General features: G+C 56.4%; 1 protein-coding gene across 1 annotated transcript; it reads right to left on the bottom strand.

Annotated features, from left to right (window-relative positions):
* Window positions 1-3,073: 3,073 nt before the first annotated feature.
* Galnt2 (polypeptide N-acetylgalactosaminyltransferase 2) lies at window positions 3,074-90,202 on the bottom strand. The gene is made up of 16 exons (XM_027947963.2): window positions 90,013-90,202; window positions 49,523-49,616; window positions 35,860-36,013; window positions 27,567-27,665; window positions 27,312-27,379; window positions 27,108-27,173; window positions 22,931-23,052; window positions 20,857-20,944; window positions 18,999-19,086; window positions 18,442-18,545; window positions 15,054-15,180; window positions 13,365-13,457; window positions 13,077-13,160; window positions 11,304-11,430; window positions 7,456-7,575; window positions 3,074-5,401 (listed from the first exon to the last, which is right to left on the bottom strand). The coding sequence occupies exons 1-16, from the start codon at window positions 90,127-90,129 to the stop codon at window positions 5,246-5,248; spliced, it is 1,707 nt and encodes a 568-aa protein (XP_027803764.1). The 5' UTR covers window positions 90,130-90,202; the 3' UTR covers window positions 3,074-5,245.
* Between the last annotated feature and the right edge of the window lie 20,598 nt (window positions 90,203-110,800).

Genomic DNA, 110,800 nt, shown 5'->3' with positions numbered 1-110,800 from the left:
GTAGGAGCCTCCCAGAAGCCCCCTCGGCTTGGCCTCCACCTGCCCAGGCCTCCGCTAGCTGCTCTTCCCAGTGATGTTCATCAAGTGCCTGCTTGAGCCTCAAGGGTGATCTATTCTTCCTCAGAGTCAGGGTCAGAGCTCAGAAGCAGTGTCATAGCAGCTGGATCCTGGACAGTCTCCTGGCCGTGCCCCAAGGACACCTGTCTCTGGCACTGTTTTGGCCCTTTCACTTGACATCGCAGCAGGGGGAAAACAAAACCACTCGTGTTAGTCAGGATTCAGCAGAGATTGACCCACAGATAAACAGTGGGGACAGGGGAACTGGCTCACCTGACTTTGGAAGCCCAGTCTGCAAGCCAGAGACCCCGGGATGCTGGCTGTGGCTCTAAGTCCAAAGGCCTGGGAACTGGGCTGCTGGTAAATCCTAGTATCCAAAGGCCAGAGGCCCAGAGTTCTGATGTTCAGGGGCAGGAGAGTGAGTGGCTCTCAGCTCCAGGAGAGGAAATAGTCTTTTGTCCTCCCAGGGGTCCTGGTACACTGGATGGTGCTGCCCACACTGAGGGCCATCCATCCCCTTCACCATGCCACCCAATAGACCAGCCTCCTTGGGACACAGCTCAGACACTGTTCTAGGCAACTTGGGCCCCCCAGTGACATCCACAACTAACCAGCATTTCACTGAAGCTCCAAGAAGCCACACTCATCCATGGTGAGGGCAAATTCAGGTCCAGATGCTTCCGGGGCAATGGTGACCTTATACCATGGCTCTCTAATGCCTGGCATCCCTGCTACTATGAACGTGGCCAACACACTGGGAACTGTCTTTGATGAGACCCTCCTGGGCATTTTTTAAAAAGTATTTTTAGTTGTAGAAGGGCACCATATCTTTAACTTTTCATGTGGTGCTGGGGAGGGAGCCCAGTGCCTCTCACAAGCTAGGCACGTGCTCTGCTACTGAGCCCAGCCCAGCCCTGTCATGGCATCCTTATCACATTAATTACTCTGCACGTGTTTCAAAGTGTCACGTAAGCACATAGCTCTTGCAGCTGAGGTGGCAGCCTGGGCATTCATGGCAAAGGAGACGATGGTGTCTTGGCGTGACTGGTGGTCTTCGTAAACTCAGGCAATGTCTTATTCACTTGCAGCCTCCTTGAGGACAGGCTGGAGCCACCAGCAGACCCCAGAGAATTCCCTGAACAGGGCAAGGGCCCCATGGCCCTGGCACTGTGGAGAGCACACTGCCAGCTGCTCATCAGTGCTGCCGGAGTCCTCCCAGTGATGGCAAGTGGGGTAGGCCCATGTGGTGGTGAGCAGCCACCCCTCCCCTGTCCTCCTGGCCAAAAGAACCCAGTCCCTGGAAGGGACCACATGGAGGTTGTGGCTTCTCAGCTTCCCAAGCAGCTGAGCCCCAGGACCTGGGAAGCCTCAGGTGTGATCGTCAGCACTGGGAAAGTGCAGGAGGTGGCCTGCTTTCAGGAGTGCCCCTGCTCCTGCACCATGGTGGGAGGGATCCACAGGGCCAGGCAGGAAACACACTTCAGGTGTCTCACCCCTGGAATCCTGTTGTCTTCAGATCTTGTCATCCGAGAGAATGGATGTCTCTCACTTGAGCAACGGCTGGGGGCTTTCTTGACAAGCAGAACTGAAGGCTCAGACAGGTGCCCCAGCGCTGAGGGTCAGCGCCTGGGAATTACCACCTCAGCCACTGTTGGCTTGTGCATCGTGCTGCCAACGGAGACGCCCAGGATCTTGACGTGACCTTCTGTAAGCCAGTGCCTTTCTGAAACTCAGTCTTCACTCTGAGTGGGACTCGCCCCGTGGGGACGCTACACAGAGCTGCCAGAACTGCAGTCAAAGGCTCACATCCAACTCCGCTTCAGGGCCTTCTAGGGCAGGTGAGGACCAGGGGTGCTTTGCCGCAGCCCCCAACTCTAGCACCCTTGCCTGGATGCTCAAGTGGCAGATTCCTCTTTCCTTCTGGACCTGAGGGACGCAAGGTCTTTAGAATCATGACACTTACAATACAGTTGAAAATACATACATGGAGTGAGTAGTTGACTCCGTCACTGTGACAAGTACCCGGAGACCCCACCAACTCCCAGCAGGGCCACCTGCTGGGGAGCAAGCTGGGACAGACACACTGATCAGGAAGAACTGTCTTTTTAAGGTACATACATAGACAGGAAATGGAGATTTTATTTTTCTGGTTCATTATTTTCTGAAATGTGGTCAACATCAAATAGCTGAGTTTGGCTAGAAGTAGATCTGGCCCCTGGTCCAGGCACCAGCTCCCACTGCCCCCCGCCCACAGACCCAGAACCCACTGTTCCTGGGCTCCCCAGTGCCTCCCCTGACCCCCTTCTGCCCTGCCTCACCTGTCCCATCAGGTGGCTTTCTCTGTGTCCCAAGGGTGTGCCCCCCGCTGGAATGCTCTGCCCACATGTCTAGCAGGCTGGCCCTGGGCGGGTGCCCATGTGCACAACACCATCACCTGTCCACGCAGCAGGCTGCTGAGTGGCTCTGGGCCCACGGCCTCCTAGTCCCATGCAGAGTGCACAGCCTCTTGCGCTGCCAGAGCAGGACATGCACACATAGTCATGGAGGGCCTAGAGCACACCCCAGACACAGCGAGGGCTTCTGTCCCTCGGGTGGGAGCAGGCCGACGTCTGGTCTCCACAGTGGGAAGGAAGACACATCGTGTGCGTGCCCAGCATCCCTCCAGGGTCCCCCACACCCTCAACCCAGCTGCTAAACAAGTGGCCAGCCTCGGGTGGCCCTGATGAGCCTGTGGGGCGCACTCAGCACAGGCAGCTTGAAGACACCCAGGGAATCTTGGTGGGGCCCCAGCTGGCTGCCACCCTGTGGGCACTCAGCACCAGGCCTGAGCACACCAGGCCCTAGGTGCACCCCACAGGGGCCTGAGCAGCTGGGTCCCAGGAGCAGGTGGCCCAATAGCAGAAGGGCACGGCAGCCAATGCTGGGTGTGCGACTATGACAGCAACGGCCACATCACCACCCTCACACCACACACGTGCCCTGGCAAGGCCAGAGATGGCGACGCCACAGACAGCGGTATCTATAAAGTATCTTCTCTTTATTTAAGTTAAACAATCTCAAGGATGGTTTCCATCTATAAAATGGACAAAGTACAAGCTCTGTACAGCAGTTCTTTTTAAAAATCAACTGGAAAAAAATTACCAAACTATATTCTGAATTTGCAAAACAGACTCACAGACACCATCGCTTCAGCATGGCACAAGGACCACCGCAGCAGAGACGCTGCCTCGCGCTTCCCAAGGGCGGAGGGGGGATGGTGGGGTGGGTAAAGAGGAGTGGGAGGAGGGCACACCCAGGAAGTCACTTTGGCACACTGCGTCATGTAAACACAGCTCCTCTGGAGAGCCGGCTCAGCCACCTCTGCTCCCGGCGGCCCGGGGCACAGGGCTGGCACCCTGGGTGGCCAGGCAGCATGGTGCACAGGTGATCAGGATGGCATGGGTGCAGGCATCCCTGGCAAGCCCAATCTATCCCACATCTATGGCCTGCCCTTCTGACCAAAGGGGCTGCGGCAACAGGGTGAGAGCAGAACCTGGTGGGGAAGGCGGTGCCGGACAGGCGGGGTCCCGGACTGTGCTGTGGTTCTGCTCAGTAGCCTCACACCTGCGCCTAGGAGCGGCTCCCCTCAGTCCTACACCGAAGCTTGGAGAGGTGCAGAGTCACCTGTCACACAGACACCGTCTACCTGGAGGGAAGGAGATGCAGCAGCCACCTGGCCCGGCCCTCGTGCATGAGACCTGGGACCGTGCACACCCGCAGGCTCCTGAGGCAGAGCCCAGCAGGGCTCCCTCTTCTACAGCTCGGGTGTGCACTGGCAGCCTTCAGCACCTCAGCTCCCGGCCTCCACAGGCCCCAGAGGGGCCTGATGTGCGCACATGAGGCACCAGGAGCCAAGGTGCCCTTGTGGGAGGGCAGGGGAGATAGGCAGTGGCCATACCCACAGGGGATGGGCTGTCAAGACTGGGGCACAGGAGGCAGCGGGTTCTAGGCAGTGTTTCCAAGCGAGAGGCAGAGGCCTGGTGTTCTCCCCTCCCCACTGACACCAGCCTTGGAGACTACACGGGACACAGGCCCCTGCCACTCACCCAAGCCTCCCAAGTGTGCGGTGTGGCTTGGTTTTGAATCCACCCAGCCCCACCCAAAGGCCCGAGGCAGCCATGCTGCGGGAAACATGGGGTACACTGGGTGCAGCAGGCACACCAGGGCTCCAGGTTCACCTGCAGGCTGAGTGTGCAGCTCAGGGAGCCCCGAGGGCCTGGCATACAGGCCTCGAGTCAGCAGGAGCCCAGAGCTGGTGCACAATGCTGTCCAGCGTCTCTGACCTGCCTGCCATGTGGAGGGGGTACTGCTGGCTCACACTGGGAGACACAGAATTGGGCTGTTTTTCCCCTTAACAAAAAAAAAAATTTAATTAAAAAAACCCAAAGCATTCTTGCCAAAATAAGTAACCTGTCCAGGTTCACAGACACTGACAGATGAAAAGCAGGTTCCCAACACGCTGAGTCCCCAACTGGAGGCCACCCGAGGGGCCCTGGGATAGGGACTGGGGGCCCCATGGGCCACCAGAGCACCTATGGGCTGATGAAGTTCCAGGGGACAAAGGCAGCCACCTGCTCCTTCCAGGAGCATCGGCCCTCCTGCGGGTGACCAGATGACGACCCAGGGAGACCACAGGGAGCCGGCTGCACGCTCTTTCTCATGTATGTTATATTTAGTGTCCCACCACGGAAAGTTCATGTTCAGATACAGCAAGCACGTCAGTGAAGAGGGGAGGCAGGGCGGGCACGGCCACAAAGCCTGCCACTGGAGTCAGCTCTGCGGACACCACGTGGCCGGTGGGACAGGTGCAGGCGCAGAGTCCTCCCCGCGCACTGCGCCCTCCCCTTCTGTCCTTGGCGTGCACGCCACTCAGCTGCTCCTCCTGGCCTCGGCCTCAACTGTTCCTCAGCTGCCCAGCAAGTGGGGAGCACAGTGGGCGGGAGCGGGTGGCTGGCCCAGGGGGGGTGGGGCACAGCTCTCCTTTCCTGCTGCCACATGGGCACAGCCCACGCCTTGCTGGGTTCTCCAACTTTCAGACCATGATGGAATACTGAGGTATATAGTTTCGTGGAAAGTTTAAGAAACATAATCAATAATGTGATCACCAAACTTGGCCGGTGGCGCAGGAGGCAGGACGGCAGCGCTGGCCCTACGGCTGCAGGTTGAGCGAGAACTTCCACTGCTGCGAGAGGGCAGGGCCGCATACCTCCACGCTCAGGCCCCCGCTCTTGGCTGTGCGGCTGTCCAGGCACAGGTTGCTGCCCACGTGCCGCAGCTTGGAATTGCCCTCGATCTGCTCCCACTTCTGCAAGAGAAGAGCACAAGGAGGCATGAGCATAGCAGCCTAGAGGTCTTCCAGCGGCAACCCCTGTGGGTAACCCCCATGGGCAAACGGGCTCCCACCCTGGCCTCAAGGACCGGAGGTGCCTGTGCTGGTGAGGGTCGTAGGCAACACACCTCCGCCCTGCTGGAACCCACAGCCTGACCAGTGGCCCGTTCTCCCCTTGCCTGCCTGAGGCCCCGGAATCAACACAGCACTGAACACAGGGATTGGCCATTGTTCAGTGAGGCCACAGGCACCTAGCTGTGGTGCCCCTGCTTAAGACCTAGTCAAGCCGACCGGCAGGCAGGACACCTGGTGAGGAAGAACACGGGTGCAGGTAGCTATTCCTACTATGTGCTTTCTTGCCCTCTGTGGAGCTCCGGGCATGCCACCAGGGTGCTCAGGTGGGGCAACAAGCCCCACCACTACGGCCAGGTGGCCCGCAACCCACAGCAGAAGGCAGGGTCCACGAGAGTCTGCAGGGCATCTGAGGATCAGCCTGGTCCACTGCTGAGCCAGCTCCAGAAACAGTCCCATTTAAAAACCTCTGCGGTTCCGACTCCACTCCCAGCACTCCTCCCTGTCAGCAGAGGCTGAGCCCTGATGCCCCCCATGCAGTGCACCAGGGACCCCTGGGGGCACCTCTGCCCCTCACATGGTGCACCAGGGACCTCCTGGAGGTGCTTCTGTGGTCCCCTGGAATTGGGTGTTCCGATTTCCCTGGTGCCGCCTCCCTTTGGCCTGACTTCAAGGCTCACAAAACAGGAATGTGGGAGGTGCCTGGTCACCCAGTACTGGCTGCAGCAGGACAGCTGTTCCTCAAGCAAGGGACAGACAACAATCTTGCCCTGGGAGGGGTGCTGGTCGGCCAATGGTCTTCGCCCTTCTGATGGCCACGGTGGTGTGGGTACCCTCTCCCAAATCTGGGTTCAGCTACAACCTTGTAGATTCCATTCACAAAGTGACCTCTGGAGACCACAGGGCCTTTGAGGGCATCAGTTACGGCCTGAGAACAGGACTGGAGAGAACAACTAGCAACTTCAAAGCGAGGGATTATAGTAGCCCTTTGTTTTAAAAAAGCTTTGGGGACTAGCCAAGGACATGCTTTACCACAGCTTTATATAAAAAACACTCTGCCTACCAATTCCTAAGGGAAATGCCACTTTGGCCTGATCAGAGACCGTCCCCTCTGGCAGCCTGGCTGAATTTTGTGGCTGGGTCGTGCTGGTGGCCCCTTCCCCAGTTTGACAGCCACTTTCTTACTGGAGGTCCACATAGATCCTGAAACTGCACCAACAGGCAAACCAGGCAGCAAGCAGAGCCCCAGAGAGGGACCCACTGCCGAGATGGGCAGGGTTTGAAAGAGGACAGGAGGGTGGAGCACCCAGACTGGGTCAAGGAGCAGAGAGAGGCCTTTGCCAGTACTTGCCAACCCCAGGAATCCAGCTGGGACCTGTCTGGGCCCCAGTCCTCCCAGGTGATGCTGGGAGGGGCGCCAGCCCTGGCCTTGGCCACACTAGGTTCTGTGCCTCACTCTACACCTCACCTACACCTATAGGAGGGCAGGCGGCATTCTACACGCAGCACCCTGGGAGGTGCCCTGTGCCACGTTCCTGTTTGTCCCCGAGCTGTACCCCAGGCCTTCTAAGCTTCCACTAGGGAACACATCAGACAAGCCCAGCTCCCAAAGAGCGCAGCATGCAGTGACCTGGTGGCCACATCTCAAGGAGCCCTGCTAGCCAATCCAGGGAACGATCCAGTCACACTGGAGTATGGTTTTGGCATGGCTGTCTTGTCCCCAGCTCAGCATGGGCCATGCATCCAGTCCCCGCTGTGTGAATGCGAGCCATCCAGAATGGGTGCAAATTTCAACAGGAAAAAATAACGAATAAACCAAAGTAGTCTCTCTGCAAAATGCTCTGTGCCATGTCACTGCTCTGCTGAGCTCCGGCAGGCGGCCAATGTCACCAGTGTGGTGCAGTCACCTGCAAGCAAATGCTGCTACCTGCATGGCACCATGGTGCCCAAGGGCCTACCTGTCTGCTGTCGTTCTCCCGGCAGCCCTGCAGCTTGATGAGCGAGCCGGGTGCCCGGTCCACCACGGTGAGGCAGAGGTCCATGTGCTTCACCGACTTCTCCTTCGTCAAGGCCCATTCCTGGAACATAAGGCCCAGTCAGAGGCAGGAGTCCAGGTGAGACCAGGAGGGGCCAGCGCCAGCTGGGGACCCGCTCAAGACCAACCCGCGGCTGGGTGGTGCTGTGCTGGCCTGACTCATCCTGCTGCTGGGCAGAAACTGCTCTGTGCAGCCTGGTTGCCAAGGCTGACGGCATTAGCCAGGCACCTGTCACTGCTGCTGCAGGTACCATGAGCTGCAAAGCCTGTGGCCTTGGCCTGGGCCCACGGCAGGTGCTCGCCAACGGTCCTGCCCACACAGGGTTGGTCTGAAGACAGGCTGGGGTATGGACTGAACACCGGAAAAGCATGTGCGAGATCCTGCAGATTTAGGCAGGAACGAGTGTCCTCACGATAGAGGCCGCCTGATCCACCCAAGCTTCCAGAGTCCCTGGACACCAAAGGACAGTCCATGTACTGCACTTATGCATGGCCGATCTGCCACTAGTGCCCAGCGCTGTGGTGTGTCCTCTGTGCCAAAGTCCCTGGGGGCTGCTATTCTTCTCACAGACAAGAAAACTGAGCCTGAGATGTTTAAATATCCTGCCTGGGCTTCAGAACACTGCCACGCAAGTCAGGGCTAAGATGGCCAGGCAAGCCACTACTAGGAGCAGTGACATGCCACCCTGGGTAGGGCCACGCTGGGCGGGAAGGTGGGCCTCCCGAGTCTCTGGGGGTAGGGAATCCTGGCAAGGGGATCCTTCTGGACTGAGTGGTGAGGCTCCTGGCAGAGTGTGCAGGGACAGCCTCGCTGCCCTGGCCCCTTCTCCCCTGAGCCCAGCAGGCTCCTGTGACAAGTTCCTCCCCCGCGGTCCCCCACTCCCATGTGACAGTGCCACATCCCTTGCACCTGCCTGACTCAGAGCTCTGTCAGCACCAGGACGGCCTCCTTGTGGGAAGGGGGATGAGGCACAGGCATGCTGTCAGGAGGGCCAAGGGCTGTGGCATGGCTTATCCTTCTTCGGTCCTTGGGCACGGCCAGGACTGCTGGAGCCTCATGCCTGCTGCCCAACCACCACGTGGGAGTATGCCCCTCTCCTCTCCCTTGGCTCTTGGGGAGGGTGTGCGGGGGCAGCCAGGGACACTGGACACCTGGGCCTCTGCATGGTGAGATGGGGCATGTGTCCTGCACGCTGGGCCTCAATCCTGTCTGCTTTTGATTGGTGTTTCTTCAACCTTACTGTCAGGAATTTTATGAAAAACCAGATCGAGGTTGAACAGATTTGGAAAGGTATCCCTGCCACGTTGTCCTGCAGAAAATTCCCACAAGGTCTCATGGCTCTGAGAAGTCCTCCTGTCTGCACAGACATTTCCGGGAGGCCTCCAACCTTTGGGAATGACTAGGTCTTGTTGGGGTTCAGACGGTCCTGCCGGCAGGCATCTGGAGGCCTTGGGCTTGCAGTCGGCCAGTGAAAAAAACTTGCATCCTCCCCGATGTTACAATGGTTCCAGCAAAACCAACCTGGTGCGAGCAGTGTGGGCAGCTCTGCCCTGCCCTTCAGTGGCCTGGGTGTGTAGGCCATGCTCCCTGCGCTGCCACTAAGGAGTACACCACGAGGTCCTCAGCTCCCATGTGCCCCTCCTCTCTTGTGTGGCACTCTACCATCAGTTCAGAGGACTCATGGTGGTGGGTCTACAAGGGGGCAGCTAGACAGACTTCCAGCCTTCTCCAGAGCCTCGCTCTGGATTTCAGTTCAGTAAGGCCACACAAACTTCATCCGCACGAGCTGCATCCATGTGTGGCGGCCGTGGTGCCAGGGCAGACCTGACCCCTGAGGCAGCGCTGACAGACAGGTGGCCTGTGCAGCAGACAGCCCCAGGGTGGGGTCGACTGTGCTGTGTCCTGGCGCTAAACCCTGCACGTCCACAGCAGGTCCTTTTGTGCCGCCCCGCCTGTGTCCGTGGCAGGCCTTCCTACCTTGCCACCTGTTTACTTCCAACCAGGAGCCTCAGACTCCAGGTGCTCTGACCATGGACAGGCGCCACCAAGCCTGTTAGCAGAGGGCTCCATGCCTGGCCACAGTGACTGCAGTGTACTGCTCAAGCCAGCGCCTTTGAGACTAAGGAGGAACAGTTATAATGAAATCTGGTGATGGCCTTGCGTTGTGAGGGCCTGGGAGGAGGGGATGCTGCTGCCCAGAGAGCCACGCTGTGCAGGCCTGGGAGCCTGGGACTGGACCCAGAGCACACGAGGGTGGTGACGGTCAACACAGGGCCAGGAAGGCCTCCACGCCTGCTGCCTGGAGAGACGCTGACTGGAAAGCCCGGTCAGGAAGCACCTCCCAGAGGACCTCTGGAATGCAAGGGCAGACCTGACCCCCGCGGCAGGTCTGACCCCCTGACCTCAGCTCGTCAGCTGAGGGCAACTCAGCCTCAGACACAGCCACGTAGGCCACAGGCCACAGGGGAGCCTCAGCAGCCCCAAGCCAGGCTGGCGAGGTCTGAGGAACTGCTGTGCCACCAGACCTGGAAGCCAGGCCTCTCTGCCTTGGACCGCCCTGGCTCCCAGCATGGCCATGCGGGCCTCCCCAGGGCCCTAATGCGCACATGGAAACACGAGCACCTGTGCTGCTGCCATCCCCCGTCAACACAGGGGCCACGGTGGGGGACAGGGCCACCAGGCTTGGACCAGAAGGACAGCGGCAAACCCATGCTGGGGCCCAGCTTCGCCACTCACAGCAGATTCCGCAGGTGGCCCCAGCCTGGAGGCTGCAGCAAGAGCCAACCTACATCAGCACCAGGGCTGCAGAACCGCCAGGACACGGCCCATGGTGAGCACGGCCCCTTCCTCCACCCTGCCCACGGAGAGCACAGCTGCTCTTCTCCTCCACCTCTACCCCTCTCCCCTCTCCCTCTAGGGCCTCCTTCCAGGAATCCCAATACTAAAGGAACCCGAGACAAGAGTATAAATGGGACCCACCTGCCACAGGGACAGACACCTGAAACTGACAGATGCAGCCACGCCCAAAGCCTGGAGCGGGGGGGCCTGGCCCTGGGGAGCATCCTCAGGGCCCAGAGGCCTGGGAATGGCCTGAGTGTGCCAGGAAGAGGCTGGGCCGGCTCCAATGCCTGCCCTAGTTGATGGGGACTTCAATGGCCAGGAGAGATCCTGTGCCACGCCCATCTTATTCAGGATGTCCAGGCCATGCCAAGCAGCCTCGGAGACTGCATCCCAAGTGGGACATATGAAACCCCACCCATCCTCAGAGTGTTTCATCTCACAAGGGCCTGAGATTGACATGTCCATGACGTGTGAAATGAACTAACTGCCCTCCTTAGCACTTGGGCCCACAGAGTCAGGCAGCCATTTGAGGAGGTAAGGGTGCATGGCACTGCTCCAACTGCACACGTCCTAGACCCAGCAGCCTTCACACGTTTCTCTCCTGGTGGAGGGAGAAGGTGGTGGGTGTTATGTTGCTAGGGGAAAGGCATGTAGGCTCACACCAAAGCAGCGATGGTTTGTGTTTTGCATCTTACACTACAACTACCTAACGGCTGGCAGCAGGAGCAGCAGTGGCCGCACACCAGATAGGCACCTGGAGGTCTACCAAGGCCTGCGGCAGCCACCTGACCCTGATCTGGCTGCCACAGAGGCTGTGCCCTGTAGGAACAGGTGCATCCACATAGGGAAGTTGGCAGCCAGGTCTGCTAACCCAGAACCCCAGCCCGTTCCCTCCAGGCTGGCAGCGTCCAGCTCACCCACACACCTACCTGGTTTCCCCCAGCATTGTGACACTCATAAATTCCAACGACGCCATCAGCAAAATGTCCCAAAGTGTCAAGGCAGTTGGTTCCCTGCTGCAAGGCCCCAAAAGCTATGTCCTGGTGATCTGGGACCCTGAAATGCAACAGGAGAAGCTGCTCAGTCCTGCAGGACCACCAGTGACCTCAGCACAGCAGCAGGTACAAGAGGGAGGCCACTGGCCTGGTCTACATTCCCACGGCCAGTCTCTGCTCTGGGCTCCAGCGCCATCAGGTGGTGAGTGGGAGCAATAACCCCTTTTCCTCTGTACTGAGAAGTCCTTCTGGGAAGGAAACGTCCCCATACTCAAGTTGGCCTGTGGATGCCACATAGACAACAAGTTGGTTGCTTAGACCTTCCAGAGGCTGGGACCTGAGCCTAGCAGGGGACCTGGGATCTGCCAATGGTTAACCCCCACAGTGTGGTAGGGCTCTGCAGGCAAGGGCCACCAGCTCTGGAATGAGATTGGATGTCAGCCCCACTGCATGGCTGTGCTGGCCGCGAGGCTGTCAGTGAAGACCACGCTCTCCAAACCTCAGCTCACGCCCCATCCAGAACCGACTAGATGGGTCTCCACTGCAATGTGATGGAGATCTGCCACGGGAAGCAGGACATGGCGGCAACATCACAGACAGGTCACAACAGGTAGCTGGAGCCTCCCTGGCCTGCAGCTCGGAAGCAGGCCCACCAGCTGGTAAGGCACCCAGCATCTGAGCCGGGGTCTGCAGGGCACACAGGGCCCATGTCCCCCAGCCACAGGTGCCCCTAGCAATAAATAGCATCTCTTGCGTCACCCCATGGCATCATCACCAATATGTCACAGGCCACCAGGACAAGGGCAGCACGTGCCACTTAGGCAAAGTCCCTGCTGTGAAACCCTGTGGTGGTGATAGATAAGGACTGGGGCCCTGCTGGCATGCCTGTAAGCAGCCAGGTGGTCCTTGGCAGTGGCATCGATGGGTGACACTGGGTCCTCTCCCCTCCTCCACCTGCCAATTCCAGTGTCACCTAAATGCAGAGCAAAAGCTCCCGAGAGCCACCTGTAGCAGGAAACTCTGGAGAAGCCTTCCCAGCCACAAAGGGTGGAGCTAGTGCTCCTCGTCCCTGTGCAGGGGTCTGTGAGCTGCTGTTTGGGGACAGGGAAGATAGGAAGGTCCACGCTGCCGCGGCCTGACACACCCTTGCAGCTCAAGTGCAGTGGCTCCCGGAACCTAAGAGTTTCTGGAGCTCAGCACAGACAGAGGCCAGAGGTGAAAATGAAGCGCAGAAGAGTACTCTGCTGTCAATGGCCACCCGACAGGACGCAGGGCCAGGACTGCTGTTCCCAGGAGTGAGGCAGGCCCTTGTCTGAGTCACCATGGGGCCGTCCCTTGCTGGCTGGCTTCACCTCCCCTCTCCAGCCAGCAGGGCTGAGGGCAGGGGAAGCTACGAGGGGAAGAGAGCAGCAGGCCTGTGTGCAGCCCCAGCTGCTGCTCTGGAGAGACAGGTCCCTCTCACCACTGACCTGTCTGCTGCCCACAGGCCACATGCCAGAATGAGGTGACACCTTGGGACTGCTCCAGGTCTACGCAGAGTGGGGACAACTCCGCAGGAGACACGAGGCTGCAGCAGGCAGCTCAAGCGTAGAGGGCGTCCCTGCCCCTGGTCTCTTGCCCGCAGTGTGACCATCACCTCCTACAGCCTCCCTGACTATCTTTGCTCCTGAGACCTCACAGAGAGAAACACAGGCCCTGGGTACTCACCTCAGCTCTGGGTAGACATTCTCAAGGTACCACTTGAAGGGTCTGCAGTTCAGTTTGTTCCTGAGCTCCAGTCTGCTCTGGATACTGGAGGAAAAAGAAACAGACCCCTTCACACGCTGCAGGAGGACAGCTGTCTGCACAGAACAGACACCTGCTGGCAAGCCGGGCTGTCCAGGCTCTGGGTGCAGCCCCACCTGCCTCCACCAGGCCTGTAAGCCTGAGCAGAGGCTCCAGTTTACAGGTGTCCCCTAGGACCCCCAGGCGCACAAGGAGGTGAGGGACACTCACTTGCCATAGGGGACGTTCCTGGCAGAAGGCACTGCTGCATAGTAGAAGTTCTTGTACTCATCCATCCAGACCTCAGCCGCCCGGCGGGTGTTGCTAGAAACAAAACCGACCTTCCTGAGGGTGCTTCTACTGGCACCACAGTGCTGTGCCCCTCCACCAGGCACGTGACTGGGTGAGCTCCCTGGGTGTGGGGCAGCTCTGGCGAGCAGGCCCATGGAGCTGCCCCTGGTCTTACAGAGGGCACGGATCTTCCAGAGCTGGGGCCACTGCCGGAGCACAGGAGGCATCTATTTTAAAGAAGGGCCTGTGATGTACCAAGGACAGACCAGCGTGACCCTCATGTACCCCACGTGTCCTACAAAGAGGGCAGGGCCAGGGACCAGGAGGGACTCCCGCCTCCACAGCTCTGGGGAAAGCAAAGGTGGGCAGGAGCGGCTGTCAGTGTCACCTCCTCCATAGACCCGACAGAGGGACTGTCACGTGGAAGTGCAGTGTGGGCCATGTTGGGGTCCCTGCTGGCCCCTGCTTGGGCTCACAGGTTCTCAAGAAGGGGAAGCTGCAGGCAGGACCCCACCATGGAGCGAGCCATGCTTCGTGGCAGAGAAGGTCCCGGGACCAGCTGCTCTTGGCTGTTGATATACAAAGGCCACTTGAGTGCAGCCTGGCAGCATGTCCACTACCGGGGGTGGCACGGCACCCTCTCAGCCCCCACATCTTGGACTCTTCCTCGAACTCCAGCTACAGTGACAGCTAACCCTCACTAGGTACCTTGGACAGCGTCCTGCTCAGCAGGGAGGCAACAGTTGCTACTTAAGGTACCTGTGTCTGTCTTCCCTGAGTGCAGGGAGAATAGGCCACCGACAGGAGCCAGCGATACCACTGAGGGACACAGGATGAGAAGGCACCCACCTGACCTGCTCCACCCCAGGAGATCATCAGGACTGAGAACGCAGGGAGGGCAGAGCATGGGAGACGCCAGGAGGCTCTGGGGGCACCTCACCTGCGGGCAGGAGCTGGAGGGGTCACAAGGTGCGTGGGGAGGGAGAAGGGGCATGGCAGAGGGGAGACGGCTGAGGCCCACACAGCAGGTGTGAGTGCGGCAGGGCTTGTGGGTGAGGAGACGGTGCTGCCCACCTCCCCTCTGCACGGGCACCTGCAATGCAGTGCGCACCCCCAGTGCTGGGGCCACTTGGCACATGCCAGTGGCCCTCCTCACGGGACTGGCCTTGCTACGTGACCTTGCCCAGTGGGCCTGAGCTTCCAGTCAGGATGAGACGGGATCAGATTCACGATGCCCTGACCCTTTCTGCCCTAGTGGCTCCACAGGGTGCTCATCTGGGGAGCCCACGGGATGAGCCTCACAGCGACTGCACCAGTTTTGTCCATTCAGCCAGCTGCTCAGACATTTATCTAGAACCTACCATACCCCAGTCTTCCAGGCATCAGGTCCAGGGAGGCTGCTGTGACCCAGCCCTGCATGATTTAGCGCATTCAGATGGGAAGCGCTCGCATGACAGTGTTGCATATCACAGGAAGCCAAGAACCTGGAGCTGCGGGGAGCCCTTTGACAGGGGCCCCAGGGCCATGCCCACCTTGGAGACCCCTGACCCTGGCCCCCAGGGCCACGCCCAGCTCCACAGTGGACAGTGGCATGCTGGCCACCTCAGCCTCAGTCTTCCAGTAACTTACCGGGCAAAGACAGTGCCACTGCCACCTGGGAAGGTGTAAGGGTGCTGCTTTCGGAACACATGTCCCACACGACTGCAGGGGATGATCTCCAGGCTGCCGCCACACTGCCACACCCGGAAGGAGATCTCTGGGTGGGAATGAGACTCAGTGACCAACAGAGCCACCCCAGGTGCACAGTTGCCCACGTCCACCCCCCGCCTGCTCTCCCCGCTGAAGGAGCCCCAAGGAGCAGCGCCTTCCTTCAGGACAGTCCAGAACGTTCTAAATGGAGACACGTGACACACCCTGAACAGTCAGACTCCTCAGGGCCCTCAAGAGGGCACATGTATGGGAAATAGCTCAGATTTGGACCAGAAACTTGGAGACGAGGGGCACTCTTGGCTGGCGACCGGGTGTGCCCGGCCCTCACAGGTCTCGCCTACTCGCCCAGCTCCGACCCCACTGAGGGCCCTGAGATGTACACCGGGCTTTACTGCTGGAGACCACGGGCTCTTCATGCAGCTGGGCCCCAACCAGAGACCCTTCATGCAGCTGGGCCCCAACCAGAGACCCTTCTCCCAACCACAAACACCATGCTTCTCAGGCCTCGAGCTGCACTGGCCTCTCAGGCCACCCATGGCAGTGGCTGAGGACAGTGGAGAGACCCATAGCATGTCACAGCACCCACTGCCCAGGCAGGATGGTTCCCAAGAAGGCCACAAGTGACCTGCATCCACAGAGTCAGCCTGTGAGTCAGATGGCGGGGCCAGGCACTGTCTGGTCCTGGGTGGTCATCCTGCAGGGCTGTGGCACACAACTGCTCAGCACAGTCTTCTGTGCCAGGGGACGTCAGCAAAGCACCTCTCCTAACCAGCACCCCAAAAGCAAGGGACCCAGGTTGGACAGAAATTCAGATGAACCATTCTGAAAGGTCACGACTCCCTGTCAGAGAGGTCTGGAGAGGCTGCATAAGGGCCCTGAGAATGTGGGCAGGTGACCCGAGCCAGCACTGCTACCTGCTCCAGGCCCGTGGAGCCCTCCAGCCAAGCACCCCACCACGCAGCAGCACAGACTGCCTGATAAAGCCAGGTCGCGGGAAGATGGTCACTCACCAGCAAAGTGGGATCCTGATAACCATCCCTGGGTTATCAGGGCTGGGATGGGACTCAGTGGAGAAACTGGCCATGCCAGGCCCTGGGATGACCCCATCCCAGCCACCGCAGTGAAAGCTCTCCCACCCTTCAAGTGTCCCACAGACCCAAGCAGGAAGGGCCCAGAATTTCAGGAAGTAAAATCTAAATATCCCTTTGCTTCACTGGAGATCTGAACTCAGGCTTTTGCCTGGGGCGTGTTGAGCTGGGAGGGCTGCAGGGAGACCTGGGGCAGGTTATGACTGAGCCCTGCAGCTGCCTCCCACCTGGAGGGCGAGGCCCTTGGTGTCTGTCCCTGGGCCCTGGAGGGCCTAGCAGAGCTCCTTCCTTAGGACAGAGGCCTCAGCTTGCCCGGGCTCAAGGCTCCTGTCCTCTTCCTTGGCGGGGGCTCTGACTGCATGAGGACTTGCTGCTGACCAGGACCATGGGGGCTGGACTCTCCTTGGGCACGTCTGCACCCCACCTCCCCCCCACCCACAAAGGCCACATGGGTGACGACTGTGGGCAGGGTGCTCAGTGCCCAGAACAAGAAGTTGGAGTCACGCTCAGGGCAATCTCTCCGCAGACACTCTGCGGCTCAGCTTGTGGCCAAGGGTCATGGAGGGGAAGATGCCCAGGACATGGGGACCCAGCTGACCCCACCCTACCCAGACACAAGGTAAAAGCTGGTGACAGCACACTTGCTCCTAATTGAGGGTTCACCCGACGCTCTATGTCCCTCGTGGCTTTGAAACGTACATGTTTTTTCTTTTTCTAATCTTTTTTTTTTTTTGAAGTTTTTTAGAAGTTTATTTTATGTACAGGGAGCACTAGCGTGTTCTCTGTCACTGGGTGGCTGGGTGGCTGCCTTGGGCAATCCACTCAGGGAAGATCACTTAGTCCAACCTAATGAAGCCCATATCCTCTGTCTACAGACAGACACACTGCTGACACAAATTGAGGCCGTGTTTCTGGATCAGACTGTGCCAGTTTGAATAAAGGTGGAAAGAGGAAGAACCCCGGCCAAATTTTTGCGGGTGGCTCCAACAGAGCTATTGGTGATCCATCTTGATTTTAAGGGTGCAACGAGGCAAAAGGCTTCTTTTCCCTAACCTTCTCCCTAATCTCATTTTCTCTGAGTCACCTCTATGAAAACCCCTGTTCCTGCCAATGGGCAGAATCACAGCCTCTAGAATAGGAGTTCCCTATGTTTATCCTTTGCTAGCAAAGCAATGAACCTTCTTTTCCCTTTTTCTCAAAACCACGTCCTTGTTAATGGATTGGCATCGGGGATGAAGACTGAGTTTCAGCCTCCTCAGACGGGAGCCCAGCTGGCACCCATCACCATGTGTGCTGCCTGTGCACTCAGCCTGCACGTGCCCAGAAGGAGCCACCCGAGCCCCACGCTGCTCCATTGGGGGTCCTGCCACGGGAGCCTGGGGAGCAAGCAGGACTCTGTATCTTCTTCAGAGGTCAGTGACCGGAGCCCTCAGCCCCAAGACTCCACTCGAGCCCCACCTAAGGTCAAGGTATCCTTAAAATTCCAGGAATGGAGACCAACTTGAGGCCCTTCCATCCCCCTCCCTGCAACACAGGCTGAGACAGAGCAGTTTTCAACATTAAAGCATGAAGGGTCCTCAGAGATGAGGCGTTTTCTCCAATGACACGTCAACGTGATGGGAAACGACAGGCGAGACTGGGCTTTTAAACTAACAGAAACCACCTGAGTCTGTCGGAGTAAAACCGTCAGCAGAGCAGTGCCAGTCCCTGGCTGTCCTCCTGGGCACACCTGCCCAAGCACCAGCGGGACCCGACACGCAGCAGCCCCAGGGTCGGGCTGGGTGAGGCCAGCGAGGAAAGCACCAGAGCCCAGGCGAGCACGCGTAGTCTTGCTGGCGACCACGGCAACCAATACCCAGGGCCTGGCTGCCCCATCCAAGTACCAACAGCTCCCACGGCCGCTCACAACACCCTCAGAGCAGCCAGACCATGGCCTGGCACTCAGAGGGACCAGAGGGCCCTGCTTCTGTGATAGCGCAGGGATCCCACCTGCAGGGTGGGGAGGGGCAGCTTCCCCATTTGGAAGGTGGCTCCCAAACCTCAGCCAAACGGCAGGTGGAGCCTATGCTTCCGTTCAAGGACCCCTGAATTCTGGCCTTGTCTCTGACGGGACGTCTTCCTCGGCACCCCGAGCAGTGGGGGGTGGGAGGAACAAGGTGGGCTCAGGGCTGGAGGCCCCTGCCTTGGCGAGCGCCTCGCCCCACGAGTCTCATACGTACCCAGGTTCTCTCCGCCCCACACATCCATCATCATGTCGTACTTCCCCAGCTCTTCAAAGTAGAGCTTGTCCATCACAAACAGCCCACCAGCAATCATGGGGGTCCTGCAGAGGCGGAGAGGCCCAGGTCAAGGTGAGCTGCTGGCACTCCTGTCACACCCAGCCTAGGCTCCCTGACCACACACTGGCCTTCAAGCAGCACAGTCCTGCTGATCCTGTGTCCCACCACTGCCTCCAGACGCCTCCCCAGCCCCTGCCCAGGCTGTGCCGAGCCTCCCTGTGAGGGACCGACTGCTAGCGGACACTTGCTGACTGGGTGAGGTCCTTGGCCCTTCTGGGCCCTGCTCTCCTTACAGAGCTGTCGTAAGGTTCAGAGTGATATGGAGCTGTGGCCTGAGGCCCCCACTCTGCTCATGGCAGCACCACACAGCAGACAGGCAGCCCAGGGCTGGTGGAGCGGCCTCATGAGCACCCATGGGAGGGAGCTGTGGGGAGGGGAGGAGGTGCAGGGCGATCTGCAGGTGCTGGGCTCTGGCCTGCGGGACACTCTGCACTTACTTTATAGGGGCGACCGGGTTCCCCTGCCGGGACCTTCTCTGCTCAGGTGTCATGTAATCCCACTTGAACACCAGGTTCCAATCGAAGCCTGTGGTGGGAAAGCGAGCAGTGCTGGGATGTGCATGCACGCGCTCCGGCCCAGCCCCAGCACAGAGACAGATGGCCTGTGGACTGACTCACACAAAACCAAGCCCAGACCAAAGGTGTACGTGGAAGGAGCGACTGGGGCAGTGGTGCTAGGCAGGGAGGGCAGGAGCAGCACTGCAGGCCCCTGACCCAGAAAGATGCTCAGGCCAGGCTTCCCAACACCGCAGTGAGCAGGAGGGCAGTGGACCCCAGTGGGGCGCACTGGCCTTGCTCTGGAGGCCCCAGGTTCCGCCCTGGGGCTTGAGAAGCGAGCTGGTGAGAGTGCGGAACCTGAAGTACACTGGGTCTGCCCATCCAAGGGCCATGAGAGGCGAGGAGGGGAGACCAAGCACCCCGGCCACTGCTCCCTGCCCCCTGGGACAGGGACACAGGGGAGGGGCATGCTCCTGGGCCTACCGACTGGGTCTCCTTGGTGTCTCTGATTCCACCTGAGACTATTCAGCAGTGGGGACAGGGTGGGGATGTGAAAACTGCCACCTGAGAGTGAACCAGAGGAAGGTGGCCACCTGTGTCTTGGATGAGGACGCTGAGGGCAGAGGTGACCAGCCCACCCAGGGCAGTGGGGCCCGTGGGGTGGGGGCAAAGTCAAGGCCCCGCAGGAGGGCCATGGCACTGGGGCCTCCTAGCGCCTGCTGTCCGTAAGAGGCTGGGGCCCGGTCTTCTGCCGAACTGTCTTCTCTCTGGAGGTCAGAACAGTAGTGGACCCTTGGCCCGTGGGTTGTCTGGATTAGGATATTTTCTTCTAATCGGCTAAAAACATTAGGTGGTAGGATAGATGTCTAGTTCCACATGGGAATGTAGAGGCTGACCAGCTGCACAGGGCTGCCCTGGAGTGGGCCCATGGGCTTCCTGACAAGCCAGTGAGAAGAGCACCAGAGGACACTGGCAGCTCTCCAGCCACCAGGCAGCCCCTCCCCTCGGGATCCCAACTGAGTTCCTACATGAGCGCCCAAGCTCGACGCTCCTTCACGGGGCTATACCCACGGGCATGGGCCAGAGGCAGCAGGAGGCTCCTTAGTGGCTCGAGGCCCTTTGGTGTGGGCACTATGCCTCTGATCCAGACCTCAGAAGTGAAGGGGGAGTTCATTGGCCAGAGGCTGATGGGTAACCAGGCCCGTGTCTTGCTTCACCCCACAGCTATACCTTGGCTTCAAGATCTAAGCCAGCTCCTGGCAGTGGAAGCTCCGGGCCTTTGCTCATTCTCAGGAGGGACAGAGGGTCTTACATATGTTGTGGCTGGTGCCCTGGGGGTGGACTTGTAGGTCATTTGTGCTGTCAGGCTTATAAGAGCCAGTATGGTCCCCTGGACAAATGCTGCCCGGCAGGGAGCAGGACAAGGTGGCTGGGCCAGGGCAGAGGGGTCAGTGACCAAGACACATGCAAGGGGCAGGGTCAGCAGGACATGGTGATCCCTGGGCACAGGCAGTACAGAGAGGCCATGGCCCCCAGCTCCACAAAACCTCAGTTCTGAGGAGCTATAGCCCTGCGGTCAGTGGGGGCCTGGCACCTCTGGTCAGAAAGGACAACACAGCCACACTGAGCCACATGGCTGGAAGAGGAAGGGTGGGAAACAGGGCCACAGCCCCTTCCTGACAGCCCTGGTAGCATGCAGAGGGCTTCCTATGGGCACACACGGCAGGGTGGACCGTGTCACTGCCCCTCAGACGCCAGAAACAGGACGAGTGGGCTTTGCACAAGGATGGACACCTACCGCCCTTCAGGTCTGCGGAGGCCCCCACGTACTGGAAATTGTCCATGTTAATGACATCGATGATGGGTGAGACGACCCGAGTCCTGTCCTGCATATGTAAATAACAGAGAAGCAGTCAACATCCCAAACCAGCACATAGCCCTCAGAGCCCTGTCGGGGTCACCAGGCAGCCTTGACTGCTTGCATCCCTCTACTTGGGCCCTCAGGACCTCCCCCAACTCGGGACCCAATTGCAATGGGGCAGGCAGAGGGGCTGCCTGCATGAGAGGGGCTCAGTGGGGGACTGGGACACTCTGGCCATCTGTTCCCCCAGCTAAGGTAAGGACCATGCCAGGGACTGGTCCACCTCACAATCTCGCCACAGGATTCTGGTAAGTCCTAGCTCGGATGTGCAGCAAGTTGGCCCTGCACCCTAAGGCAAAGCAGACCTCAGGCTGGGCTGGGCTTCTCTGGACAAGGGGGTGTGAGGGGTGAGGAGCTGCATCCAGGTCCCTCCAGCAGAAGACAAGGGGGCCGCAGGGCCTCCCCGTGCTCCTACAGCAAGGCTCTGGCTGCGCCCCTTATTGTGCCCACAAGAAGACTCTGGTCAGAGGCTGGGACAAAGGCTTGTTCCCCTTTCTGATCTTCAACCCTGAATGGCCGTGGCCAGTGTGGAGACTGCAGCCCTGCCTCACACTGACAGTCCATAGAGGCACACTGTCCCAGGCCTCTTATGCAGCCCTATTGGCCAGGAGAGACGGGAAAACCATCAGACAAGGGAATCAGAGGAGCTAAATAAGGACAGGCCACAGAGCACCAGGGGCCTCCAGCGCCACCATGTGCAGATGGCAGGCCAAGTGCAGTAGCCCTGGCCTGGCTCCCTCTCCTCTGGCTGTGGGAGTCAACAGGACACCTCTGTTTCTTTGGGCAAGATGAGGATGTGTGAGAACTCATCACCTCAGTGCTTCTTGCTTTAACTCGAATGGGCATGAGGCAGCTCTGCTGGTCCTGCCTCGAGGCAGGGGCCTGTGCACTGGCCAACACAGGTTGATTCTGGCCTGGCTTTTTAGGAGATGGCCTGGCAGAGTGGGCAGCAGCAGGCAGGTGAGGGCTCCGGGTCAAACCCTGGGGCTCAGCAGAACCTGCTTTGAAATCCTGCCACCTGTACCATTTTGCCCATCACCGATGGCCAACGACCCCTACACCACTTCCTCAACAGTCTAGAGGAGGCAGAACCTGCAGTAGAGACAGCGCATAAGCAGTGTCTACCATATCGTTCAACAAACCCAAAGCAGGCAGTGAAGTGTCATGACTATTACCAGCTTTGGCAATGCTGTACTTCATGAGTCACTGTGCTACAGCCCGAGCCATTCGCGTCTCCCTGAGCCCAGCTGTCTATGCTGCAGCCTGGGACACCTGCGTCTCCCTGGCCCAGCTGTCCCTCCAAGCTACACCCTGGGACGTCTGTGTCTGCATCTCCCTGGCTCAGGTGCCCCTCTGTGCTGCTCCCTGGGACGTCTGCATCTGCATCTCCCTGGCCCAGCTGCCCCTCCATGCTGCAGCCAGCACTTCTACCTTTTTTCACCTCCTCTAGTCATGTTTGCCCTCCCTGTCCAAGGAAGAGTCACAGCAGGAAGGACAGAAAGTCAATGAAGGCGGCCAGAAGTAAGGAGGCCACCCAGCTTTATGATGATGCCCCTCGCAGGAGGTGGTACCCGAGGGGGCCCCAGGTAACCCTCTGGAGGCCTGCCCAGGCACTGAGTGACAATCAGCACGTGCTTCTCCCTGAGCCTAGCATGATGGACTGGTCTTCAGTGGGAGCCGAGGCTGGCACTGCCCCAGCCTGAAGTCCCAGGTCCCCTCACGCCCTCAGAGCTGAGGCGAAGAAGCAGCTATGCCTGAGCCAAAGCTGCCTTCACCAGCCACCTCCCAGCCCCTGCTGAGCCTGCCACCTCCTCGCACAGGGACCCCACAGCCCAAAGCACTGTAGATGAACCCTCAGAGACACTGCCTTCCTCCCCGCACCAGGGGCACCCACGGCCAGCCCAGGACCACACGCCCATGTGCCCCGCCCCGGCCCGGTCCTGGGCCTCACCTCGGCCACCCGCTCCAGTAGCGGCTCCAGCCAGTGCTCATTACACTCGCAGTGGCTATCCAGGAAGGTCAGGACCTTGGCCTGGGCAGCGTCGGCACCCCGGACCCTGGAGCGCATGAGACCTGAAAAGGAAGGCAGAAGTGTGTCAGGGAAGCGAGAACCCAGGACGGCTCAGCGCCTGGCAGCCTGGCCCCCCAGGGCTCCTCTGCAGTTGACTGCTGCCTGGGAAGGCCACCCCCTAGAGCCACTGGTCCAGAAAGATCTTCGCATAATAAAGCCTCTATCTAGCAAGGAAGCTAGACCTTCAGAAGGACTTCTCTCTGGCACAGCCACAGCTTCCAGACTGGCTGGGCCCTGGAAGATGTCAGCTCCACATCTTGGGACCTGGTCGCACCGCCCCCAGCCTGAAGCAGACAGCTCTGTCTTCTGAGACCTATCAGAGCCAGAGACCCAGTGGTGCTGCTGGGCCAGCTTGAACGCCTGCGACCCGCTGGCCACACACACTTGCTCTTCAAGACACATATCTGACTGTCCTGGATGCTTGTGGGGAGCCCCTTTGGATGACCCATGCCTTCCATCCTGAAGCAAGAGGCTCTGACCCATCACTACATTTCATGGTGACTTGGGCGTTGTCCCAGCCCAGGAAGTCGAAGGCGTGTCTTCAGGTGTAGGCATGTCACCCGTGGGGCTGAGCCACACTCACCTGTTCTTTTGTAATACTTTGCCCTGTTTGGGATGGAATGTTCCATGGAAGCTCCCTCTGTGTGTCCCCTTCTCTTGCTCTGCCCTTGGGTGTGGCCATCCTAGCTGTCAGTTAACCTGCTGACAGCAGACATCAGGAAGCTAGACTCAACCCCCTGAAACTTGACCCCTTGCCTCGTTTGAATGGCTTCTCCACAATAAAAGGATTCAGCACCTGCTGGCTGCCTTTCCACAGACCCCTAAGATCAGAGGAGCCCTCAGGACCCAAAGAAAAAGGTATCTCTGTCTCTGTGTGGTTATTTTGTGCAGCCCAGTTCCCCTGGGTGACCCTGAGTGTCTTAGTCGTGAGGAACGCGACAGATGCTGTGCTTGGGGGCTCTGTGTCTGGACTGGACGAGAGGCTCACACCCAAGGAGGATGAGGGCTCTACATTCCTCTCTATGCAGTTTGAGGAGAGCCACAGTGACCCCACATAGCTGCTTGCCCCCAGGGGCAAAGGACAGAGTGACCAGTTGACTGCAGAGCCGCTGCAACTGGACAAAGCCCAGCCTGGAAATTGGTATGAACTCCAAGTAAGACATAAAGCCAATCATGTGACAGAGCCGGAGGAAACAGAAGATGGAACCACAGAGGATCAACTCCTGAGAGTAGGCCCACCTGGCCCAAGGCCACATTCAGAGGGTGCTTCCCAAGGCACCCCACCCTGCAATGCTGCCCTTCTAGCTTAAGGTGCCAGAGGAGAAAGCGTAGGACTTGAAGAGTGGCTGGGACTAGAGAAGGAGACCCTGAAAAGGGCCAGTGATCATGCCTGGCTAACTCCTGAGCTAACTTCACAGGCCTGGACTCCAAGAACCCCCGTAAGAACAACCAGAGAGCTGAGTTCATCTGCTTCCTGTTGTAGTGGACACAGCTGAGAATTCAGTTGCTATCAATCCCTGTGGACACAAGGTTTGGAATTCAAGTCTTGCCAAGTTAGAGAAGTTTGGAGAACACTTCAGTTCTATGGAAACCCAAAGGATCACATTCAGAAATGCAGACTACTACCTCAGAAACAAGAGACTCACCCAGGGCATCCCCATCCTAGATAAGCACCTGTCCATCTACCAGAGCAGAGTCACCACCAGTCACTTCACTGTCCTGCTTAAAAGAGATCAAGACCCTTCAGAGAGAGAACATAACCCAGTATCTCCAATATATCACCCACAACATCTATTGTAAAATAAAAAATAACTAGACTTGAGAAATTGAAGAGTATGGTCCATCTCCACAAGAAAAACCCAACAGAAGCATCCCAAGATGACTCAGATGCTGGATCAGCAGACAAGGATTTAGAATGGCTTTTATGACCATGTTCAAGAGCTCATGGGAAGTGAACAGACAAGGGCCTCATCAGAGCACTGGAGCCTGTCTGGCAGACACAGCGGGGTACTTGAGAGCCAGGAAAAGGAAGTGATGGGAGACAAGCAGCTCCCTGACCGGTCTCAATCACAGAATGGAGCTGGCAGAGGGACCTGTGGACTTCAAGACAGGCCAGGGACACGGGCCCTCCTGACAAACAGAGAGGAAAGACGTCAAGGGGAAAGCAGGACAAGTGCTGGAGATGCAAATGGCCAGCGAGTCCCAAGTCTGGTGGAAAACGCCACCTCATACCTCCCAGAGTCAGTGAAGCAAAGCAGCCCAAATGTAAAGGGGACCCAGGCCCAGGGCTGTGAACTGGGACACCTGTGATGAGGGCTGGGTGCAGCCAGGAGGCGCCAATGCCCGAGCAGACCTGTGGTCCTGGCAGAAAAGCGCAGGCCAGGCAAGGACAACACGCAGCTACACTTCTGAAATGCTGAAAAGCATCCAAGGCCAGCTCAGAATTCCAGTCAGAAACGCTCTCTGGGACGAGGAGGAAGTTCTGCAGGACAGAGGCCCACATGCCGTCACTGGCGAGGGAAAATCAAGATTGCGCCTGGGGTGGCGGAGATGGCCCCAACGGGGGACTCTGGGCAGGAAAAGCTGGAGGCTCTGGAAGCGAAGAGGAGGGCAGATCCAGGGCATCCCTACTCCCTGCCGACCTCCTGAGGAGGTTCCCAATCCCTGAAGCGAGGCAACCGCACTGTGGGGTCGAGTGGCAGGCAGAGGAGACGGTTCCGCAGCGGCCCTGGGATGGGGCAGCTGAGCTGTGGCCAGGGGCTTTCTGCCCACCTCCTCTGCCTCGTCTTCAGCTGTGTCCGAGTAGCTAGCCCAGCCCCTTCTCGGCGGCCACCTTGCTCCATGCAGCTGGCCAGTGCTGTAGGAGCACCTGCCTGGGGTTCAAGGCAGGTATGGCCGCATCACACAGCTGCTGCCCACTTGAGCTGTCCAGACCTGACTGCCAGTCACTCCCACACGATGCCCCTCACCCCTGCTAAACCCAGCAGTGACACAGTTCCTCCCCCACATGAGCACCAGAGTTAACATGCAGACACACGGCCAGTTTCTAAGCAGCTCATGGACACCCCCCATAAGGCCAGCAAGGGACAGGCCAGTTACAAACTGCAGCACAACAGCCACTTGCTTCCTCTCCCTCTCCCCACTTCTCCCCTCCCCTCTCCTCCCCTCCTGTGTCCTGGGCCAGCTTCCCCTTTCTAGGCAAGGGAGTGAGGACACTCAGCGGAGACTTCACCATTGCCTCGTCACTCAGGGGACATAAGGACCGCAGCAGGTGATCAGGTCTGGGGCTGGTGCCAGCCCAGCAAGGCCACAGTGCACATAGGAGCAGGCTATCGGCTGGGCTGGTGAGGTCAGGTGCCCAAGGCACTGCTCCCACACGAGGGCCGCTGGGCTGATGGGGCAGGCTCCTGCTCAGACACCCCCTTCCTCCAGCGCAGTGGCCATGTGGGGACGAGGAGGAGGGCTGTGCCCTGGCCGGAGAAGCACTGCCACTCCTGAATCCCTGGAAGCATCATGGGTGCCATGGCTCTGCAGTTGGAGAGACTGAGAGACCCCGATCCCAAGAGGGGCCTCTCTCCACGCTCTGGTACCGGGACACCAGCTGCACCAGCCTGAGCTCCCCAATACGCACATCCCTGGGGAGCCCTCCTGCCACGGCCTTGTGGCCTGCTCCTGGGGCTCAGCCCTGTCCAGTGACAGGAAGCCCATGGGAAGGTGGACTAACAGGGGTGTAAGCACCAAGGGCAGCGTGTCCCCATTCTGGACGGCCCCCTGTGGCAGCTGCCGGCTTGGATCTGCTCTCTGGTCAGCCGCTGCAGCTAGGAGCATTGAATAGCTTGTGGCTGAAGCTCTTCAGGGACGGGTCAGAGTCCCTGAGCATGAACAGAGCTTCTCATGCGTGAACAGACCCAGAGCACACATCTCTGATGGGTTAGGTGTCCGACGTCCTCCCTGTGTGTGCTGGGACAGGAGAGGGCACAGAGCGGGACCAGAGACCTGATTGCTTTCATAGCCAGAGAACTGCCCAGTTACCACCAGGCTGGGGAGGGAGTCTTACCTTCCCGCCGATCGTTCCTGAGGACCCGCACTTTCTCAATCTTCCCCAAGAGGGCCCCGTCCTCAGCTTAGGGAGAGAAGAGAGGGAGCATGAGTCCCTGTGGCTGGGTGGGCGCTGCCCCTGGGCCGCGAGAAGCCCTTCCCTCTGGCCGGAGCCTGCCCAGTGCTCTTGCCCACAGCCTGCTGGGGAAGGACCAGCACTCACGGTCATTGCTGTAGTCGTCCACCAGGATAATCTCTTTGATGAGGTGCGGGGGGCTTCTCTTAAGCACACTGAGGAGAAACAGAGGACAGGGCCGTGGCTGGGTGCAGGCAACCGGGTGGGGTGTCCTCTCTTGGCCCCGCCTAGGCTGGAGGGGCCATCGGCTGCCCAGGGACAGAGCCACCAGGTGGCCCACTCACGGCCCCGCTGGACATGCTGACCCAGCTAACTGGGCCACAGCTGGTGTCCTGGCCTCACCTGACCACGGTCCTCAGCAGGGCCGACCTGGCTTCGTTGTGGAACGTGATCACCACGCTAGTGGCTGGCAGGTCCACACGCCACTGCTTCCGCTGACACCTGAGGGAAGAGAAGGTCTGTCTGTGCAGTGTGGCACAGCTGCTGCGCTGGGCAGCTGGGAGACAGAGCACCCTCAGGATGTGACCACAGGGAAGGTCCAGAGTGAGCTTAGGGATCAGCACATTGAGAACACACGGGACCAGGACAGTCTAGGGCTACCCCAGCCTGCTGCAGACGCAGCTCTGGCACTCTCACAGCCACCGCAGTGCCCAGGGCAGGCCACTGTGCCCACTGCCCTGCCTGTACTTTCCCCTCTACCCGGCACGAGCAGCCAAGGCCCACAGCAACTCCCCTCCACCTGGATGTCAGAGTGCCCCACAACTGTGTCCAAGCAACCAGAGTGAGGCCATTTCCAAGCAACCAGAGTGAGGGTGGTGCCCGCAGCCGGTGGAACGGAACACAAGGGTACTGCTTCTCCTGAGCAGTGAGCAGGGTTCTGGGGCCACTTCTCAGCAGAACATGAGACCAGGCCTCCAGAGGTGGGCAGATTCAACGCAGCACTTCCTGAGTCTGTGCTGCAGAGACAGAACTGCAGGGGTACCAAGTGCTACCTACATGACAAGAGTCCTCAGCTCCAGACTAAAGTGCCCAAGCATCGCAGGGCAGAGAGCCAGGCAGGCCTGCAGACTCCTGGTGCTGCTCGGGGCAGGGCTGCGCATCCCAAGGGAACAGCACCCAGGAAGGCACAGTCTACACTGCTGCAGGAGGCTCAACTGTAGTGCCAGGCCTGCGCCAGGAGCCAGAGTCAGAGTCCCTGAGTGTGAACAGAGCTGCTCATGCTGAGAGCCTGGCTCAGGGTCAGTTCTGAACAGTCATGCCAGCCAGGCAGTGGTGAGGACAAGGCCTGGCCCTCAGCTGGCTGGGCCAAAGGTCTGCCCACACAAGCTCTTCCACGCTGTCACCGTCACCTGCAAGGTTGTCCTGCAACCCAGGCATCAAGCACTCTGCCAGTGGGACCAATAGGTGACACCTCTAGGGACCTGCAGGCCATGAGGCCAGGCTCACTCCTCAGCCAGTGTGGTCCCCGGCCAAGCTGAGACAGCTCCGCACTGGGCAGAGGTGGCTGTGGCCAAAATGTCCATCAGTGAGATGCATGTGGACCCCAGCAGCTGCTGAACAACTACACACAGTGCATGGTGTGGGCTGAGGGACATGGCAGCCTCGCCACCTTTTCCTGTCAGACTGGGAAGACAATCTCAAACACGAGTTAGAAATATAGTACATCTACAGAGCAGTGAGGTGGGATCACAAAAGGGACTTCCCTGCTTCACTTGAGTCATCACAGCTGGTCTGTTTTAATTAGTCATGAAAGAACCACATAACAGTCCCCAATGTTTGGGGCAAATGATTCTGTGACTACACAGAACCTCGTTACCACTGAGCCTTTAGTGACAAGCAGACCGGTAGCTAGAATTGTTAGCTGGTCAAATCAAGGAACTGAGACACCTCCAAAGCTTCAACTGTGAATGCTTTGCTGGACAGCATCAGTCCCAAGATAGCAACTGGCGAGCAGTGCCAATGAAGGCCAGAGTCGGGGGTGGCACCTCCCACACCTCCACCTCAATGTGAGGCATGGGGCTGACTAGGGCTGCCAACCTCCAGGCAGAAGCAGGAGCAACCAGTCTGTGAGCCTTCCTGCCCTGAGGGCGGAACGTGCAGACATGTGCCCAGGTCCATGCTGAACCACAGGAGTAGGCACTACAGAAGTCAGGAGAAACGGAAAGCATTCTGCCCAAGGGCCGTCTCCCTGCCAGCTCTCCAGTGGCCATGGCAGGGCTGTATCCAGGAGCCAGCAGAGCTGGTCTGAGGTCAGCAGCAGGAAGAGCGGAGGTTTTGTCCTCTGGAAGCAGCACGGTGCTGGGAAGAGGCGGGGCTTTGGGCGACTTGCTCCCAGGGTTCTTGTGGTCATTCTGGAACCTTCCAGTCCAGTAAAATGGAGATTTAGAAACCAGACTCACAAAAACTTGAAAAACACCAATCTGGGCTCACGTGGCTGAGAGCTGCCGGCATCAGTATCTGAACTTCGAGTGGCTGCAAACAGATGAGCTCCTGGCTGGGGAGGGTGGCTTGTGGTGCAGGTGACTCTGGGTGGCAATGACCCTGATAGGACGACCGAAGGCTTCCGTGCCACACCAGGGAGGGCCAGGTCTATAGTGGGAAGGGGCCGTGGCGTCTCCTCGCCCTGCCTGACTCATGGCCCCTGGTGCTCAGCTGGGCTAGTGCCCTGCTCCTGCTGGCTCTGGACACCAGCTGTGCGCTCTGAGGCAGCTGCCTCACTCTTCTGCACACCGGTCTTCAGGTCACTGAAGGAATACAGCAATGAAAGTGGACACTGAGAACCAGAAGGCCACCGTAAGGAATAGGGGATAATCGCATGGGCAACCATGCATGGGTGGAGGCCACCTGCGTACAGAGGCCAGGATGGAGTCAGCATATGGGCTGAGGCCCAACAGGGCCTGGGGGAGGTCCGCCTAGCCACAGGGAAGAGGGCACCTAGCCTGCAGGAAGAGCTTGGGGTGGGGGAAGCAGGGCGGCCAGAGACCCCCAGAGTATGCATGTGGGCTCAGGATACCAAGAGGCTGGGGAGGGGCGTGGCCAGCTGCAAGACCACACCCACTCTAAGATGGCTGCGGAGATGGGAAAGGATCCACCCTCCTGAAATGCCGGTAGAACTCAGGTCCTGCAAGGGTGAGGACATGCGGTCTCAGTGCCTTGTCCAAGACTGAAGACCAAGTGATCATGGGGGGCACGGAGTCTGGAAGTCCCAGCACAGGGCAGCAGCAGGTGAGGGCCTTGTGTTGTGTCCTGGTGTGGCAGAAGGGTAGGCGTGGACATGGGCACCAGCGACACACACAGCAAAGCCCTGAGATGGTGGCAGGCACTCTCAGCTAGTCGAACACACTGACCCTCAAGTTCTGGCTCTTCAACTCTGGACCCAGAGGAGGTGAGAAAGTGCCTCTGTGCCCAAGGCCACCCATGTGGCACACACTCTGTCTAGCTTTACCTCTGACAGGGCCCCGCTCGGGCCACGCCCCCTGTGTGCTGCCCTGTGGGTACACACTGCCCACCTCTTCCGCTGGACAGCCCAGAGCAGGACAGCCGGGCAGGCTCCTTGGTCTCTAAGGTTGCTGGTGTCAGGTTTACGTCTGCCTCTGCCACTTCCCACTGCAAGACTTGCATGGCCACAGGCCTGTGGTGTGTCAGAGAGGCAGCTGCCCTGGCATGCTCCTCAGGCACGTGGCCACCTGGGCCACTGGGTTTTCCTCATGAGCTTCGGATCAGCTCCTGACACTGCTTAAACACCACAGATTGATCTGAAGACGACATTCACCGTCTTAGAAACAGAGCTTTAAATGTCCTTGGACTGCACCCTGCTGCTTCCCGGGAGGCCCTGCGTCTTGCACAGCCCTCCTTCCACATGGCCCGGAGCCCAGCAAGGGCTCTGTGGCTGCCCTTCCTCCCAGGCTGTCGCCACTGCTGGATTGTGAGGGGCTGTCTGCAGAGGCCTCCAGGAGCCCCACAGCCCTGCCAGTTGGCAGCAGGTTTTCCTCCAGCTGGCCATCTGCCTGCCTCTCCCCCAACACCAGGACAGTCCTGTGTCAGCCTGTGCCAACGATGCCACACATGGTATGCAACTGCATGAGCAGCAGAGGGCCTCGCCTCCCGTGAGCACATTGGTCACCACTGAGCTTGGCACTTGATGGGCTCCTCATGGGCCCTTGAGCACAATTCGGGACACTGAGCACTACTATCCCTTCCTACATCTATCACAGTGACCCACAGCTCTCCCCCTCGAGCCACCATGATCACGGTCCTGACGTGCATGTGCTGTGCATCGGGAGTCACTGGCATTTGCCACCCTGCACTCCTAGGATACACCTGGTGGCCCTAGTTGAGACACAGTGCTGTGCTGGGCCAGCAGCTAGTCAGGTCTCCTGGACGCACAACGCCAGGTGTGACGGCCTCCTCCAGCTGCACAGAGGGAAATGGCGTCTCCTGCAGACTTAGGTGAGCAGGGAATTTCGAGAAGGCAAATTTTTTAGTGGAAAAGTTTCTTTTGATGGTATTTATTCTTATTATTTATATTTTATTTATTTATTTATTTATATTATTGAGAAAAATTTATATCATTGAAAAAAAATTGCAATTACATTTTTCTTTAAAACCACATTTTAGTGCATACTTGTTGCAGATTTTATATCAAATTTTTTGGAAAATCAGGGAAGTGGCCATGATGGAGAGGTTTACAAAAAACATCATCAAGCTGCTACTAATTATTAGGCCATTTTGGATAAGATACCCCAAAGAACCTCCTGGAAGGACTGAGAGGTGGCCAGGGTTGGGTGGGCTGGTGACCCAGAAGAGGACAGCACCTGGAGAGCTAGGCCAGCACATGGCATAGCCCTCGAGCCAGGGTCAGAGGCTGACCGAGCTGAGCAGAGGGAAGGCCTTGCAGGCCAGAACCAAGCCAAGCCCCTCAACACAGGGCTGGGAGGCCAGAACTGGACCCAGGGCTTGCTAAGACGTTCAGGGCTTGCTCTGAAGGTCACTCCCGAATCCAGGTGGAATCCCACAGGACTACTTCCCAGCAGCAAAGGGGGAGAGCAGCTGGCCAGCTCTCCTGCACCCAGGCAGAAGCCTGCTCGATGCCAGCTCTGGCAGGGTCTTGAGTGCCGTCTCAACTGTCTGCAAACCACAGGCCAAAGCCAGGGAGGGGAGGACACAGCTGCAGCCTTCAGCCGCCTCTAAATCTCCACACACCTAGCAGCCAGCTCCAGCCTGCACCCATCTCGGTGCTGGTGTTCATCTTCCCCATTCCACACCCTCGAGGTCACCCTCCAGCCTTCATCCCTCCTCAACTGCTAGAGTTCCCTCGGCCGCCTCTAGGGCCACCTTCCACAGAAGCCCACCTGGACAGCAAGTGCTTCCAGGTCTCCACGGTCGACCCAGGTGAGGCAGGTGGCAGCTTGGCCCTCTGCCTGTCAGGAGCCTCGTGTCCTGGGCACCCCTGTGTACTCGCCCGGCTGGGCGTGCCAATCCCGGACAAGCTCTCCAGCACTGTTTTCATGTGCTTGTGGAGCTGAATAAAACCTGGTGTGGGGCTGCCTGTCTGCTGCCCTTGGGGCCCTGGCTCCTTTTGCCTTCCCTGGAGGCTGTGAGGGGTCAGTGTGGCTTCTCCTAGCTGCCCATGCTCCTGCCTCTTGCTGGCCATGCTCCTGCGACTCCTGATGCCATCAGGGATCCACAGCACTTAACAGGTGGGCGGGTTATGCCAAGCGTCCCTCTCAATACCACTGGGCCTCCTGATGCCAACACGTGTCCAGGTAACAACCCACCATTCCAAAGATCCAAGGCAGGAAGAGAACGGAGGCGAAGGCTGGAACATCAGTGGTGACAGAACTGCGGGGAGCTCCTGGGCAGCGCATGGGCTCTGGGAGAGCAGGGGCTGCCATAGTAGCTCCAGAGCCATGTCCTAGGGAGGGACATGGCCTTGCCAACACTGCCGGACCCTCACAGGTCAGACGGGGCCGCACACCTCATCATAGGGGACAAAAGCCACAGAAGAATGGGAGGTCTGGGATTCATGCCAGGTCTGTGGGATGCCAAGTTCGTTCTCAGTGCCCTCGCCAGTACCGCTCAGCTCGGTCACAGCCAAGCATGACCTAACAAAAGCAGATGGCAGAGATGGAAACCACGGTGTCCCCCGAAGCCACCTTCTTCAATGTGCTCCGCTGGTTGTGTGAAGGAGGAGAGGCCGGCCTCCCAGGCAGCGCTCACCAGTTCGGTCCTCCCAGACCTCGGTCCTCCCAGACCTCGCTCCGAGGACATCGAGCTGCCTCTAGATCAGGCTCCAGGTTGGCTCTGAACAGAACTTAATTCAGCCGAAGTCCAGTGACGGTGGAAGGCTCCCAGCTGCTGCTCTAACACGCACCTGACACACCCAGTGGCCAGAAAGGAAAGCAACCCCAGACCGCCCACACGGTGACACCTGCAAACACGGTGATACCCACCCACACGGTGACACTCGCACACCGCTTGGCAAGCTCCCACTCTGGAAATGCTAGCAACACAATCACATGTACACCGGGGCTGCAGTGGGCAGCAGAGGAGCTTGGCCCATGTGTGGATGGGTACCAGGAAGGGCCACCCTCTCAGCCCAAGGGAAAGGTATACATGAGTCTTCGGAAAACCAGCTCTGAAGCCACCGTGACCTGAGGCCCACCTCCTGTGCAGACGGCACCCCAGGTTGTCTGCATAAGGCTCTGCTGGAGCCGTGGCTCAGGCCAAGCCTTCTTCAAAGCTCTAAGTCACTGGGCAAGTTTCCAGCAACCTGGGTGCTGTGGCTTCCTCCCTGCGCCAGGAGACCACCCACGTCTGCATCACAGCATGTAAGGATCCTGAGTGGCCTGGGGGAGCCTGAGGAGCTGGGCTGTGGGGACAAACCCCTGGGGCCCTCTGGGAAGTGCCAGGGACTCCCCGGAGACATGCATGTCTACACCCTTGACGACACATGTAGCTTTAGGCGCGACTCCCTGGGTCCCAGAGGCCCCTGTGGCACCCAGGGCTCGACCCCAGGCCAGGGCTCCTACTGCAAACGGGTCCACTGGGTGTTCAGGAGTTGACAGAGCCAATGTAGCCAGCAGCACAGCACCGGGGCCCAGTGCAAGGCCTCAAGAAGGACCTGTGGGCACAGGAACCCTGCGTGGCGGCGATCTGGGGTGGACATGAGTGGCGAGGTCGGTGACGTGACGCATGTTGTTCAGCACGTCAAGCGCACACCGCTGCGGTACTCAGAGCTGCCTGGGACACCAAGCTAAGGGCAGCCCTGAGGTGACCAGTCTCCACCATCCGAAGTCCCCAGGGTGGGGAGAGGCCTTGGCCTCCCACACTGCTCTTCTCTGCAGTCCCTGAAAGCCTGGCCCAGCTTTACACTCTTTTATCCTGGATGTCCCAGTCTAAGAGGCACGTTTGGTGGTGATGACAAAGCCCCAGGCTGCAGCCCATGTGCATGGCTGGACCTCCAACAGGCACACCTGTGTCCCTGCAGAGGGCCCAATATGGTAGACGTGTGATCATCTCCAGGCTACCGACACCACCCAGAACTCCAAACACAACTGCACGGGCGAGAGGGCCCACTGACCCCCAAGGAAGCAAGTGGCCTTGGGGTGGGGTTCCAGTTTCTGGGTGATCCGAACCAAGACCAGTGCCTTAGGGACTCCGAGTGCCCTTGTCCATGCATTCTCACAGCAAGGCTTACCAGGCAGGGTGACAACAGCTGGACCATACAGGGGTGCCCTGCACGGAGCTGGAGCCTGGGTGCCCCAACACCCACCCCAGGGCCCCGAGGAAGTAAAGCCAGGATCCAGGTGCGCAGAGCGGTTGTAGCAGGGTCCACTCATGTTCTGAATTAGCCCTTGCTGTCTGCCACTGCGACTGAGTTTTAAAATGGACCTGATTCTTTCTCCCTCCCTGCTCCTCCCTAACCTCTCCCTCCCTAATCACAGGATGACCTTTCCCCCATGCAGGCAGAGCTATCTGTTCCCCGAGCACACACCCACCACAGGAATGGGGTAATGCAGACTCTGGGGGTAGCAGCAGACGACTTCCCAAATTAATAGGTGAATTAACAGCTGCAACAGAGACCACTTGGAGCATTGCCTTTGAGCCACCTCTTTAACAACCCCCACTCCTGCTGATGAGCAGAAGCATAGCCTCTGGGATAGGAGTCCCCTGGCTTCTCTTTCGCTAGCAAAGCCATAAGCCTTCTTTTTCCTTTTTCAAAACCGTGTCTTCATTACTGGATTGGCATTGGGGACAAGGATCAAGTTTTGGGTAACAGGGTGACACACCATTCCTGTGCCCATGTTTTTGCTCCATTTAGCACTGACTCTGCCGGGAGGTCGACTTCCTCCTCCAAGTCTGCACATTTCGACTTAAGCCATCCCAGTAAGCGAGGATCTAAAGTTTCTTCCTTCTAAGGTTGTCAACAGTGGAAAATGTGTTTTGTGACTGGATCCTCAAAATAACAAGTGCTCAGCCACTACATGGCCAATCCCTCCACTTCTCCCTCTGACTCCGCCTCTGCACGCTGCCACAGGGCAGTCCTGGCTTCTCCCAGCTTGATATCACTGGGAGGGGAGACCCCACGGCACAGCAGGGCAAGCCTGGCCACGGGTGCGGGCTGGGGACTCACTGGTCGTGCCGCGTGTCTGGGATGGCTCTGTCCATGCGCAGCCTGTCGCTCTCCACCTGGTTGAACTTGTTGCGGGCGTAGGGGTCCTGCCCAGAGCGCACCATCGTCCCGCCCACGTAGGCCTCCTGGTTGAAGTCTGGCCACCGCACTTTCCCTGGAAAGAGCAGAGCAGAAGCATGGTGAGGCTCACTCGGGCCCCAGGCAGGGCTGGCTCCTATTAGCCACCAGCCCCCAGGCGGCACTCTCCATCAGCACACAGCAGGGCCAGAGCCGTGGGCCAGGAGCAGGTGGCAGCGGGAGATCACATGCCCACGGTCCGCAGGGTGAAGGCCAGGTCTGCACCTCAGGATCCCTCGGGACAGCAAAGGGAAGCCAAGGGCCAGGACAGTGTCAGGGTGGCACCCTGCTCCAGAGGCCGAGACTCCCTGCTTGCCCACCTTTCCAGGCCCAGCCAGTCAGCCTCCTGTCCCGCAGCCCAGGCAACAAAGGTAAGGCTCGTGCTGTGGGCTCAAGATGACTCCCTACGGCTCTGCAGGGAGAGTGGTTCCGGGCGGGTGGGCTCAGAAGGGCCCACGCGTGCAGCAGTCCTCCAGGAAACAGCCAGGTCCCGTCCCCAGACACCCAGCCAACCAGAGGCGGCGACTGCAGGTCACAGGGAGACCAGCGCTGGCAGCACACATGCACTGGCCCTTCCCCTTTGTGGGCTCCTTCCCTCCCTGGAGTCATTTCCCCATGCTGCCTGTGCCCCATTCCTCCCCTGAGGGCAGGGACTTCAGGGGGAAGGGTGCCCCCTTCCCTCCTCAGTGCCCAGGACACATCTGTCCACCTTTCTCCTGTTCACATGTCCACTCTTAGCTTGTTTCAGGAGACTCCCTGGCTGAACGCCAGGTGGGGGGAGGAACGCTCCCTCTGTCCCTGTGATACAGAAATATCACACCCCAAGAACTGGACATCCAAGCACCCCAGGACTCCTTGGGGACACCCTCGTAGTGTAGCCCAACTGACCCCATGGAGAAAGTGCAGGGTGCGATTCCCAGATGCCCACGGGCACGGCGGGGACCTCCATTCCCACACAGGTATCTTCCTGTGAGAAAGCCAAAGTGGCCCACCTGGACACTGACCATGGACCAGAAGCCAGCACTGGACGAGGTTCTTCAGGAGATTGGGGTAGGGCTGGTGCTGGGGACAGGGCTCCTGGGCAAGCCGCTGCTGGTCGCAGGCCCAACCAAGCAGAGCCGGGTGAGAAGGAGGGGAGGAGGGCACCGAGGCAGAGAACTGGCTTGGGCAACCCCGCCTGCAATCTCTGCCGCACTGCCACCTGCCAGGCCAGGGATGTGGCACTGCCGCACTGCCACCTGCCAGGCCAGTACGCGGGACTGGATCGGAAACCATATCTCCCACCACATCAGTCTAGCCAGCAACAAAAACTCGTGTTTCACAAGGACTCCATGGGGGACCGTGGTCCAGCTCTGCAGGGTAGGAAGGGAGGGGGCAGTGGGAACAACGGCCTCACCCAGTGGATTCCACAGAACCCAGGGAGGCTGTGAGGTCGTGGAGAAGCAAAGCTGGCCAGGCACAGCCACACAAGGAGCTGGGTAGAGCTTGGCACTGCACAGAAAGAGAGGAGGACAGGAGGGGAAGCCCAGCTGCTCGGGCAGGTGCCCCACACCATCCTAGCAGCATGACTCAGGGACACCTGCAGAGGGCAAGGTGGGTCCTGGGGTGGCGCAGGCCTCCAGGGAGCAGGGGCCTGAGACGACAGCCAGGTGCTGGCCTCGGAGCCACCTGGGGCAACAGGACAACAGGGGTGCACCAGCCACACACCAGTGTGGGGCAACAAGACAGCAGGGGTGGGCAGGTGCCCAGCTCAGCTGCTGCGAAGTGTGGTGCTGCTCTGCTCTACAGTGGACAGGATTCCGCGGCTGGCTCAGGGCGGAAGGTGAGTCATCCCCCTCAAAGCCCACTGCTCCTTCTGCAGCTGGCTCTGATGGCCACAGGCTCGTGACACTGGGCATCAGAGGCCTGGCCTCTTGCCCACGAGCCTCGTAGCCGTGGTTATGGCCTGGCCAGCACTAGAACTTTCTTCCCCTAAACACAGCACTTCTGCGACGTTCAGGGAAACATCTTCCATACAGAGTGCCCTAGAGACGCTGACAATCCATCCTCTCCATCTCGCCAACTTACCCTCGCACATTTTTACCTTCTGTGCCAGAGAGCACAGGGCTCTTCTGGCCAGGCACTGGTCCTCTGACCACTGTCCAGTCAAGCACCAGTGGCTGATGAAAAATGAGCTGGTTTGAACCATGGAGGGGCTTGAGCTAGTCCTTGTGCCAAGGTACTCTTACCCACAAAGAGACCACGGGCATATGAGGGCCAGGCCTGCCCAGGAAGAGATGCCACTCGAGGTGCCCTCAGGTAACCGCTGGCTCTGGGCACTCAGCTGGGAGGGTCTGCTGAGGACAGGACAGACCTCTTCAGCCTCCGTAGCGCTCTTGATGCGTCCATCTTTTTGCTGACTGGGACCCCTCTGGAATCAGACAAGACTGCAGCAGGATCTGTGAGACATCTGACCCCAGGTGACGGCAGGGGAACTGGACCAAGTAGTGGGGTGGGTCCCAGGCTGGACCCAACAGGCACCAGCCAGCAAAGGCCAACAAGACGCGCCCTCAGTGCCCACTTAAACAGCTGTATCCACAAGCTTGGTGCGGAAGGTGACGTGGAGTCCAATGGGAGCAGAAATGGCCATTCTAGCTGTGGTCTGGACACTCCTCAGTGAGCCAGGAGATGCCCCTGTGGCAGCCAAGACTGAGGAGCCCACCCACGGTGTCCCACAAGCCCTCTGACCCAGGGACACTTCCAGCTGGACTCTGGTGGGCCGACTTGCTTAGCAACAAAGGGCATCCCAGGGCACAAACTGCGGCACCAGAGACAGACTGAGATGGTCCTTTTCTCCACGAGAGCTGGCAGGGAACTGGGACCTTGGCAGGCACATCTGGGATGCTCCACGTCATACTCTGGATGTCACCACGCACACGCCACATACCACACTCTACCATTGGAAGGGCTGAAGATAGTCTGCTCTCTTATGTGGGGGGACGTAACTGGCTCTCACACTAGTGACAGGTCACAATCCACGGTCTGAATCACCACACCAAGATGGAACAGGTATGCCCCAGGGGTGCCAGGAGGAGCCCAGCAGAAGACATGGGGGTGCTGCATGCTAGGCAGACGTAGCTGGCATGCCCCACCCTCCTGGGAGGGAGCCTGGCAAAGGCAGGGCCCACCCCAACAGAGCCCTCCTCCCAGAGATGGCCATGCCAGGAAGGCGCCTCGGCAGGCAGCCCCGGGTCCCCAGGCTCAAGGTACTCTCCTGGTCAAGGCACACCGATGCCATTTTATTCGCTTTAAAAGTAGAAACTACAGTTCTTCCTTTAGCAGGTCCTAAGGCCACACCACAAAGGGGAAGACCAGGCAAGGCCAGCTGCAGATAATAGTCTGTTTCAACGACTAAGGCCCCAAATGGACTCTTGGCAAAAAAGGGAATTTCCTTCACCATGGAAAACCATCTCCTGAAATAGGATCCTAAACTATTCATTGTTTTAAGGATGAAAAACAAGACATTCAAAGAAGCAATGAAAAGTTAACAGAGCTGGGGCTGTGGCTCAGTGGTAGAGTGCTTGCTCAGCATGCATGAGGTACTGGGTTTGATCCTCAGCACCACATAGAAATAAAATAAAGGTTACTGTGTCCACCTACAATTAAAACAAATATTTTTTAAAAGATTTTAAAAAAGTAAACCAAAAAAAATATCAGACTTGACAGGATCAATTCTCTTCATTAATTTTAAATTATCGTGCCCATACAAGAGCTAAAGCACAACACCCTGAAACAGTCTCAAGCCCAGCGAGGACAGAAGCCTGCGTGCCCTTGTGGGGCTGCCCTGGCCTAAGAGTGCATGGAGGTCCTGGTGACTCTCCTTGACTGTCACGTCAGGACTCGCTTCCTCTGAGCAGCTTCCTGTCCATGTCCTGCCAACTGCACCTTCACTCCACAGTGCTCCAGATGTGGAAGGGCGTCTGCCGCAGGGCAGAGCAGGGCACGGTAGGGCAGAGCTGGGCACGGTAGGGCAGAGAGCACCTGCCAACCAGCGGCTCTGTGAGGGAGGCCACGCCTACCACCACCCAGACGCACAGCCTGAGGGCTGCTTCCGTTTCACAGAGTAAGAGGCCGAGCCCCAGAAATCAAACCCACACAGCAGGACACGGCTGTTAGACGTGGACCGACCTCATGCCCAGGTCTCCCTGCGCCTTCAGCCCTGCCTAGCACTCACTTTGAGCAACACCGAAGTGAAGCACTAAGGGCACCGCACCTGGCAGGACAGTGCCCAGCACCCTTCCTGGCCTGGGCTCCCGGCCCTGAGCTGCCAAGCGCACGCACTCCCCTCTGCGGTTCAAGGCAGAAGGCCTGGGCACACGCCTCCATGGCTGGAACCTTCTGCAACTGCTGAAGCGAAGCCCAGCCGAGGCTCCACCTGGGAGCCCTCACTCCTGGAAGCCTTCCCCAGACGCCCAGCCAGCATGGCTTATCCCTGCCACTTCCACCCGCTGGGGTCTGGGAAAAGCATCCTGCCACTTGGGTACCGTGGCCTTTTGGAATCTGGATCCCACAAGCCCATTTCACAAGCACCTGCCTAGACTCTGCTCCCAGCCCTTGCCATCCGCATCATCGTCACTGGACCAAAACCAACTTGCCAGAGCAGATACCTCATGTGTCAGCCACCCCTCAGGGGAGGACCTCCCTGCAGAGAGTGCGCTGTGTCCACCATTAAAAATGAGGGTGGGGGGCTGGGGTGGTTGCTCTGTGGCAAAGCACCTGCCTAGCACGTGTGAGGCACTGGGTTCCATTCTCAGCACCGCAAATAAGTAAATAAAATAAAGGTCCATTGACAACTGAAGACACGGTGGTCCTCAACAGCCTCACCACACTCTGGCTGCTGGTCTGAGCCTCGGTCTCCATTCTCTGACCTGCTGGCAGGGCAGGGCCACGGAGGTCTGTTCTTCCTAACACTGGCAGGGTCAAGGGAGCAGGCCCCAGGGAAGACAAAAACATCAGTGACCGACGACATGACAACACACGCACAGCGACTGCCCTGCAACCGCTCTGTGAGGCACACAATCAGCAAGTACAGCAGAGGTGCATCTCTAAGGCCCCAAGGCTGGAATGCCATGTCCTAAGCACAGGAGCAGTGGGAGGCTGATGCTGTCTGCTGTCACCACAGAGGTGTGTTAGCACGGGAGGAGTCTGTGGCCACGAAGAAGCCCTGAGGCCCATGCTGGGCGGAGGGTTGCAGGGTACCACAGGTGAATCTGAAAGCCTGGTGGTTGGTGGGGCTGTTGCAGAAGAGCCTTCGAGGGGAGGGCAAGGCCCCTCCCCAGAGAGCCAGAGCTGGAGGCTGCCCTGGGGTCCTAGGGCCAGCACAGGTAACCCAAGAGCTCTAGAAATGACAGGTCCTGTAGGAATCCATGGCAAGCCTGAACTCCCAATGTTGGGGAGGACCAGAACCTGTGGGCAGTGGGGCCCAAGCCCCAGAAGCTGCCTCCAGAAACTGCCCACAGACCCGAAGGCCACAAGCACTTGGGACTCACTGTCCCAGGGGGCATGCAACCTCATCCTCTAGGACCTGCTGTGGGCGCCACAGGCCTCTGTTTATCCCAGCTTCTTCAGTGTCCCCGTGTCCTAACACTGCTTGCCTGGTCACATGACCCTGAGGATATCAGAGCTACCTGCTCCCCCACACTGCTCACAGCTCACCCCACAGGACAGGGTTCAGAGACAGGAGGGACAACACAGGGAACTGAGGACAGCACTTGGTGCAACAGCTGGGCATGGAGGTCCAAGGGGCAAATGGCCCTGCCGGCATGAGGGTCCCAGAGCCTCAGACCCAGAGGGCCCAGGCGCAGGGAGCATGGGGCTCCCAGAGCAGTCAGACCCACAGAAGGCATGGGCGCAGGAAGCATGGGAGATGCCGCTCGGGAGGCCTACAGGGGGAGACTGCACCAGAGGGGCTGCCTCTTCGGCATCTGGAACGTGCCTTCACACATGGGTGACAAGCCACATGCTCAACAGTGACCGCAGTGGTACTTTCCTGTCATGCCTGTTGTGCCACAGTTCTGAAGACACCACCCAGAGCCTGTGAACCCCCAGGAGGAGACACAGCCATGCTGAATAAACATTGGGACCCACACCTTCAGCAGGCAGGAGGCAGAAGAGCTAACCTTTTCCAATAAGATGGGAGGTGACGCACCCTGGCTTCGGCCCCCTGCTGCCCCATCACCCCCACCCTCACCTGGGCACCCGCAGTGCTGGCCTGAGATTCAACCACACACCGTCCCCTGCTCCTCGCCCTCAACCAGCAGTGAACCCTGGTCTGGCAGTAGGGCTTTCTAAGGACCAAAAGAAAGCCTGCTCCGAGGGGCCATGCTGATGAAGGACAAGAGCCCCGACGAGAACCTCACCCCAGGCCTCCAGAGGACACAGCCTCTCCACAGCCTGCCCTGCCCACCTTCTTGGCATCGGCAGAGCCTTGGCTAGTGGGAAGGTCAGACTCAGAGGCGCAGAAGAGGGACCATCCTGGGGGCAACTTGTTTCCCATCAAAGAACCTTTTCCATTCCAATGAAAAAAGACCAGACTCCTCTCTGTCGCTGGGCTGCAAAAGGTTGCTAAGACCACACCTGGACGCTGGGCTGAGGCAGCTGAGGAGGTGCTCCAGGCGATGGGGGGGCTCACGGGGAGTTCTGCCACTGCAGGGCTGAACAATGGCCCTGGGCAGTGGGCCAGGAAGGGGGAGGAGACACTAATCCAGGACCAGAGGGAGGGAGGGAGGTAGAGAGCCACAGACAACGGATTCAGTGCTGGGACCTCTCTCCTGTGCCAAGGCCAAGGGCCTGCAGCGTGACTGAGCCTGGCTCCAGGCCCTACCTGACTCCTGGCTTCCAGACCATCACCCCTGTCCCCAGGAGTCCCTGACTCCAAGTGGGGACTGCCAATTGCTCGCACACTGGTTCCCAATTTCAGATTCCACCCCAAATCAGGGCAAACTGGGAAAAGAAATAGAGTGAGAACAATAACCCAGGCTGTAGCCATGGAAGCCCTGGGGGTGTGCAGTTTCCAAACTGGGGCCACATCAGAGTCTCAAAGAGCATAGAGGGATGAGGACATGTTTCAGAACTCTCCCTACCCTTACAGCAGCTTACTTCCAACGACATTTAGAACACATAGGCAGGTGCATATGACAATTCATGAATGAGCACAAACGTGTGGGGTGGGGTCCAGAGCCACGTCTGCCCCGCTGGGGTATAGGAAGCTGGAGCCCCTCTCCTGTGACACCTGGCTCCTAAGGCTGTTGTGGGTTTCGTGGCCACAGTACCCTCAGCTCAGCACAGGGGGCCACTGAGCCTCGTGAGCAGCCCCCTCCACACCCAAGTCACCAGCAGTCCCCGCAGACCACAAGGTGCTGACCATTTACACTATCCTGGGGAAAATGGGTTTCTTAATCATACAATAACTTCTAAAGAAAAAAAAATTATGTGTGCTGATTTAATAAGAAAAATCCTTCAACAAAAAAGGGGAAATAAAACCCTTTGGCAAAGAGGACAGAGTGCATTCATCAAAACCACTGCTAACAAGCCAAAGAGGCAGACCAGTGCCTTCTCATCTCTCGGAAAGAAAGCCACCGTCAACAACAACTGGGAAGGGGCTGGGGTTGTGGCTCAGCGGTAAAGCGCTCGCCTCGCACAGGCGAGACCCTGGATTCGATCCTCAGCACCACATAAAAATAAATAAGTGAAATAAAGGTATTGTGTCCCCCTACAACTAAAAAATAATAAACATTTTCAAACAAACAACTGGGATTAGGAAACAAGGTCGAAGCATATTCTGAACTGATTGTAACAGAGTAGGACCCAGTGTCACACCTGGCACGTGCCCTGCAGGTGCTCTCTCCTCCTCCAGCTGCCTCAAGACCCACAGGAGCAGGGTTTTCTGAGTTGAGGGCAACCCCTGCCCCCAGGCTCTCATCGCTCCTGCAAAAGCACAGCACAGCCTTGCACCATAACCCAAGAGGTACTCACAGCTAACTGTTCAACCCCGTGCTCCCCTGTGCAAGTGACGCCTGTTCTACCTGTGAAGGAGCTCTAGCACAGGCCTCCTGACACTGCACGTGTAGAGGAGAGCAGGGAGGACCTGATGTGAGCACCAGCACTCACAGAGCAGCAGCAGAAGGTTGCATTCCTATGTGGTATACACGTGCACCAGAGCCCTGGAAATCTATAATGAGCACCTGGTGCACAGGTGCAGGGGAGCCTGGAAATCCACAGTGAGTCGTCTGCATCTGGTGAACACGTGCACCCAGAGTCTGGAAATCCACGGTGAGGCACCTAGTGCACAGGTGCAGGGGAGCCCTGGAAATCCATGGTGAGGTGCCTGTGTCTGGTGCACAGGTACAGGGGAGCCCTGGAAATCCACAGTGAGGCACCTGTTGCACAGGTGCAGGGAAGCCTGGAAATCCATGGTGAGGCACCTGGTGCACAGGTGCAGGGGAGCCCTGGAAATCCACAAACATGTGGGGTGGGGTCCAGAGCCATGTCTTCCTGCTGGGGTCCAGGAAGCAGGAGCCCCTGTCCTGCAACACCTGGCTCATAAGGCTGTTGTGGGTGAGGCACCTGGTGCACAGGTGCTGGGGAGCCTTGGAAATCCATGGTGAGGTGCCTGTATCTGGTGCACAGGTGCAGGGGAGCCCTGGAAATCCACAGTGAGACACCTGTGTCTGGTGAGCAGGGGCACCCGGAGCCTGGAAATCCACGGTGAGGCACCTGTGTCTGGTGCACAGGTGCAGGGGAGCCCTGAAAATCCACAGTGAGGCACCTGGTGCACAGGTGCAGGGGAGCCCTGGAAATCCACAGTGAGGCACCTGTGTTGGGTGAGCAGGGGCACCCAGAGCCTAGAAATCCACGGTGAGGCACCTGGTGCACAGGTGCAGGGGAGCCCTGGAAATCCATGATGAGGTGCCTGTGTCTGGTGAGCAGGGGCACTTGGAACCCGGAAATCCACTGTGAGGCTCCGGAGCACAGGGACACTGGAGCCGGGAAGGGGATGGTGATGCCCCTGGGTCTGGAGTGCAGGTGCACTCCAAGCCTGGAGGAGATGGTGACAGCCCTTATGTCTGCCATGGCTGGGATAATGAATGAGGAGGGCACACAAAGGAAGGGCCTGTGTTCTTAGGGTGGTGCTTTCCCCACCACAGAAGGGAACATGAATTCACCACATAAATTCCCCTCATGAAGACATTGGGCTTCTGGGACAGCACATAAGGAACTGGGAAGCCTTCGCTCCACTGTAACAAGTACAGACCTAGGGAAGCAAGACCCCAAGGCTGGAGTGGGACTGGGAGAACAAACAGGAGCACACACCCATTAGCAGGAACCTGCCCCACACCTGATGAGGTACTAGAAGCTCAGTGTGAACCATCTATAGACATGGGAACCTCAGGGAACCCAGCCAGAGGCACTCATAAACCCTCGCAGGTCCTGATAGTAAGGGTAGGAGCAGAAGTCCTTGTGTTCTGGCAGGGGAAGGAGGAGCCACTGTGACATGTGCTACAGCATTGCCCTTAACATGTTGCCCCGGGAGAAACTGACCAGAGGCGGCTTGCTGGGGTTTCCACCAAGCCTAACTGACATGAAGAGAAACCCACTTTAAATACGAAGACACCTGAGATGGAGAATACCAAGAGGGAGCAGAATCTGCCACGTCACCACTGAAGAGGGTGTGAACCACTGCAATGGCATCTGACACACAGACTTCAGAGCCAGGAGAGGTCAGGGACAAAGAGGGATGTCGTACAACAAAGAGGCCAATACTCTAGGACACAGCAGTCCCAGCAACAGAAATCCATGGTGAGACTCAGATGAGAGGCAACACCCACAACCTGGAAGCAGCGGGGAAGAGTTCACGTGATTGCTGGAGACCTGAATGACCTCCTGCACACATGGCAGGCCCAGCAGCTGGGAACAGCAGCAACACTAGCAGGATACAGCTGACACCCACAGCCTACTTCATGCAACACCAAAGAACACACTCCTCAGGCTCACATGCAACCTTCTCCACAACAGGAGACGCTCTGGGACATGGAACTCACCTTAACAAGTTGAGGACAGAAAACACCAAATGTCAGGTCTCAGATCACAAAGGAGCTAAACTAGAAATCAACAGCAAAAAGACAGATGGAAAATTCCCAAACACTAATGAGATTAAACAATACATACCTAAATAACCTGTACATCAAAGAAAATTGAGAAAAAAAATTAAAGACTTTTTAATCAAATGAAAATGAAAATTCCACTTATCCATATTTGTTGGGTGCAATGAAAGAAACGTTTGCAAAAATGACAGCACTGACTGCCTGTATTAGAAAAGAAATAGTCAAAACCCAAGATTTCATCTTCAAAAAGTGGAACAAGATGATGAAGTTTAAGTCCAAGATAAGCAGAAGAAATAATAAGAATTAGTACAGAAATCAATTCAAGCAATCTGAGGAAATTGACAGAGAAAAATTAATGAATCAAAAAATCTGGCCAGGCTAAGGGAAAAAGACAGAGGACGCAATGGTCAACAACAGAAATGGAAGAAGGACATTAGCACAGGTCCCACAGACAACAAAAGGAATAGTCCAAATAATTTACTGCCCACAAATCTGATAACCTACATGAAACTGACCAATCTCTGAAAGACAAACTATCACAATTCGGATAAGAAACAGGCAATCTGAAGAGGCCTGTGTCTGTTACAGATATTGGACCCATCATCAACTACTTTCCAGAACAGCACAAGACGTTTTCACTGGTGTATTCCACAAAACATTCAATGAAGAAATTCTAGCAATTCGCTACAGTGGTCTTCAGAAGATGAAAGCAGAAGAGAATACGCCCCAACTCATCCTATGAGGCCAAAACATCTCTAATACCAAAAGCGGAGGAAGACATTACAAGAAAACTACAGAATAACATCTGTTATCACAAACATAAGCAAAAATCTTTCATAAAATTCTACTGAATCAAACCCAACAATGTATGGAAACAACTGTGTGGCATTTACAACTAGTGGCATTTACCCTAGTCATGCAAGGTTGGCTGGACAAATGAAATGCATTAATGTAATCCACCATAACAAATAGCTAAAAATACAATTGCATGATCATATCAGCAGATACAAAAAAAAGCATTCAACAAAACCCTACATCACTCACCACAGAAAATCTGGGAAAACTAAGAATGGAGGGGGAACTTCCCCAGCTTGATAAGGAAGACCTACAGCCAACCCACAGTGTTAGAGTCTGTAAACAAGTCAAAATAACACCTGGCATTTTGCCAGGGGAATGTTAGAGTTCGTAAACAAGTCTGGATGGTGCCTGGCAAAATGCCAGAGGGAGTGGTTTGAGAAGTAACAAAAACAAGCCATTAAGTGTGGAGATTCCTTATTGGTTGACTGATGTATCTAGTTTATGCTAATTAGATAAGCTGTGTGGAATGTATAAATACTGCTCTTGTCCTGCAATAAACGGCTCCTACTCCTGGTGTATCAATCTACACAAGTTGTCCCCCCACCCCCCCCACCCCCCCCGGGTTATTTTGCTGCAGCCGGACTGCGGCACCACAGCTGCCATCCTGCTGGACGGCAAGTGCAGGAACGAGGGTATGTCTGCTCTGACCGCTCCTTTTCAGCATGCTACTGTAGTCCTAGTCAATAAGGCAGGAAAAACACAGGGTGTAAAGACTGAGAAGGAAGAAATAAAACTGTCTTTGCTAACAGATGACATGGTTGTCTATGCAGAAAGTCTGAATCAAAAAACCTTGTGTAAGTGATCACACCAAGATTGTGAGATACTAAGTGAAAAGCCAAAGTTCATCACTTCCCTTTATATCAGCAGTGAGCAAGCAGACATTAAAACACACATGCCATTTATATTAGCACCTCAATAAATCAAATATTTAGCTTAAGTCTAATAAAATATGTAAGAAGAAAACTATAAAACTCTGAGGTAAGACAGAACTAAATAAATGGAGAGGTACCCCATGTTCACGGATTTAAAGATACAATATTATTAGATGTCAGTTTTCCCAACTTCACCTATAGTTCAATGCAGCCTCAATCAAGATGCAAGTTATTTTGTGAATATCAACAAACAGGTTTAAAACATCACATGGAACAGCAAAAAACCCAAGATCAAAAAGAGGAGTAAAGTCACCATGACCAAGACAGTGTGGGGCTAGCAAGAGAACAGACAGCACCTTAGCTTTACTGAGCAGGCAGCAGGCAACGCACAGGCAAACGCAGCCAACAAGTCCTGGACGAGGAGCAGAGGGAGTCTGGTGGAAAGAGACTCCCCCAAACTGTGCTCTGGGAAAGACCATCAGAAGATAAGAAGTTAAGTCACAGACAGGGAGATCAGTGGTTATGGAAAACAGGAGAAAGCATACACAGAGCACTCTTAAAGCGTGGGAAGAAAATGAAAAACCCAATTTGAAAGTGAGCACAAGACAGGAACACCTTACCAAAAAAGATACACAGATGATAAATACCCACGGAAAGGCGCTCCCCACCATGCGACATTAGGGAACCACGACTTAGAACAGGGGAGTACCACTGCACACCTGCTAGGGGCCAGATTCCTGAACACTGATGCAAATGCTGCTGAGGCCCTGGCACACAGCAACAGCTGTCCTTCCCCAGGCACCGTGGAGGACAATCTGGCTGTTTCCCTCAAGACAGGACATGTTCCTCCCACACGTCTGAGCGGCAGGGCTGAGGCGAGCTAAAGCTTATGCTGCACAGAACCAGCCTCAGGACGTCTACAGCAGCTTCCTAATAACTACCACCAGGAGTCCTCAGCAGGCCAGTGGACAAACTGTGGTCCATCCTGACAAGGGGTTGTTATCCACTGCTGAAAGGGGCACTGAGCCAGGAGAGGCACAGAGGGACCTCACACACAGCACCAGTGCAACAAGCCCCTGCAGGCTGCGCGACCCCAGCCATGACGCCCTGGGAAAGACAGAGCTGGGGAGAGGGCACAGAGCTGGGCTCCAGGGAAGGGGAACAGGCAGAGCACAGGGGACTCTCAGGCAGTGAGCCTGGTCCACAAGACTATAGAGATGGCGGCATGCCACTAGGCTGGGTCAAACCCGCAGAAGGCCCAATGGCAGGCAGAGCCAGAGAGGGGTCCATGCAAATCACGGTGGCGCAGACGCCCACTCCAGCCCGGCCAGCGCACGGGGAAGTGTGAGTGCATGGGGCACAGGCACACAGGAGCTCCGCATCGCGCCCCCGTGTGGGCACACTAAATATACTCTAAAAAGCCTACTTTCTAAACTTCCACAAATGGACACACGCTGTCGCATTTTCTACTTCATTCCACTTTCTCTTTCAGGAAATTTCAGTCACCCCTAGTAAACTTCCAATGAAACCACCTTCTGTGGCCCTGCTGGGGGCCCTGCCAGTGGCCAGGCCAGAGCAGCAAAGCCGAGCTTTGGGCAGGGTCCAGCTGGTTCAGGAGCTCCATTCCCCACCCCAGCAGCAAAGCCCAGCCCTCAGCCTGGCCTGGCACAGTACCTGGAGGGAGGGTCTCCGCGCTCTGTGCTTTCTCCTCGCCGTTGCTGTGGTGAAGGTCTTTCTTTTTAACGGGGTCGATTTCATTCCAGTCCTCCTGGGGGAACAAAGACACCAAGTGAGCATGCCTCCAGCTGTCCGTTCCACACACTATGCCTTGCGACACCCGCAGACCCCAGGTTGCAACGGTAAGCAAGGAGAGCTCCAAGGCCCCTCCTGACAGCCCAAAGATGGCCCAAGGCCAGGGAAAGGAGTGTGGGAGAGGCCTTTCCAGGGAGGTCCGCACCTGGTCCCACAGGACAACTCTAAGGGTGTGTGGGACAGGCAGAGGGCTACGCAGTAGTCATGGCCACGAGGCGAAGGTGGCGCTGACATCCCAGTAATTTGTGGGCACCTTCTTGAGGAGCCTGGAGCCCTTCCAGCAGTTACACGGCCCATACTAACCCCACTGATGCCTGGGAAAGGTCCTAGGGCTGGCCAGGGGACAACCATGGGGCAGGGGCCTGGGGCTGGCCAGGCATGGCCATAGAGCAGGTGCCTATGGTTGGCTGGGGCATGGCCATAAAGCAGAGGCCTGGCCTGCTGGGGATGGCCATGTAGCAGGGGCCTGGGGCTGGCCAGGGGACAGCCATGGGGCAGGGGCCTGGGGCTGGCCGGGGACAGCCATGGGGCAGGGGCCTGGGGCTGGCCGGGGACAGCCATGGGGCAGGGGCCTGGGGCTATCTGGGGACAACTATGGAGCAGAGCTGAGGTTAAATACCGAGTGTGAAGGCTGAGCAGGACTCGGCTCCAGCAGACTTATCCCACTCATCTGGGCCAACAATGTGCTCTCACTGGTCAGCACTGGATCACGCCAAGGGAGAGCTCTATGACTACAGAACTCTTCAACCTGACTTCTGTGCACCAAGGGAGAAGGGGTCTCACGCAACCCAGGCAGAAGCCCCTGGGCCCCTGCTATCCACACATGGGATGCTGTGTGGCAGGACCCATCCCTGCGGCCCAGCCACTCCTGCCCTGCTTCAGGCACCGTGGGCCAGCACAGACTGCTGGCTTTTCATGGTATACAGTGAAATCGGCAAGAAAGGCAATTCCTGGGGCCTGGGCCAGCAGACTCCAACTCCAAGTGCAGCTTCCCTGCTGATAACCTGCTTCCTACTTGAGGGGTGCTGTGACTGAAGGGAAGCTGGCTGCAGCCCCCCACCTCAAGTAGCCTGTCCTTCCCTGGCTTTCAAAGCTGAGCAAAGCATGAAGTCTCTTACTGCACAGCCCTGGGAAGGCGGATGAAGCACACAGTGTGGGGCACCCACTGGGGGAGGGTATCCCCTCCGGCACACAGCCTTTCAGTTCACAGGTGCCTGGTAGTTAGGTGGTCGATCCCAGGCGGTAATAAACATGTTAAAATGTGTCTGTGTTACAACTGAAATTTCCCCCTCCAAAAGATTCCGGAAGAGATACTAGTGAGATTATTTGGTTGGTTATAAACTTGAAACTGACTCCTGGCAATGATTTTGCAACAATGTAGGCAAACACGCAGGAGCCAACACCTGCAGCAGTGAACACTGGTCCCTATGGGCTTTGTAACACTCAATCTGCCAGGTGTAGCGCTGCCAGGGTCCCCGTGCAGACTTTTAAATTAAGTGCTGATTTTTATTTTGTGGTTGCTTGTAGCATTTTGTGGCTAATAATTTCCCCCTCAGGCATCTGGCCTCCTCTAACATTGGCTACTGGATCAAACCATCTAACCTTGTATGGAATAAAACCTAAAGTCAACATTGCCCTGTCACTCTAGAATCAACTCATTATCTGTAGCAATGTCCAACTGAACATTTTTACTTCAACCATCTCTGTTTCCTCAAACAGTAAACATTTTCTTCCTCCCCATGTGGGAGCCTCCCTTCCGACAGACCCAGCGTAGCACGGTTCTGGTCCTGTAGTAAGAATTTGTGAAACCAAAGAGGTCAGGCAATCTGTCCAGGTTGCACAGCTGGTGATAAGCTGAAGCTAGGCCCTTCCTAAGTCAGAATGGGATGACGCCAGTGCTCAAGTGAAGCCAAGTCACAGGATGCATATTCTGAATATGTCACAAAAACCCAAGAATAGCTTGGCCTGGTGGCGCACATCTGTAATTGCAGCTACTCAGAGGCTAAAGCAGGAAGCCTGCAAGTTCAAGGCCAGCCTCAGCAACTTGACAAAGCCCTAAGCAACTTAGCAAGACCTTGTCTCATAATAAAAATTAAAAGTGCTGGGGATGTGGCTCAGTGGTTAAGAGCCACTGGGTATCCTCTGGTACAAAAGGAAAAAGAAACAAAATCTAAAATTATATTTCTAAGGGAACGTTCCCCAAGGACATCTGGTCCTGCCTCGAAGTCAGAACCGTACCCATCAGCCCTGCAGGAGGAGGAGGAGTGACCCCACGGGGCTGCTGCACACACAAAGAGGCCCATCCAAGAGCACCCTAAGCCTCCTCTTCCGGCATCGCTACCACAGCCTCACTTCACAGAGGAGGACGCCAAGGCCCTGGGTGCCGCTGAGCTGGAGCCAAGCGGCCACTACGCGGGAGCTCCCTCTCCCCCGTGAAGAGCCAGGCTAAGGGGAAGCAACCACTGACTGCCTGTCTAGGGGCACGGTGTGGCCACGTCAGCTCCTGCAGGCGGGCCCTGTGGGAGGCAGAACAAGGCACAGGTGCTGCCAGGTGCATAGGCAGAGGCAGGCAGTCGGGTCACAGCTATGCAGTCTGAAGCTGTGATCCAGAAACATCACTTTGCCTGCAGGGTGGGAATAGGCCAGAGGGCATGGGGGAGATGCCAGGCAGCCAGGTGGCACATGGTACAGGGAGGAGGCCAGCTGGGCCGGGACCAAGGCAGAGGAGCAGGTTGGCCGCCAGGAGGAAGGAGGGCCAGGGGAAGGGCCCAGGCTTCAGACTCCACTCTGGAGATGGGCCAGAGAACCAGAGGAGGCCAGGTAGGGCCTGGGGCAGCAGGAGGAGCGTGAGCAGGACACAGGAGGCCACTGCTGGGACAAGCAGAGGCTGCATATATGGTGCAGGAGGAGCCTGCTCCAGCCAGGCCTCAGGGCGCCATCTGACCCCAAACTAGGACTAGGCTGGCACCCGGGCCTCTGCCTAGCCCTCCCAGTGGCAGGTGAGTGCGGCTTGTACTGGTAATCTTTCACAGTTGGTGCCTCTTCAGCCACACATGGCCTCTGTGGCCCGAAGGCCATCTCCTCCTCCTGCACACCTGGCACCACCTGCAGCTGGCAGCTCGGACGCTACTCGGTGACAAACGCAGCTAAACATGCCTGGCCTACCTGCTGTGGCTTTGCGGCTTTGCCCACCTCCCAGCCCTCCGGAGACTCTGGACCACTAGCAGCCGCTGTCTGGACAGGAAATGGACCAAGTGAAGGTGGCTGAGGAGACTGAAGCCAGAGCCCCAGCAGCACCGGGCTGGGCCCCAGCAGGTGGGTGCTCCTCCCACAGACGGTGTGGCAAGGCCAGAAGAGCAGGGCCATGGCGGGTTGGGTGAGGCCAGAAGCTCCTGCCAGTCCCGCCCGTGATCCCTCCTGGCCTTCTCAAGACGCAGAATAGCTCCGCCCACAAAAGAGGATGCAGACACAGGAAGAAGAATGTGAAGTCCTTGAGGAGAAGTCAGCCTATCCATAGGTGGCAGGTGGACTTGGGTCTCCTCCATGGACACACACCTGCCCCCTTGACCCTCACCACATGCAGCCTGCCTGGCGCTAGGCAGTGCGGCACCCTGAGGTCACACTTGCCCCCAAGCCTCCTGATGCTGGGTGTGGTCTTCAAAGCAACCTTGTCCCCTGAGAAGAGCAGGGCCCTCCTGGCACTCGACTGGCCTTTGGTCCTCAGCATCTCTGGACCATGGAGATGCAAAGCATGATCCAAACAAGGACCAGGAAACCTAGGCAAAGTTCCCCTCTGTCCCCAGCCATCCCTCCAGGAACCCTGAGGCACTGGTGGACATGGAGGTCCCACATGGAGGACAGCGTGCATGACTGAAGTTGCTGTTCCACACACAGGACAATCCAGCTCGTTTCAACAGGACCTCGTAACTGGGGAGATGGCTCAGGGACAAAGTGTCCCTGGGTTCAATCCTTAGCGCCAAACAAAACAAAACCAAGGATTCAACAGCGCAGAGCATCCACGGCAGCAGGAAGGGTGCACTCTTGGCTTCAGAGCTCCCAGCAGCTTTCTGACAGAGGAGCCTGTTAATCTCCCCAAACAATGGGTGGTGGAGAAACCACTCTGGAGCCACCTGGCGGACAGTCCCATATGGTGCCTCTGCAAGTCTCAGAGGGACAGGCACCAACCACCCTTAAGAGTTCTACCAGACTGAGCTTACTGTGTTTGACAAAGGATCCCCCATAGCAGAGACCCCAGCTGGAGTCTGAAAGCAAGCGGGGCTGGGAGGCTGGGAGCTCAGACAGTGTCCTCAGATGAAGCTGTTGGCTCAAAAGGACACCCAAGTGCCCAGGGCCTGCCTCTGGAAGGAAGCAGCCCAGGTGGGTTCCTTCTCCAACACAAGGGAATGGGCTTCCTGAGGTTCCGGAGGCTCTTCTGCCCAGGCAGGAAGCCTCAGGGAGGGAGCAGGCGCTAAGGATTGAACCCAGGGACACTTTGTCCCTGAGCCATGTCCCTTGCCTAGGCATGGGAAGAGCAGGGGTGCTCACACACTGCTGTCACCACCACGGGAGTACCTCAGAGTCCAAGTGAGGGACAGACAGCAGCTGTCCATGAGGGGCAAGGGGGCTCAGGGCCACCCTTACTGGTCAGACATGAGCACTAGCCCCCTCCCAGCCATGCGCGAGACCCAACAGCTTCCGGACATTTTGCCAAAACCCACAGTGGAAGGCAAGTCTGATGCAGACACAGTCACGTGACCCAAGTGCATGGCGTAAGTTCCCAAGGCTTTTACAAACATGATGTGCTCTGGAACTTTGTTTGTTTGTTTGAATACTGACACCAACCTCCAAAATTGTGTTTTGGCTCTACTTAAAACTGGGTCATGACTCAGAACTTAAAGAACTTCCCCCAGCCTGGCTTTGGCGTCTGGCACTTGACTTAGAGAAGCAAAAGGCCTCAGTAGCACCCAACAGGGCTCCTTGTCCCTTCCACAGGCCATGAGGTGAGTATGGGAGAAGCAGGGTCTTCCAGGGGCACCTCAGGGAGTGGAGGTGTGCAAGGCCTTCCTGCTCCTTAAGGAGACAGCACTGCTTCAGATAGGGCCAGAGCCACTTGTCATCTGCAACACCTATTACGCATCCCCTCCAAGGAACATGAGCCAGGCATCACCTCCAACAAAAACAGGCTACACGTCACCACCAAGAAGCACAGGCCACTGGGGGCCGGTCCTGGCCACACGCCACACAGCACATGTTCTGCGCCTTTCCTCTCCTGGAATCCGGCAGTTCTCTGGCAGCAGGATGCCGGTCCCTGCAAGGACCTGTGTGACGTGTGCTCAGGAGGCTGGCTGAGTGTGGGGAGGCCACGTACACCCTGGCCCAGTCTGGTCATGGAGAGCGCAACAGCCTCCTACGGACACCTCCTCAGGAGACAAAAATGCTGTGGACACTAAGGGGATGCTGGAAACATGAGGTCAGCTGACACAAAGTTCTGGAGGGGGAAGCCACACACGCTCTGCCCACAAGGCAGCAGGTCCCCTGCTTGGGAAGCGACTCCTTGCCTTCCGTCCACCTCCACACATAAGAAGCACAAAGACCCTTTTTGCCTCCTGGTAAGGAGGAGGAAGGGAAAATGCCATTTCCAGCCCAGACAGAACATAAGCTTGCAGAGTGGCAGAGAAAAACAGCCCCGCCGGAGCACCGAGCCACAGCCCACAGGTCAGCAGCAGCCACTCGGCACTGCAGTGGCCTGGACCAAGGAAGATGTGGCCTCTGCCCCAGGGACCCGAGACAGTGCAAGGGTGCTGTCCCAGGGTGGGAGGACAAGGTGGGGGTGCTCCAGGCGCAACAGGAGGCAGTGCAGACGGCAGCAGGACAGATGGCCACATGTTCAGCCCCTGTCCACAGGCACCTCTTGCCTGGGCCTGGACCTGGGCCTGGGCCTACACGCACATGGGGGGTGACCTCACTAGGCAATCTCCCTCAAGACCCAGGGAGATCATCAGCTGTCAAGGACATGCTTGCAGGCCAACGGTTCAGAACCCACAGCAGGTTCAGAGGCTGCCTTCAGGGCCCCCACCTTGGGAACCCCATGGCCCTGGGATGCCACCACCTGCTACAAACCCCGACACCCTCAGGGACCCCCCTCCAGAGGAAACGCCCTAGGGACACCAGCCCCTCCCCCCACTAACCCCACGCCCCCAGCATGTCAGCTGGCTGCTCCCAAGCTCCCCTGCTCCTCAGGACAGTGCCCTAAGCCCCTTGTCTGACTGCTGCCTTCTCCCTGCCCTGCACGGGAACAACCACACAGGCTAGTGGCGCTCTCTTTGAGGCAAAGCAAGAAAACGACACATGGGTTTGCTTTAAAGTATGCCAGCCCCTTCCCAGAAAAGCATGCTGGGCAATGGACCCGCACAGCGCTGGAATGGCAGATCGCACTACCAGGAGCACTTCTGTGGCATGACACCCCCCCCCATGTGGCGAGGACCAGAGCCACCCACTCGGAAGCCGACCATCCTCAGCTTTGGCCACAAGTGCACAGGTCGTACTGCATCTGTGCAGATTGGTGAGAGGAGCTGTATCCTCCAGTTTTGTTCGCAGGGACGAGCCAGGACCCAGCTGTGGTAACTACCATCTCCATGGACCATCAGGACATCCTCTTCGGCTTTCAAAAGTAGCCTGGCCTGACCCGTAAGTCACAGTCACTCTAGGTACAAGGAAGGAGCCATCAGGTCCAGCTCTCTGGAACCAGCACAAGAAGGCAGCTCTTCCCCAACCTTACTCCAGCAGCCTCAAGGTGGAGAAGCGCTGACCATGTCCACAGCCGCTCCTGTGGCCTGCCCATCCCTGACCACCCACTGCACTGATGGATGAGCACCCTCCAGACATCGAGGTGCAGCACTGCCTCCCGCAAGGGGCTGTCTAAAGGAGCCAGATTCAAGGTTGGCACTGGCGTCACTGAAAGCAAAGTTCAACTCACGCACGGGATGAAGAATAGCCGTCTACAGGTGAGTCCTGGAACAGCAGTGGTGCTGGGCACAGCAGGACATCCCAGCACGCCACCCTCGTGTGTGGCACAAATACTTGGGTGAGCAGAGCAACAACTGGGGCCTGGGGAGGCCACACCCATCAACAGTGTGTGGGGCGAACATTTAGCAGGCCATGAGGACAACGTGCTGCCCAAGCCCGGAGGAGCCAGTGCTGGAAACCAATGCCTTCTCCTCGGCCCACAGCACCTGCCTCTGTAAAGACACCTGGCATGGGATGTGGGGAACGGGACAGGTGCACACACCATGCCCGCTGCTACTGCCAGTGGCCATCCTGAGCTGCTTCCTGCCGCTGCTACACAACCAACTTCTCCTGTAGTAGCACCCCCTCCTCCACAGAAAATCTTAACTAAGCTTCTCCAAAAACCTTTACCATAATTGATTTTAGGACTATCAGCAAAAGAGTCTCTACAAAAGAGTTCAATGTAGGTAAACTTCCTATTTTCCTATTGCTCTATTACTTGGCCACTGGCCTGGAAGAGATCAGCACTCCAGGTGCTAAACACCCCTTGACTAGATTTTCAAACATTTATCCAGTATAGGTTGCAGAAGTGTGTTTGCAAATGTAAAGTGTGATTAAAAAAAAAAAAAAAATCCTTTAACAAGGCCTCTGGCCTTCAGCTGGGCTTCACACAGATGTCTACATTTCTAAAAGAAGTTACCAACTGGGCTCCATGGTAACGGCTGGCAGGGGGATGAAGGAAAGGGGAGAAGCAGCTCTCCCCTTCTCAGGTGTTGTCCTTGAAGGGTTAACTTGCCTAGAACAATGAAAGAAAGAGCTCCTTTTATGTGAACTTCTGCAGACTATGAACTTCTGAGCCCCTCCTCTTACATGCTGGGTATAAAGTTCTGAAACTCCCTGAACTCCAGGTTCAGGGGGATTGAATGATTATAGTGAAAGCTTTGCCCTCTGAACCTGGCTATAGCCAAACAAACCTGCTTCCTGTTCCTACCTGGTGTCTTGCCTCATCTGTCCCCTGCAATACTCCAAGTAATAAACTTATCCAGGGAAACTACAGGTTCTCTGTCCTCATTTTTCAGATGCAGAGACAAAGCTAGAGATAGGAAGGCCCAGGCCTTGCTCATCACTGAGGGGGAGACAGTGTCTGGTCCCCCAGCACCCAGAGGCCCCTGCCAAGAAGGGACAAGTGGGCTCTGGTTTCAGACTCAGGGTCCCAAGGCCCCAGAAGCCAAACCAAGCTAGCAGTGTGCTCTCCACCAGCTACTAGAGATAGGCTGCTGCTCCAAAGAGCAGCCAGGGGCAAGGAACTAGGCTCACTCCAACGGAGGGCACTTTCTCCTGGTGCACAGCCACTTGGAAGAGAACGCTGGTGCTAAGATGAACACAAAATGCACCACTTGTGGGCAGTCAGGGAAACCTGGCCTTCCCCATAGGCCCCAGGTGAGGCAGAAGGATAAGTAGCAGCTGACCAGCAAGGGCAGGAGCAGGAAGCAAAATGGTGAAGAGTGTCTCAGGAAGGAGGTGAAGGCACAGGGCCCGCCCCACCTATGGAAAGTGATGGGGCCATAGGCTTGGGCTGTGCAAGCTGCAACAGCCCTCAGAGAGCCTGGGCAGAGTGCTGTGGGGGGACCATGGTGCACATGCCCAATGCCACCAGCTGCAGCAGCCCTCAGAGAGCCTAGTGGCAAATGTTACGGTCGGTGCACCTCACCATTTTAAGAAAGAGAAAGGATCACAGCGAGGGTGCACATGCCCTGGGGGTCACCACCAGCAGTCATGCGTGTTCTACATGCTCCAGGTCTCTGTGGGCTGCTCCAACACATGCATTCACCATGGCTGTGAGATGTTCTCAACACTGGCACCAATCCAGAGCCGGAAGGATGCAGCTCTTCAGAGCCACCAGGAAGGGCCAGGAAAACCGAGTCTGCTTCCAATAGCATCGCTGGGTGATGAGCAAGGGACCCTCCACACACGCTTACCCCCAGTGACTGGAATGGAGAGACAGCCACATTGGAATCGCTTTCCTGCTGAACTTCGAGCACTCACTGACACTGGGCAGACAGGTCCCTCCCTGTCCTCAGGCGGGAGAGCAGCAGGACACAGGAGAGAGAATGCCTGGCACACCTGCAGAAGCATGCCACTCGGCAGACCCAGGCGGAGGAGCGGGGCTTCTCCCAGGCACACTCATGCACTCCCAGACCTGATGCTGAATTTCCTGAGCAACAGGTGGCAGCTTCACACGGGAGGTCACAGCTCCCGCACTACCTCAGGAGGGCAGTCATGGCCATCGAGACACTCTGTCCAGAGGCAGGGGGTGGTGCACAGTGGAGCAGAGCCAGGCAGGACAAGTCCCCGGCCAGACCTCCCAGCCACATTATTGTTCGTTTACACACACACCCTAACAGAGACCATCCAACTAGGAAGCACAACTGGCAGGATGATCTATCCCCTGAGCACAAGCCGCCCCTTCACACTGCCCCTGCCTGCTGAAGACCAGAGGCCAGCCCCGCTGCCTAGGGACAGAGATGAGTTGGCAGTTAGGAAGCTGGCCCCAGGACAAGGAAAGGGAGGCTGGGGAGCAGAGAAGCTGCAGGCAGCATGGCCAGCAGAAGATTCTTGTCTGGCTGTGTGGACATGGCAGCTAGGCACTGACTCTGGCCTGGGTAGCTGCCCAGTACCTAAATTCAGCTGGAGCACTTCATCTTCCTGGGCACTGCAGCACTCTGCAGCTCTGTGGACCTGGGAGGCCACGGCCATCACCAACCTCACGCCAGTAGGCATTTCCACAGCGACCCGACAAGCACATCTCCAGAAGGCCATGGACATTGGGTCACAAGGTGGAGGCAAGAAGATGTGGAGATCGGGCTCCCTTAACAGGCCCTACGCTGCCCACCTTCGGGCTCGCTGCCCTGTGTGCAGCCCCCTGGAATGGCACACACAGGAAAAGCCCTCTCTTGCCTGTCCTCTGCACTGGCCACGTTCCTGCCACTTTACTGTTGGTGGAAGGGCCACTGGCCTGGCAATACAGGCAACCGAGGGTCCAGTAGCACAGAACAGAAAGCAAAGGCTGTGCCAGCCTCAGCTGTACCAGGCAGCAGCCCACAGTGAGTGAGTACAGCCCCAGTCACAGAACCAGTCCTGACAGAGGTGTCCAGCACCACACCATTCCCAAGAAACTAGGAACCTGAGGAGGAAGAAGAGCTGCCAACATACCTGGGCTGTGTCCACGGGTACTCGGGGGCTGGCCTCTACAACCACCCTCTGCCCACACTCAAGAGCACATCACCTGCAGCTGCTGTCACTCAGGCACCAGGCTTGACAAGAGGGTCCCCACGCACTGGATCTGGGCTGTTCAGTTCTGGTTTGCCCCAGCTTGCCACACTTGGGAAAGAAAGGCCTCCACACCTGTGTCCACACCACCAGGCCCAGGGCCAGCACGACTCAAAGGCTGTCAACAGGGAGGTAAGGACCTGCAAGTCCAGGCCACGCCACACAGTCACAGCATGGCCTGAGTGGCAGAGGCTGGGCAGTGACAAAGACAGGTGAATACCTCGTCACGAGGGACACACATGGAGGGCAACTGCTTCAGCACCTAGATTGAGACCTTCAGCTGGCACTGACCCTGGTTCTCACCCAAACCTGCTCACCTGAATATGTGACTCCAAGACAGGGTCCTCCACCTGCTCAGGAAGAGGGGTGTGGCCAGCTGAGTGCTGCAGGGTCTCAGCAGACATGCTGCTGAGCTCTGCACCCAGTGTCCCCATCAGGACAAGGCATGCAAGCAGAGCATGGCATACAAATTGGGGTGCTACCCTCCTGCGTGATCACCAAACCAATCCAGCAGATAAAGGGAGAAAGGACTCAGGAGGCATCAGGATGAGGTGTTAACTGCTGCCAGATCAAAACTAAGGCTCTAGGGAAGAGCAGCAAGGACTTCCTCCTGGGCTTCAGACAATACCTCCAAAGCCTAGTCAACAGAAGCCAAAGGAGACTCGATTTTCATTAATGAAGGGAAAGAAAAACTGTGATTCGCGGCCCTGGAGGCTGCCTGGCCAACAACCCCCAGCTGCACCCTGTTGGCAGGCCCTCCGCCAGCCAGGGCTGCTGGCCTGCGCACAGCAAGTGTCTGCCCTCTGGTGGCTCCCTGCCCTGCAGAGCAGACCCAGCCTTCCTGAGGCCTATGATAGAGCCCAGGGGAGCAAGGCAGGTAAGGCTGAGGCCTGCTGGTGCTCACTGAGTGCCATCAGGCTCCCTGAGGAGAGGGTGTGACGCGGGTGGAGGGGCGGCCAGCCTTCTTTTGCTCTGTGAAGCAGCTCAGCGGCTCTTGCCAACGGCCTTGGTCCAGCGAATGCCACTCACTCTGCTGTGGAGGCCATGGTGGTGACTGTGCCCACACATGCCTCGAGGGGCTGCCACACCCTAGTTCCCAAGGCTCCAGAACACAGCTCATTGGCAAGGCAGCAGTGTGACCTCTCAGGTGGAGGCTGTGGGTCCAGGAGGTGGTGGCCACATGCCTGCTGGAGCTCCCATCAGGAGCTGATGGCAGACAATCCTCTGGACTCAGGAATTCTGAAACACCAGGTTCAACACCTAGGAGCATAAGTCCACAGCTCCAGTGAGGCTCAGCCACATTCCTGAAGCCCCCTGCCTGGGCCAGCCATCCAACACCGAGGAAAGGGGCACAGGCCAACTGGGCTTATTGAAGGCAGAAGGAAGTGAAAACATGGCAATGGGGTGTCTTCTCATTCTATCTGACAGAAGAGGACACTAAGGCTGAGCCTCAGGTCCGCAGCAATAAAGCCAAGCCTGCCACAGGCAAGAATCCCATCTGTCCCGGGGGCAGAAGCATGGACCACGGGGCTTTGAGTCTCTAGCCCCTGGTATAAGCTCCACCTGGAAACCAGGTCTGGCAGCTTCTGTGGCTCTGGCCCAAGAACCCGCTCAGCAGGGTCTACACTCCTGCACCAGCAGAGTAGAGACAAAAGTGGGAGCACAGGTCCTGCCTGCGATGGGCCCAGAGCAGTCACAGAGACAGTGGAGCTCGGGAGTCTGCAACATGAAGACACCATGCATCAGAGAACAGAACGTGGGTGTCAGGGACTGTCCTCCAAACCCCGGAGCCCGAGCCCCACTGCACACTCACACAAGCGTCAGGACCAGATGCCAGCGCCAGTGAGCCAGGGTGCTGGCCCCTGTCAACTGCTCAGAGAGGTGCAGGATGGGCTTCCACTGATTCTCCCTGGAGGTAAAATGATGGCTCATCTTTCAGCTCTGAGCACCTGGGTGCACAGTGATATCCCCTGGCTTTGGAACTGCCATCAAGAGGACTGTCAACACCCTCAGAGAGCTGGCCTGCATGACCTCCACGACAGGGAGGTGGGCAGTCCCAGCTCATAGGGCTCACACTCCAGTGGAGGCAAAGCCAGAGGTGTGTCCAGGAGCCTGGACCAGACCTGGGCCCTCCAGCATTGGACCTGTGGGAAGAGCCCAGTACTGAAGTGCAGGCCACCAGCAGAGATGCTTTCTGTCACAGGGCAGAGAAGACAAGTGAGACGTCCTGAGCATCGCAGGGGAGAAGGGCTGGAAAGAGCCAGTCCCCAGCCTCAAGAGGAGCCGGTCCCACCCCCACCGCCATCCCCCCAGCCCAGCACCGGGATGGCCGCTCGAAGCCTTCAAATAGCCATTGTGCCTGGACCAGCACAGAAGGGGGACAATGGTGATCTCTACTCCAAATGCCAAACAAATTCAGGAGGATGAAGGGCAAGCCAGCCAAGCCCGAAAGGACACGTGAGCACTCACTACCACCTGACCTCCACGTGCGGAGGGCTCTCCTAGCCAATAGACGATGGAAAACTCAGGAACTGTGAGAATCTGACCATGTGAGTTCACACTCCCTGCTTAAAACAAGTCTGGTGGAAACATTAGCAAAAGTGTCACAACCAGCTGGGTGTGGTGGTGCACACCTGAAACCCCAGTGGCTCAGGAGGCTGAGGCAAGAGGATGATGGGTTCAAAGCCAGCCTCAGCAAAAGCAAGGAGCTAAGCAACTCAGTGAGACCCTGTCTCTAATAAAATACAAAATAGGGCTAGGGGGTGTGGTTCAGTGGTCGAGTGCCCCTGAGTTCAATCCCTGGTACCCTGCCCCTCCAAAAAAGGTGTCACAACTTGCCACATGCACCCAGAACGAGGTGACAGGAAACCCAACTGAGACCAGCACCCACAGGGGACCTGAGGGACTAAGATCAGCACCTGTGGGAGGGGCTGAAGAGCACCACTGACACCAGAGCTGTCCGTTGACCCAGCGTCCAGAGCAAGCCAGACAGCTCTGACAAACACTGAGGCATATGTGGTCCCTGCTGGGGCTAAGGGTGCTGGCACAGGTGGGGAGGACTGAGGCTCAGGAAGGCCATCCTGAGAGAAAAAAGGGTCTTCCAGAGCAGAGAGGCTGGGGACAAAGGGCCAGGAAGAAAGAGGCTTCCACCCATCATGACTTGGGCTCCTCTGACACTTCGGGGCACATGCCGGAGAGAAGGGACGACCCCCAGGGTCCTCGAACAAGGCCCTTCTCTAGCTCAGGACCACAAGCAAGCCCAGACACCAACCCCAACCCAGACCCCGGTGGGGCCTCAGTTAATATGCAGAGAGCCTGCAAGTGGAACAAGCCTCTAGGAGCTCCGTGAAGGCCAGCCTCGACGTGGCCTTGGCAAGACGGCTAAAGGCAGGATTTCGGGGAGATGGGAGGCAGAACTGGATGGATGACTGCACTGCGCTGGCCATGCATGCAGACCAGTGGTACAGGTCAGAACCTTCGAACCCCAGACTCTCGCAAAGACGCGGGCAATCAGCATATGCTGCTGCCACCCAGTCCCGGGAGTTGCCCCCTGTGAAGCCGTCGCCGAGTGGCTGCAGGGACCTCCACAGCAGGCTCCAAGGCCCTGGGCCCACCGGCAAGCACCTGTTTCTGAAAATGGGTAGCAACCAGTCTCAGCCTAAAGCATGGACACTGCGGGTGGCCATGCTTGGTGACTTCATCCTTGGTTAGAAACTCAGAGGCTCTGAGCAGCATGGCCAGGCAGCAGGGTTCTGGGCATACTGCACACCCTGCAGCTCCTGCCAAGACCAAAGGTCATGGGAGGGCGCCATCTCTGCGGACACGCACACCCTTACAGCCACCTCCGCACGAGTAGCCACCGCACAGCCCACCTCGACCTGAGCCCAAAGGAGTTACCAACGAGAGGTCACAGGCCTTTTCACAGCCCGCCAAGAGTTCAATGAGCCACAACCCATACCAAGATGCCAACCAGCCTCAGCGGATGCCAATGTCAGGGGTATGTGCAGACAGTGGTATGGACCACACACCACGTGCAAACACACATACCAAATCCACAGCTCATCCCCAACCACCATGTCCAGATGACAAAATCAGTGTTGCCAGGGCCTTCAAATGCTCTGCAGGGACACCCACAGGTACCCTTGCACGCTCCTGCACCCAGTGGGTACCTGGACTGACCCCATACCGCAGAGAAGAACTGTTAAGAGGCACAGGTAAGAATCAGGAAAAGTACCAGACTTCCTGCAATTCGTCCCTCCATGCCGCAGAGAGACCAGCCAAGAGAGGCAGGCCTCAGACCTGGGGTTCGTCCTTAGCCTCAATCCAAGGAGAAAGCCTTCCTAGGAGAAGGGCAGGCAGCTGGCCCCTCGCCCACCGACATGCCCAGGAGGTGCACCGCCTCCCTGCCTGTGCATGCCTCGGGCTGCCAACCCCAGCTGACCTGCTCTCAGAGTCTGCAGCCCACTTGAGAGCTAAGGGCAGCCCTGGAACCACGTTCCCACCACAGCCTTGCTGCCCTCTGCCCACCGGGTGGCCACACACAGCCCACTGCTCCTTCCACACCACTGTGGGCTGGTGGCACTCCTCCTGGGCCTCACCACAGACATGGTTCTGGGAGGGCTGGCCATAGGGACACCTTGGGGGAGAAGTTCCAAGCAAGCCATGTGGTGGTGTGACCCATATCCTGCGGCATGCTCCAGCCCCTCAGCCTGGGGCTGTCTTGCCATCTGTGGACCCAGAAATCCTGTTATTTTATCTGTAAATATTTTTGTGTGTGTTTGTAAATACTTTTGTGTGTATCTCTTAACCTGTAGTATCATAAGTCATATTTAAAAAGCAATAAACAAAGGCTCTAACGTTGTAAAATACTGTTCAAATTTTTTATTTTAGTTTTTTCATATTGGTCTCAAACTTGGGATCCTGCTGCCTTAGTCTCCTGAGTTGTTGGAATGGCAGATGTGACACTGTGTCCGCTGGTCCTCTAGATGATGATGACTGTCCTTCTGCATGCGTCTGCTGTTCACCTATCCCTAGGTGCAAGGCCAGGCTGTCATGCAGCTGCCACCAGCCTCATGCCAGGCACTGTGCCGACTTTCCAGGTCTGTTGTTTGGTCCTCAGAGTGACCCTGGGAGGTGAGACCTTTGGTTTAGATCTTGAAACAGTGGAGGGCCAAGGCTAGAGTGGCAGGGCCAGCACCATGTCACTACACAGGGTCACTGTGCCAGGCCCTCAGGCTCTGGCAAGAGAGTCTGGCTCACTGTGACTCGGATGCAAGTGACACTGAAGGGACCACCATGGCAAGGGCACCACCACACCTACCAGAGTGGTGTGCACGCTGCGTGGTGGAGCCTCACACACTGACACTCGCTGCGTTGTCAGTACTTGGGACAGCCCACACGGCCCACGATGGAAGCCTCCCAGTGGGTGAGCAATCCGTGGCAGGCCATCAGGTAGAACTAAGGAGACAGTTGCTCCCGAGGCACAAAGTCACAGCAACCCTAACTGCCTGCCATCACGAGGACCAGGCCTGAACAGCCACTGGTGAACACAGCAGGTTCTGGGCTATGCTGCAGGAAAAGCCAGCACTGTGGAGACAATCACAGGCCAGCGGCAGAAGGGACGAGGCGGGTGGGGCAGTGGGGACAGGCAGAGTCTGAAGGCTTCCCGCAGTGAGCCTGGCCCCTACCCACAGGTAAGGAGTAGGACAGGATCCAGCCCAGCACGTTCGTGCAGCCCCAGACACACACTAAATGCACCTAGCGTGAACTACAGCCTCTGCATGACAGCATGATCTGTAGACAGGAGGTCACCCACAAGCAGGGTCCTTCAGCTGTCCCCTGGGCTCTCGGGGCCCAGGATTCTGGGGGTTGCAGGCCCGTGGGTATTTGAAGGTGCAGCTTCAAGAAGAGCAACTTGTACTCAGGGTGCCAGCATGGGCACCAGGCACAGCCTTGGGGGCACCCCACGTGGCACACCTGTCACTTCTCTTCCCAAATGAGACTGAGGCTCAGATGCAAGGGTGCCCGCTAGAGAGGTACCCAGCTGGAAGCCAGGCAGGTAAGACTCCCATGTCCAGCCACCAAGCAGGAGGACCACTGCCTACAGAGGAAGGCTGTGAGGAGCCAGCGCCCCCCAACCCCCCATAGCCCCACTACAGCCAAGGGGTCCTGTCGGCGACCCCGCCTACCTGGCTGCGGGGCCTGTCAGACTGTGCAGAGGGGCCCAAGCTGTGGACAAGAATATGAAGCAAGAGGTCTGCCCACACCCAGAGAGAATCCAAGGGGCATGTTTCCTGCCCAGTGTGCACATAGTAGAGAGCAGGAGGAGCCAGAGAGGGCAGGGCCCGGGCAGAGCAAGTGGGCGTGATGCCCATCCTGACAAGCTGCACCTTCAAATACCCACCTTCACTAATTCACTGAAGAGGAGCTGCCCTCGCCTCACAGATGGCCAAGGTAGAGAATAAGCAGTGAACACCTAGCCAGGAAGGTCATGGGGTCTGGAGCAGTGGAGCAGGGCAGAGAAGCCAGGTGCCCACTGCATCTCGGCTCTGCACAGGCAGGCTGCACACAGCACTGCACCCTGGACTCTCCCTCAGAGACATCCTTCTCACCCCACTACAAAGACACATCTGTCTCATCACTCCACCGTGCTCCTGGTGGCAGCCTCCTCCTCCTCCTGCGCTTCCAGGACAAGCACGCTGTCTATAGCATACTCAGCCACACCTTTCAGTATTCCTCTGTCGGCACCTGCACATGAACTCCAAGGGCACCGCACCACAGAGGGAACCACCTCTAGTAGGGTTTGTGTGTAGGTACAGGAAGGCTTGTAGATGGCATTAAAAAAAGAAAGAAAAAGCCCACAATTATCATCAGGCCCAAGTGCAGTTAGCCTCAATCAGAGAGCACGTTGGGGCAGGTTCAGATGGCCTACTGGAGGTGGGGTGCCTCTGATCCCTGCTCCACCCATCACTCCAGAGTTGCTCCTGCCTGGCCAGCAGCATCTCCCCACAGCCACACACAAAGCTGCATGGAGCCAGCTCGTGGGAGGAGACCCCCACCCACAGCGCCGCTGCAGCCACTCTGCAGCCACCCACGTCTGACCACAGCCAACCAGGCAGGTGATTGGTTTTTCTCCCCAGTCTGAGCCTGAAGATGGAAACCAGCTCAAGGTCACCTTTCCTAGGGACTAAAGGGGTGCTTCAGGAAGGGAAGGCAGGATGCTGAAGCCCGTGGCCAATTTCCCTGGATGGGAAGCCGGGCACTGTCCCCACTGCGCCAGGGTGCCTGGGGATGGAAAGGCACGAAGGTCCTCTGATGTGCAAGCTGAGACACAGAGCGTGACTGAGATCCACAAGGAGACTCCGTCCAGGTTCTGCAATCCAAGGAATGATTACCAAATCATAGAAGGATGCAGCTGGCTCCTCTCTGCAAACAGCTCCTCCTAAGGTTTTCCTGGGCAGCCTTGCTGAGCTGGAAGAAGAGGCACTGGCCTCCAGGTGCAGCCCGATGGGATGGTGAAGCCTGTTCCACAGCGCTGCTCTGAACAGTCTCAGGAAATCACCACCTCCTGGTGTCACTGCTACAACAGGTAAACACGTCACTCCTCCCAGGCCAGGAGAGTTAGGGCACCTTCTCCAAGCTACCTTCTGAGGATGCCCGACTCCTCCTCTGGCCTACCCACTCCCTGCCCCTCAGCAGCTCACTGTCCACCACCAATGCTGTCACTCCCCAGAGTCTGTGTTCTTCAACAACCATGAAAGCCCGGGAGGGATGTAATCTGCTCCCTCCCTCTGATGAATTGCCACACCAAGGCCACGCCTGTCCCAGTAGGCCTGCGTAGCCCCTGGAGGCATAGGCGCAATGTCCATCTACCTTGGCAAACAATAGTCCTTCAAGGACTCCGAGATGGAACCCTGAGGAGTGAGCCTTCCACTGAGAGCTCTCCCAGGAATTAAGCCCAGTGCTAAGGCTGAGAGGCAAAGAATTTCCAATACACAGCTTCACTCCTGAGGCTTAACAGCTGCATTTGTTGGAAGCTGCAGCCTTTTTGGGCAGGCACTCCCTGGGCTGCTCCTCTCCAGCCTAAGAATCCTGGGTAGCCAAGTGGCGCTGGAGACCCCAAAATAATAAGCACGTCCACCTGCCCTCGGGGGCTTCGTCCAGCATCCCCTTTCCCACCTTCAGAAGGGAGAGTCAGCCTGTGTTTCAGGGAAATAGTGCTTCTTTTGAGTCTTCTCAGTCCCTAAAGCCCACTGGCCCAAGATCAGTTCCTCTGTTGGACAGTCTGTCCACATCACCTGCAGAGGGGTTTCGCAATCCTGCTCGCCCCACCTTTAGGAGTGAGCACGACACAGGTGTGTGCATGAGCATGCCTCCCACACTCCCTACACAGGCACACATGTCTGCACACGCGTGTGCACTGGCATGAACACACATGCACACATACACGCTTTGGATGGACGCCCTGCATTCGCAGGATGCTGCTCTAACCTGAGGTCTTTGTGATCCTCTGCTCTTGATGCCTGCTCATCTGCAGCGTTAGCTGAAAGACACCCGTACCTCCAGGACTGCTGAGAGGATGGAGCGCCACCCTGGTGTCCCCACACCCTCAGGGCCAGGTTTGTGGCCAGTGCAGCCACCCATGTCCTTTAAAGCCATTTGAGAAATCCCTAAACATGCCTTCAAATTCAGAAAACAGTGTTTAGGCAAGTTCCCTAGAGTCTCAGAAAACTACCATTGCCACAGGACCTGGCCCTTCGTCACTCACTTATTGGACAACCTGTTGACTCCGGTTTCATGCTGCACACGGCGAGGAGCTGGTAATGCAGTGTGGAGGGGCCAGGACGGTGGCGGACAGGGTGCCAGTAACCAAGTACTCTCCTGGGCAGACCTGACACTAGGCCTCAGGACATCCCACAGGCTGTCATGGGAAGAGGTTGATCCTTCCTGAGGGTTCCAGGCTCAAAGGGGACTGAACCCTCTGGGTTCAGTAGACTGTTGCAGAGAGGGACACTGTCCACAGCAGCTCCTAACATGACTGACAGCATGCTTGGCAGCCATCACCACATGGCAGATGTCCCCCCAGGAACTGAAGTGATCACAGCTAATGCACAGTGGACCTTCTCAGGCAGAACGCTGAGAGGCCAGATCCCAGAAGGACTCTCAGGAACCAACCTAGATGTGCGGAGGGCTCCCCGGAGTGGAGGTCTGCAGGCAGAGCAGCAGGGCTGTGGACACCGGGGCCTGGGGAAGCACTTCACCAGCACACGAAGGTCTCGAGACACTGTAACACAGCATGTGCCAGACTCTGCTGACCCCACTGTGCTCCTGCCATCCCACGCCCTCATGTCAGGGTCTGGAGTCCCAGACCATGGAGGAAGAAGCAGAGTGGCCTGTGCCCATGAGTGGCCACGGGCAAGATGGTGCCCTTGAGGAGGCAGGCCTGTGCAGGCAGATGTGGCACTTCAGCCAGCAGATGCACGGGCAGGGGCTGGAGCCCCAGGGAGGAACAGGAGCTATAGGAGCTGAAGGTCTCTGCTCAGAAGGTGAAAGCCATGGCCAACAAGGCTACTGGCGCTCTGGGCTCCTCCTCTCACACAGGGACTTGAGATCGGGAGCACTTCCACTAGACAGAGTCTGGCCTGCTTGAGTCTATTGGCCCATCAGGTCCACCTCAGATAAACCACCTCGTGTCCAGCACACATCTTGGTGAACCCCGTCAGGCCTCAGCAAGTGTACCCTGGGAACGGACAGACAAACCTACACGCTGCAACTCAGGAGCATATGGCCTGAAAACAATGCTGTCCCTCAAGATGGACCTCTCACTTCACAGGGAGGGGAGCCCAAGGAGGAAGAGGAAGTGTCCAAGGCAGCAGAGTCCATGGCTCCCCTCCTCCACCCAGGCCAGGGAATCTGGCGGCCCCAGGCCAGGCTTTGACCAAAGAGCTACACACAGCCCCATCTAGTTTAATTCTGGCCACGCAGAGTGAGGATAACGTGTCTGAAGCTTCTAGAATCAAACCTGCCAAGTCGCTACTGGAAAACTTATCATCTGGTATGAACACTCAGAACTAACTGGCTACGACTAGAGCATTTGCACTCCTTCCAGAGTGTGCTCCTACACGTTGACTCTCTTAGCTGCTGAAACCGAAGCAGAACCAGCTGTGGCCTGGCAGAGGACAACCTGAAGACTCTGCACCTGGGAGGGGGACAGGGCATGTCCTACAGCGCTCCCCCAGGAGAGGGCACCCTCTTCTCCCTTGGAGGACAAGGTACAGAGCTTTGTTTTAATGTTAAAATGTAAGGAAGAACAGTGCAAGATCCAAGCGCTCACTCCAGGCGCCATCCATGCACACGTCACAGAGGCTCAGCCTCAAGAGGAGGAGCACTCAGGCCCTTGCCACACGAGGATCCTGAGGACCAGCACCAGAGACCCGCATGACTCCAGGTACACAAGCTGAGCACGACAGCAGAGTAGAGGCCTCTGGAGCCGCAGGAATCACTGTGGGGACAGCCAGCCTGGGGGAGGAGAGGGTTCTGGAGTAGGTAAACGGATGCTGCACAGACACACACTCAATGCTCAGACTGCACACTTAGGCACGGTTAAGAAGACAGATTCTATGTTCCCCGTGTTGGGCCACAACTTGGGGATGTTTCTAAAGCTAGCTCCCCTTCAGCTTCAGGGACCAAAATGAGTTAACACATACAAATGCATTTTGCATAAAGGAGAATGAACATTTGTGAATGCCACTACATAACCAGATTGCACACAAAAGAATAGAGGGAAGCCACCAGCCAATCTCAGGGCGGCAAGACAGGTTCTCCTGTGCACAGAGCAGTGGCTCAATAGCTGGACCACATCTGTCCCTAGGGCTCAGCCCTCGGCCTGCCCAGGCCCTCCAGGCCCTGGGCTGGAACTCTGCAAACATGCTCCTTCCTCTCCCACCCATCCACCTCCCCATGAGCTCAGAGACTGCTCACTCCAGGAGCCATTCCCGTGTGCTGGTGTGCTAGCTGGGCGAGTGAACCTCCCACAAATTAAGCCTGAAAAGAAAGTGTGACCCGCAGGTTGCAGGTCTCGGGTCCTCTGATTGTATGAAAGTCAACCACATCAAACCACTGAACTTGTCCTGCCTTTGAGGAGAGATGGATGGAAAGACATCAAGGAGATCCAACGAGGACAGCAGTTCCCACCGGCACACAGCTGCCAAGACTGGGGGGACAGGAAACCCGAACTGATCGCGAAACGAGGAACCAGCCGGGCCAACTGAAAAGGAGCCCCTCCAGGAAGACAGAGCCGTAGAGGTGCTGGCGGGGGTGCTGCAGACACACCAGCCTCAGGCAGAGGTAGCCTCTGCTACTTCCCCCAGGACCCATGCACGTCCAGGTCACCCAGGTGAGGGACAGACATGCACCTGTGCCTCCAGCTCAGTGCTAGAGTCTTCTTAGAAGACAAAAGTTCCTCTCAGGGCTCAACCAACCTGGCAGGTGCTAGAAAGACAGCCCTGGGTTTCAGCCTTCTTGGAACCAAAAACCCCAGGCAAGGCTGGCTGGCCAGTTGGGGGGAAGGATTTGTGGCCCATTCCCATAAACAGGTGGCCAGGCAAGCTGCTTGCCCCACAGCCTGGCCAACAGCACTGGCCACGGGAGTCTCAAGTCTTAAGTTCTCTCCACTCGGAACCCTCAAGGCCACACCATGGAGAGTGCAGGTGTCTGGTCCTGAGGCCCTGGCATTCTGCATGTGGCCTTTCCCTCCGCCATGCTGCCTCCAGGGACCTCCACAGGGCTTCCTTCTCTAGAACAGCCTAGACACCCCACGGCAGGAGAGCTGGGCTCCAGGAGGAAGCAGGGCTGCCAGGCTGGAGGCCCCCAGGCCATGTCTAGAGCAGCTGTTCAGCCCAGACTCACAGGTGGGGACAGCAAGGAGAAATGCAGGACACGGGGGTCACCACCCTCCAGGTCCCTTGAACTCATGCAGGGCGCTGACTCCAAGGTGGTGTGCAGAGTTCCCGAGAGACAGCAGCACAAGTGGGTCTGGCCCCACCCACCACTCTGCTGTGGCCTGAGGCAGTTTCTTCACCTGTAAATGGGGTTACTAAACATGCCTCTTAGGGGCTTTAATACGGTTCACACATTCAAAGTGCCAGATGGGCCACAGGGAGTCCACCTAAGCCCAGAAAGAACAGAGGCACAGACCCATGGTGGCGACCACTGCCCAATTCTGTGCCAGGTCTCACTCACCTAGTGTGTGAAGGATACTAGTCTCTGGCCTCCCTGACTCCTGACCGCAGTCAGTCCAGCTCAGCCGACATGGTTGGGGACGGGTAGCAACGGTGTGAGGCTATGTTCTCTGCCGGACAGAAGGGCCAGCCTGCAACGCCAGGGGCAGCCAAGGCCATGAGCTCTCTGCACCACAGCCCCCCAGCTCTACTGCAGTACCCCTCCTGATCCTGCCACCTGCGAGGAGCCGCCAGCACTCCCGACATGGCAGGTGCAGACCAGAAAGCGTGCCCCGTCTGTGGAGGGGGTGGCACTGGCCCAGCAGATCTGCTTCGAGGTCAGAGCTCACCACCAGCACCTCCACCTGCAGTGCCTGCCTCCCGGGGCTGTCCAGCCCACTGTTCTTCCTTAATCCTCTGCTGAAATAGGCCTTCCAACGTCAGCCACCCAGGTTTGTCAGGCAAACACAAGCATCCAAGTGCAGAGCCACCAAACATCACTGCCAACCTTGAGGCTGAGACATAGGCGGCAGCTTGCCTGAGTTCGCAGGCTGGCAGAGTCCAGGGCAGGCTCACACCCCTCGCCAAGGCCTGCCATCTAGCCCTGCTCTGTGGCCCAGGGAGTGCTAGCCCACAGCCCCTGTGCCTTACACCAACTGCCAGGACTGCAGGGTGCGTACTGCATAAGGTAAGCTCCAGGCAGAGGTTCGAACAGACGCCCTGTGCTGCCCGCTCAGCTGAAGTCATCCACCGTGCAGCCGCCACTGTGTTCCATGACCTTTGAGTTGGCGCCAACAGCCTCTAATCAGCTTGGAGGCTGTGACAATCTCTTCTCAGAAAATGAGAACCGCGGTGACCAACGTGCCCCTTCCTGCTGCTACTCCCAGGGCCCCACTGTGCTCTCCAGAGGAGCCATCTCGGCCAGCGTCAGCTGACATGCGGAAGCAAGTGGGCCTGGACTCCATGGGTTCTTGAGACATGTGGTTGGCTCTCGCACAGGGCGAAGCCCTGAACAGAGTCAGCTGTGAGGCGCCGGCCTCCTCCACCCTGCTTCCCCATCCTGTCCCCTGCCTCACCCCCACTGATGTGGCCCTGCACTGCCAAGCTTTCGTCCGTGGAACTTGGTTCACACTAGGCTGCTTTTTCTAGTGAGCTGTGAGCAGCCTCTGAGAAATGCAGCTCAAACACAGCACCATCCACAGAGGTGTCCCAGAGTCTCCCCAGGCAGGGACAGGGGAGGCCAGAAACCTCAGCCTCTAAAAACAGCCAAAGAACCAACAGCAGTAGCCATGTGCAGGGCCTCCTGGGGAAGGACTCAGCCTTGCTGACACCTTAGGGACGGGGCTGATGAGACTGTCCCAGAGGGAAACCAGGTGGCCCTGGCGGGCGCCTGAGCACACCACCCACAAGCACCAGGGAACAAGAGCCAATTAACCAGAAGGCTGTTTTGCTAACCATGGACTGAGGGCTCCAGAGAGAACTCTGGGACCACAAAGCTCCCATGCTTTCCAAGGAGGGGCTATGACGTATGTGGTTACCTAGTAGCCTCAGTAGCTGGGTAAGGCTTTGGGGAGCAGCAGCTGCAGCAGGCAACTCCCTGTGTAACTGGGGAATAAAAGGAGGAGGCTGGACTCACGGTGCCTCTGCAGCCCAGGGCGTGCCCCAAGGTGGGCACTGCTGGGCTGGTGCTGGCACCTCCAAGGCCACAGGAGGCCAATAGAGGACCAACCCTTCATCCAGAGAGAGGCGCTGCTTCTACATGCACAAACTCCCCAGGCTGCAGAACTGCCGTGGAGCCTCCAGACAGACAGAAGGACATAGCCTACAGAAAAGTCTGCTGAGGACATGCACCAGCAGACAGCCCCTCGGGCATGTTCTCACCCCATCAGACTTCCAGTCTCAGACACCAACATGCAAACCCCAGTTCTGGCTGACAACCCAAGGAGAAGTGATAGCTGAATTTCCAAGCCTATGCATCTGAGACCCCAGACACGGGGCTACCTCTCCAGGCTCAGCCTGAGTGGTGAGATGTCATCTGGCTTGACTGCACGTCTGGTCACACATGGCAGACACACTGGAGAAAGAGCAGGTCTTCTGAGCCCCCACTAGCTCTGCCAGCATGCCACTCGCAGCAGAGAAGAGGGACAGGGACACAGAATTTCAGCTCCCATCTCCTAAGTTCTGGCCTGTTCCCAGCCAAAGAGCATCTTGGGCTGGGAACTTCAGGGCCCTCAGAAGCTCCACATGTATATCCCTGCTCTTCCCACCACCAAGGGTGGCAGGGGCGCAAATGCCAGCTCTGCCAGGGCCTCCCTGCAGGCCCACGTTCTGCACATGGCACGGAAGAGAGGCCACTCAGCATGGGGACCCCCAATGCCAGTGTCCTGGATCACAAGAAGGCTCCTGTTCCTCCACTCAGTGGGGAGGTGCCCCTGAGGAGGACCTAGGAGGTACTCAAACCCACACATCCTGACAACAGACCCCAGCATGCGGGACCAAACCCTCCGAGGAAAATCCAGAGAAAAGCTGGGAAACCATGATGAGCCATGGCTTCGCACTCGCAGGGATGGCTGCCGAGAAACTCAGGCAGCACGAGAGCTGGCAAGGAGGTGGGAGCCAGTCTGCTATGGCAGCCTGTGTGGGGACAGCGGGCGCTCCTTGGGTGGCAGAAACAGGCACCAGGGTCAGCAGCCACTGGCCACAGACCTGAGAATGAAGTGCAGCATCCTGACAGGCTCCACCCACGTTCAACGTGCTGCTCCTGCCATGCCAGGACGCCCATCAGGTGCATTCAGCCTGCAGCACAGAGTCCCATCACAACACGTGCGCAAGCCGCGCAGACACTATGCTGGGAGACACACAGGTCAGGGGTGCTTTGAGCCCATGTCCCCAAGGGACCCGCGTGGTGCCTCCAGAAGGACATAAGCCTACAGAAAAGCCAGCTGGAGCCAGGCAGCTCCAGGCTGCCCGCCTACCTCCCCAGGGCACTCCCAAAGGCACAGGAACACAAGCATGGTGGGGAGGGAGGGACGCCACTGCTTAATGGCTGCAGATCTGCTGGACAGACCAGTTCACCAAACTCTGGCGAGAATACATGGGACTCCAGAACCTCACACCTACGACAATAAGACACAAACTGCTGTGTTTTCCCCACAAAAAGTTAAAGCACCTCTGGCAAAACCACAGAGAGCAGTGAGGTGGAACCACAGCCGACGGCTGAGAGACCCCACCCCGTCCTGCTCCCAAGGGGCAGACAGCATGGCCTTCCTCCACATCGCCTCTGTGTGGCCTCTGTGTGGCCTCCACATGGCCTCCGCACGGTCTTCATGGCAGACAACAGGCCTGGGCCTTCCTCATCAGCCAGGTGGTCAGCAGCAAGCCAGCAGAACCTTGCCAAAGACCCGTCCACGTTTCCCTGAGTGTAAACGCCAACAATGAGTCTCCCAAAACAGAGACGACCCAAGCTGGAGACCAAGGAGATGGCTTGTGCACACTCCCCAGGCCCCACAATCCTGAGCGCTGCTACCCAAAGGTGGAACCTCAACAGTGTCTCCCACCAGCCAGCCCTGCCTTGCAGCCTGCCCTGAACTGGGTAGGGTGGGTCCTGGCTTCTGTAACTGCCCAGCGTTCCTAAGGTGGAACAACAGCAAGCTGCAGCAGAAAGCAAAGGGCAGAGATGTGAAGGCAAGGAAACTAACTCAAAAGGAGAGGCAGGCTAGAGGCAGTAGGAAGGGGCCGCAGGCTTCCCCAGGCCTAAGGGTTAGTTCTAATGCAGTAGCTTCACCCTGAACGTATTTCATTTGTGGAACTTGATAATTAGTACTGGGCACTGGATGAGGCAGCTCCTAAAACATGCACACCTGGCATGTCCCAGCAGGCTGCCTGTTCCCTCAGGGGAGTGCACTGGTCTGGGCAAGCCGGGCGGACGCTGGGCTGGTGCCTGCTGCATGGAGAAGGGGCAGGAGTCAGCTCTGGCAGGGACATCCGTCTCCCCTGCAGACACCTTCCAGGTGAAAGACATCACCCCGGAAGGGAGACCTCACATGCTTACTCAGCACTCTCCCCCTAGGAGTCTGGGTGCACGGCAGGTGCTCACCTGATCCCATGAATCCTCCCAGCAGCTCTACACAGTAACCCCAGATGACCCACATTTTACCAAGGGCACAGCTGAGACCTAGAAGGATACCTGTCCAGGACACACAGCGGGTGGCAGGGCTGACACCTGAGCCAGGCAGCTCCAGGCTGCCCACCTACCTCCCCAGGGTGCTCCCAAAGGCATGGAAGGTAGTCACACTGCTGAGCAGGAGTGCAGGGGCCTGATGCTTTTCCCAAGCCATCAACTGCTCAAGAGACCCCGCCCTGGAGTCAATCTGCACAGACTCCCAACTTCTGCAAAAGGTATGTCCTAAAGAGGTGTACCTAAGAAGTGACGAAGAGCAAAAAGGAAAGTGCTCCTTTCACAGCCGGGCCCACAAGAACCCCAGTAACAGGAAAGCCCCAGTCTCCGACACTGGGTTGGCCCTGCTGCAGCAAATCCTCCCACGGGGCCTGCCTCTGCTTAGGCTCCAGCATCTCCACTGTATACCTCCCTGCCCCGCCAGCTGGCCACAGCATGAACACGGAGCCAGCCCCTCGCAGCCAGGATTGCATGTGTCGCCCACCCTCCCCAGATGCCCTCTCCCCAGGGCTCGTGTGCAGTGGTACTCCCACAAACTCCTTGGGCCACTGAAGACAGGACTGTCTTGGTTCCTCCTCCAGAGTTCTAAGACCATCAAAGCCCAATTCAAGTCCCACTCAAAAACTTCAGCACATCCCCGCACCTCAACATGTGGGCCAGCTGCAACACCTCTGCAGACTGCTGGCACTGCTACCTCTGCAAGCAGGGCCCATTTCTCTCAAGGCAATGATGCAGGGTGACCCCCATGGGCTCCAAGTATGCCTCAATGTCCCCAGCATTCCACAAACAAAGCCCACTTCTGCCCTTTAGGTCTAAGCTAGGAGTCAACAATGTTTCAACAGAGCTCTCTAAACAATGAGCTGAGACTACAGCACTGAAATAACCAGAGAGAACTCCAACAGTCCCCTGGAGCAACAAAGGAATGACCCTCAGACCCAACCCTGCACCCAGTGCACTCCTCGAAGGCAGCCGGACTGGTGCGCATCCAGACTGTATTTCTCTGGAGAGGAGTTGGCAGGAGGAGGGTCCATGGAACACTCAGGAAGAAGAGGGCTGCCAGGAGGGGACTGCCTGAACAGCCTGGTGCCTGGGCCTGGGCCTGGCCCCACCCAGCCCAGCAGCCCTGGGTAATCTCTGCTGCTCAAGGGAAGAGGGACTGCCCCACTGGCAGCAGCTGGGGGACCACCTCAGAGACTCAGTATGTAGAAGCCAAGGTCAAGGTCAGAGTCACCAGCACCCCATAGGGAGGTCCTGGGCAGGCCCCACTCAAGGGTGTGTATACCCCAGACCTGTGGGGGACCCAAGGGCAAGGTGGGCACCCCGCAGCACCCATTCCCAGCTCACTCCAGCCAAGCCACAGTTATCCACAGGCCCACTCTGCCCTGCAGTGCCCAGGAATGTCCACTGGGCTCTGACCCATTAGAGGACCTTAGAAGGAAACCACATGGCCCTCCAGACATACACCTCTCAACTTCTGCTTCAAGAAGGAGGGGGCCTTCCCAGGTCCATGGCGATTCTAGGCAGCCGGAGGGCAGGCAGGGGACAGGGAGGAGGTGGCCCTCCTGGGGCCTCCGCACCTGACTTACATCCTCAGCCCAGAAACTCACACCTGCCCTGTGCACCTCCCCCAGGCCAGTGGAGCCTGGCCTCAGCTGGCCCAAGGCCTCCAGGAAGGGAACCTGAGCATGTGAGCACACAAGTAAAAGGGGCCCTCACCTCCACTCACTGCCTCACACAGGCCCTGCTCGAGCAGGTCCCGGAGCTGCCAAAATGACAGAGGGCCTAGGGATGGCCAGGCCCTGCCTGGAAGCAACATGCTTCCTCAGGACATTTGCCATCACAGGCCAGGTGGCACATCTGTGAGTCTGTAGCAGTTGTAAGCTATCTTAATTGGCAGTATCAGAAACCACTCCAATACCTGACGGTTTCAGAAACCACTCCAACACCTGGCTGGCCCACAGACCTTGTCCTCGGCCCACGCAGGGGGCTCTGTGCACATGTCACCACTGACCTGTTTTCAACTTCTCACTGACAGTTTCAAAAGCAAGCCAGAAACTGAACAACTGAAACTAAAAGAACATTTGCCAATAAAAACCTGGGGGAGAGTTTCAAATAACACACCATGTTCAGATAACAGCTCAAGAGGATGAAAAAAAAAACAAACAATTACCAATCAGTTTAAAAATTAATTACAGTCAGCCGTGGTGGCCACACCTGCAATCCCCGCAGATTCAGGGGGCTAAGGCAGGAGGATCGAAAGTTCAAAGCCAGCATCTGTAATGGAGAGGTAGGTGCTAGCAGCTAAATGAGACCTTGTCTCTAATAAAATACAAAATAGGGCTGGGGATGTGGCTCAGTGGTCAAGTGCCTCCGAGTTCAAACCCCAGTGCCAAAATATATATATAAAAATTACATAGCCACATATCTAAAACCCACATCCTGGTATAATTTTTCCAAGAAAGCTACAAGCAATGAAGAGGTGCAACTGGGAAATGATTTGTAACCCAGCATGGAGTGGGAAAGGCTTGGGCCTGCGGCTCCAGACAGGGTCTTCTGGGCCATATAGCTGCCCAGGACCCTGACCAGCCTCCCAACTCTGGGCTCAGTTTCCTCACCTACAGGAGGAGTGAGGGCTTCAGAAGTCCCTTCCCCAGCTCCTTCCCAAACAACCCCTCGCATGGGACGGGAGAGGACGAAAGGGGACTGGCAGCTGGCTCCACAGGGCTCGAGGCCTGCAGGGTGCCATCAGCCCCCCACCTCGTCACACAACTGTCAACACCAAGCTCCTAGCATGCATGCAGGGCCTCCCTGAGCCTCTATAGAGGCAGAAAGGTGAAGCACAGCATGAGGGCTTAGAGCTGCCTGAGGCCAAGGGCTCCAGAGAGCCAGAACTCTGACTTCTCTGCCAAGTCTCACCAGGCCAGTGAGACACCGAGGCCAGCCGATTACCAGGGGCTCCGTACCTGTTTGCTCTGGGCGCTTGATATCAGAAACAGGCACAGCTGGTTCCAAATCCTGTGATGGCTTCAGGGAGCGACCTGACCTCGGACACTAGGCCTTCCCCCAAGGTACCAGGACTTGGCATCCAAGTGGGCAGAGTGACGCTGTTAAAGAGCTGCAGCCGTGGATCTCAGGGCCTGACCATTCAGTCTCTGCCCAAAAAAGCAGCCCCAGGCCACCTACTCTTCGGGGACCAGGCTTTGCTTCCAACAGCTATGGTGCACCTGGCAGCAATGCGGGCATTTTCTAATGCTGAGCAGAAAAATAGGCTGATAAGATAACCAGAGACACTGCTTCAGGGCCAGCTGGGCACACGATGCCACGAGCTCTCGATCACCAGTTATGGAGGAAAATCCTTTAAAGTAGAACTCAGCAACATCAGGTGAGTCATGCAATGCACATGGGCCAAGCCTATAACCCAGCAACTGGGGAGACTGGGGCAGGAGGACCACAAGTTCAAGGTCAGCCTAGGCAACTTAGCAAGGCCCTAAGCAACTTAGTGAGGCCCTGTCTCTAAATTTAAAAAAAAAAAAGGCTGGAAATGCAGCAGCTCCATGGTAAAATGCCCCGGGTTCCATCCCCAGTGCCAAAAAAAAAAACTTAAGATTCAACCCAAGCACAGAACACCTAATTCATGTTTCCCCTGGCAAATGCCTGGTGGCCTGCATTTCTCTTTGATGCACACTGATATGTAAATTCCTAAGCCACCAAGCACAAATGAACGCATGTCCCCTCTACACAGGGACACTCCCCCAGAGCCCGACCTGCCCACAAGCCTGTCAGTGAGGCCTGGGTGGCTACTAGACACTCAGCCTGGAGCTCAGACCACCCACGGACCCAGACTACCCCTCCTGGCTCCAGGCTTCTGGCTTCTCCACATCAGCGGTTTCTAGAAGGTTGGGCAGGTGATCACTGGCCTCTAATCAGCACCTTCCAGTCTGCAGCTGCGCTCTGCACCACAGGAGGGGAACCTGTGCTCTGCACCTAGATGGTTCAGGGACATGGCCCCAAGACCAGGACAGCCACCACTGGTGCTGGCCAAAGTCACTGTCAGGCAGCCTGGACCAACACAACTCCACCCAGCTTTGCTACTGTGTCACCTGGGGGCTGGCAAGGCGGGGGGGGGGGGGGGGGGGGGGGGGGGGGGTTGTGTCTGTCAGAAACTGCACTGTGAAGACAGACAAAATGAGACCCTCAACCCTCGGGGCTCCCTCCCAGGCTTGCAGAGAGGCACAACAACCATAGCCTCCAGGCGTTGCAGGGACAAGGCTCAGAAGCTTCCCTTACAGAAAACACACACCACCAGGTACTGCAAAAGCCTCTCGTTGACAATGCAGCGTGGAGCAAGGGCTCCCAGGTAATCCTGCACGTCCTGCTGGGGAACAAAAAGAGAACAGCACGTGCTTACTAAACGTGTTCCACCTGAGCCTCCCAAGGGGCAGTCGGAACAAGCAAGCAAAGCCACCTAGGACACAGGAAACCTGGGGTGCCGAAGGACACGTACCTGACCAGCGAGAAGGCACTGAGAAGGCACCCTCAGGGTGCTGGGAAGCCACCAGCCCGGGAGAGCAGGAGAGCAAGCATTTCTGGGCAGCAAGCAGTCCCTGAGGTATCAGGGACCACAGGGCCACCTCACCTCCCCATAGCCTCTGGGCACTCAACAGGGGGATGATTTCCAAAGCAGAGAGTCCTCCCCAAAGGAACAATGGAAACCACAAGGAAGGTTTCCCTGTAGGGTCCTGCATGTCCTCCAAGGTCCCTGAATGAAACTCACCCGAGCTCCAGGAGGTCGAGCAGCAGACCCAACACCAGCCCAGCAGCCACGCCCGATGTTCTTGCCAACCGAGGCCACACACTACCAGGAACATCACCTCCAATTTTTTGAGTGAAATTTTCAAAAATACACAAAAAATGAAATATAATGAACACCACACCCAGCGGTCGACATCCATAACACATCTGGCTAATCTAATTGTCCCAAAATTTCCCCCAGGTAGGCTACCACTGTGTCCACAAACTGGATTTGACTCTCCAAAAGATACGGATGTATAAAAACTCTTAATTCCAAAGCTGCTGCCCCTGAACACATGACAGCCAGGCCTGGACCCCAGTGCCACACTGCCCCTGGACACTCCGCAGCCAGGCCTAGACCCCAGATCTGCTGCCACTGGATGCACTGCAGCCAGGCTGGACTTTATCTGCTCTTCGGTCATTACCCAACCCACCCTCTGTTTCTCAAACAGTGGGGTCATCGTAATGACTGTGACCCTCTGAAGGAAGGCAGGACTCTGCTGGTCCACAAGACCTGTAGGTCCACATGATTTCTCAGTGGGTAGGTGCTTGCCAGCTGCTCTCAGAAATGAAAAGCAGAAGTGTTTCTGTCTGTATGCTGGGAGCGGGAGTGGACGGAGGCAGAGGTGCAGTCAGACAGGGCCCAGCTTCCTCCATCAGAACACACGGCAGCCAAGTTCTCCTGAGGGCAAGCAAAAGACATGCCAGACGCACTCCCCAGCTCAGCACCTGAAGCCGGGACTCCTATCCCCACGGTGACATCTGGAGATACCGTGGACCAAGCAGGGATCAAGTCACATCATTACCAGCTCAAACCTCAAAACTGGTGAAGAACATGTTGACATCATAGAAGGAAACCTAGGACCAGTGTTCCTAGGAGCCATGTCAAGGTGGGGCAGAGATGGACAGGAGGCTGGAGTCCAGCAAGGTTCCCCAAAGAGCGAAGTCTGGCCAACCCTGCACAACTGCCGTAAGGGCCTCAGGCCCAAAGCGGGGGCACTCAGTGCTTCAGGGGGCTCTCTGGGAAAAGGCCCACATCCTTGGTGGCACAGCAGGTGACCAACAGAGGTGGTTGGATCCAAATTTGGGAACACCATTCCCAACCCCTCCCCCTCACATTTCCCTGTGTCCAGGTGCACGAGCCATACCTGGGAGACTGGTTTCTAATGAAGTCAGACAGGCTCTTTCAATAAGTAGGAAATAAAAACCTTGGCTAACAGGAAGCTCCGAGACCCCGCTCAGCGGGCAGTTTTTCTTTCCCAGGGTTACATAAGGTAACAGTATTTTACAAATAACAGCATCTCAGAGGTGGCGAAAAGGGAACATTCTAGACCAGAGAAACCAGTGGTGACCAAAAAAGGACCAGGGGACAAGCACTGGCACAGGGGACAGGCCAGGCGAGAATGGGGTGAGGCTACCCTGGGAAGTCCCAGAGCAACAGGAAGCAGGGAGCAGGAGGCATCCAAGGCGGCCACACCGTGCCCTGACACTCACCTGCACTTACTGATAACAGTGCATTTCTGGGCAGCTCCAAAATCAGGCCTTCAATCTGCATCAGCTCCTCAGGCTGCCATAGGGTCGTTTAACTGAGAAAGAGCCCCTTCATCCAAAGTGTGTCCATTTTACAGAGCAGCACCTTAAAGGAGCTGGCCTTGGAGGCAGAGGCAGGGACCCTCCCAGTGCCCTCAGCCACCTCCTCCAGGAGGACACTACCCCACAAAGCCCACGATGACTCCTGGAACAAGCAGACAGCCTCTGGGAACAGCAGCTGGATACGCCACCCGAGGCCCACGCCCTAAGTGGCCATAGGCAACGTATTCTCCACAATACCATAGATCACAGGACCTTGATGTCACTCACACTGTCACAGTCTCCCCAAAGCTGGGGACACTGGGCAGGGCTGCCTCTGGATTCCTGGTATCATGCATGGGTGACCCCACCCACACGACTCTGGCCACACCCAGCAACTACGTGGCAGTGGAGACCCTGGGCTACAGCTCATGAGGCTGATGTGTGGAGTCTGCAAACGTGCCCTGTCCTTGCACCCTGAGTCACAACCCATCTCACCTGGCCCCGTGTAGAGGTCAGCTCAGAACTCAAGAAGCTCAAAGCATAGGCCACAAAGGCCTGCACAGGTCCAGCAGGGCCATGGCGGGCAGTGAGCAGCCACGTGTGCCGAGAGCCAGCGGAGCAAAAGCAGAATTCCCCACACCACACAGTGGAGGAGACATGACCCTTGGGAACTAGCTCTTTTAGTGAGCACAAGAAGCCAAGGAACAAAGACCCCAGAAAGAGGCTGGGCACAGCTGAGAGACCAGGGCCACCTGTCCGTGAACCCACACACGCAGGGACGGGCCCCACTGACACCCAGGCCTCTCACACTACTCTGTGCCCACTGCACCTAGTGTGTCCACAGGGAAGGTGACCTGGTTGTACTGTCCCCCAGCACTCCAAGCACAGGGGCCCTGCACCCACTATGCTCCTCGCAGATCCTCAGCACTAAGCCATGCCTGCACACAATAGGCTTCCAAAGATTCTCAATAAGAGAATAAAAGGGATGGAGCCTGTGGTCACCCCAGGCCCTGCCCAGGCACTGAGGGCACACAGACTTGGTGGAGTAAAAAACTAATGAAGAAAAGGCCAAGGGGCCGACACTGCCTTCTGAGCACTGTGGGAGGCGTGGCCCAGGAGGCACTCAGCAGGCACAGATGCACAAGTGCACCAGGATGGGCACTGCCAAAGCCAGGAAGGGAGGAAGGGCCTGGGAGCCCAGGAGCCCCCACCAGCCCTGAGATCTCGGGAAAGCCTCTGCCCTCTCCCCACTCTAAGTCTTCATCAGCACGAAGGGAGACGCCCGACAGCTGTTCTGAGGAGAGCTCAATGCATGAAACCCGTAGAATGCACTGCGCACAGGGGTGCCGACCAAGTGTGTCTACGTGTCCTCCTGGCAGGGGTGCAGCCCAGACCCCCAGCAGACTCCCTGGAAGGTCCAAGCACAAGGCACAGGGAGAGAGGCCACCAACATCCACAACTATAGCCACCTCTGCCTCTGAACACATGCACGCCTGGCACCGACAGCCACTCTGCCCTTGGACACTGTATGCCTGGCACCAACGACCACTTCTGTCCCTGGACACATACATGCCTGGCACCAGCAGCCACAGCCAGTAGGGAGGAGGCTCCGGCACAATGTGGGTAGAGGCTGGGATGCTGCCGATGTCTTACAACAGAGGGCAGCCCCCACTCAAAGCACCCTCCAGCCCAACACCAACCATACCACGGTGAGAACCCTGAACCAGGGCGGTCACTGCCCCCTGGTCCCAACCAAAACATGTGTCCCAGTTTGGACTTTAGAAGCCCAAGGACTCTACCCCATCCTTCCTGACTATTCTGCCTCCCTGAGAGTTAGGGACAGGAAACTGCTGCCTTGGACAGGGACAGGTTGCCAGCAGGAGGGCCTGCGCACACAGCCTGTTCTGCAGAGCACTCCTGGGAGCAGAAGAGGAAGGGGCAGTTCACAAGGGCAAGCAGCCTGCAGGGCCAGGAGTGACCAACCACTGCCCAGCCCCAGGCAGGGCCAGCCTGCATGCATAGGGGCTCCCAGGGCTGCCGGCTGGGTGCTCTTCCATTGCATGCCCAGGAGCAAGGCCCCTGCAGCAGGGTTGGTTTTCTAGATCCGGCCCTGATGAATCACTGCTTGCTGTCTGCGCTTTGGCATGCTAAGAAACCCATCTGTACAAATGACATACGCTTCCCAGGCCCACTGTGGACGTGGGAAAGTGCAAAGCCAGTGTCTCAGTCACCCTGAGCCACAGGAGGAGGGAGCCAGACAGGCGCAGTGGCTGAGGGGCGGGCCCACGGGAAGGACTGCTCAGCGCCAAGGCCTCGTCTGTATCCCTGTAGACAGGGAGAAAGCGGGAGAGACTTTCTTGGCCAAGTTACACATGGCTGGCACCTGCACACTGAGTTAACCCTGAAGTCACCTGCAGGGCCAGAGGTCAGCAAGTCTTGGCACCGTAGAGAAGAAGAAAGTCTGTCCTAGTGAGCCACACCCACATGTGCCGAGGAAATGCCCAGGCCCATCCCATCCCAGAACCACTCAAAAGCCCAAGACCACCAGCCGTAACACAGGAGGGAAGACAACCCTGAGGTCAAGAGCAGGCCTGTGTGGACAGGCCTCAGCCTGCCATCATCTCGGGCACCAGGGTACAGCAGCTCTCCCTCATCATGGCAGAAGTCACTCAATTGCTGAAGAGGGAAGGCAGCCTGCTGGGTAACACATTTACACCACACAGAAGGACCTCGTAGTCACAGTCTGTGTGGCCTAACTGAACGGATTTCCATCTGACCTGCATTTCTCGGGTCACCTTGCACACAGAGCTCCCCAAACAGGTTTCCCCAGGAAGGACCACAGCCACAGGGGAGTGGGTCTGGCCAAATCCATGCGTTCTACATGCAGGCTACTGGTCCATCAGGAGCCTCCAGGGCTCTTCTCAGAACATCCTGCCACTGCTCACACCTCAGCCAGCAGCTCCTAATGCTGCCCAGGCAGCCTCAGTACCTACCACCTCGCTTCTGGGCAAGCAGAGCAGCAGCCTCACCACTTGATCACAGAATTGGAACCTTCCTCAAGCGACTCTTGTGCCAGAAGGCCTGAGACCAGCAGCAGTGAGGAAGGCACACACTGCCCACTATTCTGAACACTTCCCGGTCACTCTTCCCAATGCAGAGTGCAGAGGAGCCCACCCAGCAAAAGCAGGCTCCAGAGCCTGACAGCAACCCGCAACCTGAGCAAGCTGACCCCTCTGAGCACTCCCCTTGATTGAGGGCCCAGCGCAGGGCTCAGAATCTCCACAGTCTTTATCAGTCACGATCTGTTTCCACTGTGCTTGAACACAGAGCCGAGGGAGCCACAACTCCATACCTAGGAGCCTTACTCTCCTTAGGAAGTTCATCTTACAGTGCCCTCTGCAGACTGCCCCACGGAGCTTTCCCTGCCGTCCTCCCAACTGCAACTCTGTTGAATGGCCTCTGAACTGCAAACTGAGGGGAGGCAGCAGGGAGTGTGGGCCCCAACATCTACCCACAGGCTCACCAGGGACCTGCAAACACCTACAAAACTGCGGGCCTCATGTCAGCTGCAAACCAAGCATGCTTCTGTGCCCAATGTCACTCCCAACAGGAGGACAGGGCAGGAGCCTGGGGGAGCCTGGCCAGCCCCCTGCACAGGACTTACTACTCGGGGAACATCCACCAGTCTCCCACTACAGAAGCAAGCCCCAAGGCAAGCTACACCTGGGCCCACGTTCTTGATGGCTGCCCACCAATGGGAACCCTCTGTGATACCACACTGGGTGGAGAGCTGGCATTGGCAGATGACTTCCCAGAGTCCATCATTAATGCAGTCAAGAAACCAAACAGATTGGTCCCAGAGACACAGACAAGGGATAAAGAGACCCAGTTATACAGACGACACTTAGGACCCTGGCTACACCATTTCCAGAGGTTTTGAAGGTTTCCTTTTTCTAGTCTCTTTTTTTAGATATCAGTTATTCAGCATTCACTATTTACCAGAAACCACAAATAGCATGCACTCCTCAAAAAAGGCCACAGGATATGAATGCTATCCCTAATGCAAAGACGAGGAAACTGAGGGTCAGAGAGCTTCAGTAAATTAGTGAAGGTCACTAAGTAGAAAGAGGAAGAAAGTAAGTCTCACTCAGTGCCAACAAGTGAACTGTGTCCTTTCCCTTCACATGGGTGTCTACTAGCCTCTCAAAAAAGTTGCTGGCTCCCTAAATCAGCCAAGTCAAGAACCAACAAGTTTGAAGCCCTCCACAACTTAACCCTGAATTCCTTCCCCAAATGCACACCTAAGGTTCCTCTAATTAGTAGAAGAACTCTATTCCAGTCCTCCAGCCAGGGACCCCCAGAGCAAAGGCTTAGCTCCCACACTAGCTCCCAGGAAGAGTGATGCTGCAGGCCCTGGGCCCCCCAAGGATGGGAGCAAGAGGCCAAGGCACATGCCCGGTCCTCTCCCAGCAGAGCACATGGTCTCCCACTGGAAGTCCTGTCCTTTCTACCAAGGCAGTCACACTTCACCCAGAGGCCACTTCACTTAAACAGAAATGCATTCCTCTCTTCTGCAGCTCTACCCACTGCCAAACAACCCAGAACCCCGGGGAGATTTAACATGATTAAAATTTTAAAGCATTTGAGATGGTCAAAGGAGTGGCCTCATGACTGCAAATCATCAGTGTAGGGAGAAGAACAAAATATGGGGCAGGGGAGGCCACCACAAACATATGTGAAATGTTAAGTGAAATTGCACATAGATTGCTTTAACACACATCCTGAGCCTCAGCACAGAGTCCTGAGTTTCACAGTAAGTGCAAGGCGGTTGGTTCTCAGCTCTCATTCCTGCTTGGTTTGTTAAGTCTGCAATCCGAATGAGCTGACTTTTTGAGTTTTCCGAATGCAGAATAACAGTTCTGTGCTTAGTTATTTAACAGGCAGGGTACACAGTGAAGAGCCCAGGCCATGCTGCTGAAACAGCAGAAACCCTATACATGTCCCTCAGACAAGCCCCGAGGTCTAATCCTGAAGCCTGGTGCCCCATGAAAAACCTCAGGATGTGGAGAAATTGGATGAATGTGGAATCAGATCCCAGAAATGAACAGCAGAAAACAAAGAAAAAATATAAACCCAATTATCTCTTTTTTTAAAAAAAAAGTATAGTATTTAAATTCTGCTATTACATGAATACGCCACTATCTTATTTATGTCCACAAGCTGAAAAAAACACATATTTCCTTTCATCATGAAGAGACGTCCAGTGTTTAAACCCAGGGAAACAATCCACAGGACACAGTTCTCCTGTAGGTCAGGAATCCAAGACAGCAGGGTCCTGTTGGGCCTCCAGAAACCAGCTTTGGTCCTCCCTTCTTTATGTCAGGATCCACCCAATTGGGCCAATGAGTCTTCTGCATTTGCAAAAGCTCTGGCATTTATTTACTTCCTCCCCCCTCTGAGGGATAGGATTTAATTTTCTGGTTGGTAGAACAGCATCCCAAAGCACCCCAATCCACATGAAAGTCACCTCCCTACTCTTCTCCCTGGTCTTCATCTGGCCATAAGGATTCCTTGGACTCTCTTCTGAGCTAAAAATCACAGGTGAGGGGTGTCTCAAGGCTTGGACAAGAAGACCCTGCCCACCAGCTACAGCCCCTGGCTGAGGAAGCAGCCCTGGGAAGCTGACCCCACACACCTGCCCTGCTAGTCCCCTGTACTATGGCAGTGGCAAGGCCAAGGGGTCTCACCAGCAGGCCAAGCTATATCACTGGCCAGAGCAGTTCACTGGGAAGCCAAGCTTGTAAAAATCATTCCAGATTAGCACTATATGGTTTTCAAAGGACCAAACTGCTTCCAAAGCTGCCTGCTCTGGATTTAAGAATCAGCAGAGATTCAGCTTAAAGGCAGGGCTGAGAGCCCAGGTCAGCTCCTGAAAGCCTGACCACCATGGAGACATCCGCCCCACACTGCCCCTATGAATAAAGCTATCCATCAGATTCACCAAGAGCTAAACCAAACACTTCCACCTGCCTCAGTCGAGAACTGCAGCTGGGAATGAATGAACAGGGGCAAGCTAGAAGGGATGGCTAGAGACCACCAAGTCCTGTGTGAACATGGTGGCTCAGATTTCCCCAGATGTCTGCTCAAGCCACATTAGTCCCCATGGGATGGCTGGCTACAAGTTCATTTCCTCACTCTTACCCAGAGGAATTCCACCTCTATCAACTCTGACTTTCTGGGTTCCTGGTGTCACTAATGAGGTTTACAGGACTTTGGAAAAGATAAGATTGCTTTCAAAGCCGGTAGTAAAACCCCAGAAACCCCTCCAGCAAGTAGGGCAGCTCAGCAGCACAGAGGCTGGCCAGGCACAGGATGGCCTTAACGCTTTGGCGCTTTGAGTCCGCGGATATCAAAACCCCACTGGCCGCGCGGCGAGACCACACAGTGGCCCCCGTATTCCCCATAGCTTCATGGCTTGGCCCTTGGCGCTCAGAAAACACCCATCCAGATGGACGGGGAGTGGGGCTGGGAAACACAAACGCAGGAGACGGAATCGCCGTGGGAGGCCAGGGGCCACGCTAGGCAGAGAGAACCAGGGCCCGCACAGCGGAGGCCAGCCGGGGCGGGGCGGTTGCATGTGTGGCTCCGGGTGTCTGTGCCCAGCGCGCCAAAGGGCAGATGGGTGCCAGACAAGCGACCACAGCCTGCAGGGTGGCCAGAGGCAGGCACGAGGGTTTGCTGCCGCCTGTACCAAGGAGTCGAGAAGAAACTTGGACTCCTGACTCCTAATGTCCACGCCGCGCAAGAAGGACGGCCTCTCCTTCTGCTCGCTGCGCACCCCTTTGTGCTCCCAGCACCCTCCCCTACACTCCGTGCAGCGCAAGCTGAGCGGGGACAGGACTCCAGTCAGGTGGGCACGGGTGTGTGTGGGGGGGGTCAGGTGGAAAGGGGCCTGTGGGGGAACCAAATGGACAGAGGTCGGGTGGTGCATAAGACCAGAGGCCCGGAGAGACCAGGTGAACAGGAGCCAGATGAGACACAAAGTGGGCGGGAGCGGGGGGGGGGGGAGCCAGGTGGACAGAGGCGGGGAGGGGTGGGGACCAGGTGGACAGAGGCAGGGTAGGGGAACCAGGTGTACAGAGGCCGGGGAGGGGGACCAGGTGGACAGAGGCCAGGGGTGGGGACCAAGCAGACTGGGGCCGGAGATGGGGACCAGGTAGGCAGGGGCCGGGCATCCGCGGACCTCCGGGGCCACTCACCTTTCTGCCCGCGCCGCCCGCGGCCAGCGCGGAGCCGCCCCCCGAGTACATGTAGTAGGCGATGCCCAGCACCCACAGCAGGGCGAAGCACAGCAGCATCCGCGAGCGCCGCCGCATCCTCCCACTCGGCGCGGCGCCGACTGCAGCCTGGCCGGCGGCGGCGGAGGGCGCGGGCGGACCGGGGCGGGACCGGGCGCGGGGCGGGACCCGGCGCGAGGGACGCGGGGACGCGGGGACGCGAGCGGGCGGCGCTCGGCGCCCGGCAGGAAGCGCGGCCCGGCGGCGAGGTCAGGGAGCAAAGGGCAACCAATCGGCGCGGGGAGGCGGAGCCGGGGCGGGGCCGTATCTCCGGGGCTGCGGCGCCCCGCCCCCGAGCGCCGCGCGGCGTGAATGGCAGGTGGCTACGGGCGGAGGCGGAGCGCGAGGCCCGGCCCTGGGCCAGACCAAGCGGTCGGCTTGCTGCAGCTTCCGTTCTCAGCTTGCAGCAAAACGCCCCCATCCCCAGTGTCAGGTTCACTTTTTTGTTTACTCAGAGGTGGGGCGTTAAGGTAGAGCCTGGGAAGGTGGTTTTCAAAGGCACGCGTTTCTGGGTGGAACCGTCTTAATAGCTAGGAGGTGGTCGTGTTAAGCAAACATGAAATTGAAAGGAAGGAAGGCAGAATTTCTTAACTCTTTTCTTTTCCATGGGGTGTTTTCTTGAAAGAAGAGCGCAGTCTGCAGGAAGCATCTCCAAACGCGCAAGAAACAGCTCTGTCCTAACAGCGTCAGTGTAACCTTGGCATGCCCTCGTAGGGCCAACGTTTCCAGTGTTCCTGAGAAAGGAAGAAATGTTACCAGCACTTGACACATTACCAGTTTTTCAAGAGCATCAGAGTCCCAGGATAATGGCAGCTGCTGATGGTGTCTACCCACATCCTCCACAAAAGCAGGAAGATTTAGATTACGGAAGAAGGAAGAAAAGACAAATCCCAACAGAGCTCCTCCACTATAGCCAAGGACTTAGGGGAAACACCACAGGTCCATACTTTATTGATCAGGGGAAGAGAGTTTGCAGGAGAAAAAAAGGAGGGGGGGGGGAGACAAGAAGTGGCAACTGTGAGAAAACCTTGCTTCTTGCGGGAGTCATAGGAAAAGGTGAGGCCCTTTGGATGCCTGGGGGTGAATGAGAAGAAGGAAGTGAGAAGACCCTGCAGAAATAAGACAGCCTGCCCCTCTCCAGCTTCCGGCATCATGTGTGAAATCTGCACTTCAGTAGCAGGTGGGAGAGAACACTCCCCACCTGGGAACCCTGCCCCCAAATGCCCAGGAACAGGAAAACTCAAGTCAAGGGCAAGAAGCTACTCAAGAAGAAAACAGAAAATTAATTCTGTTCCTAATGATGACAAAAGGAACCATGATGGTTGGCCTGATAAAAATCCCCCCCCCACACACAAGAACCATGAAGTGGAAGCAATGGTAGTTCCACCCACCAAACTGAACAAGGTGCCAGATGGCTGTGTGCACACAGCTTGGAACAAGAGCTTCAAACCAGGGACAGACTGGACAAACACTAGGAAGAAACCATGAGAGTTGACCAAATTCAGAAAAGAAATTGGAAATAAAGACAAAATCTGTCCCAGGAAGAAAGAATAACTACCAGCTACCTAAGGAAAAATATATTTAAATGAAAATAATTAAAAGGATTTTGAAGAATGGCAAGAAAATCAAGAAATTGAAAATAAGACAAAGAAGTAAAAAGACTCAGAGGGAAGTTGTTGAAATGAAAGTCAGAAAAGAAGGACCAAAGTACACATAACTGAAGTCTCTAAAATGGGCACACAAGGCTGAGAGAGAGTGGGTACTGGAACCATTAACTGGGGAAATCATGCAGGAACAGGGGAAAATTTAAATCTATAAACCCAAAGTGCTTTCCATAGATCGTGGGAAAACGGTTGGGAATAATCAACTTCAAAACATATCTTAGTGAAACTTTTAAACTTTACAAGAAAGATCATGAAGATAAGAAATTAGGCTGGCATCAGATTTCCTGAGAGCAATGTGGAAATGAGGCTACGGTGCATTAGGATGGCACAGCGGCAGGGCTCCAGCCAAGGTTGCTGTCCCATAGCACTGAGGCCACAGACCAATAGGTGAGAACCAGTACAGGATTCAGAGGGTGCCACACACGGGCTTTCCAAGGATTCCTAAGGAGCCACTGGACAGTACCAGCCGAGCGTGGTGCGGAGCGGCCCCTGTGCTCACCGACTATGGCCCAGTGGCAGCTCCTCACAATCAAAGGTAGAATTGCCACGACTTGCAGCAACTCCACTACTGAGCAGGGAGCTGAAGGAATTGGAAACAGGAAACCAGATACCTGGTAGTATTGTTCGCCTCTCAGACAGGTGGGTAAACAGCACAACCCTGTTCTCCAGGTGAGTGCCACTGCCCTGGAAAGGAAGGACGTGTACAGATGCTGCATCGCACATGCACCCCCTTAGCGCCTGTGTCACACCTAGGGACGCACGCCACCATGTCCCTGATGTGAGGTGCCTGGGCAGCCACTTCACGGGCAGAAAGCAGAGTGGGTGCTGGAGGCTGGGAGGGGGAATCCATGTGTGATGGGGACAGTTTCAGGTGGAAGAGGACAAGGCTCTGGAGGTGGACAGCGGTGGCGGCTGTAGAACGAAGGGACTGCTGTGAGGAATAGGAAGTCTAGTGGTCCATCTTCAGAATTCAGTATTCAGCCTTAATTGGATCCATTGTAGATGAAAAGATAGTGATTACCTGCCCCCGCTGCCCCCCCAAAATAGGCAAAAAGCCAAAGTCTTGGCCAGCACTGTGGGTGAGAGTGTGAAGACCAGGCCGGCTCTGTGAGCAGTGTGAAGTGTTCCAGGGCATGCTCTGAGAGTTAAAAAACACACAAGTTATGAAAGCAAAGTGCTGTGGCAGGTATCAAAAGCTATTTCTTATATCAGAAAGACACTATGCACACGTGGTCTGTATGCTGGGTGGGGTTTGCTTGTTTGGGCAAAAACACAGAACCACACAAAATACTGATGAACCAGAAAACAATACAACTGGTGACCAGCAGAGGCGGGGAGAGGGATAGGAAAAGGAGAAGGAACCTTTTTTTCTAGATTTGGGTTTTGCAAAGATGGTAATGTTCTACATATTCAAAAAGCAAAATAAAAATAACAGATGGGGGAGGGGAATAAGACAAATCCAAACAGAAATACCTGAACCCAACCATGTTGCAAATGAATAACATAAGAAAGTAGTGCTTGTAACTTTCAATCAAAGTACTTCAGCCATTCATCCCCAGAGTTTTTGAATTCTCCCCCCACATAAATATATATATATATATATAATGTTTTGGATATAGCAAAATCTAAACTACATTAAACTACTCAATGGGTCCTGAGCACTTGAGCAGAGGAGCAAGGTGTTGGGGAACTGGAATTTCCACCATGGAAGGAGGCAGATACAGCACGAACTGGAGAAAGGCCAACAAGATCCCTACCTGGACCTGAGGCTGGAGAGGACAGTCAGAACTCATTTCACACACACACACGCATGCTCACATGCTTGTGCACACATGGCTCAGGGGCCAGACCACATGTGCGCATTTCCTAGATCTGTCCACGGTGGGGCCCATGTGGTGACATCAGGCAGCTGGGAGCCCACTTGCGTCCAGAGCCTGCTTGCTGAAGACCACTCCGTATCCATCATAAGAACGTTTCCTGAAGACTTGATTGATTCCATAACTGGAGCCTGGGAGGTACTAGGTGAGCCCACAGCGTCTTACAATAGAAAGTAAAGAAGGACAGAAGAAAGAGTGAGCCTGTGCAGCTCTAGAGTGACAGCAGCTGCATGAAGCGCACCCCCGACCTGCAAAACCTTGGACAACGTGCACCTCAAAACAAACCGAATCCAGTAGGAACCTATGAGTCCACTCTGAACACAGGTGGGGGAGCACAGGTACCAGGTGGGGGGCAGCAGTCTTTCTTCCCATGGGTGCCAGCTGGTAGCGGTGTGGGTTGCCATTGCCAAAAGCTACAGCAGAGGCTGGAGACTCCACGTCAGTGACACTAGGGGAGGGCTGGATTGGCAATCTTTAAGGGCCTTTCAACAGGATCTTTATGAAAGGCAGGGAGGTTTGTAACTGGTGGGGAAATGACCACAGGTTGGCCAGATGTCTAAAGCCAACATTGCTGATGAGGAGTGATGGACATCTTGCATCTGCAGAGACCCCAGAAGGACGTGACATCATGACTTGGTGTCAGCCTGAATCTAATCATGAATATGTATGGGAGAAAAAAAGCCAGGAATGTTTTGTGGGGTAACTGGTGTGTATTCTTCAAAAGTGTGGTGAAAGACGTGGAAGAGCTGTCTCAGACGAGTGACCTCAAGAGGCACCTGACCGAATGCAGTGCAAGCTCCCATACCAGGTGTACAAATGTCATGGAGGACATGAGCAGGGCAGGGGCGGGGGAAAACTGTAAAATCAGGTGACCGTGTGCTGTTGTCATGATTCAGTGAGTCCCCCAAACCTGTGCTGAAACTCGACTTGCAGTTGCCCAGCACTGGGATGTGAGCCCAACAAGACCTGCTTGGGTCACAAGGGCTCTGCCAGCAGAGGGGTTGGCACTGCCCCGAGGGTTTGCAAATCAGCTCTCCCTTCACCCTCCTGTATGCGTGGACACAGCCTCCTCCCCTCAGTGGGATGCAGCCTTCGAGGCGCCACCTTGGACTGGGGCCTTGGGCGTCCAGCTTGTGCTCTGTGATATACCCTGTCTGCAGTACTCTCACAGCAGCGTGAATCAGGAATGCAAGACTCTCCAGTGTGCTGACCTACATAGGACCATGTTGTTCTCAAGAAACATGAGCTTGAGTGTCCACAGTCCCAGGATAACCAGCTGATAACCAGCCTCTCCTGAAAGATTCAGAGAGAATATAGGCAGGATGATAAAATGGGTGTGGCAAAACATTAAAAATTGGTGGACCGGGGTGAAAGGTGTGAATTCTCTGTTTTGTTCATTACAAATTTCCCGAAGTTCGATGGTGTGTATTTAAGAGGTGATGTTACTTGCAGTGTGGTAGGCTCTTAGTGTTTAGTTTCAGTTTGTAAAATAGAAAAGAGGCAGGAGCTGAATCATCTCTTCACACTGCACAGCCCCGGCCTCTGGGCTCGTCCTGCTTCCCCAGCAGCTGGCGGGAACCCAGCTCTCCCTCTGCACGTCTCTTGCCTCTGTTTACTTCCTGACACAGCCACACACGCCTGCAGCTTGTGCATGGTCCCCATGGTTTTCAGAGGTAGGGGCGGAATACTCTCTGAGCCTCGTCACCTTGCCCTGTGTCAGCACAGGGTACTGCACAGCACTGTGGCTGTCATCTGTCAATGTCATGTTGTTGTGTCAGGAACCCTGCTTGTAGCAACACATGAATCAGCCTCAGAGGTGGCGGAGATGGCAGAGGACCTGTGCAGTCCGATGACAACGTGTCCTTACAGAAGAGCCTTTTCACAGCCCCATTGTCTGAGTTTCCTTTTCCTAAAATATTTTAGTGAGGGAAAGTTCCCAGTCAGGATAGAAAAATAACAAAGTTACAACTGCTTAAATAGGGCCAGATAGTCAACACCAGATTTCGGATCATCAGAACTCTTCCCCGAACTCTAACCACTTCTGTACAAAGGACTTTACAAAAAGGAGATTTGGAAAGTCCTGCCCAGGTTCTGCCATTCTTGGGACTTGCTGTGGGCTGCTCTCCTGGGAGGGGACACTTTGACATACAACAGCAAGCAGCTGTTAGTGGCATCAGCTCAAAACTTCAGTGGCAGTGGATAGTGCTGACCCCCACCACAGCCTTCCCAGGGACATCTTGATGTGAGGTGTGACTGGGAAATGGTTGGCAGTGGGACCCGCGGGAAAAGACTCGGCCACCCTGCATGTGGCAACCTTGCTTCATCAGCACGCCATCCACCAGGCACCCATCGCAGGATTCCTCTGCCATGATCCATGAGAGCTTCACAACAGTCAGATGGAGTGAACGCCATTCTGGTTTTATGGTAAGGCACAGGACACAGAGTCCCTTGCCAAGGCAGCTCCATGGACAGAAGAGCTAGGGAGTGTGAGCTGTCTGTGAACTCTAGGCCCCCTGCAGTGTGTCCTTGGAGGGGCTGCGGTGACGAGGCTCAGAGCCAGGCTGTGTGGCTGGGGGGACATTCTGCCGCTGGAACTGGTGCTGGGTGTGCACGTGGGCTGTTGGAGAAGAGGCTCCATGTGCTCTGCGGTTGGGCCGCACTCACTTTCCATGTGCAGGTCTCCTTGGTGACACCCAGAAGGTTGTCATGCCCTTTTACTTTAAGGCTTCCAGAAAAGTCCCCCGCGTTCATCTGTGGGAACCTGCCACTGCAGCAGCAGTGCCTCCCGTCCCCTGCTGTGTGTGCCCCAAGGCCAGCTGCCCTGTGGCTGGAACCAGATGGCCAGGAATGTCCTCGCTGGCAAGGTCCCTGCAACCTTTGGGTGTGTGGAAGCAGCCACTGCCTCATTCAAGGGGCATGTTGGGCTATCAGGGTGACCAGAAGGCTTTTGTCCCCTGGTCACTCTGCCTGTGGCCTTTCTGGAGTCTCCCTGGGTCAGAGCTGATAGGAGGCTCTGTGGGAGCTAGACATGCCATCCCTGGTTCTCTCAGCAGAGTTGTTTTCCACTGCAACCCCATGCCACGGGCCACATAGGCCTAGTAGGAGGCGAAAATCCCACTAGCTGTGAAGGAGTGCTCTTTGCTAAGGTGAGGGGAGAGACCCCTACCCGCCCATCGCGATGGCAGGGCAGACCTTCTAACCCAGCCAGGTCCTGCTCACCAAATCTCCACAAGGCACAGGTACCTTCAGAAGCGAAGCCCCAAAGACCCAGGAAAACAGTTTTCACGCTCAGATTGGATGAAGCAGGCAGTGCTGTGGACAGGACTGCACCGCAGCATCTGACCTGGTGGGCACAGGCCCAGGGGGCCCGGCAAGGCCTGAGGGCTTGTTCTCTTCCTGACCTCTCTCAATGCTCCTTTCTCCTGGAATGTGGCAGGCCCCCATGGGAGGGGGTCTCATGATCCACCACGAGGCCAGGGGGCAGAGGCTCTTCATGTCCGGCGCCCACACGAAGGGGGCTGGGCTGAGGTTTCCAGGTGGCATGGCTGGCTGTGGGGAGGCTTCCAGTTTCTAGGACCCACTGTGGGTAGAGGAATATGGATTTCTCTGGCCACCTTGGGGAGTAGGGCAGGGAAAGACAGCAATTGGCCAGAGACCTTGCTTCCAGGTTCTTCTGTGTCCTTCTGTTCCAGGTCCAGAGCACCACATTTGGGTATATCATGTCTGAGCTCCAATGGTGGCTCTGAGGAGGGTGGTGGCCCCCTCCAAGTCCTCACTGAGGACTACTGACCTCCCCAGGGAAATGTTGGCTGTGAGCTGTCCCCTCCCACTGCCACCACGTCCACCCTCTCTCCCAAGGCTCCTGGAGACCCTGTCCAGCAGGCACCATGTCCTGCATTTATTTGCCTGCTGCTGAGGCCTTGAGGCCTGGGCTGCCCTGGGTTGGCTGGAGTGAGCCTGGGAGCTGGGCTGGGAGTCAGATGCCCAGCTCAGGAGTATTGATGACTGCAGGCACCTTGCCCTGACTACACTCCACAGAGAGGAAAACCAACCAGTGATATGGCTTGTGGACACTCTTGCCTTGTAGTCTCTTCTCCCCAGGTCCGTCCTGGCCACTGATAGAAGCTTCCCCAACCTCAGCAAACCCCTTCCCCATCTTCCCCTCCTGCACATAGGTGCTTCCCTCAGGCAGGATGGGCTTCTTCCCAGGAGGACCTGAGCCCTGCCGTAGCCAGCTCCTATGAGCCCACCCTAGGGGCCCCAGCTGGCTCCAGGCCTGGGCTGAGTAGACCCTGGTTTGGTTCACAAGGCGGCTTCATGGCCACACCCTCCCAGAGTCCCCAGAAGGAGACCTCACTGGCCCCTTGGAGGAAAAGGGGCTGAGGCTCAGAGAAGCTGGTGCAGTCAGCAAGCCCAGAATAGGGCAGGGACCCCTCCCACCCCACCCCATCCCCGTCCCCAGCAGCAGAGTCCCAGGTGGCGGAAGCACACAGATACCCTGAGAAAGCCTTCTACATGCTCTGCACCACTCACTTCCATAGCTGATTAGAGCACCACACAGTGTCCCACTGACCACAGGCTGAAGAGCAGCACAGGTTCTGTAGCCCACTAGGACTTTCCACACTGACCCCTGCCCAGTTTCTAATTCTGGAGAGCTTTTGTAAAAACGTAAGTTTCTGAGATTCCCATCCCAGACTTGCTGAGTCAGATTCCAGGAGGGGCCCTCAGCAGCCTCTAAGCAGAACCTCCCGGGCTTGTGGGAGGACCGGCAGGTCTGCTCTAGAAGCAACCACCTGTGGGGCCTGAAAGAGTATGACACCCCAGAACCAGAGCAACCACCTCACCTGAACTTAGGTCTTGGCCTCACTCACAAATCCTGATGGGTCCACAGGGCTCCAACCTGGAGTCCAATCTTGTCTGATCAAAAGGCAAACTCCTCCAACTGCAGAAGAAGTGAAGGAAGGACAATTTTGTTACATTTTGCAATGGTTATCAGTTCGTGGGCATGAGGGAATGTCCTCATTCTTAGGGGCTATGTGCTGGGGTATTTATGGGTGAGATGTTGAATGTCTGCATCTTACTTTCAAATGACCCAGCAAGAGTATTCCTAAAAAAAAGTTATAAATACAGTAGACAAGATATAGAAAGAGATAAAACAAACATGAAAAACATTATTGTTGAAGCTGGTCGGGGAAAGCATAATGGGTAATCCTTGTTCTACTCTTTCAACTTTGTCTATGGCTAAACATTTCAAAATAAACAGTTGGGAGAGAAAAGACAAATGAGGAAACTCTCATGAAAAATTGTAGTGAAAAAAAAAAAAAATCCAGACACTGTAGCTGGACAGAAACATCCGGCATGTCCACTGTTTGCCCATCAATCAATTATTCAACAGGTATTGTAAGTCTGCACTGAGTCTAGAACTTCCATAAATAGTGAAAAGGAAGTAGAGGTGCACACTGTGGGATGCCTGCCCTTGAACCGGGGGTGGTTAATTCAGATCTGTGAGATCTTTTGCTCTGGTTATGATCCCCTGGGAGAGTCCAGAAAACCAATTGTACCTCTTTCACCAAGTGGGCTTCATTCCCAAGAAGAAGCTGCTCAGGTAGGAGGAAAAGTGATCCAGCATGTCCCAGGAGGCCATAAGAGGGGGCTTTTATGGAGGAAAGTCCTTCAGTAGGGCCAGCAAGATATGGTGGCTGGACACCTAAGCTGGGCAGGACAGCAGGCGGATCAGTGTTGAGGGCACAGAGTGAGTGCCCTGGGAAGAAGGGGCTTCAGGGTTGGTGAGCAAGAGCCAGGAAAGGGGCTGCCTCTGCTCGTGCCCCTCCCAGGACAGGCAGTGAGTGAGGGTCTTACGAGGTCTTGGGGAACGTTCTGCAGGCCTGGGAGGCCCTTCAAGGTCAACCCCAGGACCTAGTGGGGGTTCTGAGCACATCTGCCTGAAAGGCCTGGGATGGCTCCTTTCTGTGGTAAGTTTCTTTGGGCTGGAGTCTCACTGTGTTGCACAGGCCATCTTGAACTCTTGGGTGCAGGAAGTCCTGCACCATCAGCCTTCCCAGGCCTGGGACTTCAGGAAGGAGCCACCACACCCTGCAGGATCAAGGTTCTAGAGTGTAAATATGAGTCACCCTTCCACAAGTAGTTACCCAGTGCCCCCTGTGCCAAGCACCTCACCAGCTTGCAGGCCGGCCTCCGCCAAAAGCAAAGGGCAGACTCTGCCTTCCAGCCTGGTCTGAGAGTACAGGGAGCGTTGCAACTCATCAGGAAAGAAAGGAGAGTCCCCAGATTCACCCATCTGCAGGAGCTCTGCAGGTGGGAGTTGGAAATGGCGCCTCTCTAGGGGATGCCCAGGACCCTGACAGTCTAGGGCTGGAGACAGAGCATGAGGAGGCTCAGGAGCTGTGGTGGAACCGCAGACTGCAGCTTCCCCTAAGAGGCCCGCCAACCTCAGCATAGGCAGAAGCTGCAGGCTGAAGCACTGCCATGGTGAGCCGGGAACTCCACACAGGAGATGTTTTGTTGACTTTAAGAGGAACCTCACTCCTGAGGAATTCTCTTCAGGATGTTGCTTTATAAACAGCCTTTCTCCTGGAGGAACTGACGGCCCTGTGGCAGCCAGAGCATGTGCAGTGAAGGACAATAAGGCAGCACATGCAGGGGCAGAGCCAGGAAGGCATAGTGCGAAGTCAACTGCACATTTAAAATGAGATTTCAAGGATGGAGAGCAGGTCAGGTGGCATCCAGATCTCTTCTGGATTTCCAAATGGAGAAAGGTTTCCTGTCCCAATACCCTGCTGTGTCGGGCTTTTAAGTCAGATCCTGCTGGGGGCGTGGAGAAGGGACACAGGTGTGTGGCTGGAGTGGGTGTGGGAAGGGTCAGGGTAGGGACTGAGCAGATCCTGGAGCATGAGTCTTGATCAAAAGGGAGTTGGTTCTCACAGCCATCGGGGAAGCCCAGGCCAGGGTTTGTGCTGGTGGAGCCGGCTCTCAGGGGGCAACCCAACCCCAGGCAACAAGCTGCAGCATGGGGTGGAGCAGGGCTGAACAGTGGATCCTGGGAGAGCAGGGAGACACACCTGCAGTCACACAGGGTGAGGAGACTCCCAGTTTAAGATGCCTCCAGATAAGGGACTCAAGCAGTGGGGGACGTGTCGGGGTGGTCCATGACAAGACGTGTTCTGTATCCAGCCAGTGCCTCCTAGGGACTCATTTTGTGTTCTTGGACCTTGGGTTCCACAGGCACTAGACAGACCTGGGTTCCTGTCCTGCTGGGTTTCCTCTCAGCACATGGGGCGGCTTTATGCAGCGAACTGCAGTTTACAGGTGAACTGCACTGGGCAGGCGGGGCACAGTGGGAAGGGAGGCTGGGGGAGTGTGGGGGAAGGTGGCCCACAGCCAGCAGGTACCTGGAACTCAGCCGGGGGTGGAGAGCAGTAGCTGAGCAGGGACCTGGCAGAAGAGGTTCCCAGAAGGAGAGAGCTGCCCTGCACAGGTACCTGAGGCCTGTGACGGGAGCCCAGGTGACCAGTGTTGCGGAGAAGTCATCAGAGATGAGTCAGAGGGACTCAGAGACTCAAGAGTGCAGGGTCCCGAGAGCTGCCCGAGGACCTCAGCTCTAAGTTGGGGACACTGAAGAGGAGGCATCACCCGTATTGGCTGCTGGGTCTAGTTCCAGAAGCAGAGGGCCTTAAAGGAAGCTCTGGGGACACATGCCATCCTCACCAACAAAGAGCATTGCGTCCCCCATCCCAGGGCACGTTGGGAGGGAAGCCCCCTCACCTACAGAGTGAATCCTCCCATTTCCAAGGCAGGGTAGAAGGGAAGCCCCCTCACCTGCACAGAGGGCCTCCTCCCCTTCCCAGGGCAGGTTGGGAGGGAAGACCAATCACCTGCACAGAGGGTCTCCTCCCCTACCCAGGGCAGGGTGGGAGGGAAGCTGCCTCACCTACGAAAAGGGTCTCCTCCCCTTCCCAGGCAGGGTGGGAGGGATGCCTCCTCACCTACAGAGAGAGTCTCCTCCCCTTCCCAGGGCAGATTGGAAGGGAAGACCCTTCACTTACACATAGCGTCTCCTCCCCTTTCCAGGTCAGGTTGAGAGGGAAGCACCCTCACCTACAAAGAGGGTCTACTCCATTTCCCAGGGCAGGTTGGGAGGGAAGCCCCCTCACCTACACAGAGGGTCTCCTCCCCTTCCCAGGGCAGGTTGTAGGGAAGCTTCCTCACCTACACAGCGCATCGCATCCCCGTTTTAGCTGCTAACTGAGGTCTTGTGCCAGGAGCCGAGTTCAATGTCATGGCTGTGTGCACTGCGTGGAGCAGAGTCCAGTGGCCTGTGAGCTCGCTACAAAGCCCATGGTTCGTGTGGCCTGCTGTCTTTGCCTCATTTACAGAGGTCTTGTGGTCTCAGGACCACAACATGGGATGTGTCAGCTCTGAGGTCCTGGGAGAGGAGGCTGGACATTCCCAGGATGGATCTCAGGTGCTCACTCCCTGTCCAGCGCTAGCTCTGGCCTGGAGGGCTCGTGGCAGCCCAGGTAACAGCAGCTCACACTGCCTGTGGACCCAGAGGGCCCTGCTGAGGGGCGCTGGTGTTGGAGGTGGCGTCATTGATTCTCCTTGGTGGCCTCTCACATTCTGCTCCTCTGCCATCTGTGAGCCCCACCTTTTCACTGTGGAGACCCAGTCTCTGCTGCTGCCAGGGCCCCAGGTTTTGATACCCAGCTGCCCATATAGGTCAACCAATCCTCCCAGATGGAGGGCACCGGGTGGGTCTTGGCATGTGGGACTCAGCCAGGTCCTGAGTCATCTGAGCTCAGTGCACATTTGGCTTGAGGTCCCCTGTGTGAGGAGCAGCTGGCCCACGTCCACTCTGCTGGCCTGGGCAGAGGCGGCACAGTCGATGCTTGGAACAGCCCCCTTTCACACCAGCTCTGAGAGAAGTGTTGAGGGCTGTCCCAGAGACCATTCCAGGCCTGTCACTTCCTTTAGCCTGGCGGGGGGACAGGCCTGCGGTTCAGGTCCACAAGCCTTCCTCCCTGGGACACGAGGGAGAGAGCCCAGTTGTAATTCCAAGCAAGACTCCTGGAATATTCCTGATTGATCTGATGCCTGACTTGGGTCCTGCTTGGTTTTCTAAAAAATTTTATTTTATTTTTTACACAAATAGAGCACAACTTTTCATTTCTCTGGTTTTACATGAAGTAGAGTCACACCACTCGTGTAATCGTACCCCACATACGTGGAATAACAATGTCCATCTCATCCCACCATCTCCCCCTTCCCCCCCTCCCTGGGTCCCGCCTGTTTAAAAGTGGGGAGGGGGCACTGATCATGAGACGACAGCCGGGAAAGTTGGCCTGTCACTCACAGCTCTCGAGGCAAGGGGGGTACCAGGGGCCACACCAGGCTGGTCTCTAGCAGGGGAAGAGGAGAACCTGGGCCTTTATTGTGGCCCCTGTGGGACAAGCTGGCAGGCCAGGAGGCTTGTGCTGGCCAGCATGGGTGGTTCTGGACTGTGGGATGGGGTTTTTCCTGGCTGTCTGCCTGGCCTGGGGTGACCAGGCAGGGATGTTGCCCCTGCCGGCTAGAGCCAGGCAGGGCAGGTGGCTCTGTGAGTGTTGGACTCATTATTTGCACAGGGAAGGCCAGCTCCTGGGCAGGCCTCAGCTCCCTGGGAGGGGCCATCTCTCTGCAGTCCGTGAGGTCTGGATGTCTGAGCACCAAGCATAGAGAAAACAGAGCTAATAGAGTGTTCTCATGAAGTGGGGTGTCCAGGGGGTGGACAGTGTGACTGGCTTCCCCAGAGCCCAGCGTTTCCCACAGCAGAGGACTGGGCTGGCAAGAGATGGACAGTGGCTGTTGGGCAGAAAAGCTGGGGGAGGCCGACACTGGGGGGTGATGACCAACACCTGGTGCTCCCAAGCCTTGGGCTCAGGCCTCCTGCTGAGCCCGCCCGCTCACATGGGTGGTGTCTTATCACGAGGCCACTAATCCCCAGCCTGGCCTCCTGGCCCCAGCTCCTGGGCTCATGCAGGGCCTGGCCCCACCCAACTTACTTCAGTGTCCTTCAGCAGTTCAAAGCTGCAGGGCATGCACACTTCAAACAACGGCCTCACCTCTCAGAGTGCCTGGTCCCATCACCGCCAGGGGCCCAAGGCCTGGACTCCTCAGGAACTCCAGGAACTTGTAACTTGGTTACATGGTGCTGAGGACCCAAGCCTCAGCTTTCTCCAAATGTTCACCACCCTGTCTCGACTCTCCCGCCCCTGATCTTTCTGCCCGGGATCAGTGCCCACTAGCACCGCGATTCCCGGAAGCACGTTCCTGAGCTGTGTGGTAATTGCTGAATGTGGCCATGCAGGGGCCTCAAGGCCTGGCTCTGGGGGACAGGGGCTCTGCACTCCAGTCAGTGAGTGTGCAGGTCAAAACAGAGGTGAAGGCTCCTTACTGAAAACCTCACCTTGTCAGGTGCTAGGTGCACACCTGTGATCCCAGCCACTTGGGAAGCTGAGGCAGGAGGATTGAAAGTTCAAGGTTGGGAGGCTGAGGCAGGAGGATTGAAAGTTCAAGGCCAGCCTCACTTAGCAAAACCTGGTCTCAAAGTAAAAACTGTAAAGGGCCGGAATTACAGCTCATGGTAGAGCATTTGCCTAGTGTGTGTGAGGCCTTGGGTTCCATCCCAGCACTGCTCTTTGGTCATTGATGGGGAATCGAGAATATTTTTTCCTCAAGACCTTTAATCAAAGACAGCTCAGCTGAAGGACTGGAGGAGAAAACTGTCACTTCAAAGCGAGCGGGCCAGTGGACTCAGAGGGAGTCACGAACACAGCTCAGGGTTGCCCAGCCACTTGGAGAAGGCAGAGTGGAGGAGCTTGTGCCTCGCATCAGACAGTGTCAGGCCCCGTCAGTGGGCTTATTCCAGAGCCACCTTCCACAGGTGGTGGACTTTCTCACATGCAGCTGACAGGGTGGCACAGGAGGCAGCCCCTCCTCACCTGAGCAGGCATGAAGAGTCGGGAGGCGAGGCACACGCCAGCCTCTCCCAAGGGCACCTCAGTCATCAGATCTGTCGGGAAATGCTTCAGACTCAAAATCCCCTGGCAGGCACGTTACAGGACACTGAACGCCCTGAGAAGGCCTCTGACTCCGGGATTCTCAGACACACTTGGCCGACACATTCCCCCCACGGAGCATCCTGTGGAACTAGACTCCTGGAGCCTGGCTGGAGAGTAGCTGTTGGCAGGCCTCATCGCCACTCAGGTTTCAGACTCTTCTATCCAGACCTTCTGGAGGACCACCACTCTGAGTTCCACACTGGGTTTTTCTGATTTCATGTGTGACGCTGCCCACACTCCAGGAGCCATGTTGAGGGTCCCCTGCTGGACAGGCACACCCAGCACCTCCCACAATGCCCAGCCCTGAACCTGCATGAAGGCCCTGTAGAGAGGAGGAGGCACCCGGGGCGGGAGCAAGACTGCAGGCCGTCAGTGCAGCAGGGCCCGCCGAGCTCTTCTGCAGAGGCAGCGGCCAGCAGGAGCTGGAGGACATGGGGTCTGCTGGGCTTTCTAGACATGGCCCCTGGCGGGGGTTAGGAGACCCCAGCTCTGCTCCTGCATGGAAGAGAACCCAGGTCCCTGAGGGTCCAGGACTCTGTGGAGAGGAAGTTCCTTCTGAAAGCTGCTGTCCATACCTATGCTGCACTCAGACACATGGGGACAGGTGGCCTGACTATAGCAAGGATGCAAATGTGGAGGCCAGGCCCTGGCCAGGATGCAAAGCTACCCTAACCTGCTTCACAGGAGAGGACTAAGGGGCCCCAGGGTACAGAGGGGCTGGCTGAGCAGAGGTCTATACAAAACCCCAACCGGCATTCCACCTTGAGCTGGAGCCCAGGCATGCACCATGGGCCATCTACACAGGGGCAGTATTACAGGTCATCACTGCTCAGGTTACACTGAGTGCTCCCTGCCCTGTCCACCACCGCTCACCCAGGCCTCCGGGAGTCCCCCCTGCCCTGTCCACCACCTCTCACCCGGGCCTCAGGGAATCCCCCATCCCTGTCCACCTCCGCTCACCCAGGTCGTGGGGAGTCCTCCCCGTGACTAAGAGCACCAGAAGATACACAGTCACTGAACAGAGGTCCAAGCAATCCAGCCTGGGCATTTCGTGACCCCCGGGACAGGCGGACACTGCATGGCTTTTCTAACTGTGCTGATTACAATTCTGCAGACTGGAAAGGGAGGAAAGAGGTTCATTTTGACCCATGTCCTAATCCAAGGTTGAGGTGCCACATGTGGGAAGCTGTCCTGCTGCCAGAGTCCTGAGGTGTTGCAGGTGAGACAGGGACCTTTGCCGGGGGAAATCAGTGAGCCTGCAGGGTCCTGGCAAGCTGGTTCAGAGCAGAGCCCTTCAAGACCGCCCATCGTCCCTTCCCTGGCACACACCTCACATCCACCAGGTCCCGCCAGGCCAGCCCCTCACACCTCATCTTGGTAATTGAGTTGCCACACGAGCTCGGGCTTCAGAGTAGATGCTGAGTTCACATGTCTGTGAGCCACTTGTCGAATAGACTGCCTCCCAGATCACAGCCCTGGTCCCCGTGGACACAGCAGGATTCAAGTCAGACAGCAGATGAGCTAAGACCAGAGAGGGTTAAACTGGGAGTCATTACCCAGAAATATCTGGAAAATTACCCCAAATATTTGGAAATGAAACGACACCCTTCTAAATTCTCCCATGGGTCAAAGGAGAATTTACAAAGGAAATCAGAAAATCTTGGAAGTAATGAACAGGGAAACATTTTCTCCTTAAATAGACGCAACGAAAACAAGAAGGTTTCCGTGGGGAGAGTGGGGGTGGAGATGCACGTTAAACTTCGTTGGTTGCAGACAGACAGCAATTTTCCCTGGCGGAATCCTCAGTGTGGGGCATCCTTCCCTGCGGAGGTGGCTCTGACGGCCAAGCCAGGCTCCATGTGCAGGCTGGAAAGGGTAGGTGACGTCAGGAAGAAGAGAATACCACCGGGACTACCGCCAGGGTACCATGACTGCCCTTGTAGGTGGCCACGTCACATACCCCACCCAGCCAGGCAGTCCAGCAAGTCACAGGAGGCAAATGCAAAATCAGAGGGACAGTGGCTATGGTTGGGGCCACGTAGCAAGAGGGCAGAGGGCAACGTGACAGGTGCGTTGGGTCCCCAGTTGCCCAGGATGGATGGACAAAGTCCTGAAGAGACAGACCTCACCTGAGAGGGCCACAGGCCCTGTCTGGATGGGGGAAAGGCAGTCCCTGAGCAGGAAGCCAGCAACCCCACAGTGCAGACACCAACAACCACACCTCCCAGGTCAGCACCGAGGCCTAGGCCAGGCGGTTGGACACTCATGGCCATAACAGCCTTTTCTCTCTGTCGTCCCCCCAGTTCCCATCACACGAGGGTGAGCTGAGGGAATGTCCAGAGCACTCAGTGGGCAGTCAATCTGCATACCTGACCAGGACACCTTGAAACAGTCAAGGTCTTTGAAAGCAGGGAGCACCGGAGGCCTGGCACAGCCAGAGGACCCTCAAGAGGAGCAGAGGCCAAGGCAGCATGACCCCTGGGCTGCGATGCGAGAACAGGGGAGAGGGACGTGGGAAAGGACAGCAGGCTCCATTCAGGTCAGAGTGATGCCCAGTGTCCATTTCAACGAAGACAATGGTGAGGGGCATTGGCACCAGGTGTGGCACCGGGGCAGCCTGGACTGTCCTACTTTAAAACCACCCTGAGGTGGAAGCTTCTTGGAAGAGCCACCCTCCTGGAGAAAGCTCCCGCAGAGGGGGCATCCGAGATGGGCTCCACCAGACATGACCAGCAAGAACCCTACACCAGCTGCTCAGGAAACTGAAGAGGATGGACCTTTTCCAATTTAACCTAAAGGCCACTGTGTCCTGATACCCAAACCATACAAAGACATTAGAGAAATTTCACACCAATGTCTTTCAAAATATAGATAAAATTCATAGCAAAAAATTAGCAAATCAGACCTAGCAATACAATCCATAATACATCACTGTAGGATTTATGCCAGGAACCTGAGCTTGGTCTAGCGTGAAAACGCAAGGTAGTTCATCCATATTAACAGGTCTAGAAAGGAAAACCATGCCGTCCCTTCAGTAGATACAGAAAAGGAGTTGGACAAAATGTGTCTCCCCTTAAGACTAAACACCCAGGAAAAACGGGTAGGAGGGGATCCCTCCCCCTGAACTGCACTGACAGGAAGGCCAGAGGCTCACCCCTGAGGACTGGGACAGGCTTCCCCACTTCAGGCTGTCCTGGAGACCCTTGCAGGAGAAAGGGATCAAGGGCAGATACAGAGGTAAAACTAAGGGTGGAAAGATTCAGGGAGCTGTGACATGTGGATCAGAAAGCAGCTCTGATGGACCCCGGGGCAGGCTCAGCAGGTCAGCAGGCCCGCAGCAGCCTGTCAATCACGACTGAATATGCTCAGCTGAAGGAAACCATGCTAAGATGGGCGAGAATGTGCAGAAGAGGAAATATCAATGAACAGACAGGGATTACTAACAAAAGAAGCAACCGTGAACTGTGGAATTGAGAAGAGAAAGAGCCGACCTGCGATCCCTAGAGGGGTCTGACGGCAGATTCCAGCAGGCAAAAGAGAGCCCGGAAGCCTGGGAGTGGTCTGAGGTGGTCCAGTCTGAGGAACAGAAGGAAAAACCATGAACAGGCTGAGCCTCAGAGACGAGCTGGGACCCTCGGGTTTGCAAACACATATGGTGGGGTCCCATGTAGAGAGGAGAGAAATGGCCACAGGAACGTCTGAAGAAATCACGGCTGTGGACTCCCCAGGTGTGACGTAACACATTCATCCACACACCCAAGCAGTTCACCAACTCAAGAAGCCTAATCCAAAGAGAAAGATCAAACTGTAGAAAGTCAGACCAAAGGTAAACCTTGAGAGCAGCAAGAGGCGGGCACCCCGGGGCCCAGGAATTCTGGACCATGGCCAAGGCTTGCGGCAGCTGGGCCAGGGCAGACGCAACATCTCAGACCTGGGTGGAAGGCCGCAGTCCAGAACACGCTCCTCCAGACATGGAAGAGAAATGCAGACATGCTCAGATAAACAGGAGAATTTGTTTCCACCTTGCCTGACCCACAGGAAATGCTGAAGGGAGTGCTTCAGGCTACAGGGAGCACAGCAGAGAAGCCTGAGCTCCTGGCATGCAGAAAGGTGCACAGCCAGGGCAGCACACATACAGGCAAAAGGCAGGGCTTCTCTCTAAAACCCTTTTCTATCTCATTGAATTTAAAACACAATTGCACAATGGAGTATTACTCAGCCATAAAGAAAAATGAAATTATGGCATTTGTCCATTAATGGATGAAACTGGAGAATATTATGCTAAGTGAAATAAGTCAGTCACAAAAAACCAAAGCCCAGATGTTCTCTCTGATATGCAGATGCTAACTCACTATAAGGGGGAAAGGAAAGAATAGATGTTCATTGGATTAGACAAAGGGAAATGGGGAAAGGATGGGAATAGGAAAGACAGTAGAATGACTCAGACATAACTTTCCTATGTTCATATATGAATACATGACCCATGAAACTCCACACCATGTACAAACCACAAGAAAGGGAAGTTATGCTCCATGTATGTATGATATGTCAAAATACACTCTACTGGATGCAGCCACTTCAATGTTTATAGCAGCTCAATTCACAGTAGCTAAATTATGGAACCAACCTAGATGCTGTTCAACAGATGAACGGATAAAGAAAATGTGGTCTCAGCGAGTCCTTCCTGCTCTCTAATATTCCATATACACAATGGAATATTACTCAGCCTTAAAGAAGAATGAAATTTTTTTTTTATTGGTTGTTCAAAACATTACATAGTTCTTGACATATCATATTTCATACATTTGATTCAAGTGGGTTATGAACTCCAATTTTTACCCCGTATACAGATTGCAGAATCACATCACTTACACATCCACTGTTTTACATATTGCCATACTAGTGTCTGATGTGTTCTGCTGCCTTTCCTATCCTCTACTATCCTCCCTCTCCTCCCCTCCCCTCCCATCTTCTCTCTCTACCCCATCTACTGTAATTCATTTCTCTCCCTTGATTTTTTTCCCTTTCCCCTCACATCCTCTTATATGTAATTTTGTATAACAATGAGGGTCTCCTTCCATTTCCATGCAATTTCCCTTCTCTCTCCCTTTCCCTCCCACCTCTCGTCCCTGTTTAATGTTAATCTTTTTCTCATGCTCTTCCTCCCTGCTCTGTTTTTAGTTGCTCTCCTTATATCAAAGAAGACATTTGGCATTTGTTTTTTAGGGATTGGCTAGCTTCTCTTAGCATAATCTGCTCTAATGCCATCCATTTCCCTGCAAATTCCATGATTTTGTCATTTTTTAGTGCTGAATAATACTCCATTGTGTATAAATGCCACATTTTTTAATCCATTCATCTATTGAAGGGCATCTAAGTTGGTTCCACAGTCTAGCTATTGTGAATTGTGCTGCTATGAACATCGATGTAGCAGTATCCCTATAGTACACTCTTTTAAGGTCTTCAGGGAATAGTCCGAGAAGGTCAAAAAGAATGAAATTATGACATTTGCAGGTAAATAGATGGAACTAGAGAATATCATGCTAAGTGAAATAAGCTAATCCCCCCAAAACAAAGGCCAAATATTTTTCTCTGATAAGAAGATGCTGATCCACAGTGGCGGGGGGGCGGGGGGGCGAGTAGAGAAGAATGAAGGAACTTTGGATTGTGCAGAGGGGAGTGATGGGAGGAGTGGGGCAATGTGGATGGAAAGGAAGGTAGAATGCAGTAGACATTATTAAGCTGTATGACTACACTACTGGTGTGACTCTGCACCATGTACAGCCAGAGGAATGAGAAGTTGTGCTCCATTTGTGTACAATGTGTCAAAATGAAGTCTACTGTCATGTGTAACTAATTAGAACAAATGAAAATGAAAACAATACACTCTACTGTCATGTGTGCATAAAAAGAACAAAAAAAAAGATATAACAAAAACCACTAGTAGATTTTTTTAAAAAGACAATTGCATGCATCAATAATTAGACCAAAGAGCCAAAATGGAGAGCCTGAAATAGACCACACGTGCAGGTCGATTGGTTTTGTGAACAGC

Source organism: Marmota flaviventris, chromosome 12 (assembly GCF_047511675.1).
Source record: "Marmota flaviventris isolate mMarFla1 chromosome 12, mMarFla1.hap1, whole genome shotgun sequence".
NCBI lineage: Eukaryota > Metazoa > Chordata > Mammalia > Rodentia > Sciuridae > Marmota > Marmota flaviventris.
Note: the sequence above shows the minus strand (reverse complement) of the source record. Positions and strands in the feature narration are given on the sequence as shown.

Coding starts and splice junctions, on each gene's coding strand:
- Galnt2 (XM_027947963.2), bottom strand. CDS start 90,129: ATGCGGCGGCGCTCGCGGATGCTGCTGTGCTTCGCCCTGCTGTGGGTG. Junction 36,014..49,522: donor CGCGGAGACCCTCCCTCCAG/GTACTGTGCCAG, acceptor TGCTCTTTCCAG/GGAAAGTGCGGTGGCCAGAC. Junction 27,666..35,859: donor CCAGACACGCGGCACGACCA/GTGAGTCCCCAG, acceptor CTCTTCCCTCAG/GTGTCAGCGGAAGCAGTGGC.